At 40.6% G+C, this 122,655-nt stretch overlaps 9 protein-coding genes and 1 long non-coding RNA gene across 17 annotated transcripts; 7 read left to right on the top strand and 3 right to left on the bottom strand.

The window, feature by feature from the left end:
* Positions 1 to 5,274: 5,274 nt before the first annotated feature.
* Positions 5,275 to 10,475, top strand: hspb7 (heat shock protein family, member 7 (cardiovascular)). The gene is made up of 3 exons (XM_047596834.1): positions 5,275 to 5,666; positions 7,936 to 8,060; positions 9,286 to 10,475. The coding sequence occupies exons 1-3, from the start codon at positions 5,501 to 5,503 to the stop codon at positions 9,463 to 9,465; spliced, it is 471 nt and encodes a 156-aa protein (XP_047452790.1). The 5' UTR covers positions 5,275 to 5,500; the 3' UTR covers positions 9,466 to 10,475.
* A 363-nt stretch (positions 10,476 to 10,838) lies between these two features.
* zbtb17 (zinc finger and BTB domain containing 17) lies at positions 10,839 to 18,850 on the top strand. Its single transcript, XM_047596820.1, has 15 exons — positions 10,839 to 11,204; positions 11,903 to 12,158; positions 12,287 to 12,466; positions 12,999 to 13,325; positions 13,483 to 13,572; positions 13,758 to 14,032; positions 14,234 to 14,376; positions 14,467 to 14,767; positions 14,885 to 14,972; positions 15,185 to 15,301; positions 15,409 to 15,529; positions 15,853 to 15,983; positions 16,639 to 16,902; positions 17,013 to 17,102; positions 17,780 to 18,850. The coding sequence occupies exons 2-15, from the start codon at positions 11,954 to 11,956 to the stop codon at positions 18,181 to 18,183; spliced, it is 2,736 nt and encodes a 911-aa protein (XP_047452776.1). The 5' UTR covers positions 10,839 to 11,204; positions 11,903 to 11,953; the 3' UTR covers positions 18,184 to 18,850.
* A 646-nt stretch (positions 18,851 to 19,496) lies between these two features.
* On the top strand, positions 19,497 to 24,490 carry ddost (dolichyl-diphosphooligosaccharide--protein glycosyltransferase subunit (non-catalytic)). The gene is made up of 11 exons (XM_047568047.1): positions 19,497 to 19,763; positions 20,472 to 20,582; positions 20,673 to 20,759; positions 20,856 to 20,959; positions 21,064 to 21,158; positions 21,479 to 21,572; positions 22,318 to 22,466; positions 22,721 to 22,868; positions 22,960 to 23,080; positions 23,208 to 23,314; positions 23,892 to 24,490. Exons 1-11 carry the CDS (start codon positions 19,529 to 19,531, stop codon positions 24,039 to 24,041), a joined length of 1,401 nt encoding a protein of 466 aa, XP_047424003.1. The 5' UTR covers positions 19,497 to 19,528; the 3' UTR covers positions 24,042 to 24,490.
* Positions 24,491 to 26,741: 2,251 nt separating this feature from the next.
* Positions 26,742 to 34,506, top strand: LOC125018828 (tumor necrosis factor receptor superfamily member 14-like). Its single transcript, XM_047603214.1, has 9 exons — positions 26,742 to 26,913; positions 30,347 to 30,440; positions 30,821 to 30,946; positions 31,175 to 31,330; positions 32,104 to 32,185; positions 32,289 to 32,470; positions 32,589 to 32,617; positions 32,730 to 32,778; positions 33,778 to 34,506. The coding sequence occupies exons 1-8, from the start codon at positions 26,872 to 26,874 to the stop codon at positions 32,766 to 32,768; spliced, it is 750 nt and encodes a 249-aa protein (XP_047459170.1). The 5' UTR covers positions 26,742 to 26,871; the 3' UTR covers positions 32,769 to 32,778; positions 33,778 to 34,506.
* Positions 34,507 to 34,748: 242 nt separating this feature from the next.
* Positions 34,749 to 51,815, top strand: plekhm2 (pleckstrin homology domain containing, family M (with RUN domain) member 2). Of its 4 annotated transcripts, none has more exons than XM_047604684.1 (20): positions 34,749 to 35,929; positions 37,229 to 37,335; positions 37,875 to 37,984; positions 38,085 to 38,184; positions 38,367 to 38,454; positions 38,549 to 38,723; positions 39,355 to 39,414; positions 40,989 to 41,265; positions 41,351 to 42,163; positions 42,242 to 42,311; positions 42,805 to 42,895; positions 43,195 to 43,259; positions 43,541 to 43,629; positions 44,073 to 44,205; positions 44,669 to 44,859; positions 45,950 to 46,015; positions 46,141 to 46,300; positions 46,390 to 46,602; positions 48,401 to 48,517; positions 48,614 to 51,815. In XM_047604684.1, exons 1-20 carry the CDS (start codon positions 35,870 to 35,872, stop codon positions 48,749 to 48,751), a joined length of 3,123 nt encoding a protein of 1,040 aa, XP_047460640.1. In that variant the 5' UTR covers positions 34,749 to 35,869; the 3' UTR covers positions 48,752 to 51,815. The 4 variants fall into 4 exon arrangements, with proteins under 4 accessions (XP_047460640.1, XP_047460653.1, XP_047460647.1 ...); XM_047604691.1 differs by having other exon boundaries at positions 34,751 to 35,929; positions 46,423 to 46,602; XM_047604697.1 differs by lacking the exon at positions 39,355 to 39,414 and having other exon boundaries at positions 34,750 to 35,929.
* A 2,260-nt stretch (positions 51,816 to 54,075) lies between these two features.
* On the top strand, positions 54,076 to 68,844 carry ano11 (anoctamin 11). 3 transcript variants are annotated; one of them, XM_047596397.1, is made up of 25 exons: positions 54,076 to 54,166; positions 54,252 to 54,410; positions 54,898 to 55,024; positions 55,116 to 55,309; positions 55,863 to 55,970; positions 56,440 to 56,576; positions 56,665 to 56,722; positions 56,815 to 56,925; positions 57,005 to 57,170; positions 57,646 to 57,736; positions 58,618 to 58,714; positions 58,794 to 58,937; positions 59,172 to 59,309; positions 60,278 to 60,376; positions 60,954 to 61,056; positions 61,793 to 61,904; positions 62,006 to 62,060; positions 62,146 to 62,243; positions 63,910 to 64,046; positions 64,124 to 64,329; positions 64,417 to 64,553; positions 64,972 to 65,062; positions 65,371 to 65,554; positions 66,144 to 66,181; positions 67,906 to 68,844. In XM_047596397.1, exons 2-24 carry the CDS (start codon positions 54,279 to 54,281, stop codon positions 66,158 to 66,160), a joined length of 2,742 nt encoding a protein of 913 aa, XP_047452353.1. In that variant the 5' UTR covers positions 54,076 to 54,166; positions 54,252 to 54,278; the 3' UTR covers positions 66,161 to 66,181; positions 67,906 to 68,844. The 3 variants fall into 3 exon arrangements, with proteins under 3 accessions (XP_047452353.1, XP_047452434.1, XP_047452260.1); XM_047596478.1 differs by lacking the exon at positions 66,144 to 66,181 and having other exon boundaries at positions 65,371 to 65,502; XM_047596304.1 differs by lacking the exon at positions 66,144 to 66,181.
* Positions 68,845 to 72,176: 3,332 nt separating this feature from the next.
* arhgef19 (Rho guanine nucleotide exchange factor (GEF) 19) lies at positions 72,177 to 93,059 on the top strand. Of its 2 annotated transcripts, XM_047612076.1 has the most exons (17): positions 72,177 to 72,487; positions 83,728 to 84,441; positions 84,553 to 85,041; positions 85,264 to 85,396; positions 85,509 to 85,594; positions 85,700 to 85,956; positions 86,045 to 86,205; positions 86,319 to 86,471; positions 86,799 to 86,928; positions 87,100 to 87,174; positions 87,265 to 87,354; positions 87,454 to 87,617; positions 89,703 to 89,861; positions 89,956 to 90,035; positions 90,121 to 90,225; positions 90,313 to 90,492; positions 92,922 to 93,059. In XM_047612076.1, exons 2-16 carry the CDS (start codon positions 83,748 to 83,750, stop codon positions 90,465 to 90,467), a joined length of 2,931 nt encoding a protein of 976 aa, XP_047468032.1. In that variant the 5' UTR covers positions 72,177 to 72,487; positions 83,728 to 83,747; the 3' UTR covers positions 90,468 to 90,492; positions 92,922 to 93,059. The 2 variants fall into 2 exon arrangements, with proteins under 2 accessions (XP_047468032.1, XP_047468025.1); XM_047612069.1 differs by lacking the exon at positions 92,922 to 93,059 and having other exon boundaries at positions 90,313 to 92,411.
* LOC125024377 (pleckstrin homology domain-containing family N member 1) lies at positions 92,595 to 100,598 on the bottom strand. The gene is made up of 11 exons (XM_047612105.1): positions 99,761 to 100,598; positions 98,133 to 98,238; positions 97,327 to 97,473; positions 97,146 to 97,232; positions 95,743 to 95,830; positions 95,514 to 95,650; positions 95,286 to 95,432; positions 94,351 to 94,437; positions 94,045 to 94,120; positions 93,883 to 93,959; positions 92,595 to 93,076 (listed from the first exon to the last, which is right to left on the bottom strand). The coding sequence occupies exons 1-11, from the start codon at positions 99,853 to 99,855 to the stop codon at positions 92,945 to 92,947; spliced, it is 1,179 nt and encodes a 392-aa protein (XP_047468061.1). The 5' UTR covers positions 99,856 to 100,598; the 3' UTR covers positions 92,595 to 92,944.
* Positions 100,599 to 100,736: 138 nt separating this feature from the next.
* Positions 100,737 to 108,138, bottom strand: ttll10 (tubulin tyrosine ligase-like family, member 10). 2 transcript variants are annotated; one of them, XM_047612083.1, is made up of 12 exons: positions 107,805 to 108,138; positions 106,836 to 107,234; positions 106,548 to 106,695; positions 106,278 to 106,396; positions 106,041 to 106,161; positions 105,433 to 105,518; positions 104,247 to 104,433; positions 103,865 to 104,036; positions 102,412 to 102,552; positions 101,886 to 102,002; positions 101,714 to 101,807; positions 100,737 to 101,477 (listed from the first exon to the last, which is right to left on the bottom strand). In XM_047612083.1, the coding sequence occupies exons 2-12, from the start codon at positions 107,146 to 107,148 to the stop codon at positions 100,912 to 100,914; spliced, it is 2,064 nt and encodes a 687-aa protein (XP_047468039.1). In that variant the 5' UTR covers positions 107,149 to 107,234; positions 107,805 to 108,138; the 3' UTR covers positions 100,737 to 100,911. The 2 variants fall into 2 exon arrangements, with proteins under 2 accessions (XP_047468039.1, XP_047468048.1); XM_047612092.1 differs by having other exon boundaries at positions 101,400 to 101,477; positions 101,671 to 101,807.
* Positions 108,139 to 116,144: 8,006 nt separating this feature from the next.
* LOC125019984 lies at positions 116,145 to 122,445 on the bottom strand. The gene is made up of 2 exons (XR_007114156.1): positions 122,133 to 122,445; positions 116,145 to 119,847 (listed from the first exon to the last, which is right to left on the bottom strand). It is a non-coding gene; the product is annotated as an uncharacterized LOC125019984 (long non-coding RNA).
* Positions 122,446 to 122,655: the final 210 nt, after the last annotated feature.

The raw sequence follows: 122,655 nt of genomic DNA, 5'->3' as shown, positions 1-122,655 counted from the left end.
CTGTGGTTTGAATGTTATTGTACTGAGCATAGACTATATATAAACATGGGTAATGCGTCCCTACCCCCTTGCATTAGTCAAACTGATGCCATCTGGTATGTTTGGAGTCAGAGTCTACCATCTATGCATATTGGACTTTCTGGCCACCCGGAGAAAGGCCAATATTCACTATATTGACTACTAATATATGTAGATTTAAACCGTCGCGCTTCACGGTGTTCAGAAGACCCCTGCAGTTCATCCACTTCAAACTATTTTGTTGGACTCTAGCCACTCTTTATTTTTTTCTCCTGAATTCTCTGTACTTGCATTTTTATCTTTGAAAAAGTTACCATGAGTTTAAACCTGCCATAAAGCCGTGTAAAACTGGGGAAGCTGTTAATGTGACTGAAAATCTATTTGACTGATCCATTGTCTTTGTACTGATCATAGCTGCTTTAATAGTACTTTGTTTTATTTTTCACTGAAGCATGGTGATGGTTTTACAATTAGAAGCTAACATTTTTATTGGTTTCTAAAGTCTTCTTGTCCTTGCTTTTGTGAGTTTGTTGCTCCTTTTCTTGTCCCCGTCTGCTGATCAGTGTGATTCAACAGGAAAAGAAACGCTGAACAGGGCGTCTTCAAACCAAGTCACACATAAGGCACAGATGCTCTGAACAAACATAAATGATTGCACAGTTGTAGAATAATCAAACATGCTTTAGACACAAGGTGGTGAATTAAACATCTTACCCTGATTAGCTGTCCTCTGTTATTACCACGAGTGCTCAGTGTGATTCATGTTTTACAGCTCAGATGCATACAAACAGATGTCATTGCTGTGACCTTCTCTGTGTCGGCGATGGGCTTCAAAGAGCCTCATCTAAAAAGACGGTTGACGGGAACCAATCATCAGAAATCCTCTACATGTCTGATACTTTGTAGGAAATCAAGGTTTTCTTCCATGGCCAGTTCAAGGTCAAGGTAATCATTGTTCACATCCTGGAACTCACACACATTAAATTAACCCTCAGTTAATGTTTATTTTCCTCAGGTTTATCTCCCATTTATGCCTATAATTATCGCTTGTGTTATCTCAGAGAAACTGAAATTGGCATACTGTGAGTGCCACTCTCTCTCACACACATATGCATATAGATACACACTGCTTCAGTCTGAAACTTGTTTCCATGGGAACAGCACATTAAAGTGACTTGAGAAGCAGACTTTATTCTTGTCAACCATTGTTGTTTATGACCTGAGAACTTTCCCCTCAAATAAGGAAATAAGCTTATTAATGTCTAACAACACCATTTCCAAAACCTATAACTGAATATTAATATTCAGATAAAGAACAGATAAAGCTCTTCCATCACATACCATTTACCAGCCTCCTAAATGGGAAAAAGACTTGTAACATAGAAAGGGCGATGTATTTCCATTACTTATTTGCAGATTTTGGTTGCACATGAGGTTTTCCTGCTAGGCCTTCCATCTAAGGACTTACATCTCACTTCATCACATTATAAGCTGTTCAAAAAACTCCTTCTTGTTGCTTGAAAGCGTATACTGCAAAACTGGATCTAAAGGATAAGGATAAGTTATTTTTAAAAGTTTGACACTCTTCCTGGATTACACTGTATACCTGCACATTTGAAAATCTGCTATTGTTGGGCAGAGAATTTTCTGAACAGAATAAAGCTAAACTTCCTATTTTTATCATTATTACTCATTATGTCATTATTATTATTGTCTTGGTCAGTTTGACTATTTTGCCCCTCTTCTTGTCTAACTTGTATAGCATGTTTGTGTCTGTGTTTTGTAATGTCTCTGTGTTTAGACCTGTAAGCAGAAAAGCATAAACTCTATATAAATATGGACAATGCATCCTCACTTCCTATTGGACTTGGTCTTGCCTTGCACTGGCCAAACAGACGGGATGCACGCGGCAGCATCTTGCAAGTTTCATCATGATGTCACATCCTGTTTCTATAGCGTCAAAACTTACAAAAAAACAAAAACAAAAGAAAAACTGAATATGCATAAGAATAATGTTAACCACCTAAAAGTCCTCATGCTGGTCCGCACAAAGGAGCAGATACTGGACCCGCTGATGGGTTGAGGACCTATGATGCTTTAGCCACAACCCCACTCCACCAGCTCCCAGTCTGGGTTCGAGAGGCAGACACCCTCTCTACTTTTAAGGTCAGGTCGATGTATGCATCTATGATAGAAGTTTATTTATCTATCTTTGTTTCTCCTGCTCTTCTTTTCTCTCTATCTTATCTGTTTCCTGGCCTTAGACAGATGGGTCCCTCCATATGAGCTGGGTTTTGCTCAAGGTTTCTTCCTGTCACCTTCAGGCTAACTTTTTAGGTCTTCAAATGAAATTGAATTGAATTGAATTGAATTGAATTGAATTGAATTGAATTGAATTGAATTGAATTGAATTGAATTGAATTAATTTGATTGCCAGGTTGGGTGAAACTATCCTGGTATGAGGGACATGGGTGTTTGAGGATAATAAAATTTAATGGCCTTCTGAAAATAATTTCATTTTATGAACATTGATATATTTTCTTAAAAATCTCACATGTGTTTTCAGCTACCCCCAGGGGTACCTGTACTCCCATTTGAGAACCACTGCAATAGATAATATTGTTATATTGTTATATATTGTTATATAGATATATTGTTTTTTTATCAAGAACAGTTTGTGAAGGCCAGCATCTTAGAAGATCAGCTTGAAATGAGTCTTAGCGCATTGTTATTAATAAATACATAGCTTAATTTGCTGGGAGAGTCTTACCATGAAGATTTGAAAATAAACTAGCAAGTATGAGATGACCTTCCAGCGCAGCCAGTCTATGACTGCCCTTCTGTCCACAGTATTATGTAATACCCAGCAGCTGAAGACGACGTAATTCAGTCATGTGAGGTGTGTGGACTGGTCTTTATTGGGTTGTGGGGACATTTTGTCATTGTAAGGGCATTTTGGCAGTTTTTCTTTGTGGGTCTGAATTTGTGAAGAATTAGTATTAGGGTAAAGGTTGTGTTAAGGGAGAGGAAAAGGGTTAAGGTAAGGTACTTAGTTAAGATTGCATGGGTAAGGAGCTAGGGAACACATCATGTCTATGTTCCTCACAAAGAGTGTGTGTGTGTGTGTGTGTGTGTGTGTGTGTGTGTGTGTGTGTGTGTGTGTGTGTGTGTGTGTGTGTGTGTGTGTGTGATTTACATGAGGAATGTACACACCAACGTACATGTAGAGGTTAGTCAATGTCAGTGGCGTGACAACATGGCCTGTTTTATCTAATGTTTAAACTGACCTCCGTCTTTAAACTTTGCACAATCACCGAATACATATAATTTATCCTGGTTCTAAGCTCACAAGACTCACAGTACGTACTTGTCTGTTTCATATTGGTCTGACGTGCTGTACATATCTGAATGCCTTAATGTAGTAATCACACTGGATGTTTAAACAAGATCATCTGTTGCACATCTCTTAGAATAAACGATGATGTGATTCTCTGGACTCTTCATACTGGCCACTTTCCATGAGCCTCTTTTTTATTGTCAATAGCTGTCACTATTTTCATTCAAATTAGTGCTTTCTTCAGAAAACTTGACAGAAAATGATGAGCTGAATATTCATTATCTTCAAAGTGCATTATTAACTGTCGGCCATTCCAGATGTAAAATGGAAAAAGTGACCACATTAGTCATAATTCATTTAAAAATTCACATAAGCTTTACTGTTGAAAGCTTGTCCTCACATTCCAAACTTGAACTTCTAATCTCTTTCATTTCAGATTATTATAAAGCCAGTCTGTCTGTTGTCCCCTCTACTGTTTCACTCTCTCCTTGTCAATCTTCTTCTGTCTATAATCTGACACGTTCATCTTTGTTCAGCTCTTGTCCAGATGTCATTGCTCATCCCTTCCCCCCTAGTGATGCTTCCATTCATACACCCCCCCTTCCATTCACAGAAAATACTATATATATATATATATATATATATATATATATATATATATATATATATATATACATATAACTCTCACACACCTACAACATATACATAGATCTTGTAAATTTTTCATACATCGTTACATCGTAAGGGCAAAACATTAATGACTGACATCTAATTTTGAGTAAAAGTCCACTGTAGACAATACTACTGCTGTTACCAGAGAGGGGAGGAGGTTGTGGGTGCTTCCTGGTAGGAGGTGGTGAGTTGCTGGGCTGGATTTAGACCTTCAGGAGGCAGCTCTGAGCTCGATACCGATAAGACTGGAGGAAAATAACACAGTGTGCTGTCAATGCTGGGTAACCTTTCAAACTTCAAAATGACCACACTGAATCTCACTCTCAGTGGATATTGAATGTTAGGGACTGAGTTTCTGATGTAAAACAGTGATGTTCTGTGTGTGTTGGACATATTTAGACGATCTACTGTTGAAATGACGAAGCAGAAGTCGAGTACGCAACGTCAGATAGCTCATAAATGGATTTTAATGGATTAGCTGTCAGCGGCGCTAACAAGAGAAAATTGCAGTGAGTGTTTTATAATCATGATTGGCTCTCTGTGCAGATATTAATAGCCACAAAGCCATGTCACTACTAAGTCCCTTGACCCCGCTGATGGCTTTGTTTTCAAGTGCATTCTTTCCATGTTTGTTTTGCTCTTAACTTAACCTCTGAGATAAGAGCAGGAGCTAACTCCTTTTTATAATTTTGCTTTATCTCAGCGGGAGGAAAACAGCATTTTCGTCTGTTGTTGTGTGTTTACCACAAAGAGATTAAATGCAGGAGCACATCACTTGAAGTGTGATTTTTTTTTTGAGAAAACACTTGAAAATGAATGTGAAGATCATGCTGTGGAAACTCTGGACTCTCATTTATTGGCAGAACCACGGGTGGATCCAATTTCAGTCAAAGACATGGCTCTGAATATTAAGAAAGCAGCAGAAACAGATGGAGCAATGGAGCACAGGGAGAGTTAAAGAGAGGATAGGAAAGCTATTTCAGGGATGGTGTGTCCGGAATGACAACTGTTGCCCCTCTCACCCTCTGCTCTTTATCTACCCCTCTCTATCAAATCCCACTCTCTCTCTCTCTTAACCTCAGTCCATTCAATGTGCAGAACTTTTCCAACCACAGACTCTTCTCTCCATCACTCTGTGCGTCTCATGATAAATATAGAACACTATTACTCTTTCCCAGTGAGCTGTGACACACGTGCCACCTCCCAACCCAACACAGGACAGGACTTGACAGTATATAAGGGCCACAAGTGAGTGGCCACTGGAGAGTAGAACGATAAGTTTAACGTGCAAGTAAGAAAACAAGAAAAAGAAAGTAAGATTAAAACAGAAGACAGAAGATCTGTGCTATTCTTTTCTAAGTTTTGAGTCTGAGGAAGACTCCCAGAGCAGCCACAGAAGAATCAGCTCTCTCCACCTCCCTCTTCGCTCCCTTTACTCTCCTCCTCTGCCTTACGCAGCATTCACAGCCATCCATGAGTGTGACCAACTCCTCTGCCTATCGATCGGAGCGTAGTTTCCACCAGACATCGTCCTCAACTTCATCCTCTGGTAGCCCATATATGGAGAAGAGCCGGGGACTGTTCGCTGAGGACTTTGGTTCCTTCATGAGGCCCGGGAGCGACACCTTGGGTTTTTCCAGTAAGTTCATTCATGTCTCTGGAAGTCATTTGGGATCCAAACTGGGTTTAAAAATAAAAACAAAAGCAGGTTGAAGAGAGAGCCTTGACCATCTGTGGAGTTGATTTATGGTTCTGCTTAAAAGCTATTTGTGTAGTGTGTGGTGTTTTTTTGAACAAAGCGGTGATACAAAATGTCACAGGGAAAAGACAACAGGTAGGACTGGGTCCAAAAGCCAAAATGGTTTTGGTGTGGTTGATGTATTTGGACAAATAGTTTTTTGTTTTTGTTTATTTTCTCATGAAGACTTCAGCCATGGTGCTGTGGATGGAAAGAAAAGAAGACTTTTTGTTAGACTTTTTTTTTCTTACATAAATTGCTTTCTATGTGAGGTTCTTTAAAACACACAGTAAGATAACATTTTTACCTTTCTGTTGTGTGTCTTGTGTCTAGTTCTCAAGTGCTCTGTAGGAGTTCACTGGGAGTGTGCAAATGGGGGATATTTGATATTTAAGTGGACTCACAGCCCATGTGCTCCATGTGTCAGGGGCAGAGCAGCATTGTTTTGGTTTGTATCCCATAGGTTCAGGGGAGAAGCTTTAGGGTGCTAAAAGAGAAAGCAGGAGAGACACACACACACACACACACACACACACACACATAGAGTACATAAAAACCCAAGAATGTTGGACTTACCGCCAGCAGTGTGACTTCACATACCGAGTATTTGGGATGACGCCTGCATAAGGAATGACCAGATGGTTGCCCGGTGACCAGGGTACACACACAGACACACAGAGACAGACAGACAGACAGACACACACACACACACACACACACACACACACACACTCACACACACACACACACACACTAAACATCACACTAACGTCAGAGGTAATATCATTCGCACACACTTATACACTTATTTCCAGTCTGGTGGTGTGTGAAGTCATGTAATACCACATAATCCATTACTGAGCTCTGAGTCAGTGGGGACAATATACCAGACTGCTTTCCTTTATGTGTAATATAAAATAGATGAGATAGATATAAGATAAGGTAACATAAAATGAGACTTTATTGATCTACTTAGCCTCTTTCAGATTGTTATTTTTAATTTATACGGTTAAGTTCTGATAAACCAACTGTGTGCCTTACGTTACCTTACATTGAAATGAAGACCAACTAACTCCTGAGAATAGCTGAGTACTAAGAAGAGACATAAAATCCTTTTTCTTTTTTTTCTTTTTTTTTTTTTGAAACAGCCATTTCTGGTCCTGGATTGCTCGGTCGGTAGAGCATCAGAGTATATCTTGTGTGGCTGTCTGTTGTACAATACAGCAAGTCAATTCATGTGGGATATTGATCTGTTCAGTTAAGTAGCAGAGGAGGTTAATCAGTTTCTGCAGCTTCACTCAAGAGGGTCAACAATGAGAGGATCCCCAAACCAGCAGTAGAGGCCATGACACTTCCTGACAGTTTTTTACTAGTGGACCCTGTGCTCACTGACTGACACCTCGGAGCTCGATTGCCATTTGCCATATAGCACGACAATTAGCAGGACCACCTGGAGCTCTGTGCTCTTCACAGATGAGAGCAGGTTCACCCTGAGCACAAGTGGAAAAGCCTGAAAGGGTCTGGATAAGCTGTGAAGAACGTTATCTTGTCTGTGACATAATTCAGCATGACATGTTTGGTGGTGGGTCAGTGATGGTCTGGGGAGGATAGAGGGATGAACAGACCTCTACGGGCTGGACAACAGCACCCTGACTGCCTTTAGTTAATGTGGTAAAATCCTTGGACCCATTGTCAGAGCCTACACTGGTGCAGTGGGTCCTGGCTTCCTCCTGGTGGTGAGAGTATACAGGGAGGTCCTGGAGGAACTTTTTTTCCAACTATGTTAATTATGCTGTCAATCCAAAAGTGTGTGAATCGATGTGAAAAGCTGGTTCTGCCGGTTTGTACCTACTCCACTGAACTGAACACATTCACATTGTTTTATGAAATTCAAATTGTGTTTTATCATTGTAAACCCAGGTGCACTGAGGAACATTATATAATGTTTGTGTTTTGTGAAAACAGCAAATCTATCAGTGATATGAAGTAGTCTTTGAAATCAATCTACCAATGACCAGCCAAGAATTCCCATGCCAGATGTATTTATAGTCATCAACAGGTAGTTGAAAAGTAATGGTAGGGATGTAGATATGTAGATACACAGCACCTAACTGGACTCCTCATTTCCTTACATCTTTTAAAACTGTTCCTCACTTTTTGGTGAAATCAGGCGGAGCTGGAAACATCAAAACGCTTGACGATTCGTACCAGTTCACAGTTGACGTGCGAGACTTCTCCCCTGAAGATGTCATAGTTACCACTTCCAACAACCAGATAGAAGTTCGTGCAGAAAAGGTGAGCAGCTTTTGGAAGTGTCATTTGTTAATTTCCACAATTTAACCCTGGGACTCACATCATATTAAACAAGGCTCTGTGGTAATTTAACAGGCACTTTTTGGACATCAGGAACTTTTTCATCATTCTTTATTTCTATAACTGTTGGAGAACTGTTGAGTTTTTGTTTGTCATCTCCACAGCAGAACTGTAAAGAATCATAGTAATACAATCATGCATTGGACCCATCCAGGACATGAACTGCCCTCTCTCATGCCCCCTGGCAGAAGATCCAGTCCACTGAAAGCAAGCACCAACAAATTTAAAAAAAAACTTGTATGGCTTTTATTCACATGATGCATTACTTATTACCATCTTTTATGATATTTACTGCCGATTTACAATTGCATGTGATGCATAAATACTCTGTGGTTGCGTCGGCCATCTTCTATGGTGTGGTCTGCTGGAGCAGCAGCATCGCGCCAGCAGAGGGAAAAAACTCAACAAGCTGGCTCTGTCCTGGGCTGCAGCCTTGAGCCCGTGGAGGTGGTGGAGGACAGGAGGATATTGGTGAAAATGTTATCAATCACGGACAATGCCTCCCACCCCCTGTATGAGACTGTCAGAGCCCTGGAAAGCTCCATAAGTGACAACCCCCTTTACGCACGCTGTGCGAGAGAGCAGTACAGGCCTGCTCCCAGTAGATCCACAACATATGTGCAATATCCCGTGGAATGTGCAATCTTCCTCCTACTTACATGTACATATACATACATTTTTTATACCTGCTGTTCTGCACTTCTGCATCCTCACCAACGGAGAAGTGTGAATATACATATCTAAGCATACTCATTTTTTTTTGAACACACCTTGTTTGTTATACATCTTTATCTTTTTAATATTCTTATATTTTATTCCTTTGTCCATCCATATGTGCACTGTGTGCACTGTCTGTGATGCTGCATGTCTCTGTTGACAACTATTTAAAGTAAAATGTACAATCACTGGTAAAATGTTAGGCTTAAAAAATGGAACCAACGTAAAAATGGACTGATATTAAAGCCCAGGTTTTATTGAGAATGTATATGACTTTGTTGGCTATTGCACAAATAGCCAGGTGGTTATGATATTACTTCAGTGTTGCTATTGGTGGTTTGAATGCAAACCCAGACATGCCCTGAACATGAGCAGAACCACTAGATCCTTCTTCACTCACAGTACATCTCCAATGTTCTCTGTTGTGCAGTTGGCGCAGGACGGATCAGTGATGAACACTTTCACCCACAAGTGTCAACTACCTGAAGATGTGGACCCCACCTCGGTGACATCATCCCTGGGCACCGAGGGAACCCTAACGGTCCGGGCACGACGGCATCCAGCCAAACACGAGCTTGTACAGACCTTCCGCACTGAGATCAAAATCTGAGATCAACCTCTCACTTGTTGTTGTGTTTTTCATGGTACTTCCTGTATTTCATCTCTACACTGTCATGATTGTACTACACAGAGCAGGCCCAGTGCTCTGTAGGACAAGACACGTCCACGTTCCGTGACTGCAACGATTTCTGTTTCTTTTCATTTATATTCTGAGTTAGGTCGTCAGACACACAAGTAAAAAGTTATACCTGCAGATAACATGATGAGACACAGGGGCTTGGAACAGCACATGTATTAAATGACCAGTTCACTATTTCACTCCTGTCCTGTTATACATTCTAAACCCATACACTCACTACTAAAAATTATTTTTCCTCATCAACAATTATTCATTGAATATTATTACTTGTGTGCATAAAAGGCTTTGACAATAAACATCGACCTTTTGATGGAAATGTGACAGGACAAATTCTATTTTTCAAAAGTACAGGCTTAGAGTCGGGGGAGAGTCACACAGTTAATTAGAACAGACAAATGAGAAATCAACTTTGATTTAATCATTTTTATTTTGAAAAAAATATATATATATCAAGGGTTGTCTTGTTTTGTTTTTTGTAAACAGTATTTCCTCTTGTAGTATTTACTTTTAGCCCATTCAGACAGTCTGGAAAATTCAAGTGGCCTCACTCTGCTGCTTTGTCCAACGTATGTTTGGATTAATACTATATCCAGATAATGGTGAGGCAACAGTGAGCACCAAAAGTCAAACCATTTTCAAAATTGCTGTGAAACAGAGTAAGCATTCAGTGACAGTACAGATGATAGAAGATGCTTCTTCCATCAGTCTTTTGTCTGTGGAAGGATTCGTGAAGCACTGGCCCTCCTTTCATGAGAAATAGATTTTCAAAGGAGCTATTCAAGCCAAATAATTTAGAAGTCTTTATGTGGCTATAATGTATTCCATTGTACCTGGGCCATGCTGTGCCCATCACACTAAATCTTTGTCTATAACATATTGTGGTATATTTTAAATAAATGCTAGATTCCCTGAAGACACATCGACCTTGTCTAATCTACATTTATTGTGATTTATGTCTCTCTTTTTAGTTCGTGTTCTGGGCTAAATAATAGTAACCTGTTTGTGTTTTAATCAATCTAGTTCAACAGGACCACAGATTACTTCCTCCAAAATGATGCAATTTCCCCATTGTGGGATAAATAAAGGGATAAAAAAATAAATAAATAAATAAATTAAAAAAATTATAAAATTACTTTAACAACTCTAGACCTTTCAGAGCACAGCAATTTGCAGCACATAAAACAGCTTTTTTATGTACTGCAAATTGTTGTGCTCTGAAAGGTCTAGAGTTGTTGAAGTAATTATCATTTTTTAAATAATAATAATACCTTATTTCAATTTGACAGTTAAATTCATATGCCTACGTTTCCCCAAATGTTTCGGCAAGTGGGCTGATTTGTATGTAATAGTAGGCTTTTTGCGAATAAATATATTTGCCAGAGTATATCGCGTTACTTTTGCGCCCTCGCGTGGTTATTATCAGCCATGCAAGTGCTCGCACTGCGCATGCTCCATTGACACATCCGGCCGACCGGTCCCTATCAATCGATCAAAGAGGAGAAGATGGCGCCGGATGGAGTTAGCGGGGCAGGATCGATCACCGAAAAACTCGATTGGATTTGTTTTTTTCCCTTAACTGAGTGAACCACTCCGTAACACCTGCCTGGCGTTACAGTTTGAAATCAGAGAGAAGAAGAGATAACGCAGAGGTAATTCACGAGATAATTTCCTTTAAAATGGCGTTACCACTAAGAGAAAAAAAGCGAGCAAGCTTTGAAAACAACGAGAAGCGAAGACGGGCCCGACTCGTTGATCCGCCATCTTGTGCCTTCGCAACGTTCATGTAGGCACGCTAAATTAATCCCTGATAACAAAGCTGCAAGGATGGAGGAATTGTAATCGATGTATTGCACCGTCAAACCAAGCTGTCAAAACTTGTAGAGAAGTTTCATCGCAAAATATGTGCCTGGCCAGCAGGACACAAGTTGAAATTTAATTCTACTGTTACGCCGGATAATACAGTCGATTGGGGCGTTTATTTAGTTGACGTTACATTCCATTATTTCACTTTGATCAAATCGCTGCTGTTTTGACTGGTTGTTTTGTGTGTTAAAAACACAGATAAGTGTTTAAGCCATGTCCGTGACAGCACTGCTATTGAGCAACAATACAAACCCGTCAGGATACCCTTTCTTCGTGATAATATAATAAATACTATTAGTTTTTTTTTATTGAAAGCTGTGTTTCTATACCTCTTGTCGATAGAGATGGTTGTAGCATAGAGCACAGAGTTTTCTAAAACACAGATTCTGTTTCTTGCATTGGGAATAAAAAAAGAATGGCAAAATGACAGTGAAGCTGACAATCATCCTGAGCCCATCTGACTCTTGTGATGTTTTATCCTCAGAGTTTGTGATTGCCTGCCAGCTTCGTGCGGTATCCTCAAGCCTCCAGAACAATGGAGTTCCCATGGCACAGTGAGAAGGTTCTGGAGCAGCTTAACCGGCAGCGCAAGCAGGGCCTGCTGTGTGACTGCACATTTGTTGTAGACGGGGTGGACTTCAAAGCCCACAAAGCGGTGCTGGCAGCATGCAGCGTCTACTTCCGCACCCTTTTCCTGGATCAGAAGGATGTGGTGCATCTGGACATTAGCAATGCAGCAGGTGGGTTCCAGTCATTAATATGTATGTCAGTGCTCCAACTGTGCACTTGACCATTTCAGCAATTGTAAGTCTACCACACCATCTCTGCCGTCTAATCACAACTTCTGTCTTGCTGATTATTATTGCAGGTTTGGGGCAGGTCTTGGAGTTTATGTACACTGGCAAGCTGAGTTTAAATCCCCAGAACGTAGAAGACGTGCTGTCTGTTGCTCACTTTCTACAGATGCAAGAAATCGTAAACGCGGGTTCTGCGTACCAGTCTCTGTCAAATTCAGCTCCATCCCTAATAACCCTGGATTTTGCTGTCGGTAAGTAGAGTCATAGTCAAGTTTTTGGGGATTTTTACAGTGAAGGCTTATGAAATAGCTGTAAAGAAGCAAGGCAGCCATTTGTTTGTGAACAAAAGCACTGGTTACCTGTGTTAAAAACCCACTGCAAGCTGTCACTTTCCACGGCATGAAGTCTGTATTGCAGCTCACCGAGATTCATTTCCATTCTCTCCATGCCACGGCAGACGTCTTGATCACATACGGGGCCTATATTTTCCTCTTAAAGTTATTTGCAAGACCCATATGTACTGTAGAATTGGGTCCAGCACTATTTATTAATTTCTGATGGATATTTTAATTTAATAATGGAAGTATTCACATTAAATAATGGAGAAGGGGTGGGACTAGATAAGTTGTACTTCCTCCCCCTCCTTTTTGAATACATTGCATGTTTTTATTCTTTTCTTTTGAATATATTCAGAATAAATAAAGCCCAATATTGAACATGTTACTAAGTTTCTACATCCTAATCAATGTATGAAAAAACTCCTTTCCATCTTTCTTAAAACAGATGAAAAAACAGGTGAAGGCGAGCAAAAAGAGAAACCTGACAATCAGCAGTTAGAAGTGGCATCACCATCAGAGCAGCATCCTGCTCCCGTCATAGAGGAAAAAGAGCCCACACAAAGTCAGGACAATTTAAAGGAAGATGACTCTGTTAAAACAGTAGAGACAGTTTCTCAGCCTAGCCCCACCAGAACCCACTTGGGCCGTGGACGACCCCCGAAAACCAGCCCACCTGCTCAAAAGAAGGTGCCCATAAAGAATGAAGAAGAAAGTGCTGTGCAAGATGTACCTGCATTTCAGGATGACCCCTCTGATGCAGACTACGCCCCCAGTAAATATACATTTATTTTTAAAGTCTTCTAAAGTTTCCATTTAGCAACAATCCTAACGTGTATATAGCTTTTAACATTATTCTGTCTAGTCCGTGTATGTCACTGCCTTTTAATTGATGATTTAACTAAGAGGTGTTTTTTTTAATGTATTTACAGAATCACAGTTGAAATCTGCTGGCAGCTCATCCTACATGAGCTCTCGGGGAAGACGAATCAGAAAACCTCCTCGACGTAACTTCCCACCTGGTGAGCACAACTCAAACTTAACCTTTTATTTAAACCTCCCCAAATTACCAACGGACAAAAACATTTAGGACAAGAGCAGTCAAGGAATTTCAAAAGATTTATTACAAATGCTAAAACAGTTCTCTTAGCATTTCACCCTTTTCATCCAACCACAGTCAAGACTATGTTTATTTTTGTCCTCACAGACAATGACTCAGAAGATGAAGGCCCATTAAAGGCGAATACTGAGAAGAAAATTGCCGAGCTGGCAGATGAGACTGAAGGGCAGGAAGATGACTCATGTGAGGCTGCCCATGGGGAGGCCGATGACGAAGAGGGTCTTGAAGAGGAAGATGACGAGATCAGCCAGCAGATGGAAGGAGGCAGTTCAAGCAGCGAAAGGGATGGGAAGGCTCAGTCAGTGTCTATGAGCAACAGATCTGAATCCAAACCTTACAGCTCAGTGACACACAAATGTGAGGTGCGAAATGTCATATTTACAATATGAAGCTACTTCACTTCAGTGTTTTGTTTTGTTTTTTTTCTACAAGTTGTGGAATAGTTTAGCATGGCCATCACAGCTGTGCTAGACAGCCCCATTGCTGCAGTCTGTACAGACTTTAAAGGCTGCATTAAAAGATTTTGTGAGATTGTACTTCATGACAAATGTGCCTCTTTCTAGGACTGTGGGAAGAAATTCACTCACACAGGCAATTTCAAGAGACACATGCGTATTCACACTGGTGAGAAGCCATTCAGCTGCCGGGACTGCAACAAGGCCTTCTCTGACCCCGCAGCTTGTAAAGCCCATGAGAAAACTCACAGGTGAATTACTCATTTCATTCCTAGTTTACCTCCCTTCATTTCTTCCGCCAGTAGATTTTTGTCTTGAATTGATCTCTCATTGCCTCCTAGCCCTCTGAAGCCGTACTGCTGCTCTACCTGTGGAAAGAGCTACCGCCAGATCAGCCTGCTCAACCTGCACCGCAAACGCCACACAGGCGAAGCGCGGTACAGCTGCGAAGTGTGCGGAAAACTCTTCACCACTTCTGGCAACCTGAAGCGACACCAGCTTGTGCACAGCGGCGAGAAGCCGTACCACTGCGACTTCTGTGAGAAGGCTTTCTCCGACCCCACCGCCAAGATGCGACACCTGGAGACGCACGACACTGACAAAGGCAACAAGTGTCCACACTGCGACAAACGGTTCAACCAGGTATCTATTTGTTCAGTCATTTGCTTCACAAAATTGTTAGATCTGTATATCTGTAATGCAAAAGAATCAAATTTCCATTGCATTGTAAGGGAAATGTTATTGTTTTATATTTTCTAGCTGGGGAATCTAAAGGCTCACTTAAAAATCCATATCACAGATGGACCTCTCAAGTGCAAGGAATGTGGCAAACAGTTTACAACGTCAGGTAAGAAGAAGAAGACATAACTTCTGACAAATTTGCAGACGTACACTATTTGTAAAGACTTTTGTTGTTCAACTAATTCTACCAATTAAAAAAAATAAATGGACGAAATGAGGACCAAACAAGGGTAATTGCTCGGTAATAATTAACAATTTACATAGTTGTTTCCTTGCTTTAAGACGTTCTGTCTTAATGTATGTGTGCTGACCTTCCAGGAAATCTGAAGAGACACCTGCGAGTCCACAGCGGGGAGAAACCGTACATCTGTATGCACTGCCAGAGAGCCTTCAGTGATCCTGGAGCTCTGCAGCGGCATGAACGCATCCATACAGGTACTACCATCTAGAGAGACTGCAGAATGAGGGCAACAACGTGAAAGCCCAACGCGAACATTATCTGTTTGCCTCCTGAGTTTAACACTAATGTATTCACGTTATAGGAGAGAAGCCCTGCGTCTGTGTTGTATGTGGCAAGGCTTTCACCCAGGCCAGCTCCCTCATCGCTCATGTACGGCAGCACACGGGAGAAAAGCCCTACGTCTGTGACCGCTGTGGAAAAAGGTCAGTGCGGACATGTGCTTAGATTCACTAATCTGAGATTATTGTATAGGATAGGCAAACTGAAGAACTGTGGATATTAACTGTTTGGCTAAAATGTGTATGTTGCTTTGAGAATAAAGTGAATTACAGACCACAATGTGGCCTCCTGGGGAATTATTTTCCAATAGTAACTGTGAGTGACATTGACCTGGTGTGACCCTGTAGACCAGGCCTGATTTGAACTACAAGGTTATAACTTCTCAGTGAGATCAAAGAAATTAAATAAAATTATGTAATTAAAAAAGATTTGATGGCATTCTCACTTTTGTCACTCTCCCAATCAGGTTTGTGCAGTCCAGTCAACTGGCCAATCACATTCGCCATCACGACAACGTCCGTCCGCACAAGTGTCAGATGTGCAACAAGGCGTTTGTTAATGTGGGAGACCTGTCGAAGCACATCATCATTCACACCGGTAAGGACAAAGTTTGTGTCAAATAATTATGTTGCTTCAGGGCAGTGGTTCTCAAGCACTTTTCTGACATGTACCCCTTCAGAAGCCAAAACCTTTGGTAGTAATAGTAGTAGTAATAACAGGCCTCCCTCCACACATGATGGTCAAACAGTTCAGTTTTTGTTTCATCAGACTAAAGGATGTTTCTCCAAAAATAAGATATTTGTCCCCATGTGCAGCTGGAAACTGTAGTGTGGCCTTTTTATGCCAATAAAAGCAGTTTCTTCCTGTGTCCTTTCATGTCTTTTGGTGACAGTGTCTCCTTCCTGAAAGGTGTTATGGCTGTCTGGTCCCATGGTGAAATGCTTTTGTAGTATTGTATGCATTTGTATATAGCTTCCATGGGTGAACCATAGTTTTGGAGATCCACATATTATTCCTGAGGTCTTAGAGGATTTTTTTGTTAGTCTGTCAAAAGGCCTAGACAACAGAGTGTATGTGGAATCTGGAAATGGGATATAATCTATCTGCAAACTGTTACTTGACATGCATAAAGTAGTTTTTCTAACTGACTTGCCAAAAATTATAGATTTTTAAGATGACATCTGTGGAGTAGTTAAAACAGCTCTTAGTTTTCACTTGTAATTGATTATTTCTGTCTGTCTTGTTGTCTCAGGGGAGAAACCTTTCCTGTGTGATAAATGCGGTCGAGGCTTCAACCGGGTAGACAATCTGCGCTCCCACGTCAAGACTGTCCATCAAGGCAAGGCCGGCATGAAGCGGCTGGTGGTAGCCGGGGGAAGCGCCGACGAAGGAGTTGATGGATGCACGGGGTCGTCCACCTCTGACAGCGAGATCAACATCGTAACCGTCACCACAGAGGATATCGTCACCCTGGCAACAGAGGCCCTGGCAGCTAGTGCTGTAGCTCAGCTTACAGGTCCGATATCTTCAGCATCATAACCACCGTGTTGACAATAAGTTGAGTTCTCTCAATACATGTTCTTGATGAAAGATGAAGAGAAACATTTGTTGTGTGTCTCTTAACAGTTGTTCCAGTAGCCACCTCAGTGTCTGCAGATGAGACTGAGGCTCTGAAGGCTGAAATCACCAAGGCAGTTGAGAAAGTTCAAGAAGCAGGTAACATTGATAGTTTTTATGAACTCAGAAATCAAAAAAGAAAGCAACTGTATTTGGGTCACTAGAACTAGAACTGGGTCAATGTAATGTGGCCAGGTGCATAAACCTCTTTGACTGTGTATGTACTGGTAATATAAATGTATATTGTGGTATTCAACATCAACTATGGGCAGATTTAATTGAGGTATATTTTCCAACCACTTACGAAGCCTTTTAGGTATTACAGTGAAGTGACTTAGCAGTTTACTTATCTGGGAGATATGTGGAAGCTCTGAATTGAGCTTTGCACTGAAAGGGTGTCGATGCTCATCTGCATTTGTAGATTGAAAGAACCTTTGTGCGTGGTTTGCTCTATTACATATTGATGAATCTGATTTAATAAAAAAATATCTCAGTTTATCCACTGTCCCCAAGCTTTCCAACATACTTATTTTGATAGTTATCTTCTGTGGATTTCAAGCTCACTGTTGCTTAAAAGCCACATCCATTCCTTACCAGGGAAACAGGAGTTAAGAAATGAGTCAATATGTTTGTTGTTTTATGTTGTTTTCACTATCAGGGATTACCTGTTAAAGACTATTCTTTTGCTCTTTGAAAGGAAATTGGCGTTTGAACTTTTAGGCCAATAGAGTGAGAAATAGGAATGTTAATGTGTTACCTTGTTCTTCTGTTCTCAGATCCCAACACACAGATCTTGTATGCTTGCGATTCATGTGGTGATAAATTCTTGGATGCGAGCTCACTCGCTCAACATGTACGCATCCACACAGCTCAGGCCTTGGTCATGTTTCAGGCAGATTCAGACTTCTACCAGTACACCACTACCACCACTGCTGAGGGGGATTCTACTGCAGCATGGCAAGCAACCCCCGAACAGGTCATCCAGGAAGGAGAGCTAATCTTCCGTGCCCAGCACGGAGAAGGAGAAGAAGGGGTGGTTGGGGAGTCACAAGAACAAGAAGGGTCAGAAGGGGTGGTTCCTGAAGAGAAGGGGATAGAAGATGAACAGGTGGAAACCCACACAGAGCTCCAACCAGATGGAAAAGATGTAGATGAGGAAAAACAAGAGATGGAATGTTAAAGACAGACATAGTAATGTATGACATGTTACTTGTAACATAATACCACAAAGTTAAGAATAAATACAAACTGGAATCACTTTAAAAATATATATATTTTATCATCATTATTCACACCCACATGTCATGTTCTTCCAGTAAACAAGGTCTGATCCACTGATTCTGGTAGATGTTGAGAGTTTTTTTTTTTTTTTTTTTTCCCCACAGATGCTTATACAACTTTGTATAGATTGTTTATTTTTAGACTAAAATGCAGGAGTTTTCATTGGCATTTGTATAAACCATTTAGAACATAGTTTTGTCTTGAGTAATATAACTTCAGAAAGATCTGTTATTTTTCCTTTTCTTTGATGAGATATGTAGATTTATCTTAAACTGTCAAATATTTAATTGTACTTAGTTAAAGTATTTTTCATGCAGACCATGTTAGAGAGCAATTATCTACATGAACATGTGGAATGGAATGTTTTGGCAAACACTGTAAAACCCTGCGCTTGTGTGATATTTAAATATTGTTTATGTTTGAGATAAAAATGGTGTTTTGTGATGGTCCACAGTTCCCAGTTCCACATTGTCATCAAGGCAGTTTTGATTTCTTGGTGAAGTTCACTGTAACCAGTGGTTTTGTGTAATTGTCTCATCTGTTTCTATTAAAACTCATCTATTCTATTCAAGAAATATATGTCACTCTATGGGGGCTGTAGTGGTGCATTGCAGACATTTAAGGTAATAACATGGATCCATTCAATTAGGAAAATACATACATTTGCAGGTCTATTGCATAATTATTTAGTTTACACACTGTAATTCTTTTCAACTTATAGCTAATAAAATATATACATATCATGCCTGCACAGATTTAGGTACACACAGAATAAGAGATCATAATAAATAATTCAGATAAAATCATCACCATCGCTTTATTTTAAAAGGGACAGTGTACAGCTCAAACATAAATGTCGCCATTTGATGTACTGTACAAGATTATAGCTTAAAGCCAATGCTTATTTGATTCTTATAGGTCACAAAATACAATAATTAAACAAAATGAATACAAAAAAATAAATTAGCCATGACAGCATACTATAGGTACTCAAAACCACACGCAGATAAACTCAAAAACGTTTTAATTTGGACTTAAATACCGATGGCACATCATTTTATCTATATATTCTGTACATATTATTTCATGTAGCACATATCCCAGTCTGACTGTCAGACATGTACTGAAGCGCTCCTCCCATTGGCTGACAGGTAGTCAGGGACGCGTTCCTCTCTGTGATTGGCTGAATGTCGCGGTCAAAGTTCACTCTGCGCTGCTAAGCTGACGTCGACTTCTGCAGCAAAATGGCGACGTTGACAGCAGTCACGCAAACGAACCGGCCCGGTTCTTTAATGCTATCCAAAAAACGGAGCGGGATGGTTAGTCAAAGGAGGTTCCGACTCTTGGACAACAATGTCCTCGTGCTCCTGGCGTTGGCCTCTATGTTGCATTGTGCTTTGGCTGACGGAAAGACGCTGGTCCTGCTGGACAACCTGAACATCAGAGACACCCATTCAATCTTCTTCCGCAGTCTGGCGGGTCAGTATAAGAGTCGTGTTTATTAAATGCACACATACTCTCATATATATGCTGTTTCACACCTCGCTGTATCAGGTCTCTTTAGTGTAATCTAAAGCCGCAGGGACGTGAGCAGGCAGACTAGAACTTCACTTAGCACTTTATGCTCACATTAGCTTAGCTGCAGAATGCTCGCCGTGTCTCACTAAACGCCTTTCACGTAATTTAGACACCACCTTCAATCAAAGATTCATTGCAAACAGTCGATTAGAATATTTACGTGATTATTAACAAAACGTTAATATGCGTCTGTCAGTAGTTTGCCAATGCATGTCTAGCGGTTCTGCTGAAAACCTTTAAAAGCTGGTCCACTTCCATTTGGCCAACTAATGCAGTGTAGTAAATTCCTGTATATACGAGCTACCCTTTTTTACATGTAATGTTTACAGTTTATTTTATTTCATTTTATTTAGTTTATTAGTCTATATATATGTGTGTTTTATCTTGTGTGCTTTATTACTGTTTCTACTGTAGCACTTTTTTACTACTGGCTGCAGGTACAACAATACATTTCACTGTGTATTGTACTACGTAGAACTGTGCATGTGACAAATATTCAAATAAGATATCTTATCTATCTTATCTTATCTAGTTCCACGTTGTTCGGTTCAGTGCCAAAAGCAATGACAAGTGTCAGTGTTACTGATGACGTCTCTCTCCCCCTTTCAGACCGTGGCTTTGACCTGACATTCAAGACGGCCGATGACCCCTCCCTCTCTCTGATCAAATACGGCCAGTTCCTCTACGATCATTTAATCATCTTCTCTCCATCAGTCGAGGGTAAATTTCACACTTTTCTCTTTGTAGAAAATGAATTTGTCGTGTTGAAGCCGTCTGTAAATTTAACTTTTTTTTTTCTGTTATTTGCAGACTTTGGTGGTAATATAAATGTGGAGACCATTACGTCCTTCATCGATGGTGGAGGCAACGTCCTGGTTGCTGCCAGTTCAGATATTGGTCAGTTTATTTCTGGCCACTCCTCCTCAAGTTTCACGTCATTTATATAACTGGGACTTAACCATTATTCATGTTTTTTTTGTTCTTGACCGACAGGTGACCCTCTGAGGGAGCTGGGCAGTGAGTGTGGCATTGAGTTTGATGAGGAGAAGACTGCTGTGATTGACCATCACAACTTTGACGTGTCTGATCCTGGAGAGGTAAAACCGTTTGGTCACTGACACTTTAACTCTGTTTCACATACTGAGTCATAGGAATGGACGCTTTCTTATCGATATTTATCAGTGCTCTTTCTTGTCTCCAGCACACCCTGATTGTCGCTGACCCAGAGAACCTGCTGAAAGCTCCCACTATTGTTGGCAAACCCTCCAATAAACCAGTTTTATTCAAGGGTGTTGGGTAAGCAAGAACCCGATTTACATACATTTTCCAATGTAGCTACGTCCCAAAGTGGCTGTAATATACTAAAGTTTAATGTGAGAGGATGCTGGCATCATTTAATGTCTATTTACTTGATGAATACAACAGCTTTTGTTGTGGTCTCAAAGTATATTACTGTAACACTTACTCTGTAACTACCTTTGGATAATGTGCTTATCGTTGGCAAGGCCTGGTGTCAGAAGAGTTGATGTTGTATCTTTTTAAAATGATCAGAGATTAACTGCATCACACAAAACCAGCCACATAAAATGTAATGTTACATCATCTTCTCCTTCCAGCATGGTTGCAGACCCAGACAACCCTCTGGTCCTGGACATCCTTACGGGTTCCTCCACTTCTTACTCCTTTTTCCCAGACAGACCTATCTCTCAGGTAACGTAACTGACATACAATCTATAATCGGATTCCAATTGTTTTTGCTCACGGTGGAGCATCAAATTTTTCAGGACTATAGTAGCAGAAGAAGTTCTTTCAACAAATTTATTGACAACACAGAATTCATTCAAAAGAAAAGGAGATATGAGATATGTTTTCAATGGCTCTGCTCACATCAAATTTGTTTTCGTTAATCTTTTCAAATACTTAACTACGCAACTATATGTGATAATGTGATAAAGCTACTGGACACTGAATTTAGAAATAAGATGATAGAATCATGTTTTCAGGGGGGAAAAAAATGATCGTTCAATGTCCGAACTTAAAGCTTTTACCCAGGGAAAAGAGAATTTATCTTTTGGTCGCCTTCTTCTTCATTTCCCCCATTTTTTGATATGCTTTATAAATGCACATATCCCATTCATGAGGCCATTAGCTCTTTAAAATCGCTACTTAAACATACATATATCGGGGGGTCTTTCCTGGTTTTTACTAAGTTTTAATTAAGTTCCTGGCTCTATTTCTCTTTGTTGTATTGCTTAATTGGTTTATTTGAATTAACTTTGTTTCATGCTTCTGTTTTTAAAACTGCAGATTTTTATGCTGCTGTGAAGCAATTTGTAACATTAACTTACTAAATGCTATACAAATAAACATTATTATTATTATTAATGATATATCCGTTGCATGAAAAATGAACTGCAGGAGTAGTGACAGGTTTTATTTTTGTTAACCTCTTCAGTACCCCCATGCTGTTGGGAAGAACACCCTGCTGATTGCTGGCCTCCAGGCTAGAAACAACGCCAGAGTGGTTTTCAGTGGCTCCCTGGACTTCTTCAGCGATGCCTTCTTCAACTCTGCCGTGCAGAAGGCCACACCCGGTTCACAGAGGTACTCACATTTAACATACCTGCTCTTTATTTCCCTGTACACATCTCACTGCAGGTTCACCAATCTGTAAAAGGAAAGTTGTCGTACTTGTATTTGTGATGACCGTTTTGTTCTGAAGGTCAGTTGTATTTTTTTTAGCTGGTGGGTGACAGCCGAAAACAAGATTAAGCACATTAGATTTGTAATAGGAGCCCAGGTATCAGCACCGTACTGAAATCCTCTGCCTTCTTGTCTTTTTTTTTTCTTTTGTCTAGACACGAGCAGACAGGGAACATGGAGCTGGCCGAGGCTCTGTCTCGCTGGGTGTTCAAAGAGGCTGGAGTCCTGAGAGTGGGCGCTGTCACCCATCATCCTGTGGGAGAGACCACTCCCCCTGCAGCATACACCATCACCGACCTTGTGGTCAGTTTCATTATCTTAAATGTTCAAACTGTCTCGAAGATGTTCTCAGCTCAAATGAGGAGCTCAATCACTGTTAAACTTTCCCATATAGGAGTATAGCATTGTTATTGAGATGCTGGCTGAGGGCCGCTGGATCCCCTTCGACGGAGATGACATCCAGCTTGAGTTTGTGAGGATCGATCCTTTTGTCAGGACTTATCTCAAGAAAAATGGTATGTTTGCATAACTTTTTCTTTTTATGTACTCAGGTCATGTTTCTAATTGTGTTGTGTCCTTGAATTTAAAGTCCATCACTATAAACTTGAGCCACTATAAACGCTGCATTGTTTTTTTTACTAGGAGGTAAATACAGTGTCCAGTTCAAGCTGCCTGATGTGTATGGAGTCTTCCAGTTCAAGGTGGACTACAACAGACTGGGATACACACATCTCTACTCCTCCACTCAGGCAAGTTCACCAGTGTATTTGGGCTTACCCAAATGAAAATACTAGTATGCAGGTACAAGTTTCTAGAGCTCAAATTATGTTTATTTACTGTACTTGTACTCTGTTACCAACTTGAAATCCTTGTCATCCACTGCTTAACATACATATAGAGATACAGCGGTCATCAACATTTAAACCACAAACTCTGCAGTAAATAACACTAATGATCTCATTATGGTGTAATGTTTCTTTGGAGAACTCTACTACTGTTTATTTAAACATTCATTTCATACATGCCACCTGCTGACTACTGTTGCAGACTTAAGAAAGGGGTAGGCTCTTTCAGCAGTGGACAGGGGTTAGCATGATCAACCAGCTACCCAGCCCCACGTCAACCCGGTGGACGAAATAGTCACTGCCTAGTATGTCCCACTCACAAGTGCCCTGCTAACCACATTATCAGTGTTATTCACTTGACCAGTGAATGTGACCAGGTAGTCATAATGTCTTGGCTGATCGGTGTACTTTGTAATGTGTGTAACATCCAGGATGTGATTTGTGGCTTGCTAACGCCTACATTTGTGTTTCTCCACCACAGGTATCAGTGCGTCCACTGCAGCACACTCAGTACGAGCGCTTCATCCCCTCAGCCTTCCCATACTATGCCAGCGTCTTCTCCATGATGTCAGGACTCTTTGTCTTCAGCATAGTCTTCCTGCACATGAAAGAGAAGGAGAAGTCAGACTAAGAAATCAACTATGTGGAATTGAACTTGTGAAAAGTTGAAATTGAAATGTCTTGATGACTTGGGTCTCATGCAGGGACTGGGACTGTTTCTGTTCTCTTACTGGGGCACTCTGCTAATGTGGGTCGGGGGGCAAACAGTGTGTTGACTGCAATGGGATGCAGAGGTGGGGTTGGGGTTTTGTTTTTGTACCTTAAAATCACACAAAGGCCTGTATATGTTGTGAAGTCAGTCAGCATTTGTAAGTTGTTTTACATTTGATAAAATGATCTCCCAAGTAGAGAATTTGTCTTGGAACAGAGAAGGAATCCCTACCAAATTGACCCACAGTTTCTCACACAGAAACTCCATGCACTGAATATGCCAACTGCTCCTTTGTTTTTGATAAGACTTTGTGTTTCCAAAAAAGTTGGAGTCATCTTAACAATAAAATGCTGACATTCCACTCAGTAGAAACGTCTGGCCTCTCTGTCTATTGATAAACTGTGTTTTTGTGATAGTTTTTTAGATGTTATAGGTCTGAGTGAGAGCACACAAATCAAAGTGTCAGTAAAACACATGCGAAGATTTATCCAGGTCATGCTAAACCTAAAACGAGACTAACAGCAGAGCAGACGCTCCAAATGCAGAGAGTGTAGTGGTAGAGGCAAGGCACACACGGAACGGCAGAGGAACGGGGGAGCTGGATTTAAACGCAAGTGTGTCAAGAAAAACTGAAGAAATGAATGAAAACTGGACATCTAAGGTGATGTATTTCTGAATGCCAACCTGTGCTTAAGACTTTTATTTAAGGTGTTATAATGTTTATTTAATTTGATTAGCTTACTGCAGTTTATTTAAGTTGTTTGGAGACATAAGAGCCTTCTACTGGAGTCAAGCCAAAACAGTTGCGTCTTTGAAAAGAGCCAGACATCCCAGTAGTAGCAGTACTAGTAGGCTGTGCCCAGGGAGCAGGTTGCATGCCATAGACATGAAGGATGTGGACCTGTAAGCCTTCGGCCCCAAGCTGCTGAATAGATGAGTGGACTGTTAGAGTATATTCCAGGGAAGTGTCTTGTCAGGTCTGCTGAAGCCATCAAAACGTCTTAATGTTCCAGTAGTTATTGTTCATGTCGCCAAATAAATTGCATCACAATTCATGCTTATTGATGGGAACTGTACATTATGTAAAATAAAGTGTGAAATGAGCTTAAAATATCATAAGTTTTATAATAGGTGAAACTGCACAGGTCATAGTTATAGAGAAGGACAATGTCCTCACCTACTTTGAGAGTAATGATAAATATTTCAGCACTTTTTATTTGAGCTGGGATAAGTTCTGGCACACTCCACACAGTTTGGGCTCATTGTGGTCTGCTGTTAAGTCCTGGGTGTCAGCGTTGTGTGTTGTCCACTTCTCTTTCTAAAATAGTGGACAAATTAGTAATTATTTCCACTGAAAAATTGCAGCCTTCCATGTAATTCTTCTATACTGCAGACTAGAATGGACCCTCACTTTCGGCCTGAAGGTCATATGTTTGACACCTCATCTCTAGAGTAGTGTTTTTTTTTTTAAAGTGTTTTGCCCCAACGCACCTCAAAGGTCGAGCCAGAATATCACCTGCATACATATCCATGCAAAATAGCTTTGATAACACGTATTATCACTTTCAGCAAGTTTTCAGCATCTTAATTTACTTTTACCAAATAAAACTTGACAAACAACTATGATGGTCATTCATCATTAATTAACAAAATATTAATAACAAAAATGATTTTGTCTTTGAGTCAATAGCGCATCTGTAAAATTGCTCTGTAGCCTCAAAGTCTACTAAAATGAGTGCGCATAATACATTGATATAGACCAGGGGTGCCCCAACATGACCGAACATCTATCTTGACCTCACAGGATTTGAGCTGGCAGGCAGAGCCATATATTAGAGAGAGTCTGGCGCACTAAGGAAAGGACCATCTGAGCTATCCCACTATGTTGATGGGTTCTGAGTTGTTCACGTGTTTCATGTGTTTAACCAATATTCACCCATAGAAAAGTGTCAATAACAGAGAATAAAATTGGATTCAAATTTAAAAGTGAGTGAATATTGTGAACTGTTTTTGTGCTATTGTTCTCTTTAATTAATCAGTACAGTTAATAGTCGTCTCGGTTTTCTCTCTGAGCTCAGTCTTTAAAAACAACCTAAATAGTGTAAATATTCTTCAAATGGATCAGCTACTATAAACATCCTTCTGTTACACAGGATCACTTGATTTTCTTTGTTAGTTGTGTTTGTTAGTTAGGGACCATCCATAAAGTGCTGAATGAATGATACAAAGGAGAAAACTATGACTGCTCTGATGTAGTGCACCTATTTTGATAGATGATGTGTAATATATTCAAGGCTATTTCACACATTTAAATAAAGCCTTTAAATCCAATATTTGTCTTATTTGTCCAGTGTAGTAATACAATTTAGCATAGGTTTGGAGTCAGTGGGTCTTAAGGTATGGAAGTAAAATGTGTTAAATGCACATTAGCAATCAAAATAGCCATGCTACATCCAACTATTTCGTGTATATATACATTTTCTTTCTTTCTTTCTTTCTTTTGATAGGAAGCTATTGAATAATATTCACAAAAATGTAACTGAAAGTGTTTCTCAGAAGGGGATTTCCAGTGGGGAATACCAAGCTTCAGTAATTGACTTGAGTTGCATATCAAGCAGGACTCCTTACAGAAAGCAGCATGGATTAACTGCAGTTTTCCCGATCAGGAAAAGGAGCCTTGGATGTTGAAATCCACTCATATCTGATCTAAGTGAGAGGATTTCTTCACTTCAAGAACCAGCCATACAACATGACTCCAAGAAGAATAACTCTGAGACCTACAATGTTGCTGGTAAAATATTTGTGTTGTACTTAAGTAAATGCTCCCCTCTACTCCTCCTATTCCTCCTCTAGCTATTAAGATAATATTTGTGGAGTAAGTAAAGGTGGTATGATGTTATATTTCAAAATAATGATGGTTTGATGGTGTAGCTGGATGGAAGGGTTGTCTGGGCAACTCTAGTGTTTCTTGTATATTCAGTATATTCAGTTGTATTATGCTCTGGATGTTTAATGATACTTTAGTTTGAGCTGGAATGTCTGATTGTTATTTGTATACGTTCATGGGTTTAGGTGTATTCCATTTTGTAAACTTTCTACCACACTTCATACATACAGTGGTGCCCCCTTCCTAATTTCTTACTTTTTGCATACACAGTACCAATTTAATGATCTTGCCAGGCAGTGCATGGCAAGAGTAACATGGTTGGTTAAATAAAGAGTTACAACGAATAAATGTAAACAAAGAAGACGAAGAAAGGTGCTGCAGGTGTGCATTATTGTATTACTTTACACTCACTTTCACTTTCTTTTTCTCTGGATGGGGCTACAGAGATTGAACTGCAATAAAACATAATGAAATTATTATCACTTTTTCATCTAGGTTTGGATTTTTTTCCCATTAATTATAAAAACCTTCATTTAAAAACTGCATTTTGTGTTCACTTGTATTAATTTTGTCTTATATTTAAATTTGTTTGATGATCAGAAACATTTACTTGTAACCAACATGCAAAAGAAATAAGAAATCAGGGAGGGGGTAAACACTTTTTCACATTACTGTATCTAAAACGTTGCTTGTACAATTATTTCTTGAAGAAAATTAACGGACACTTGTATCAGACATGGGTCACAGTTATCCTACTTTACTCTTACTCCTTCTATTCCACCTACACTTAGAACATACATGGAGTTAATAAAGGTGATAATTTCCAGTAGTGGAAATGGTTGTTCACCCCTCTTATAGTCCTGTTTGCAGCTCACATGCATCCTACAGTTGACAGTGCGCTGAATATTCTTGAACCACCCTCTATTTTTCCCCCCGAATATGCTGTACATACTGGATGCTGGTCAGTAGAGTTCAACCAGTCTGTATATGCAGATATGTTATCGACTGTCAATAAAAGCTGTTTAGGAATCACCAGTTCACACAGAGACCTCTCTGCATTTACATACAAGTTCATGCAACAACTTATATCGACCCCAATTACAACACAAATGTCTGTTTTAATCCCAGTTTGGGTTCAAGAGGCTCTCTACTTTTAAGGTTAGGCTTACTTTCCTTTTTAAAATAGCTTACAGCAGTGGTGGGTCGTCAGGGCCTGCAAAGCCTTCTCTGCTGGCCTAAAAAAATATCTGAATAACAGACTTAATTATATTTTCCATGAATACCTATTAAATAATTCCAAATGTTCTGTTCGCTTCCATTCATAGCCTTTCCTATGCTTGTGCTGCTTCCAAATGTGTATTTTCATATAAAAAGCTTTTATCCAATCACATTTCAGCATTCATTTGTTGCTAGGGCAAAGACATCTTCCTGGAGGCCTTCAGAATCAGTTCTGCAGACCCTGTAGCATAAAATGAGTGTTGATCAGACTATTGCTTTAACTGATCAGATTTTGAACTGAGGACTGCTAGCAGGTGTACAGTGACACCATTGTATTCACATCCTTTGATAGGACAGTCAGAGAGTGGCTAGCCAGAGCCAGAGCCGTATATCAGATGGAGTGGGCGATGCTGGGAATTTTGGTATGATCCAATACCAAGTAAATACAGGACTAGTATGCCTATGTCAATACAGATACTTGAAATATCACAATCATTGAATAACTTCATAACTTTGCCTTCAGTTAGTAGATTATGATTATGATAAAACAAAGGACCAATATTTGAGTCAAATTTTCATGAACTAATTACTAACTAGTGTATGCACGTGACATCACCGCCAGTTGAAGTCTTTGGGGTTACAGCCACTGAGTGGCAAGTTGAGTGTGGAGATTAGCTGCATTAGTTTGAATCACTGGCTTTAATAGAATCTAAATTGTAAAATTAGTTTAAAAAATGCAAAGAGTGGTTGTGCAATTGACTGTACTAACAGATTTGAAAAGCAGTCAGAGATATGTTTTTACAGGTATCTCCGACTGACAAAGAAAAGAGCATTACTGCATTACTGAGAAACAATTGAAATCCAGGCACAGAAACCAGGTCACATTTAGTGTCAGGTAATATTATTTCATGCTGTATTTTTTGCTGAAGTCATACTTTAAGTTACATCTTAAGTTATGTTCTGGGGGGCTGTCAGATAAGTTTGGGCTAAGGATAAAAAAGTAATTAAGGGTGGGTGCATAGAAGACCTGGGTGGAAAATGCACACCCACCACTGGCTTATGGATAGGGCTGGATTTAACCATCACTTAGTTATGCTGCTATAGGTCTAGGCTGTTGGAGGACCATACACTGAGCACATGTCCCCTACTCTCTAATCCTACGATTTCTTTTCTCTGGCACCGAGCTCCTATCTTCTAATTTCTAATTTAATTTCTTCTCTATTACTACTCATGCATTTATGTGCTACTACTGTATAGCATGTTAACAGATGTGTGTGCCTCTCTCTGTCATCCTAGCTGTTTCTTGTTTTTGTATCACAGTTAGAGTCTACATGTATGCTTCAGTCAGATGTGTGTAGCTATGTAGATGTATGTAGGTCTTCTTAGGCAGATAGGTCCCTCCACACGATGAGTTCTGCTCAACATTTTTTCCCAGTTTCAGGACAGTTTTTGCCAAGCATCCTGTGAGTACTTGTGTTGTTACTGACACTATTGAGACCATCCAGGACCTCTACTGGTCCAGGATCAGGAAGTGGGCACTTAAATCACCAGGGACCCCTCACACCTCAACACAATCTGTTCATTCTCCTCCCCTCAGGCCACTCGCCACAAAAACAGTTTCTTCCCCTGGACTGTTGCTCTGACAAACTCTGAGCAGTCACAGAGCATGTAACTATTCTCATGAACATTTACTCTTATACTTATTGTTCAAGTTTGTTATATACAGTATATCTGCTTCTGGCCTTTATGTTGTACAGGTTACTGTTTTTTACACTTTTATTTTTATGCTTGGACAAAGAGGCCTGAGTCAAATTCGTCATATGCTCACACATGCCTGGCCAATAAAGATTCTGATTCTGATTTAAATAAAATTGAATTGCACTGAATTGGATAAATGGCATGTAATAGAAACTTCTATTTTATCAAAGAACTGGCTGTCAGGTGAGCGGCAGGATATTTGTCTCACTCATTTTAGTACTTCTTGGACAAGAATGAAAAATTTTGTACATCCTACTTTCACATAGACAGAAAAATATTCCTTTCATTTAATTAAATCACTGTTGCACTGTTCCTCACGGAAACTTCTCTACTCTAATTATCTGTGAACTACTCTTCACAGATACTTATGATCAAAGTCTGGAGCAGTGAAACCCTCACATGTGGTCCAGAAGAATATCAGACAGGGAACCAATGTTGCCCAATGTGTCCGCCTGGTGAGATTCAACTGTTTGCTGAAGAGTTTCTCTTTGGCCATTTCACATGGAGTCCTTCTGTCACACTCTTGTCTTTTTTTTTTTTTTTTTTTTTTTGCTATTTTCCTGTCTGTTTGCAAGAGAAAATTATTGATGAAGAACTTGTCACTGACTCACGATTTTCCTCGAACAACAACAACAACAACAACAACAACAACAAAAAAAATAGGTAAAAATAAAGTAAATGCAGAGTAGTTCTGTACACATAACTGGTGGTAGTAATAAGAATCATTGTACAGTAGGCAATAGTGTATGTTTGCTAAGCATTCAAGAAGCATGTTGCAATGAAGATTATACATTTTAACTGAATGACAATAAACTGCTGGTTGTCTTTTCAACAGGAAGCACGATTAAACTAGAATGTACAGAGTTCAGAAGTACATCTTGCCTGCTGTGCAAGAATGGAACCTATATGGATAAATCTAATGGACATACACAGTGCTTCCCATGTACAAACTGTGATACAGGTAGATTTCTGTTCATATTAATCTTGTTGTTTTTGAATCAAATCCATATCAAACAAGTCATTTACGCACGTTTCCCATGACTTCATAAACTGCACTGATGATTCTGTGACATTTTCTGAAGCTGGCAGGCAGACTTTTACATCAGAAGGAAATCACTTATTGCTCTTTAGCAGAACGTGAATGAATGAAATGAATAGAGGGTGTTAATAGGTTCTGGTATGTTGACAGGTTCTGGTCTGAAGACAAAGTGGTTATGTACAACAACATCGGATACAGTTTGTGAACCACTGGAGGGATTCTTCTGTGTTGATTTTATGGGGGATCAATGTGCAGCAGCACAGGAACACACCATATGTCAACCAGGACAATACATACAGGAAGAAGGTTGGTTTTCTTGTGTTAAGGTAGATGGGTCATAAACAAGGACACTCAAGTCCAAGGATACTTTTTGAATGTTTGTTCACTAAAGCTGGTCATGAGGATTTCTGACCACTAGATGGGAATAAAGATCCGCCCTTTCATACTGATACCTCTACCAATCCCAGTTCAGTATGTATACACACCTTACTGCTGGCTAAATATGTTGCTGTGATCCAACAGTCGGATTGTGACTGCTTCTATATAACACTTCGATGTCTTCATGCTAGATCTGGACTACTGTCAGCATATATTTAAATCAACCAGCCCAGTCTTCATGGACTGGAGTGCTGTGGCCTCCTCCAGTTGTCCACTCCTATCTAGATGAACAATTCACTAACCTGCCCATGATTCCTGTTATACTCACAAACTGTCACAGATCATCAGCTATGTGTTATATTACTAGACCCTGCATGTTTCCTTCAGCTTGATGTATGTATCTATGACAAAAGTTTGTTTATCTTGTTTCTCCTGCTCTTCTTTTCTCTCTATCTTCTCTGTTTCTACCCGGCTGGCCTTCGGCAGATGGGTCCCTCCATATGAGCTGGGTTCTGCTCAAGGTTTCTTCCTGTTAAAAGGGAGTTTTTCCTTGCCACAGTCGCCCTCAGGCTTGCTCTGGAGGTTGCAGGCTGGTTTTTGTGAAGCATCTTGAGACGATTTGTATTGTTATTGGTGCTATATAAATAAAATTGAACTGAATTGAATTGAATTGAATATATTTAACTTACGTATTTGTTCAGGCACAGCCTTCACAGACACTGTGTGCTTTGACTGCAGTGATGGGACATTTTCTAATGGAACATATTGTTACCCCCATACACAGTAAGTAAATCCACACATCACATAGACACATTTGATTTCCTACAAATGTCAGTTTATGGTATCTGTACATTTCTTTGTAAGATATCCCTTTCTGTTATTCCAGATGTGAATCAAAAAACCTTCAGCTGATAGCACCAGGCACTGCATCAGCTGATTCTATATGTGGAGAAAAGACTCCAAATGTGATTTCTATCATCATCGTTGGGGTGGTTATTTTATTAGTTCTTTCAGGTGGATTATTAATGTACTGTGTGAAGAAAAAGAAAAGACATCCAGATCGGACAAGTAAGACTTGCATTTAGACCTGGAAAAATTACCACACTTCTGATGGACGATAGTGTTTTCTATGCATTCATGACTGTGGATGATTATTATGCTTTCTATTGGTTTTGTTTTATCATAGGCAAAAAAAGAGGAGATATTTCCAAAGAGGTATGTTTGTTGAACTATTGAAAAAAAAAAACACTATTTGAAACTACAGTGTCCATTTTTATACATGACTTGCTTTACCAAGAAATGTCTTGTTTTTATTCACACCGAAAAGGAAAACGAAGCTGAAATAGAAAATGTGTTGCCACTGTGAACAGCAGCAGGTAAGACATCAGTGAGTTCTTCACAGTTCAAATGTAATAGACATTTTTTAAATTTGGTAATTATGTTGAATAGCTAGCAGTTGGGATAGGCTCCAGCAACTTCTGTGACCCTAAGATAAGCAGTAGAAGAAGATGAGATGTTGAATAGTTAACGATGTGGTGTTTTTTAAATAAATTTAATCTATTTATCCCTTTATATCATTCAAATATCATTGATATTTGTTGTGTCCCAGTGTCATCTACAATCCTCAAGACAAACAAAAAATGGATTTGAGTTTGAAAATATTCTTTGTAGAATCAAAAGCAATTTGAAGAAAGGCAACTGGACTGGAAAATTTCTTGAAGACATTTCGCCAATCATCTGAGTAGACAACTCCATGGGTAAAAACTGAACAGAAGCTTGCTTGACTTGTTTCTGTAACTGAAAATAGTGCCACTAACTTCCATTAATGGCTGGTACTTACCTATTAAGGTGGGGGACTGTGTGCCTAGGCTACTTACCCTATGACTGATGCTCTAACAAAGCCTTCAGTCTTAAAGTGTGACTGGTGTTGAAACTTCCCGGAGACAGAAGTCAAGACTGAACTGTAAACTGATGACAGGCAATCATGGCTTGACAAGTCAAGCATGTTTCTGATGGGTTTTAACCACAGATTTTCCCTTTAAACCTCAACTACCCACTAGTCTCTCAGAACTGAAGAAACTACTCGGATGAGTGGCAAAACAGCTTCAAGAAATTCTACAAGTCCAGTTGCCTTTCTTCAAACCCCTTTTGGATTACTGTGACCTGGATGACTGACAACCTTGACAGACACTTTGGAGAATCGGTTTAAAAAACGTTGTAGAATGGGTTCCCATGTCCAATCACAAGTCTCACCTCTCACCAAGTCCAGTGTCAAGCATCGGCTGGAGTGGTGTAAAGTAGACTAACATTGGACTGTGTAGCAGTGGAAACGTGTTCTGTGAACTGATGAATCCCATTTCTCTGTTGGCCATCAGATGGGGGAGTCTGAGTTTGGCAGGTGCCAGGAGAACGTTACCTGTCTGACTGCATCGTGCTAACTTGGTGGAGGAGGAATAATATCCTGTGGCTGTTTTTCAGGGTCTGAGCTATAAGCCGTTTGTCTCTTACATAAAGCAATGCGGCTCTGCTTCCAACTTTGTGGCAACAGTTTGGTGAAGGCCTTTTTTCTATTCCAACATGACTGTGCCCCAGTGAACAAAGCAAGGACTATAAAGACATGATTCAAAGAGTTCATTATGGAAGAACTTGACTGGTCTGCACAGAGCCCCTCCCCAACCTCATCGAGCATCTTTGGAATGAACTGGAACAGATTGGCGAGTCAAGCTTTCTTGTCCAACATCAGTGCTGGACCTCATAAATTCCTTACAAAGTGAGTGGGCACAAATTCTCACAGAAACACTCACAAATCTTTGGAAGCCTTCCAAGAAGAGTGGAAGCTATTACTGCTGAGAAGATCCATGTACTGTATGTCAAACATACTCATCCTGACTAGATAGCATCTAAACAGTATTTTAAAACTAACCTCTCTCATTTGAAATAATACATTTTCTTGACAAGACCCATGTGTTTTTCCAATTAATCCCTTTATTGTGCCATCATTATATAAATTATTCCGATAGAAGACAATATCTTCTAGATAGAAACAATATAATACTGCTGTAAACTTTGAATGCTTTCAAAAATATAAATACTGAATAAATAAATGAAAGTTTACCCAGAAGAACTGATGCTGTGTTTTTAGGAGCAGACAATAATCTTCTAGCACCATCTGGAATTGCGGCCTATACAATTGAATATTCTCTGACAGTAACAGGGAAACCATAGACTGAAGGAAAGTTCTTCACAAGTCAGTAATTGGCCATTATTATTCAATAGCTGACTAACCAGTAAGATATTACTAGTATTGATATCAACCTATGGATATCAACCAGTGGTTGGCGCGGATGTTGACGTAACCCCTGACAGTGGGAGGGGTCAGACGGTTAAAGGAAGAAGCAGTGATAATCGATACCACCGATTTCCTTTCCGATCCGATGCTGACTAAAATTCACACTGATATCGGCGATACCGATCTGATACCGATACTTCCTGCAACTACACCTAATGTGTCTGGTAAATCTAAAAGTAGTGTAATTCAAAGCACAGCTTCAGGAAGAATTCAAGATGTCAGACTAATTTATTTATTTTAAACTCGGAAGTGTATTGAGGTAGCGGCCTCATTTACTATATACCAAAGAAAGGCAGCAATTATACAAAACATGTAAAAATAGAAGTACTATAAAATGACAACTTGGTTATTAATTCTGACACTGTGCTCTCCTTTTCTTTCCTCTTCGGTCCTCCTCATCATACATGTCTCCTATTCTATGTTGTGGTTTAACCTGAGGTGTTTCACGAGATTTGTTGGGTTGCCACACCTAAATAATTATTTTCCACTGTGCTCCTGTTGATACAGAGCTACATTAAACTCGAACGACTGAAGTATCAAACGTATCGATCGAGTCGAATTTTATTTGAGAATGGATTTTGGAGCATAAAGGTCTGGTATCGGGGGTATCGATGTTTCTGTATCGATTCGCACATCACTAAAAAGAAGCACGTAAACGAATTAATCCTAAATATCCGTTACATAAGGCTATTAACTACGGGAAATGTTATCACAAACCCCTTTATATTAGACAACAGGAGCAACGAGACGGAAAGTATGAAAGACAATATTTTATGCTAAAAGTTACGTATGGTTGTAAAACTTGGTACCCACCCACCGGCCTGAGTCTGGCTGAAGAAAGTCAAGGGGCTAAAGCTAACACGAAGCTGTAGGGAAACATACTGGCTCACCGGATCCGTTGGCAGGGGCTGTAGAGTCGGTGTTGAGGTGTAAAAGCTGTGAACTAGTACACACTGTACTAGTGGAGTACAGTGTGTACAACTGTCAGCTTTAACCCGTGTGTATAGCTGTGGACCCAGTTGTTTTTGAGGGAAGGGTAATAATGTCAGCTAGCTAGCCTGCTAGCTGTTGTGCTCCAGGAGTCAGCTGACAGGCTGCTGTAAGCTCCCAGACCGGCGATGGATCAACTCAAAGTGAAGGATCGCATATTGGAAAACATCTCTCTGTCTGTCAAGAAGGTGAGCTCTCGGTCTTCACTCTTAAATATTGCCACACAAACAATTGAATCATTAGAGCTGATGTTATGTCTTTTTTGTCTGCTGAAGACGACAACTTTCACGGGGGCCTCCCGTCACTGCTGTGAACAAATATACACAATTCACCTTCGTGTTTTACTCATGCAGCTTTCAGCTGTTACGATGCGGTTGGTTGTTTTTAACAGAGGTAAACAACAGTGACTCTGCCCCGTTTGCTCACTGCGGTATGTGCCGTAAACACACACCTGCGATCAAACATCAGACACATTGCAGCTACACATCTAGCCAGTTGATCAAAGCTTCTAATTTTCCTTTTATCAGTTATTTTACACTGTTGTCTCAGGTTATGCCTAGGGTTGTGAAACTATTCTTTCACATAACCTGAAAGACAGCATTACATCTTCCTCTTCTTCCTCCTCCTCCTCTCTGCGTGTTTGCACAGTCACTTTAGAGTTTTTATTTTACATGGGCACTCTCCTTCGCCTCTGTCCTATTTTCTGTCTGTGCTCACGTGATTACTCCTGAAATCTCCTTCTCTATGTGTGTGACATTACAGAGGTTGTGAACGCGCTCCTCTAGTGTTGTGTCTTAAGCTTTCAAGAACGTGTACTGTGTTTACCTCAGACAAACATTAGTCGGTCATGTGGAGATGGTCACGGGATGCACATTTTCCCTTTATGGTTGACATCATATACACGTTCATGCATTTCAGTAATATACATGGAGATGAACTTCAAGAGGCCAGTTCAATGATATATGTAGTGCCCTTATGTAGAGCTGTCTGCATCTAACATCGTTGGTGTAGTTTACATGCGTGTGTCATTAAAAGTGTTATTTTGAAGATACAATGAAGGGATTTTATGTCGTAAGTAGATATGTTTCCACAGACATTATCAGCATTCAGCTGATGCTCTGTTAGACCCGGATTGTAACCAGCGTCATTTATTTATTTATTTTTATTTCTTACTTTGAATCTGGTCTTAAATTGTGGGCCAAATATTTTGTTCGGGTGATTGACTTCATTGTGGGTCAAGAACATTGTCCTTCTGCACATCCCTAGTCCTTGATCATAACATGTAACATTTTGACCTCATAATTACTCATCCATTTTAAGTTCATTATGCTCTTATAAAAGGTAAAAGCAATGTAATAACAGCTACCAATGGTTCCAGATAATAACACCAAAGGCACTTGGTTTATTTATACATCTGTTGTAAGAGCTTGAATCTACATTCACCAAGAGCAATTGAACAGATTAACAAACAGACAAACTCTCTACAGTTGCAGAGTTACTTTGCGGCCTGTGAGGATGAAACTCCAGCTATACGAAACCACGACCGGGTCCTGCAGCGCCTCTGCGAACACCTTGACCATGCTCTGCTGTATGGGTAAGAGTTAACTGGAAGCCAATTTCACACTGCAAAAAGTGGAAAGACACATAATGCAAATCGTAATCTGATTTGATTCAATTTATCTTGCAAAAATTCTTGCTATAATTAGGAGGTTTCAACATTTTATTTGTGTCCAGTGGGGTTTAAATGTAACTCACCTCATTCTTTGCTGAGTGTATTTCCTACATTACATCTGTGCCTATGAATGTGTCAAACCGCAGACAGCATCAGAAAGACAGCGCAATCTGTGCTCTTGGGGTGACAGAAAATGGAAGAGAGTGTATAGGCTTAATCAGAGAAGTGTGAAACAGAAGCTGAGACACGAGAGAGTCACAGTTTCACACCTTTGTCATAACATGATTTATAGTTTGTTCTTTTTCAGTTTTATACTGTTTATTTTTTGTGACTGACACAAGCAGAGAAACTCTTTGTGGACGTTTGGTTCAGGAGGAATAGTAATCATTTACTCTGTCGGGCAGGTGGAAGAGGTGCGGAGGGTCTCATGCATGTGATATTATTTGTTTTCTGCGTTGCAGGCTGCAGGACATCTCTTCAGGCTACTGGGTCCTTGTCCTTCACTTTACCAGACGAGAGGCTGTTCGTCAGATAGATGAGCTTCAGCACATTGCAACCAATCTTGGTCGAAGTGAGACATCTCTCTCATGCGTAGAGCTCTTGGAGAATAAAGCCTCATTCAATATTCAAAGGGTTATATGCAGGAAAGAACTCTTCTCTGTTGTTTGTAGGTCGTGCATGGTTATACCTGGCCCTGAGTGAGAGCTCTTTAGAGAGCTATCTGCGCCTCTTCCAGGAGAATCAAGGATTGTTGCAGAAGTATTATTTCAAGTAAGTTATCACAATCAGAACGACTTTATTGATCTTATAAGATGCAGTCAGTTCACTGAAAACTTGTCACTGTTTTTAAGCTTGGGCATGTATTGATATAATGTGTAGTTCCATTTGTATTTCACGTGTTAGTGTTATAAATAACTGTGTGATGAAGTCAACCCGATTTTGTTCGCTGTTAGGAATGCGCTGGTCTGCAGTCACGACCACCTCACGCTCTTTCTCACACTGGTGTCTGGCCTGGAGTTCATTTGCTTTGACCTGGAGCTGGTTAGCATATGCTTTATTACATCATCAACAGCAATTCACCTCGTAAATGTTAATAGTGTGTCTGAAATGTTGTTGTTGGATCCTGGTGGTTCAGGATGTGCCCTACCTAGACGTGGCCCCCTACATGCCAGAATACTACAAACCCCAGAATGTGCTGGACTTTGAGGAACGGCTGCCCAGCTCAGACAGCCTGTCCCTGCACTCCTTCACCTCCCTCACCTCCACCAACTTGGAGTGGGATGACAGCGCCATAGCTCCCTCCTCTGAAGGTAAGGTTCATTGATTTATTTATTTACTTTTGGTAGCCATGTAATCCACTGCTCATTCCCTATTTGTCTCCTCGTGTCACTTGACTACGTGATTTAACAATCATTTGGATCTTTACTGTTATTTTTAAATTCTTCTTATTTATTGTATTTGTTGACTAGTAAATGTTTTCCCTTTAATGTATCCTGACATACTATACTGTGGTGTTAGACACTTGGTATCCCACCCACTGTGCTGCTGTGACATACAGGTAGCAGCCATTATTATTTAGTTTGGTGTGAGGTCAGGGCCTGCTGCTAATGGCACATTCTAGTACAAGTTAGACTGATCCTTGCAGACCTTGGTGTCTCACACATACTAGAATACATTTTATCAGACGGATGACTTGGCATGCAGAGGCAGATGATTCGAGTATGTGATCACTGGGCTGACTGCAGTCAGTGCTTCTCTCATCACTCCCCACAAAGTACTGAGTCAGTTCTCCTGTTTTAGTTCATACTCATCTATTTTTCCCCTCATTGATTCTGTTGATTTGTATTCCATATATCATGTTGTGTTACTGTGTCATTGACTCAATCTCTTGTCTCCACTCCTTCTCTTTCTAATGCCGAATGTTATCCCTCCTTTTTTTAGATTATGATTTTGGTGACATCTTCCCTGTGTTGCAGTCATTGCCAAGTGCAGACTGGGAAGGTGGGACATTGGTCAACCCTCCCTTCCTGCCTTTCCATCCCTCCTTTCTTTCCTCCCTCCTATCTGGCATGGCCATCCCACAGTTTGTGCTTGATGCATGCAGGGTACTTTTAACCAGTGTAAATTGCTAGCTTTTATGGCTAAATACTGTAGCTGAAGACACGAGTTTGATCAATAGGAAACGGATAAAACTGGTTCTTCTTCGGGGGGATTTTTGAAGTTTTGTGACTCCTGCCATTTTTGTGACTGTTGTTTTGTCTTCAGTAAAAACATCTATTTAATGTACATTATTTAAATACCTATTCTAACAGTGAGAAAAGCTACCTCCCGTAAAGATACTCATGAAACCTGAAGTGACACCTTTTTTGCCACAGTTTGGTATTTCCTTTTGCAGTAAAAATATGATAGTGTACAAACTCTGTTTATGGTACATTTGTGGATTAAACTGGCAAACAAGTAAACCATCATATACATTAAGTGGAGCGGTAAGTCTGGATCCAGGAATTCGGTGTTGGAGGGGTTGTCTGTTATCTGTCATGTTCTGCATGTGTTACTCATCTGGGGAAAGACCCTAATGCTTACTCTGCCTTGTTATTTACCACAGCAACATAAATGCCTGAAGTAACTGGCTCTCACTCTCCGCGCAGTCCGTCTACAGTACAATGTGTGTCTGTCTGTTTGGTGTGTTGTTTTTTTGTAATGTCTTCTCTTCCGGTGTGATGTGTGGCAATGGCCTAGGTTCAGCTAAACCAACCAAGTATGAGGTAACAGTCAGTATTTCCCGAAGGTCATGGAGGGATTTATTTCACAATAATCTTTGCAGTATAGTACACCTCTGTTTTCTCATCCTCCACAATTCATTTCATGGTCTAAATTTGGTTCACTTAAATTACTTTCCTGGGTTAATTCATTATTAGGTTTAAGATAAATGGAGGTAGTCATGTAAATTGGTTGGTTCCATTCTATTTTTTTGCATCAGGTCGAAACTATTTTAGGTTCTAGGTAGGAAGAGCTGAATGTTGCTAATAAACAAACCGTAGGTTTAACTGATTAAACTGGTCAGTTTACTCATGATGATTCTCAGTAAATACAAAATTTCAGATTCGTCTTTGTTTTTGATGGAAGTATTAGTTGTACATGGACCATCTCTGGAAGCCATAGTAGTAATGCTACACCTAGGCCTGTGCCTCTTCAGGGACACCTGCTGCCTGCATACCTCCTTGATGTCTTACTTGTTCTTTGTGAGCCTCTTTGACCCTACAAAATACTACAATACTACACTGCAGTCCCTAACATTTATTGTGCTTTGCTGATGAAGAAATACGTACAGTTTTTGTGAAGTAGTTTTGTTGGTCAACTTTTTAATGATGAACATACATCCAGAAAATATTTATATATAGAAACAACTCTTCCCTAACTTACTACTTAATTTTGTGTTTTCTATCTTTGCCACTTTACCGACAAGACAAAAAGCAAAAACGTCTGTATTTCTTCAAATATACAGTAAATGCTGAAACATTTGTAACTGCTGATCTTGCATTAACTCAGTGTCTTGGTGTGACTTTTCATGGTAGAGGGTGAGCTGACCGACCAAGCCAGCTGCCCACGGTCCAGTGGATCAGATCCCCAGACGGTCATCAGCGACACTTTAGTCCTTTCTGGCACTGTGAAAGGGAAGGTCGCGGCTCACATCTCTCCTCACAGCCCCACATTCAGACACAACCCCTTCAACGAGGACTCGGACACCAACACCTCAGCGGACGTCACGCCAGTTCACGTGGCCAGCCGCCACAATACCGAAACCACTGGAGAGGACATAGAATTCAACAGCAATGAGCTTGAAGTCATCAGGTGCAGGAGCTACAGCTTCAGTCTCTCACATATAGGATCACTCTCTGTCTGAATGTAATAACAACTAACATATCTGTTCCTTCAGGATGGCAAGGCGAAAGAAACCAGCCAAGAAGAGACGTGGAAAGGGCTCCACAGATTCCAGCAGCAGCATCCATAACTCCATCTCCTCGGAGCACATGGAAATGGACTACACCGTGCTGGTTCCAGAGGATGCTGATTCTGTGAACGGAAGTGTAGTGGAGCTGGATGTTGAAGGACAGTTGACAAGAAGCAGGGTTGGATCACAGGTTGTGGAGGAAAGAAGTGAGAATGGAGCAGAAGGCCTCCTTCGGCTTCCAGAGATGACAGACACATCCATGGACAGTGTGGGACAGCCTCTTCGTGACGTCATGGACCGTCTCAACGGGGCTCTGGACAGGGAGGACATCTGGGAGCGCCCAGAGGACGAGGAAGAGAAAATCGAGAAAGCCTATGATCTGAGCCCTGAGCCTCCTGTTCAGCAGCCCTTTCGAGAGGACTCAGGGGGAAAGCCACCTGACCCAGCACCAGGGGCGACGTCTGGCTCCTCTATGGCCAAGAGCCCAGACTCCCTGCAGGCCTCTGCTGTGCCTGCAGACTTATGCTGCTTTACCCCCAACAGTCCAGACTCTGCTACAACGGGTGGTGGCCACTATGACTCTACAGAGCATAGCCAGTTACAAACTCTTTCAGGTGGCTTTGAAGATGAAACAAAGGCAAAAGCGGCAACAGGACAGGAGTCTAACATGAAGGAAGAGGTGGAAGATGTACAAGGAGAGGAAATACACAAAAATACATTCACTGCTGAGGAATCACGACCACAACTACAGGAACAGAATCTAAGTCCGTCTGAAACCTCTCATCCTGCAGAGTTTAAGTAAGAAGCTGTAACATAAATCACTAGTTTGGTATTGTAATGTCATTTAATGCATGTCTAACGTTCTTCATCATTCAGGGTGGACAACAATCACTTGCTTCTCCTTATGATTCACGTGTTCAGAGAGAATGAGGAGCAGCTCTTCAAGGTGAATACAGAGAATTTCTGTGTCAGTCACAGTGTTAATGTGTGCGTTTATTTAATTAAAAGTTATGGCCTTCTAGTGGGAGTCTGTCAGTCATCTATCCAGAGGGAGGCACTTTTGGTTTTCTTAACTAACACTTTGTTATGACATTGGAGAAGTGGTTTGCAGACTGTTGCTCAGTGGAAATGTTGTAAGGCTTTCAGTTTTTCAATTGCCTTTAATTTTTTTTCAGGTTGTAGATACGTGTTTTTTTTCCTAATTTTTTTCTCTGGATTGTTTTATTTTTCATATATATATTTTAACTTTTTCTCTTTTTGACGCATCCAAAAATCCAAAACACTTCTAATACGAGGATCAGATTACTATTACAAAATGCGTATTTAGTCTCACAAGGCTGTGGTACATTCTGCTCTCCAGTTGCCAAAAATCAATAGTTAGGGAACAGAACATTTGGAGATAAATTGCGGCTTCCAACAATTTATGTTCATGTTTTCAGATGGTGAGGATGAGTACAGGTCATATGGAAGGGGACCTACAGCCCCTTTATCTGCTGTTGACTGACTGTTACATCTACCTGCTTAGAAAAGGTAAATCTCTACCCTGCACAATCTGATTGGGTTGGTAAATGGGTTTTGTATAGGATGTCACAATATATGTTTAAACAGTGATTTCTTAAATATGGGTAATATTTATCTGATTTACTGTGGAAACTGTCCACCTGACCTGTTAATATTCATATCTGAAACATCTCTGCAGATTTGAATGTTTGTCACTGTAACTGTGCTACATTAGTCACTTAGGATCTATGCCATGTTCCAGGAAGGCAGAAAGTACGTTAACAGATGTTCACTGTGTGTCTTTGCTGTTCCTTTGTTTCCCTCCACAGGTGCTGCAGAGAAGCCTTACACAGTAGAAGATGCTGTTTCTTATAATGAACTGGATTATATTTCTGTAAGTCATCACAATCTCTCTCAGTTCTCTATGTAGATGTGGCTTTTAATTTTTTGTTGTCTTACAGTGACATAAATGATCTGTTCAAGTTTTTGAATAGAGTTGTGCAGTTATTAACTACTTCACCATTGTCAACCTTTTCATTCTACTGACTACATTGACCTTTACATTATCTATCTCAAATTATTTACAAATCATACACGATGAATCCTTGACTCTGCAGACTTAAACATGATGTGGCCAAGTTTGTTATTTTAATAAAGTTTGGTTCTTTCCTTAAGGTGGGCCTTGACCAGCAGACACTGACGGTGGTTTGCACCAACAGACGACGAAAATTTCTGTTGGACACAGCTGATGCCTCTCTAACTTTGTGAGTGCTGGGGATGCTCTTGTATCAGCAACATAAAACAATGTTGTTCTTGGTTCTGGAGCAGCAGTAGAGAACCAATAGAGACATCAGCTGTTAAAATATTCTACTGCGCCCCAGAAGATGTTGCTGTTTATTTGCATACAGAGCACAAAACTGAGTTTAGATCTAGAGAGTTGGCTGGAGATGCATTTGGAGAAACATGTTAATGCCAGATGTGAGCACACGTACCTAAAGCTAATCACTTGTGATCAGATTCCCTTGATTGAGTCTTAATGCCAGGTCTGAACAGGCCCAAAGTCTTACTTCATGTTTACATTTGTGTTCTTACATGATGGGAGCTGAGGTCTCAGCCACGAGTTGTTAAAGAAGCTCAAACTCTTGGTTAACCTTTTATTTGTATCCCTGTCCCTTGACCTCCAATTCATTTTCCTTCTTTCTTGTAGGTGGTTCCTTTCTGTTCTGAAGTCGTCCATGGTGAAAGGTTGTCGCGAGCCTCCCTATCCATCTGTTCTGACTGATGCCACCATGGAGAAACTGGCTCTAACCAAGTTTGTCTCCCAGGAGTCTCACTGTGAGGTAAAGCAATCAAATATAATATAATATAATATAATATAATATAATATAATATAATATAATATAATATAAGTTGTAGCTTTTAATCACAGAGAGAACATTAACTAACCTTTAGTCACATTCACAAATTTATTATAAATGGATTGATTTTTATTTCATGTTCAGGCTGTTTCCACCGTAATTTATGCTATGCATGAGAGATAGGAAGCTCCACTATGCTTTGTAAAATTGTTAGCAGTTCTATTAAATGTGTGGCGTTTGCAAGCTACTTAAAATATTGTGTACCTATTGGTACCTGTTTTCTAGTCTGACAAGAATGTGTATGGAATTGCATTGTGTAACCCCTGCTTTACTTTGACAGAGTTTAGCAGCCCTGACATGATCGGAGAGTCCATGCTGTGACACTCATATTTTTTAGCACACTTTGAAAGCAGTGGTTAACAGCAGTGCCCGTCTGTTTCTTTAGGTATCTCAAGTGTCTATTCAACTCTATTCCTTGGTTCATTGGGAGGATCCGATGGACGTCACTTTGTCTCCCCAAGATGGTCCACCAAGCTCTGGACTACTTTCCAGCACAAAGGAAGGAACTCTGCAGTACCGGACTGGAACCACATATCTGGGTAAAGAGCTGTGGAAGAGCTGCTACCTCGTTCTCAGGTATGGACAAGACCTTTGACATTGTGTGTTTGTCCAGCTTGCACGCCACTTCCCGTAATAAAATTTATTATATGTAGACTGACATGTGGTATTTTTAAGTGTCGTGTATAGATGACATTTACCACTACTCACTTTCCTTTTGCAGCTATAGTGGCATATTGTTAGCCTAATAGCATACTGTTACAATATCATTAAAAATACCAATGTGCATGTGTGTTTTTTTCTTGTTTTCTGAAAACATTCAAATATGACTTAGGCAATCATGCTATTAGGCTAATAATATGGCAAATATATACGAAGAAATATTTGCTTTGGCCTTTCCATCCCTTCATCATCTGCTATGACAACACATCACGTCCTCTCTTTGTGTTTCTGAGAATTGTCCATCATATTTTTAAACTAGGGCAGTAAGATATTCTTTATAATGTCTCTGGAGTCTAGCGTGCCCTGCTGGTAGTTAAATAGAGCCCTATCTGAATCACAATGGTTTCAAACTATCATGGAACTGATTCCAAGATTTAAGATCACTCGTATATTCAAATGTATTATGAAGATATAATATAATGAAATCAAAATGGCCTCAGAAGACTCATATTGTGATAAGAATTGTGTAAATCTGTCTGATCTACTCTAATGTAATCATACATAATTCTTATCTAAATATGAGATGGCATTTTGATTTCATTATGGGATGTGTTTCAACAGATACAGAGGGAAAAAGTACCTTGGCATAGTATTGGATAGTCCTTGAACCAAGTTGATTTTGTCGTAAACTAATTTAACTCCATAGCTCTCAGATAAATTGTATGCATTTGTTCAGATCTGAGTTGCTATCTAGACTTTCCAGTCACCAGTAGCCAGCATAGAATCCAGGTGTGAACGACCCCAAGTTTTCTGTTCTGGACTGAACACATGCACCTAAAGCTGTCACTTGCGATTGGATAACCCAGATCAGGATTTAATGCCAGGTCTGAACAGCCTTCCTCTTTGTAGGTGTGGAAATTGATCTAACTTCCAGGTTAATAAACTTATTCATGTATCTTTCATTCAGTTATATATAAATATAAATATCTATTGTATTTTCATACAGCAAAGGCATTCTGTACCTGTATGCAGAGAGAACAGACGTGACACCTCTGCTGTCAGTCACCATGGGGTAAGCTTCAGGCCCAATGATGATACTGGAGACAGTTGACAAATTGAACCTTTAACTGTTCAAAAGCAGTGGAAAGACACTAATGTTTGCTGATGGACATTCTGCGCCTCTTCATGTCTCCACAGAGGAGAGCACTGTGGAGGCTGCCGTCGCTCTAACAGCACAGAGCGTCCACACGCCTTCCAAGTCATCCTGACAGAGCGCCCCCCACTGGTGCTCTGTGCCAACAATGAGGAGGACATGGCTGACTGGATGCAGCTGCTCTGCCAGTCTGTCTCTAAAGGGGTAAGGAGAGACTTGTATCTCAACTTTAGATTACATTATTACAGATAAATGGAGGGATAATGAGGTCTGTCACGTGTCCTGTTCATTAGGCACATGATAAACTCCAGCCACATCTTCTGCAGGTCATCCCTCAGGGTGTGGCCCCAACTCCATGTATCCCATGTTGTCTGGTGGTGACAGACAAAAAGCTGTTAACCTGCCATCAGGACTGTCAGACGAGCTTCTTCCGTTCACTGGGCAGCGCTGATATCTGTGATGTTACCACTGTCAGTCTGGAAGCCGACAAGGAGTACTGTGTTATTGTGAGTGGCTTTCTGGTCTCATTTTCTCTGTATAGGTTTATATTTTTTTCCCAATCAGAGTTGGGTATTTGCTAACCAGTATAAGATAAGATTAGATATGCCTTTAGAAATTCTTGTTGTTTGCAGCAGCAGACATTCAAGATTCAGTATCACAAACAGTAGAAAAAATATCAAAGAAATATATAAAAAAGCTATATCACAACAATAACAATAATATAAATGTATGTGTTCATACATCTCCCATTGGCCGGGAGATGCAGACCAAAAACATGATGACACTCAGTAGACAGAAACGTTACACTAGTCCATGGACATACACAAAAAGACGAAAAAACACAGCTGGACATACGGAGCTGCTGTAACAAATGGCCACCTAGCGTGGCGTAGATTTGGTGTTAAGTGGCAGGTTGGTTTAAATAAAAAGACACTACAAAAAAGTTATCATAAGACTGAATGATTGCTTTTTTAATACGCTCCCTAGTCAGTTCATTAGGTACACTAGAAATAAATCCCTTCTAATACAGCAGTCGTGCACATTGTTTCACAGGGTATGGTATTTAACATTAGTTAAAAGAACTGAGAGAGCACTTTAGTGTGTAATTCAATACAGATTTACAGCACCACAAAGTACATCCACTAAAATTATTATGCACAATTATTATTTCTACCTTTATGGACATTATAACATCATAACAGTAAGAAGGATGATGTAGTGGAGGAGTGTTGTGGTGTACCTTATAAACTGGCAAGTGAGTGTACATGCATTACAGTGTCTGTTAATGTTAATGTGCCATCTGGTACATTTATAGTTAGAGACTCATCTGAAAGTGTTGGATTCACTTAATGCAGCACATCACAGTGATGAAACCATGGACATGATGAAACCATGGACGTTATCACTGAAATGAAAAGGAGGAACCTCCGGTGTTTTATTTGATCCTTGTTATGCGTCATTAGATACTTAAAGATTCTTCAGAAACAGAAGCAATGTAGAACAAATTTGCCAAATCTAGGAAGTTTGATGTTACATTACTCTAACCTCTGACTTTTGTGAACTAAACAGGACTGATACCGAATAGTGAAATTTTGGGCTCTGGCCCATGGACTATAAGCACCTTGAGATGTTTCTGCTGATTTTGTGGTATTACCTAAAAAGTTCAAGCTCAACAGGAGTAAAAATCTATTGGTTTTAGTCTACAGCTTCAGTGTTAAATATCAGTGACTCCTTTACAATAACACCACGGGTGTTTGATGGAGTATTTATCTTGGATTCCACAGCTAAGACGTTTTATCTGCCTCTGTCTGAGCCTAGGTGATGAAGGTTGATATATTGACTCACATCTTTTTTTTTTTTTGCAAAAAGCATCCCTACTACCAGTGCCTAAAACGTAACTTTTACGTTTAACTATGATTACATTTGAAAGTGAATCTTGCCTAGCGAATTTATTCAGCTTTTAAATTACAGAAGCTGTGTACACGTTAAATCTTTTACTATGTTGCAGGATTGTGATGACAAATGGATGTAGTTGCCTCATAGACAATTTGGGTAAAGTGTGTGTATGATGAGTATTCTTACTATAGTTTGAAAGCCATGCAAATGACAAAAGTTTATGTGGAATAAATAAAACAGGGAGCTGCCGTAAGGCGATTGTCGTACGATCATACTGAATTTTTGAGTGTATACCAAAAATGTTGCTTTGCATTCAACTTATGCCCTCTCTGTTTTGTTTTGTTGTGTTTGGGACCTTTTGCTGCCTTCACACTTTAGCCACTTTGTGACCCTCTGTTTTGTCTGCAGGATTTCGCGTCCGATCGGACCCAGTTCCTTCCTCCGTGGGTTTTGTATTTCAGCGGCTGTGAAGAGAGAGATCGACTGCTGCAGGCATTGGACAATGCATGGAAAAACATTTTCCAGGTGTCGTAGACTGATAGTCTACTGTAGTCACTACAGTGTAACTGGTGCTGTGTATGCATCTGTTTGAAGCCTCATGTATGTCCTCTCTGTGCACAGGTCAGCCTTCCCCACAGAGAGGTGTCTGAGCCGCTAGTGCAGAAACGTTGCAGTGAGGCTCTTGAACTGATGAAGAGCGCCTGGCAGAGAGCAGACAGCCTGGCTCGAGGCAGAGCCCAGCGTGAACCCTGGTGCTGACGAACACACACGTGCACATACACGCTTATCTGTGGGACAGACATGTAACCGTACAGCCCCGAGAGACTGAGATGAACCAATCGGAGACAGTGTGGCAGGCGTTTGATTCTGAAGCGGTTCGATTTGAGAAGCTTCCTGCTGAAGTAGCAGTGCATGCGGCACATCACAGTGATGAAACCATGGACATGATGAAACCATGGACGTTATCACTGAAATGAAAAGGAGGAACCTCCGGTGTTTTATTTGATCCTTGTCATGCGTCATTAGATACTTAAAGATTCTTCAGAAACAGAAGCAATGTAGAACAAATTTGCCAAAACAAGGAAGTTTGATGTTACATTACTCTAACCTCTGACCTTTTGTGAACTAAACAGGACTGAACATTATAAACAACATTATGTTGTGCATTAAGGAAGCTGAGTGGGGAGATAGACACAGATCAGTTACCAGCAGCTTCCTTACTCAGTGAGAATTATTAATACCTTTTAAGAGATCTGCTTGGACGCCTCTTACTATACACATACATTTATATGTATGAAGAAAGCCATATACGAAGGACAGACATCACTTGTTCCTTAAATGGAAGCACTCTTTACCTAGTGTTCACAATCACACACGACGACTGTTCTCACAACTCATATAGCCATGTGGAAAAAAAGTTTCTTAGTGTTCTACTAAGCTTCAGCTGTGGCGTAGTTGTAGTGCAGAACTTTGGCACTGCACAATATGGATATATATGAGCTGCTCTAAGGGCACATATAACTCACTGAGTTATTCTCACTTACAGAACAAAACTTACTAGATACTCATCTCCTAGCACTGTTGCTTAACATGCTCACGCCTGTAATGTCTATCTGATCCTTTGCGTCACCATTTTAAACATCATAGAGATAAACACTCTATCAGGAAATACAACACACTTGCCTTTTTCTCCACTTTGCAGAGATGGGTGGAGGTTTCCATGCAGAATTGCACATTGTTTGGCTGTTTGTCTTTTTTTTTTTAACAGTACCAGTTGTGGCTTTGTACTGTTTTAATTCCCTTTTAGACAAAGGGGGAACAGTCCTTATTAAATTATTCAGTATAGTGGTGATGCTGTTTTGGTACTGACTTTGGTTCTGTATTAGCAGATGATTATTTCCAGTTAGAATGGAGGTTTGTGTGAAGAGTCCTGTTACTGACTGAGAGCTACAAGTTGTTCTGGCTTCTCATTTTTATCTTGCACTAGTGTCAGCGTACTGTAAAATAGTATCTGGCCGGTCCTTAGAATAGTCAGCATTTATTGCCATAGGACCATGTTTGAGTTGAATAAAATGTCTAAATAGTCTTTCAGTCTAGACTAGCCTTTCAGTTGCTATATCATCAATATGAAAGGAATGAGAATCGTAAGACCCTAAACTAAGCCTTTTAAGGTTAAAATGATCATCGGTAGCTGCTAATGCTTGTGCTACAATCTGTCACATACACGAACCTTCATTAGAGAACCACTTCCTGTGTCACTGTGTAACTGCTCCCATTACCAAGGTGAGATATGTGCGACATTTCTTTTGCAAAGACAATGTTGCATTTAAGAACTGAGCTGAATTCAATTGCAAATACCAAATTAAGCATTATTTTTCCTTTCACTTCTCTGGAGCCTCTTTAATCCTGAGCTTCTTACTCGAGACTACTTCTTATAAATGGCATGCCCATGATAAATGTATATGAGTATATCTGAGCAGCTGCAGGCTGGAGAGGTAGGATTTTCTGTCCCATAACGATGGAAACACTTCTAACTTTTTAAATTACTGGTTAATTTAAAGGAAAGTGGAGCACAGCCACAGTATGTGAACCTGACACCACTAAAAGCTTGCTAAGACGTCTCGGATTCACTTTATTAAAGACTTGTGAAGGTAACCTCTCCAAATCTGGGGACAATCTGTAAGCATAGCTGTCCCCAGTGAGGGGCGCTGTGAGTTCTGAAGTTTCAAACACTGCAAAATGTTTTTGTTCTGATTTCCTTTGAGAGACAAGTCAAAATATATGTTGTATGTAGAACTGGGCATCTAATCTTAGTACTCCGACTACAAATCTAGAAGGAGAGCAGTCAGTACTCTGTGGTATTGATTTTAACCAATACTACAGTGTTGAAAATGTACCAGTGTCAAAAAGCCAAACAATTTGTACCAACATCTGTCTTCTTAAGACACACTGTGTCACTCTCATGTCCACATTAATCAGTGCTTTAAACCTTTCTAAGTGCCACTTGGTCTCCTCATCTTCTGCTCTGTTGCAAAGAAATCTAATCTCAGGTTTAAATGGTACTCAACATCCAAAACCTTAAGACTCTGCTTTTTTTTTAATATAACAGTTCTTTTGTCTGATACAGCGTTTTGTTTTTTGTTTTCTTGTTTTAAATCTCCTGTTTTTTTTTTTTTTTGTTGTTGTTTTTTTTTTTTTTTTGCTTTTTTCTTTCCATGTTCCATGCAGCATTAAGAAAGTTATTTTGCACAGAGGAGACTTCAGAGTGATGTGAACGTTTAGCAAAGATTTTATGGGGGAAAAAATCCTTTAATAATTCAGTGGGTTCCAGAGTAGGATTAGTTGTCTGTGTGGTTAAAATCCTCTTCCCCTGGTGGATTACTCAAGGACCTTTTGAGCTGGGAGAGTACAGTTGCAATAGTTCGACTTACTTGAAATGTTTGATGGATGATCAGTATAAAATATCCTGTGCTCGGATTTGTGGCCTATGAACTGTATATAAAGAGAAAGTCAGTCTTTTAGAGCAGTGTTTTAAATGTGGGACATTGCTGGACAATGATGGACGACATTGTTTAAGTGATGCATTATGAGAAAGGTGTTATTGGATCTTCTTCATAAACGTATACTTGCATGTAATATTTGTATCATGTTTAGCAGTTTTATTGAATTGTAAATGAAACACTAATCAATGATAACCGTCTAAACTCCCACGTAAAGACGTGCATGTCCTGAAGGTTTTATACTATTCATAAAGGTGAACGAATGTACAAATCAACCTTGATGAAATGGACAGCGTAACTGAATAAACAGAAATGAAACTTTGGCTCCTGTGGTGACACGTGATGTTCTTGCGGTTGTGTTTTTACCGAATGCATTTCTATTGTAGGTGGAACCAGTGTAATGCTGTGTGTTGGAAACATAAGGACAGTTAGAGCAGGGGCAGAAGAGTCACAGGTAAGAGAGCAGCTTAGGTAAACTCTGTAGCCTTATTCTGCATGCTTGATCGATGTGGATTAAGTTGCGTTACTGGAAATGTAGGATATTGTTAATTTTTTGATCCAAGCTATAAACAACAAATCTAGATATTTAGGCCTTTGTTAATTTATGTTTCTAAAAGATGTGTTTTCAGATCCTTTTTTCAGTCCTTTATATAGGACATCATTTATAATTAGATCAACTCACTGCTTGTTAAATTTGTCCTCCCAATACCTCCTTCTGAAGGATCCATACTTTTCAGACATGTTAATGCTGTCGTTGCCAGGTTGTCTTCCATCTTAGCCTCCATTCCTGCAAAGAGCCTCTCCCTTTCTCTGAAGTTCTTGAAAGCAACAGTCATTTTTGCAGCATAACTTGAAATAAAAAGTGAATAAGCTTTTGCGAGAATATTCAGGCTTTGTTTTGTTGTTGAGAAAACAATACACACAAAGAGAAGAGTTAATGGTTTGTTGAAACCATTGCAACAGCACAAGAACACTCAAGATAACTCAAATGCATAGGCTCAAAATAATGATGTTTCCCTAGCAACTACAAAAAGTCATCTCACTATAACCTCACTACAGCTGGTGATAAACGTCAAGTAACTCAGTGGTTTCACTGACTGGTCCATGGATAAAGTAAGAAATCCATTTTAACCTGCTCGATCAAATGTGAATTATTGGTTTTAAAGGAAAATCTCTCAACATGTTAAGCCTTTAATGACAGCACCTACCACTCTGATTGCAGTGTTGGAGCTATATATTGTACACTTGTATATCACAAATCACACCTTAACCAAATACATTTTAACTCAGGGCTTCACGAAAGAAATTCCTGATACTTAATCCAAGCGAGCACTTCCTTTCTTGGGTTCCATCTTTATTTTCAGAATGTAAAACTGTCAGTAACAGCAGGGAGCAATAATTATTTCATCACATTCCCAGAAGCTTCCATAAACTTAGTTGGTGCTTTGGAGAAGATCCTTTAGATTATTCAACTTGAGTCACATGTTTAATAAATTTAATCAATTGCAGAAATTTTAGCAAAGTACGGCCACAGCACGATGCTGCGAACCTCTCACTTACTCCCAGTCAGCCAAGTGTAAACCGATCAGGCCTAACATTATGACCACTCTCCTAATAGGTCTCCCTTGTGCCTCCAATAAAGTTGTGACCTATCAGAGAATGGGCTGGACCTTCTGAGGGTGTCCTGTGGTTTATGGAAAAAGAATGTTGTTAGTGGGGGCCTCTGTGGATCATCCCGCTGATACTTGATCAGTTTGGTATCTAGTGAATTTGGAGGCCAGACCTTGTGCTGTTCTTCATGTGTTTTTTGAGTGGTTTCTAAAGTGTTTTTTGTGTGTGTCTGTGTCAGGCTGCATCTCAGGCTGGGATTCTTGCTGCCATTGTTATGGGGTTTCTGGTCTGGTCTGGTCTAGGTGGGTGCTAAGTAACATCCAAATGAATGCCAGGTCCAAAAGTTTCCCAGCAGAACATTAAATTGTCTTGAGATGGATATTCACTTCACCTGTCAGTGGTTTTCATGTTATAATTTAAACTCTGTACTCTATACAGTTGTAACAAGGGGATTTTAGATCATCGTCATCGTTTGATTCTGCAACATGAATTTACTATGGGAAAATGAGTTTTTGTCTCTTTTCCTCCTCCTACTCTCATTATAAACAGCTCTGTTTTGTTTTGGCTGCAGCATTGCAGTCAGCAGAAAGATGCGCAATGGTGGAGAAAAACAGACAGCTACATTTGAAGGCTGTTAAGTGTGACAGTCTTAGCTGACAATCTTAAGGCGAGAAAACAAAACTGAGAGAGGTGGAGGTATTCTGATAAATAATTTATGTTAATTGTATGCAAATTTCAAAACCTATTTAGTGAAACATAGCTTGTATGTATGAAGGATTTAAAAGTGGAGATTCCCCCAACTTGTGTTTCGTAATTGGACAGTTAATCCAGCGAGAGCTTGAACATTTTCCTTCCGTCCTCCGCCCCTCACTGACTATTAAATTATTCATAAAGTGGAATTATGCCGCGTAGATTCTGCCTGCGGAGGTGCAACGGCGCACAAGCTACTGCTCCCATGCTAGATCCATTACGGTACTGCACAGTTATTGCAGTGGAGGAGAGCAGCCTGACTGATGCAGAGATAAAGAAGAGGAGTAGGAGAAGGGAAGCGCATGCAGCAAAGGTACAAATCTTTCCTGTCTTTTGTTTTTTTTATTACTGCTGATTCTGTGAATTACTTCTGTGATGAGTGTAGATTTCTTTCACAGCACAGTTCCAGGTGAGTGCTCGCCATCATGTTGAGGAAGAGCTCAGAGCTGCTGAAGGGAGACAGAGAGGTCCTCCTGGATCTGGGCAACGGGGGCGAAGCACAAACCACAGACAGCTATGGTAGTCTGCAGAATGGAAGCTTTATCCCGCCACGATACGTGAGCACTGTTATGCTTTTATTTCCTCTCCTTCTGCGGTTCTCTTTTCTCATGCTATAAATATTGGAAAATAAGTGCCTGTTCACACAGCAGCCACTAAAAAGCCTGCTTCTCTGCCTCGTCCCTTCACACCTCACTGACTCCTCAGAGATGTAGCAGAGAAGCTGAATCCTTCATGTAATATTCACAATATGCTGCAAGGTGCATGACATCAATAATATGCTGTGGTGTGACATGGCTTTACTGCACTGAAAGACTGTTTTCAGTGATCACTTTCTGTCTCATCTTCTGGGCTCATTACTGCAAAGCGGAGGCTTTTATGGTGCTGTGTACTGGCAAAAGAATTTATGGCTAAACCTCACTGAAACCTAATTAAGCCTCCATATACACAAGAACATGTTGACATACAGAGAAGTGAGGAGAAAAATCCTCTGCCTGTAGCTCTCGCTTGTTTGTATTGTACAGATTTTGATAATTATGCTTTCAGCTTTCAGCCGCAGCTGCAAATGAAGATGTGGATGGTGATGATCCCATTTACATTCACTGTAAGACAAGAACCACTCAGCCAGTTCCACAGCTGGGGAATTACTTCAGAGATGGAAGGACTAAAATCGGTAAGGAGTGGGCTGCATTTGATCAGTTGCCACAAGCTCACTGTTGGATGACAGTCGAACCTTCATTTCGAGCTCTTTATCCTGGGTTTAGACTTTGTGCTGGTTTGGGAGGTTCGTTCGCAGAGGAAGCGGAGAGGGAAGGGGAAGAGCGAGGTGAGCGCTGAGGAGGGGGAAGCCGCTCCCTCTGCAGAGAACAGCAGATCTGAACGAAGGAAAGCACAGCTGGCACAGTGGAGGGACAAGTTTGTTCAAAATCTGGAGAATGCTGGATTACTCATGGAAAAGGTGCCATCTGTCTTATCTCTCATATATGTCTATGTATATCTGTCAAGCTATAGTTGAGGTCTTTTTCATATAAATGAACAATTGTTACATTCAGGACCTTCACCCATCCTGTCTGACCCTGTCAGTACTAGATTGATCTCTCTGTTTTACAGTACACCAACATTTTTAATCTGGTGTCTGTGGCAACATTCCATCTTAACTGCAATGATGTTTTATCATGTCACTCAGCCTTGATAAGAGCTGGGGGGCAAATATAGTGACAGAGATGAAATAGCCTGCATTAACTTGGAGTACCACAGAGCCCAAATCTAGAAATAGTCTAACATAAAGCCTCTGATGTTCCAGATAAAGGAAAGTATAAAGTCTAAACAAACACAGATTAGCATCGGTGTAGCCTGGCATTCATCGTACGCATGTGTCAAGGTTTTGTAATTACTCTCACTGCCAGAAGGGGGAGACTTAGAATTATTTAATTTTTTAATTTTTGTTTTTTCCCATTTGCTCATTATTTTTAATTACCTAAGAGCCTTTATTTCACCCCTGTTCCTTTTAGGAGGAAACAGCAAATGAAAAGAAAACAATCCATTTTCTTAAAATCGGTGCTCCCTGGGATGTGATGGTGTGTTATGCTGAGGAACTTTGCCTTAGAGCTCCATTGCAGGTAAGCACCCCTTAATGAGTCCCATCATCAACTCCATGTGTTAATTGTCTGTTACGTTGGTTAATAACCAAACAAATGCAGAGCTAATGATATCCTCATCAGTACCAACTTTAAATATAATTACAAAATGTTTGCATGCTAACATATAAAACACAATTGTACCTGACACTGTGACACTGACAATTTTAGCATGCTGATGTTAGCATGTTCTCAAGTATTTCCTTGCAGAGCTGTTAGCATGGATGAGTCTGCCTTTTTATGAGCATACTCACATGAACATGCTGCACGGAAAACAGAAGATGCAAGCTGGCCGGTCATGTTTTTGAAACCATGGGATTTAATTAAACTCCTGGACTTTTAATCAAGAACCAGAATCACCAATCACCAAGTTAAACGAACGTTTCAGGCTTATCATACCTACATTAGAAGGATGATAAAGTGTTCTTCATGCTCTGTGTGTCACTCCCAGGCACAGCCAAATCTGGACTTAAACACATCTGCTCGAGTGCTGAGGAGACTATGCATACCTAACGTAATGACAGAGTCAGTGCCAAACAGGCCGCTGGACTATTACACATGTGCCTTTCGGAAGTCAAAGATGAGCAGGTGAGTTGTGGTTGATGAACAGTTAGAACGGGGTCACTTTGAATTCATTATTTATCAGTGTATTTTCTTAATTAATGACTTTATTTAGATTCCTCGGCTGTGAAGACCATGAAGCATACTTCACTAATACACAGAGGCACCGTGTTGTAAGTAACTTAAATGTTACAATGTAACAGCATAAAGGATGTTTTCAGTGTTAGTTTTCTCTGACAGACTGACAGACTGTGATTTACTTCAGGTTCATGAGATTCTTGCCAGGACAGTGTACGGCAAAAGGAAGAGGGCTGAAGTAGGTGTGGACAGGCTGGTAAATGAAGGAGCCTACTCAGCAGCATTCCCCCTGCATGAGGTGAGATATTAATATCTGTCCTCCAGTCTAAATTGCCAAGTTTTCCCTCTTTACTCATCAGCATGTTTCTTTCCTGAAGGGTCCTTTTCAGCTTCCCAAGTACGAGACCCGTCCTGACGAGCTGAACCAGAGGCAGGTTCTTTACCATTACTGGGCCCGCTGGTGCAAATGGTACAAGTATCAACCACTGGATCATATCAGGGAGTACTTTGGAGAGAAGATTGCACTCTACTTTGCCTGGCTGGGTAACTATGATTTTGTATTTAAAAATATTTGGTGTTCAGACCACTTTTCTCATATGGATATAATTGGGCAGACTTGTCTTCATGCAGTAAAGACACCTTCCAGCCTGAATCATTGCATACAGTTAAGCAGATAGTTGGTGAAATGCTTTTACTCTGTATCACAACCATCTGAGCTATAGCCAGCTAATATCTCTTAGAAGATTTACCTGGCAATTCCCATCCGGTGCAGAGAGAATTGGACATTCTAAAATAAACAGCACAAGTGGGAAGTGAGATCTATTCTGAACTCAGAACAAAGAGAGGGGTGTAGCTTTAAACTTAGTCAGCAGGAAATGTCTGGATAGACTCTATACAATAAAACTATTATCCTCCGGATGAAATGGACAACACTCCAGCATTTAACATCAGTGCAGCTGTATAATTGCCCCCCCATCACTTGAGAGCAACAGTCTAATGGAAATTTCTGTCTCTATAGGTTTCTACACAGCTTGGCTGCTGCCAGCAGCAGTGGTTGGAACCTTGATCTTTGTGTCTGGAGTCATGTCCATGGGTAACAACACACCAGCGTGAGTCTGCACACGATACACCAAACACATGCTTCACCAGGTAATGCAGAATAATTGACATAGCATTACAAAAAAATTAAACCTTACTGACCTTACTGTTCCTGCGATTTAAAGAAACTTCCAGAAACCTGCTGGAAATTTAAAGAATCATTTAAACCACAGCTAATTCGGTGTGACTATAATATTTAGCCGAGATATTGTGTGTCAATCCTGAACAGTTTATTAACACACATCTGACCTAGGGGCGGCGGAGCCATAATGTCAAGCCTATAAACATACCATCCTACTGGTTTTATTGACAGAAATGTCTTCCCACTATAATTAGCAGGGGAATGTAGAGAATGGTGTCAATATCTTTGAAGAAAGGCAGCAACCATACATCTCTGATTCAATTTCATTACTTTACACTGTAGATTAAAGCCATTGATTAGTAAAGAAAGGATGGAGAAGAGCCTGTGGCAGCATGGAGCTGCAGGCGTCTTATGTGATAATGGACAATTAGTGCAGCGTAATCGCCCCCATTTGAGAACTAGATGCTTTCTCTCAATGGGTCCCAGTGATTTGTATATGTCATCAAATGTGTAGCCAGGGTTTCAATAATTCAGTGAATAATTCTAATCAAGAAAAGTGCAGTATTTGTGTTTCCTGGCAGCAACTTAAGAGACAGATTCTGTGCAGGCAAAATCCATTACATCTAATCCACCAAATCCCCTAGCTCTCTTATTAATAACTACACGTGTACTGAGTGCGACTGTAGACACACATATTTCTGTTTCAATCACCTGATTATAAAGGCTCTAAGACCACAGCCAAAGGTATAAAGGATGTTTTTTATTTGTTTTTTAGTTGTGACTAATCTGGGTCTCTGTGTCTGTCAACAGTAAGGAAATATGTAACAGGGGAGCTACTTATCTTATGTGTCCACTTTGTAAAACATGCAAGGCCTGGAACATGTCTGACATCTGCACCATGGCTAAGGTAAAGACCTTCCACTGGTGAACACCTCAGACAGCCAGACTTAGAGCTCATGCTTATTCTGTACCTGTCTGTATTGCAGCTGGGATACTTATTTGACCACCCAGGCACCGTATTCTTCAGTGTCTTCATGTCCTTCTGGGCCGTCACCTTTCTGGAGTACTGGAAGAGAAAGATGGCCACTCTGGCCCACCACTGGGACTGCATGGACTTCCATGAAGAAGAGGTCTCTTTCTTTCACCCTTGTTTCAGATTGTTTTTCCTAAGTAAGTCATGATTAATGCATAAGCAAACCCAGCCACACCCAGTGCAGACCCCAGGTCTACCAAAACACATGCACTTTTGTACAGAGCTGTAGTAAGGTGAGAGGAAACAGGAGTGAATTATACAGCTAAAAAGGAAGTTATTGTCTCTGACTTGGCCCTGGTCTGAACTGATGAAGTCTCATGTCTTCTCTCAGGAGCGTCCTCGGCCAGAGTTTGCAGCCATGGCCCCAACCATGGAGCAAAATCCAGTGACTGGTGTCAAAGAGCCCTACTTTCCAGAGAAGACCAGGCTCTCCCGCATGTTTACTGGCTCCATGGTCATCATAATGATGGTGAATTTTAGATAATAATGTTTTGAGGAAAGGTGTTGTGTTGTTTTTGAATGTCAGAAGTGTACATTCAGCAATGTAAATGAAATATTTTCTTCTTTGTGCCCATTTAAGAGTCCACTCTTACTATAGGAAGAGGTCAGTGTATTGATTCTGGTGATATCAGCTGTTGTTAAGTTTCATTCAGACACTGTTTAGTGAATGCCACAGAACTCTGTTGGACACAATACAGTGCAATCTGTTAATATGATTCATTACTGAAATTATTTTCATATCATGTGGTCTGTTGATATTGTTAAACTTTAAGTGTTTAAGTGAAGTCTTCTGAACTTTTACTGTTGTGATCCTGAGCAGACAGAAAGGAGGGGCTACCTGTGGGCTGCAGTATTCCGCTAAATGGTAACTGAGTCCTTTTCTTAATGAATTCAGGTCATTTGCCCACAGGGTTGGATATGATCTGATAATCTCAGCCATACCCCATATGCTTTATCCAAGATTTTTCTTAGGCAGGGATCGGAGGATCTGGTTTCCCACACTCCTCTTTTACAACAGTGGCAGTGGAAGAAAAATGGAAACCCATAGATGGCACCGTAACACACAATACACCCAGTACAGTCCAATACAATCTCTCTATACGAAGCACATTCTCTACCTAGTTCATTACTTGTCTAAACATCAGCTGTGTGTTTTAGTGGAGACATAAGTTGTTAATTAGGAATCTCCACACAAGACTGTTTGGCTCCAAGTTGACTTGCACATATGCAAAAAAAGTAATTAACTTCAGCTGATCTCCTGTGAATGGCAGTTGATCTCAGCTTTTTTACAAAGCTTTGATTGATTGTCACCTGGCGATGTCTAGATGTACCCAAAACTGAAACTCAGTAAGTAAAAGGTGTGCAATAGATTGGTGATTGACTACGTCATCAAGGTGTTAGTTCTAAATCCTCACGTTTTTCCTCCTCTTCGCTCAGCTTTGTGTGGTGATGATCTTCCTTGTGACAGTGGTCATGTGCCGAGGTATCATCAGTGTGATGATGTTCCATACTGGGAGCCCTGTGCTGCGTACAGAGGTATGTAAGTGCAACCCAGTACACCGATCAGCCAGAACATTAAAAACACTGACAGGAGAACTGAATAACATTGATCATCATGTGACAATTCAATGTTCTGCTGGTAAACTTTTGTACCTGTCATTCATGTGGATGTTACTTGGACATGTATCCCTACCCTAGACCAGACCAGAGACCCCCACCCTATAGCAATGACACAGCAGGATACAGCCTGACACAGACACACACACAAAACACTTCAGGAACAACTCAAAGAAAACATGAAAAACAGCACAAATTCAATTCAAGTATCTGTTGGATGATCCGCAGAGGATCCTTCCTTCAGAGGCCTCCACTAACAACATCCTGCTGCCAGACACCACAGGACACCCTGAGAAGACCCATGTCCATTCTCTGATGACTCACAACTGTTTTAGAGGCACAAGGGAGACCTACACAATATGCGATCATAATGTTATGCCTGGGGGTGTATCTCTGCAGTGGAGTCGTGTTTTGAGTAATTTGTATTATATATACTGTACATACTGCAGTACATTCTGCATAGTGAACGTTCCCCCATGTGTGACTTCCTCCCCAGGCAGGGACCATAGCCAACATCTCCAGCAGTATTGTAAATCTGGGCCTCATTCTGTTAATGGGCCGGGTCTACACTGCATTGGCCGAGCAGCTCACTAAATGGGGTAAGAATCAATGTACCTCTCCAACACCTCAAACCCTAATGTGGTTTATTGAAATCTTCTTCACACTAACTAAAAGATGATACTTAGAGTAGAGTAGATGGATGTCTTCGGTGTGATCCCAGCTGCAGGTTAGTCTCCTTTCGTCTGTCTGTCCTCTTAATTGACACCAGTGTTTACATTCTAATGTTTGACCGTTCACCACTGTTATTTTGCATTTTATTATGGTACAATGCTCGAAGTACGAGTCTGCTGGGAATGTTACCGTTTTACAAATTAATTTAAAAAATTTGTAGAAAAGTAACATTCTGACCTGATGACACTGTTAGTTGGAAGTCAGTAAATTGCCAAAGTAAGTCAGTCTGACCCTAATTCCTCTACGCTGTATCCAATAATTCTAGAGTTATTTTATTTTTATTTTAAACCAGACAGACAATATCCTCTTGAATCAGGTCAAATAGAAAATGTTAATCTAAAGACTTTGGGGCTATTTTCCACAGGTCACTGCCACACAATGAAAATTCGGGAAATAATTTAATTCGAGGTAATATTAGTATCTGCTCCTTAGTGCAGGATGAATCATTGATACTTTTAAATAGTTTTCCACGAATAACATACTCTAAAATAATTGCTCTGTCTGTAGGCGACATGAAGTGTAGCCATAAAATAGAAACACTAAATTATCAAACTTGATTTCATGGAGATGTCGTTACTTTCTCTGTTTTTCTTTCTGTTGCAGAGATGCACAGAACACAAACCCAGTATGACAATGCTTTCATCTTCAAGGTGTTCATCTTCCAGTTTGTCAACTTCTACTCGTCTCCCTTCTATGTGGCTTTCTTTAAAGGAAGGTGAGATGTCTGTCAGTCAAAACAAACACACCAACACTATTGTGAAATCTCGAACACACTGTCACAAAGAGACTGCTGTCCTGTTTCATCCCTCTGGCTAGGTTTGTGGGTTATCCTACGAACTATGGAACCCTGTTTGGGATGAGAAACGAAGATGTGAGCCCCTCCTATTTTATATCCATGTCCAGGTGTTTAAAAGTGTTTCCCGTCAGAGTCAGAGCTGTGTGTCTTCATATTACAGTGTGGTCCCGGCGGGTGTCTCATTGAACTGGCTGAACAACTTTTCATCATAATGGTGGGAAAGCAGCTCATCAACAACGTTCAGGAGTTCATTATACCGTATGTATGTTTCCACATGGAACCGCATGGCTTTTCTGAGATATCATCTGTATTTTTACTGAAAATGTAATGTCTTCAGTTTCCACCATAACCTTTGTTTTCCCAGCTTTAGTTAAGAGCTTTCATAGCAACGGCAATGGTATGAGGCTTTTACAAATCAGCCTGCCTCAAACACGTTATAAACCACAAGGGAATGAGAACCTTTCAGACAGGATGGATTTACAAGTTTTTTTAAATCTAACATTGTTAAGAAATGATTGCTAGGATAATGGTAATCACTCGCTTGGCCACCATGCATTGCACCAGCATTCAGCTGCTCTGCTCCCCAGCTCTGGAACTCACTCCCTCCTGACCTCCATAATATCACATGTGTTAATCTGTTTAAATCCAAACTCAAAACTCATCTGTTCAGACTTGCCTATTCTATTTGATTCACTGCACTTGTTTTATCTTATTGTATTTTTTATGATGCTTTTATGCTGTGTTTTTTGCACAAGTTTTTACGAGATGTTTTCTGTTAGTATTCATTTTACTGTCAGGCAACCTTAAGTGCCATAAAAGGCCCTACAAATAAAATGTATTATTATTATTATTACTATTATTATTATTATTATTATTATTATTATTATTATTATTATTATTATTACTATTATTATTATTATTGTTGTTATTATTATTATTATTAAAGGTACAGTACAAGGAGCCCTGTAAAATAGAATTTCTAAATTAGGTAGGGGTAAAACTTCTTCCCTGTGAAAAAAAAAATAAAAAAATTGCTAACAACAATGCCTTTAGTATATATGCCTTCAGTATAGATCAAACCCAGATTGCAGGCAGCCACTCTATTTTAACATAAATCTCTGTTCTGATTCCCCCAGTGACAACAGAACATGAGTTTGAAATAAATCCATCCATTCCTCATCTACAACAGATTTCAACTAAACTAGCAAGCACACATCCAGGAAACCCATGCTGTGATGCAACAGTGCCATACTCTGCACTACTATGCTGCCCAAACTGAAGATACATGATAAATATTGACATATATGTTAAAACAGAAAACAGAATGAGATCAAATGACAGAATCTCTTCTAGGTTGAATGCAGAGGCATTTCTTGGCATGGATAATGTGGGTCAGAGGGTAATCTCGCCCAAAAAGTATCACAAGGCAAAGCAAAACTCAGATCCAGAGGTTTGTGGTGAAATGGGGTCATTATTTTAATAATGGCAGGTGAAGATGAGGCTGAGGGCGACGGTTGGCGATGGTTGGCTTGAGCAGGCAGGCACAGTGAAGGCAGGAAGGAAACTGGATGAAAATGGGGGACCAGAAATAAGTGGAGTGGTACTGAATACAGACAGACAGGTTACAAAACGTCAAGAGTGGATATGAAGAAAAAATCTGAAGCTCAGACAGCCAGGGTCAGCTGCACAGGTAGACACAACAGACTAGAGAGGAGTAGATGACACACCGCAGATTTACAGCAGGGTTTGTTAGATGGATAGGCTTCAGGAGTGCAGGCTCAGGCAGACATAGGGAGGGAAAACACCCAGAACACAAAGAATTAGGGAAAGTACACAACCATGACAAAACGTTGTAAGTTGATACCCTTTTCATGACCGTTTTCATGTTCACATTGCTAAATGTCTGGCATGGTGTCTCTGACAGAAAGGTGAAGGCCTGGCAGCAGAAGAGATCTTTGGCCAAGGTGCTGGGGGGTAAGGTATCCCATGAGCCCCGGCGCTGGGAAGAAGACTACCAGCTGGTAGAGTGTGAGGGCCTGTTTGAAGAATATCTGGAAATGGGTGAGTAGACATATATCTAAAGCACATATACCTGGACACAGTCAGGAATTCAGTTAGAACATCTCCCTGTCCTCCAGTCCTCCAGTTTGGGTTCATTACCATCTTTGTGGCGGCGTTCCCACTCGCTCCACTCTTCGCTCTCCTCAACAATTGGGTGGAGATCCGTCTTGACGCCCACAAGTTTGTGTGTGAGTACCGCCGGCCTGTGGCAGAGCGCGCCCAGAACATCGGAGTCTGGTTCAATATACTGGAAGCCCTGTCACACCTGTCTGTCATCGCCAACGTGAGTCCCTCAGCTGTAATATCACCATCAGACTGGCTACTAATAATTCAAAGAAGAATATTTATTTTATATTTTGTCCTCCCTCAGGCTTTCCTAATAGCCTTCACGTCAGAGTTCTTGCCTCGTCTGCTTTACCAGTACAAGTTTGATAATGAACTCAATGGATACGTCAACTTCACCCTGGCTTACGCGCCAGTTAACTTCACAGAGTACCCCATGTGCAGGTATGTCTTTGACTGATAGAGAAGTGCATGTAACAGTTATCAGATCTGGGCACACACATTTTATTCAATTCAATTCAATCGTCAATAACACTAAAAAAAAAAACCTGGCCTGGAACCCCGCTTGACCCAGAGCAAGCATGAAGGAGACAGGTAACAGAAAGAAACCTTGAGCAGAACCCAGCTACACCTGGCCAGAGACAGAAAAGAGAGAGCAGATCAGTTCAGTTTTTTTGAATGCATATCATTTAGTGTTACAGGCTTTCATTTTTCTGACTTCAGATCTCAGACTTGACCAACAGATGGTGGTGTTACAGATGTAAAAAAAAAAACATTGTGCTCATGTGCTGCTGCTGCTGCATGTCTGACACAAAATGTTACCGAGTGCAATCTGCAGTGTCTGTATTTCATTTATTGATAGGTATAAAGCATTCAGAGACAACAATGGAAGCTACACGCTGTTCTACTGGGAACTCCTGGCTGTCAGACTTGGTTTTATTATTGCATTTGAGGTATGAAGCCAGCAGCTTTGGCTCTGTGTTTATTCTGTTTGTGATTTTAATGCCCGCATTTTAGGTTTTCTTATCTTTCACCCACACCTCTATCTCCATTTGAACCTCTGAACCCAGGTGCATATTTTAACTCCTGGTCATTTAGCCTTTTTTTGGCATTATTATTTACGTACCTGCATCCAGATTTGCTTTAACTGCTAGTGTTTTCAAGTATTTAGTTTTAGAAAAGGTGCACTTTTCTGTATAACTAAGTATCTTAAATGTGATAGATATGGAACCCTCTTCCTGTCTTATTCCCCCTCCTGCAGCACGTGGTGTTCTTCGTACTGCGAGCCATTGACTGGATTGTGCCTGATGTCCCTGAATCCCTGGAGCTAAAGATCAAGAGGGAGCGCTACCTGGCCAAGCAAGCTCTGGCTGAAAACCAGGAGGCACTGTTGGTGAGTCGAGGCCGAGGGGCCGCCCCTGCCTCTCCAGGCACCTCCAGCCCAGGTCAGTAAGAACATGGGACACGCACGCGCATAACGCCATGCACATACTCATGCGGGAAGTCTGACACTACATAATTGAATGTTTAAGCCATTTTTCTAGATCAGAATAAACTAATCAATTCTCTGTTTAATATGAATTTGTTAGTTTGAGAACAATATCAAGAATACCTACATATCAGTCATATCACAAATGTTGTGCAGTGTGTTGTTGTTGTTGTCACTGTGGTTCTATGTTACAGTGTTAAACCTGTACTGACACTGTTGATCCGAATAAATAAATTCCACAATTTAAAGGCTTTTAAAAGCTCTCCCACCCACCTACATAAACACCTCCATGGAAAATCTGCGAAAGCACCTGCGGTCCTACTAGCTGCCATAAAGTCATTACACTCTATGCAACATACAGCCATAGGTGTTCATGATGTGCTAACGATGTCACTGGAATAAAACTTAACAAAATGTGACTGACTGTACATTCACCACACATAGCGTGTAAATTTGCCATCACATGTGTGTGTTTGTGTGTGTATATGTGTGTGTGTGTGTGTCCCTGTGCTCTGACCCATGTTGTTGTCGTGTGTCTCATGTAGTGAGTGGTACTGGATGAGGACAGGTGAGTACAGCACAAGTAAGTGAGAACACATTAAAATATTCATTGAATATGTTGTGTATAATCATTGTATAACCTCAAGCTGGGGACACACTGCACAACTTTCACAGTCTTTACAGATTTCGAAAGTATGAGGAGTACACACTGACAGTTGTTTTTCTGTATGACGACTGAAAGAGTGGAGATCACAGACTATATGATTTGTCAAATCAACTAAAGCCAAATGAACAATGAAAACATCAAACACTCTCTAGAGCGACAGTTGTGGTATGCACTGCAACCAATCTTTAATAGGCACCCTTGTTCCTGCCATAACTCGATTAATCTCTGCTCCATTTCTATGGTCCAGGTCTATTTTGTTGCCAGTCTCCCGCTGTCTTCTGATGCTATTTCCTCCGCCCCACCCTCTCTTTCTGTGCCAACTACCCATGCCAACTGTCTGCAGCTAGGGCAGACTGGTGCAAACTTTGACCTAACCTGGGAATCATGGGTAAAATCTGGCAACAAATCTTGTAGCATGTCCTCAGCTTGAGCTGCAAACCAAACTACGCTGCAGTACAATGTATTATAAATTACAGCTAGAGCTTGTAAATCTGCGAAATAAATAAATAAATAAATAAATAACTAAATCTCCAGGGAGTAGTACATAGTATGTCTGTATAGTGCACATAGCTACAATGATTATTTATTGTTAGACTTATTACAGTTCAAAACTGCTCCCCTGTCTGCCTCTTTTAGAGTTATTTGTTGTTTTTGCTGATTAGTGCATTCTGGCTGTTTAAATTTCTATTGGAAATCATTCATTTGGACAACTTTGTTTATTAAAGCAAATGCACAGTGTCATAGTATTCTATTATCACAGTGTGAGATCACTCAAGTCAGTAATACTAAGTAATCATCTAGTCCTTTACTTAACACCAGTTTAGCATAAATTAGATCAGTTTTCAAAAACAACAACTCAGACGCTGTTCTTTCTTGGATTATTTTATGTTGTTATATGTCATATGTCTTAGCTGTTAGAGTTAGCGGGCCCTTTTGAGCTTTGGGGGTTTTTGCTGCTTTAAACTAGCAAGGTTGTACATGACACCTGAGCACCATGGAGATGAATTAGTTTACAACAACATGGCTCTGGTTGGTTGAAGGTCTACCCATTTGCCTTCAGAAGTTATTATTTTCTCTGTATCGTTTGAAGCATCCCCCATTATGGATTCCTAGTGATGCGTAAACAGACTCATAGTCTGATGAGAATTGAGTTTAACTGTCTGCCTGGTAGTTTTACCCCCGTTTCCATTCTTTGTGCTCAGCTAGGCTAAACATCAGCTTTATCATATAAATAAGTGAATAGGTCGAACTCTAAAATGTATTTCCCAAAATGTTGCTGATACTGACACACATAGTGTTCATTAGTGGGGTTTACACATGTTTGTTGTTTGTATATTTGTTCACTCTGGCTATTTACTCTTATTCACCGAAAGAATGAAATTATTTGAAATGATTCACACCTATTTGTCCTATTAAAGTAATCTGTTTTATTCCTCTTCTTTATGCCTCTTCATTGACCAGTCTGTGCAACAAGTATCAAAATATAATATCATAGCAGCCAGCTGTAATTCAGTAGCATGTTATAACAAAGATTGCGCTCTCTCTGTAGTCAGTCTGACAGAGCTAACTTTCTCCCTTTTTTCTCTGCTCCTTCCCCATTCTTTCCACGTCCAAACCCAAATGAACTGCCTCCCCTGAAGCAAGTGACGCGTCCTTTGGAAACATGAGTTAGGATTCTTCTGTAGAAAAGGAGTGGCAGAATACTGGAGGAATAAAAGACACTTCTTTGCATCTGGGATAACACAAGTGATCCTTTTTTCTCATGCGGGACTCTGCCTTTGCACACGGATTGTGTTTCACTGTATTAATTCAGATTAATGCTGCTGCACAGATGTCACGATAAGCAGGTGTGTGATGGAAGCTCAGTTAAGCTCATGTCAGTTTTTCTCCTTTTTCATTTGAACAATTCGTTTCATCTTTTTATCTTTGTTAGGCCTCATCTGTCATTTCAGGATGTTTCTCTGTTGGCCATGTATTCACAATACATAAATATATACAGTATATAAACATCTCTGCATCTGAAGCTGCATCTACAGTATGTCAGAAAATTGGCGTTTTGATTGGCTACCTCAGGGTGCATTCATGCTTTCTGCATCCAAATGTCAGCAAGGCTTGTGTGGCTCTGCTTGACATAAACTTCTCAAGGGTTTGTGCAGACTTCTCTGCAGACGTTCATGTGCAGCCCAACAATTATGATTGTGCTGACTGTAGGTGTTGCAAACAGACCAACAATGCATGCTCCAGGAAAATAAAAATGGATGCTTGTTTGTGATGTATCTTGTAGTTGCCGATTATAGTTCACATCAGAATGTTTGTCTCCAACTAGCTGCTAAACAAAGCCACAGACAGCCCTGTATGTCCTTCTGTGTTCGAAATGTGGGACGGTGCAATATAAACATTTAAAATTTTCGAGGCTGATGTTTCAAAGTACTGATGATGCTTTTCCTTTTTGATGTTTCTCATCTCTTGCACAAATGTATCGTGTCATGCGTCTATGGAAAACGTCCAAGTTACAGACTGACATGCACCAAGAACTAGATTAAGAACTATAGGATTAATTAAACGGAGTTGACACTCAACACGGATCTGCATTTTCGAATTATCCAGTGTTTCTCGCAGAGTTGGATTCATTATTTTGTGCGGTCCGGAAGTTAAAAATCTACTTCTACTAGTTTAACCCTGGTACTCACTGATAGGATGCTGTCCTATAGGATGCTCTGGTTGTTTCCATCTTGGCGGTGTCTCACTCTGCCATACTTCAAGGAGATGAGGTGCAACCCGTTAGGAGATCCAGCAGTCACTCAACATAATTTAAAGAGGTGAGTTATATAAAAATTCACACATGTAAATTAACTGTAGGGACAGTTTTGGGCAGTAAACATGTGTCTGTGGAGACACTTTTACATGCAGTCTCATGGCAGTCAGTACCAGGTCAGTAGTACCACTTATGGCAAGAAAACAAACTTGTATGTGTGTTTACAGTGGAGTGCCCCTTTAATATGAACGTCTTTTGTGGTTGTGGCGACCACAACCACATCAAAGCCATATCAAAGTTAACCTCCATTTTAACACTGACATTTGCTAGATATAAGTTAGATAGCAAGACAGCAAAGAACAAACTTTTTTTTGTTGTTGTTTTTTCATTCTTTAAATGCAATACACGTTATATACACATCTAGTATCTTGGTGGGAGGAAAAACATCTGCAGACATCTACACTCTCATCTTCAACATCTTCATACTGTTTACTCATGTTTACAGTCCATCAACACTAAGCATGCCGCACTTTTCAGATTAAGATTTCAGAGAGTAGCTAATGTACATGTGTGAACTATTAGCTTGATGTAGGATGTATTTTATGTGTGAGCTGTTTTGCATTTCAAACCTTTTAAAATAAACCCAGTTTGATGAATGCCTCCTCAGCGTGGGACTCTCACATGCTTGTGTCTCAGCTGGACGATACTTTGCTCACTGTGCTGTAGGGATGAACTTTAACTCTAATCATTCCATTCCATCTACCTTCTCCACTTTCTTCTGCTTCTTCTCTCCAGCCTGCCCCACCCTCGAAGGAGGTTAACCTTCTCCTCACAGCAGAGACAGATAAAGAGGAGGCTGATTTATTAGGAGTCAGAAACAGACAGGTGTTCGTTAATGATTTCTGTCTTCCTCTACCTCCTTCCCACGCAACCTCCTCCAGTGGCTGTGGCCTCGGGCAACTCCTGACTTTTATTTTAATCTCCTGCTCCACTCTTCCACTTCACCCCTTTTTCACCCTTTCTTCTGTACCCTCTCCTCCCTTGTTTTCTTTTATTTCATCCTTGTCCTTAGTTTCCTAATACCTCCCTCGCCTCGTCTCTCTTTGCCACATGCGTCTTTGGATTGTTATGATTGCTGTGCGTTCCTCTGCCATGGCCTGCAGGAAGAGTGAGTTAGTACATGTCAGTGAGCACAGGTATGCACTGTGGACAGTGGCTGGCTCATCCATCGGCTGCTGGAGTGAGACACCTGCATGCATGAGCTGCAAAAGGAAGCTGAACGTCAGCCACAGTATAAGAAACCAGAGCCTGCAACATGGCATACAGTTAGGTCCACAAATATCTGGATGGTGACACATTCTTCATGATTTGGACTCTACATGTCACCACATTGGATTTGAAGCGAAACAGCTGTGATGCAGCGGTAGACTTTCAGGTTTAACTCATGGGTTGAACAAAAATAAACGTAGCCGTCCTAGAACTGAGCTGACTTTTTCTGATGTTTTTTGACAAAGTCTAATCTGGCCTTTCTGTTTCTCAGGCTGATTGATGGTTTGCACCTTGTGATGAACCCTCTGTATTTCCTCTCATGAAGTCTTCTGTTTATTGTAGCCTTAGATACTGATACACATACTTCCTGGAGAGTGTCCTTTACTTGGGTGGATGTTGTGAGGGTTTTTCTCTAAGATCATCCACCACTGTTTTCAGTCTCCGATAGACACATCCAGGCCTTTTTGAGTTCTTGAGGTCACCAGTGTGTGTTTTTCTCAGAATGTAAAAAACTGTTGATTTGGCCACTCCTAACATTTCAGCTATCCCTCTGATTTTTTTTTATTTTTATTTTTTCAGCCTAAGGATGGTTTGCTTTACCTTCATGAGATTTCCATGTTGTGGTTTATTACTAACAACTTCTAAATGCAAATGCCACACCTGGAATCAACTCCAGATTTTACTTGCTTAAATAATGAAGGATTAATGAGGGAATAGCCCACGCAGCCCATGAAATAGCTTTTATGTCAATAGTCCATTTACTTTTGGTCCCTTGAAGAAAAGGCAGCTACATATTAAAGCCTTCAGCTGAGAGTCTGCACTTTAAGCCTGTATTGATTAGAGAACTGTATCCATGCATTTATGTTCTGGTAAACAGCTAAAAAAACAAAACCTGTGTCAGTATCCAAATACATATGGACCTAGTTATATGATGAAGATTCACCTGAAAGAGTGAAGCACCCATGGTGACCCAGTTCACATTATATATGATCATTATTAATGTAAAAGTTTTGATTAATGCAAATAGTTTTGGTTTTAAAAATATGTCATGTTATGTGACATCACATTTTGTTTTTTGTTTTACGCTAAGCATTGCCACTCTCATATTTTTCTCTATGAGAATACTGACACAAAAGAAAAATCTCTGATAACTTGAAAGCCTGCAGTGACCTAATTCCCTCTGACAAAGATGGGGAAAATTAGACATCCACCACTGTTGAGTAAACGCCTGTCCCGAGGTAACCTAACTCCCCGCCACCATCTCCCTTCTCCCAAAGTTTGATTTGTCAACACAGCCAAAGCAGCAGCACGGAAGCACCAGAAGATATGAGAGAGTGTGAGCATGCCACAGCAGCTTCCTTCTGTCACTGGCTCAGTCTGGCAGTGAAAGCTGCATGGAGACAGACTCACACACACACACACACACACAGCCAGAGGCGTCTCCAGCAGTGGGTCTGCATGCACTGAGTTGCAGCAGATACATGCTCACACAAAGTCTGACATGGCAGTGTCCACTGTAGCATGCAAGGGTTTGTGCTTGATTTACAGAAATGCATAGATCGCACAAGCAGCATGTAGTCACACACTGTTACTGATTAAGTGGACCCATATAAGCATACGTGTATGTCATCACACACACACATGTGTATGTTTACATGTACACAGTCTCAAAGTGGAGCAGCCTCTCTCTATCTCAAAGCAGGTGCTGAAATGAGACACTAAATAACTATTAGAGTTACAGGAAAGGCAGGAGAAGGGGAGGAGAATGAGAGAAAATAAGAAGCACTTACTCAACGGTAGCAGGGAGAGAGAGAGAGAGAAAGAGGGAGGGAGGGGGAGAGAGAAAGGGAGGGAGGGAAAAGGGAGAGCAGAGGCGCTCAGAGAGAGGATCTGCATTGTAAGTAGCTCTGAGGGCAGCAAGTGGTGGCTGTTTTGTCAACCTGTTTTTGTTTTTTCTGAGGAAGAGAACAAGAAGAAGAGGGGCAAGGAGAAACAGCAACAGAGCACAGTTTTCAAAACTCTGAGCTGTGTTAAAGAAAAGAAAACTCTGAGGGAGGAGAAGGAAGGAGAGAAGCCGGGAGGAACACAAGGCAGCAATGGATAACAGAGTGGCTCGGTCTGACCCTGGGATGGCCTGGATTCACACACTGCTGCTGGCCACCCTCCAGCGCACACACTAGGCTGCTAACGCAAGTCAGGTACAGTACTAAACAAACAGCAGCTATAACTAATTAAGCTGCATACACATTCCACCTTCTGCCCAGAACCTGATTACTGGAGAATTTTGCTGCTAGGAGTGAAAGCTGGGTTGTGCTATTTGACTGAACGTGTAGGTGTAAAGCATTTATTTGACAAAACACAGTATATGTGTCTGGATCTAGTGTCTCAGATTGTGAACAGGATTCTGTTTGCCTGGTTATATGTTGTCTCTACTAACAAAACCAGTTGTTTAAATTTTTAAATCTGACAGCTTCCTCATTGCTTTTATGGCTTGAGAGCCAACGGCTGCTGATCTAGTGCCAAACATGCAGCTCAAGTAGATCCATACATCCTGCCAGAGAGATTATCAGCTTCTCTATTCATTTATTCTCTTGGAAGCGTTTGCCTTGCATCGCTTCTGTTTCCAGCAGCTCCCTAAGCAGTGCAGACTGAGGCGAGCCTTAAGTGTGATGGTTACAGTGTAGCAATGAGTCGTTGCAGAGTGGGGCAGGTAAGTGCATGTCTGGAATATGCTGGTTGAGGGGTTGTTAAAAACTGTACATGGTTGAAACTTTTAACAGTGCTCCTCTGTGGGATATTTTAGAGTAAGACACGATGCCTGTGGCTTCATGCAAGTACAGGGCTTCTTTTTGTTGGCGGCATGTTCATGTGTCAGTTCACAGACAGCATACATGTGTGTTTGTTTATTCTTGCAATGTCTGGGGATACTCAACAATGCAGCGATGACATTCTGTGACCAGGCTGTGATTTATCGTATGGCAGAAGCTGCTCTTGTGACCCAGATGACTTCTTCTCAACATCTCTTCAAATTGCCATCAGAGAGAGGATGAGCCGTGGACATGTCTGTCTTTCTGTCTGGATGACTAAGTGTGTTGTCATGTTGCCTGCTGCTGCTCTGCGTGTATGGATCGTCTGGACGTGCATATTTTGTCTGGAGCACCATTAGATGGCTGTGGGTGATTTCTTGATTATCTGATTTACTACGCTTTTTCTGACTGGAACGCACCATCTGCACGTTCGGTCAAAGTACCACCAGCACCAAGTATAAAGCAGGACCTTGAACTGTTTTACTGCCCTTTATGGCAGGCTGGCTGTCCTGTGTGATGGCAGATGCCTGATAGCATTTGTTGACAGAGACAACACATTTGAAAAAGAGAGATTTAAGATGGCTGACTTGGAGTTTGTGTAACCACACTACTGTATATTTGATGCCAGTCGGCATGCCTGTTCACATCAGATTTATAAGTCACAGAATCCCTCCCTCTTCCCACTTCCTCCTTCCCTCACAACCGTATGTCTGGAGAGCACCTGCCCCATCACCTGCCACTCAGACAGGGGCTGTCTGAGCGTGTGTGTGTGTGTGTGTGTGTAGATGCCACACCTAACCATCATCCCTCACCTCTTTCTCTACGTGCCTGTTTGGGGTTTATACTCACGTGTGCATGCACATGCTCAGCTTCTACCCTCAACATTACTTACAGCCTTTGCTCTACTTTCTGCACCGACTTGTTTTCCTGATAACTAGGTTAAAATAATTAGGCATCACTGACAAACGCAGCCTGCTGTTTAAACATGAGCGACACTGATATTTCAAAGAGACTCGGTCACTTTCCTACCCTTCAAGCCCGCGGCCCAAAGCAGCAGCCGTTCCAGCGGTCCATAATAGCAGCCCTCGCTCCTGCACGTGTATAGCTGAGTTTCTTTGTTTTTCTCCTGCCTCAGCTTAGTGGTCACTTTCAGAGGAATGATCATGCAAAGTCATCTGGGGAATGTGGAAAAGTGTCTCTGTGTGTCAGAGGGTCTTATCTCGGGCTGGGGCGCCTCTGAGTTGGACATGAACTTGTCTTCAGACCTGGACTATAAAACAGACCACCCAGTGAGTTAAAAGCCTGTGCGTTCAGCTAATAATAATAATACAGTAACGTGGCGGCTGTGTTATAAAAGCAGAAAAGTTTATTTTCTGAGAAAAACAGAGAGCACTAAGCCCTTGGAAGCATAAACTTCTCACTTTTTAGGCAGCGGCGTCCAGGCTTTGTCATTTATTAGTTAATTTGCGTGTCAGAGAGTATTTGGCTCAGACTGGAAGGTTTATACAGACAGAAGATTGAAATTTGAGCCCCGGAGGCGATGTGTGCCGAGCACTGCCCTGACTGTGTGGCTGCACACCTGTCTAGCACTGTAGCCCTGAGGTTATTTCACAAGGTGACTTGGCCAATAACACACCAAGTGGTTAACATTCTCATGCATGCATAATAAGTTTCAGGCTTTGGAGGCAAAACTTATTCACAACAATATTCATTTTCTGTGTCTCTATGCTCTTTTCAGGGGAAAAACCACAAACCAGGTGCTGCTCTCACATTCAACAGCTCATCTTTTCTTTTTCACCCCCTTCAGTGTCTTTTATCTTCTCCTGCAAATCATTGCACTAATCTTGATGACGCTGTTGTTATTCAATTTGGTTTGATTAGATTATGGCTTTAGCTCTGGGCTAGATAGGAAGTCTTTTGAACGGTCATCTTGTTTGGCGTATTACACTTTTACCTGATCACGTTTCAAAACAACACGTGGCTTGCCCATACCTGTCCAGATAATAAAAGCGAGGAGCGGGGTGAAAAAGAAAAAGTGGAGCAGACAGGAAACAACAGTGAAGAAAGCGCGAGTGAACTTGTGAACGGTTGAATGCAAGAGATGCATCAGCAATTTGACGTAAAGTAGGTCAGTCTATTGGGAGTTCAGTGGCAGAGGATCAGATTGGAATCAAAGTGCTCTGATTGACAGTTTGAGTGCAACAAACTCAGCCTCCTCCTTTCTAACCAAACCAGGGAAATAAAATTAAAATAAAACTGCAGCAGATCATGCTTTATCTTAGTAATTAGCTTAGCATTACTTATGTGATACTACAGAATTTAAAGCAGTGGGATGGTTCATAGTTCTCAACTTCCATCATGAATGGTTGTAACCTTGCGTGTTTTAGTGAATCCAATATTTATTGTTTAATAATTCCTTTGTGTAAAAACATTAACCTTCTGAAAGACAGGCTGAACAGCTGTCTGAAAGCTTTCAATCGATGCTTGCATCCTCTGAATCAACACGTGGATATAGCTCATGCAATTAAATCATCATGCTGCACAAACGCACTGATAGTTTTATTATTTTTTTTTGCTCTCAAACTCTCAAATGTGTTGCGGTTGATTTTCAGCACCAGACATTCAGACAAGGCAGCTAAATCAATCACCGGCCTGATTTGTGAAAGAAATCAGTGAAACAAAGAATGATAGCATATGATGATGAGCATAATATGGACCAACTTCAGCTCCTTGTTCCTGTTAGAGCATGCTTTGAATTCTGCTTTACACACTAATTATTGACAGCATCGAATCGTCATGGAAGCTGAATATTAATGTAAGAAATGAAATTGCCAAAACAAACCCATATCTTTCCAAATGCCCAACCCTAGTATGAAGGAGCAAGTCAGACTTTGTGTTAATGAAGACACATGTTGGGTGTTTCATCAGAACTGCAGTTTTTGGAAAACATCTGGCAACAAGAAGTAGTTTCTGTCGGGAGCTGGATGTGTACAAAGTACTTATTAGTGTATTATTATTAGTTTGTTTTATTTTTTCATAGGATAGATTGATACCATTGACGGTTGCATCTTTAAAGCAAATAGTATAAAATTATTAGCAGTAACCAAACATACTGTATTTAACTAAGGTGAATTCCTAATCTGTTGGTTTTAGCTTTTCCTGTGTTCTTGTTACCTGCCAAAACCTTCTCAACTGGTCCTCTTTTTCTTACATACTGATCATTGTCTGCCACAAGGTGCTGATTATGAGATTTTCGGGATTTACTGCCTCTTGAATCATTGGCTCCTCCATCAACCTAGTAGCTTTTGTTACTTATGACAAAGCACCGTAATTAGATTAGGTTATTTCCATAAGTTTTGTCAATAGCTCCTTTGTGCTTTTGCCATCCTGGCATGTGCATCTGCTGTGAATCAGCTTATCTGACTGCAGTTGTTATGTTGGAAGAGTGAAGCGGGGAGGAGGGAGGGATATGGGGGAGGTTAGAGGTCCAAAAGTCTTGGCGTTTACGCGTGAGATGGTCGCCATTTTTTCAGGCTTTTAAATAAGAAATGCTGTTTGTCCATTTCTGTCCACATTCACGGCTTGGGAACACGAGGTTAGGGAAGGTCTCTCTGCATCTTGTCGCTTTCAATCAAATGGCTGAATTACCTCTCACACACAAAGTCTCATTCAGGTGTGTGTCATAGCTTTGTGTGATTGTGAGCCAAGTTGTCAGTGTGCATCTTCATAGTGTCCCGGAAGGTCATGGGTAAATCGCCGGAGGCTTTGGAAGAGGATTAGGAGGACCCACACCATGTGTAAACATTTGGGTAACCGCCCCCCACTCAACCCGCCTCCTCCATAGCCTCTGGGGTGCTCACCTGTCTCAGTGGGTGGAGGCTGGAGGAAGAACGAATACCAAGAAACTCCCTGACCTGAATTCATTCAGCCATTCTCACACTAGAGGCGTCTGAGATTTAGGGGAAAAAAAGAAGCAGATTAGCGCGTCACTAAGACACCTACTGTGACTTCTCTCATAGGAATTCAGGTTTCGAGGAGGAGTTTGTTTTGACTGAGATAAAACCCATTACTACCAATTCTGACAAGATAGGTGTTACAGTGCACAAACTAAAACTCAAGTTATAGGAATTTCCCCAGCGAAAGAAAAAAGACAGAAAGTGAGACTGAGAAAGAATTAAAAAAAAAAATAAAACTATTTCAAGAACTGATGAAAAAGAATATAAATTTATAATCAAAAACATTCAAAACCACTAAACCAAGCATGCCTACCTCAGACAAGCAAAAGGAGCTGTTGTGTAATGTCTGAATTTTGTCTTAAGTTTCCCAACTGCCCATAGCAGTTTATCTGTCAGCACATCCTAATTTGGGTCATAATAACTGGATTGAAGACAACAACATATACCATAGCATAGCATAGCATAGCATAGCATAGCATAAAATATGTGGTTAAGATTTTTTTATTCTGAAGCTGTCTCCCACACCTCAGCTGCCTGCACCACCTGTGGATTATTCACTAATCCAACAGAATAAACCCTAATCACGTGGGGGGGGGGGGGGGGGGGGGGGGGGGGGGGGCACAAACATCATGTCCATATTCCACTTAACAAAAATAAACACTTAACATGCTAGTAGATCCTCATCTCTCTTACCAAAGTTTCGAAAAATGGATGATGTCATGTCTTGTCTCAGCAGACAATGCTGGGCTCTTTAGTCTGCTGCCTGGCAATTAGTGGTCTGATGTGACTGAGTTAAACTGCGATCTCACACACACACACAAGCTGGTCACACCACACTGACAGGACACTCCAGTCTGTCTGACCAAACACATGGGACTTACGCTCATGGAGACAGAGAGGGGAGGGAATGAGACTGGATGAAGGTTTCCTTACCTCTACTAGTATCCAGAATGATTCAAGTCACACATGTATCAACACGGAACATAAAGACCATACCTTCAAGAAACGCAAATGAGCCTGGACGTACCATGACCTGGATGACTGAGAACCTTCACAGACATATATGATCTGATCATCATAGCAAAGTTAAATGGTCCTGAAACCAAATAAAATGTTTGTACTGGATTCTGGTGATCACATTGAATTAGCAATTACTTTTATGCATTCAGTCTGACGCCATATTTGTTTTCACTGTGTTCTGGACTGCTGGCAGCAATTATAAACAGTAGAAGCTGCCGCGAAGATTGTTGTAAGAAAAAATAAAGTTTTTCGAGACAACTTTCAACAATAGAGATTTAAGAGTTGTTTATTTAAAGAAGCCACAGTCACAATCTTCTCTCCCTATTTTTTCATTTGCTTTGACGCTCACACGTTGTTAACGTGTTTTTCCGACCAGAAAAAAGCATCAGCAATCACAACACTAGAATAATTATTTTCAGAGGTCTGGAACCAGGTTCCTTATGCCGTCATCTGCAAAGTATTTGAAAATTAGTAAGGTTTAGCCTCTCTATTTTCACTGACTTCAGAATTATGATTTTCAGACCTTAAAGCTGATATACTTTGTGTCAGAGGCAACATCCATTTTTGAGATGTTCAAGTTGACTGATAGAAAGGTGTCTTGGATTAAACTAGATGATGGAAAGTGACTTTAGTGACTGATAACTGAGACTTCAGCAGCAGCTTACGGATCAGAGGCAAAGGTCATTCACAGGCAGACGTGTGGTGTGGAGGGGTCCGTGGGGATTATTTATGAATGTCTAGGCTTGAAGCACCTGAGACATTCATTATTTTTCTGTAACTGCTTGTCCTCTGAAGGGTTGCAGGGGGCTGGAGGTCCAATCTATTGCAGGGCTCAAACCCAGAGACAAACAACCATTCACAATCACACCTACAGCCAATTTAGAATCATCAAATAACCTAAGGAACAGGTCTTTGGACGGTGGGAGGAAGTGTGGGAGTACCTGGGGAAAACCCACGCAGACATGGGGAACATGTAAACTCCACACAGAAAGGCCCCAGTCAGCTGATGGATTTGTACCCAGAACCTTCTTGCTGTGAGCCTTAAATATTTTGAGTCTTAATGCAATTTAAATAAATCATTTATATTACGATGTAACATGATGCCTGTTATTATGAATGGATAATTTATCACTAGAGACCAAAAACATTTTCTGGACTAGGTGGTAAACATGTTTGCATTTTTACTTGAAGATGTACAGGGATTGACCTGATTTGGGGTATTTTAGGAACAGCAGTTTTTGGCAGTTATTCATAAAACTCATTTCATTTTTCTTAACTTTGCTATAAGTCTTTCCTCTATGAATCATACATTGTCTTGCTTACCGCCCCTTTCAACCATTCTCTCTCTCTCTCAAACATTATGAAAGTAAACAGTGTAACAATGCCTGTCTTCACCTTTATAAACCACAAAGAGCTACAGCAACAAATCCATTTGTTTTAACATCCTCAGCTGCCCCTCATAGCAAGCATCAAACGAACTTTAATTACGCGATTACCCAGCGTTTGGCCGTGAGCTGAATCAGCAATGGATTTATGCTCATAGTCATGTGATGCACTCCATTAAAGGATTATTCTGAGGACTTCTAAGTGGGAAAAAAAATGTCACAATTAAAAATGCTTCCTTATACGGCTGTTGGTATTAAAGGCATGCCAGAGTGCCATTCATTAACTCCTGCATGCAGACACGGCGTCTTTGAGCAGCCTAGTGAAATTACAGGGAGAAACACTGGCAGCAAAGTCCATAACAGTCACAAATAACACCCTGCTATGACAAGGGAAATTACACGCCTTTGGAATTGAAATTTTAATAGCATGATAATTGCATCAGTGCGAAGAATGTGTGGTACGAGTACCCAGATGCTTTCATGTCTTGATAAATGTGGCGGTGAGGCTTATTGTCAGCTTTTAGGAACTTCAAGGTTTTTCGATCAAATGGGAAGATAATTAATTTTCTACAAAGGGAGTGTTGATTTATGACGACTTGGCTGTTGGTGGAAGATTATGTGAACATTGATTCATTAGGACACAACTGTGGAGATGTAGTTTTGTTATCTTGGAAAATGCACTGTAAATAATTAATACTTGATCTGACATGACAGATTTTAGATGCAGCAGGATTACAGTATAATCCCATCCAGACATCAATAAGCTTGTGTCATTATGCAGCAGTGGTCTGGATGTGTTTATATGGCTCAGTGGGTGCCCTATATGAGTGGATCAGTATAAGCAGTTCCCACACCCTCTCAGGTGTCCTGTGCTCAGGCTAGCTTGGCCCAAGCACACAGATAAAGGCTGCCTTTGTCTGCTGCAGGGAACAGGTAACCATTTGTGCCTGCACTGCCTTGTGTGTGTGTGTGTACTTGTATTTTTGTGTGCATGCATGCTTGCCAATGTGTGTGTGTGTGTGTGCAAGAGAAAAACAGAGAGAGAGAGAGAAAGAGAGATAGCATTGCTGGCCTTCGCCGCAAGAACAGGTGTGGCTTTTCAACAGCCTCATATTCACAGCACATGTGCGCTCAATAAAAAGGAAGGTAAACGTCTGCAGGCAAACAAACAGCTCTCAAAAAAAAGTTACTCCTTCAGGGGGAGCATTAACATGTGCCTTTATCCTCCATGCATTGTTGTAAATGACATGTATACAGTTTAATGAGATACTATTTACTGTAATGTAAAATGTATGTATCTCTTAAAGATTTACAGTGTGTCAGTACAATGATTAAACTGTAAAAATACGTGGGTTGTAGGGTATGATTACAGCCTGCAGAGATACTGAAGTGTCGGCTGTTGTGAACAAAGAGATTAAAAAAAAGTTTAACATTCAGCGTTCTCCAGCATGTTCCTTCTGTACACTCTACAGTATACTTATCCCGTGCTTTGTTGTGTAGTAGAATTTGTAGTAGTTTAGTATGGACTTCTGATGTGTTGTTAAAAACAGCATTATGCTGACAAAAATAATCCAATAAGTAAGTATCTTTGGTACATTCTCCCACAATAGCCTGGAAGCCAGACCCAACTTCACCCGCCTATTTTTTTGTGTCAGAAAGAGTTGGAGCTGCTCTGTTGATAACTGATTATGCTCCAGCATAGTAAGACCTGCCAAACCAACCAAATAGTTTGGTTGGGTTTTATCGCAGTGATGGACAGAAGAGTAACCGTGACACATACTTGTCATCTGACCACCATGTTGTTGAATTAGTTTCCAATAAAATGCCTCTGGTTGTCAGACTATCCAAAAAAAACAAAAACAACAAAAAAAAAAAAAAAAAAACAACCAAAAAAACATCCCATAATGAAATCCAAATGGAAATGGTGTGTAACTAGAAGTGAATCTGGCTACACTAAGCTATTCCCTCCGTGCTAACAGGCCTAACCACTGGATAGGTTTTTGTCATCAACATTTAAAAAAAAGCAAAATAGACCTGACTTATCTCTCTACCACACATCAAGTTTGTGTATTGTTTAGTTTCTGCATCTTCCGAGCAAGCAGAAAGCGGCAGTGAAAGTGTTTTTTCTTGGCTGCGCTGCATAACTTGGAGCAAATAGTAAAAGATGGCTGCTTGATGTGAAATAGTAATTTACTTGTCTTGTTTATTGCCACAAGATAGAAGATTCCGGTCTTGAAACAACGTTGAAAACCAAAACAATCTATTCATCTTCATCCCTCTGTGCATTTAAGGCCATGTGCGTTGTATATTAGAGCCTCCCTCATTCCTTTTCCCAGGTGTTTAAGCCAGAAGTTGAGGATTACCTGTTCAGGAAGCAGGAGGGTAAGAAGAGACAGAGCTCCACTAGTGTGTGTTTAAAGAGCCTGTCAGGAGAGCTAGCTTTATGGCCCACTGCTGGGTTTTAACACATACTCACTGTAAATATTCAATAAGAAAAGGTGCCTGCCAGCGAACGCTCGCCGACAGGAAGGTAGACCAGCAGCCAGAGTGATGGATGTGTATAGATTTCAGGTGAAAGGTGAGAGTGCCGAGGATGTTCTCTTTTCCTCTGTCTGTCCCTCTGTTGTGGTATTCTGTCTGGAGCTGGTGTGTTTCTGTGTGTGTGTGTGTGTGTGTGTGTGTGTGTGTGTGTGTGTGTGTGTGTGTGTGTGTGTGTGTGTGTGTGTGTGTGTGTGTGTGTGTGTGTGTGTGTGTGTGTGTGTAGATGTTAAGTACAGGGGCTGAATGCTGTGTGTAGAGAGGTCTTTAATTAGAGCAGGAAGACACAGCTCAGGAGACACACTACACCAGACTTAAGTGTGTGTGTGTGAGAGACTGTTAAACATCCTGCACGCGTCGATGGTCACAGGGCCTGTCTTACAAACTCCAGGAGGGTCTACATGTTAAATGTGCATCCATAGAAATGTGAAGAAGTAATTTAAGGAGGTCGTATCTATGCCAACTTAACACCCACAGACTCTCTGGACAGTTTATTAATGTCCCAGCATATTACTGTTGCTCATTGTAACAGAATAGATTCCGGGCAATCCTCTTCCAACACTAAGCCGAGCTGCTTCCACTGAGTTTGTATCCATATCCGACCAAGTTTGAATGCAAACAATTTGTTTTCTGCTGCATTCATTTAGTCAAACACACCAGTTTGTTTATTTGTTTACTTTTGGGTTTCTTTTACACACCTACATTAAAATCCACAATTTATTTTAATATTTTTAAAATATCTGATAAGTGTTTGTCCATGTGGAAACAATGGACTTTATATATTTTTCACAGATTAGCATCCCTTCTGTTCTGCTTTATGTGAGCACACCTTAAATATAACTGCAATTTCATTTTTCATTTTAGCCTGGTCTAGCCAGAGTCAACTATCACAGTCTAAAACGCCATTTGGATTCCATTATTGGGTGTGTTTCAGCCATCGATATGGACGACGTGAGCCAGTGCATAGTCAGTGCAGTACGGTCTAAGAGGACTGAGCCGAGTTATTGCTGAACTGCTCACGCCAGACTCACTCATGTTTTTGTTTAATAATGCATTCTGCTCTACCAACAGCCACAAAGAAATGTTGGATTATATCCTGAACGTATTCATACAGAGTGGTTGGCATGACAACTGGTAGTCATGATGATGTCATATCCTGTTTCTAAAGGGCCAAATAACTTTAATTAAACATATTATAAAAATGGAAACTGACTATCTAAAGTGAAAGAAAAAAATTACTTGTACTTGTCCTCCACTAACATGGAAGGGGTGGAGTTTACGACTGCAGCCAGTCACCAGGGGGAGCTCTACTGGCTTTGGCTTCCATCTATGGCTGCAGCTGATAGAGAAAAAAAAAATACTTCTGCATGCAGCTGTATAGCCCTACAACCAATCAATCTCATTTTGTTGTAAACAAGTTAAGACATCCTGTGTTTATCATGTCATCTTAATGACATCTGCACAACCAAGGGCGTCACTAGGCTTTAAGGACAGGGGAGGCTTAGCCCCCTTAATAAAACAACACCAAACTATTTAGGGGAGCTTAAGAATATTTTTGGGGGGGGGGGGGTTCAGCCCCCCTAAAACAGGCCTAACGATGCCACTGTGCACAACCATTTCTTACAGCAACGTTAAAACAAACTTCCTCCTTGTCCCCTTCCTCGTGGTAAATCACCTTGACAATTTGAATTAGCAGTACTAATATCTTATTTTCCATTCTCTTCTTTTGCAGCTCCATGTGCCTGTTCAGCCATGCTCCCTGGGTATGGATTCTCACCTTTTCCTGATTTTCAACCCCACCTTCACGCATTTCGCTGCCGAGGAGAGAGTCCCAGCATGTGGATCCCAGGTTCAGGAGAGTCCCAGGGTCTGAGTGAGGGCCAGGAGGATGGGCCTCTCCTCCACCCATGCCACCACAAGCATGTCGCTGTATGCCAGCAGGAAACATTGGCTTTTATTGAGCTACAACCACCAGCGACTCCTAAATTAAACGGTTTTGGCTCTCCGCGGCCAACCATTATTCCAGACGCACAAAGCACAACATGCTCCGTGTCAGTGAATGGTTTCAGACACGCACTAAATGAACTCAATGATATGGAGAGCAGTCGTCACAGGACAGACAACGAACATGAAATTAATCTGAATTTAAACTCTCACACACATGCCACGGGTGACGGTGAGCTTGAATGCCAAAATGTCATGAGGACTTCTTTGCAGGAGGAGAGTGAAAAGCCTCGAACTGTTACAACAGTATGTCGTCCTCTCCACTCAGCTCTTAGCCTCCCTCTGTCATACCCTCTGTCCTCTCTCTACACAAACAGAAACTCCTGGGAATCTCAGTTACCTTGTTCCCCATCCCCACCTGAATGTCCTGGGTTTCAGAGCCCAGACTCCTACCAGCCTCAGAGGAGAGCATCGCAGGGTTCCCTCAAAGAAAAGTCTATCCGTGAGTGTGCATCCTATTTTACCAGCATCAAAGTTGACAGAACAAAGGTTAGGCTTTAAAACCTTTTAGTGTGATTTCTATTTCTTTAATAAAGTTATTTTTTGTGTACAGGACGGAAGATGCAGGTTTATTCCCCGGACAGCCCAAGTGATGAATCCCTCAGCAGCCCAATCCTGGATGCAGACTACATCTTTCCTGGACCTTTTGCATCTTTCCTGGAGGAGGACCTGTGTGGATTATCTTCCCTGGAGGCAGTTTCAACTCCTTCATCCACAGACGGTGCTTCCGATCTCCCAAGCTTCAGTCATGACGATATTTTTAATCTACCTGAGGAACCTCTACACATCATAGAGGATTCAATACCAGGCATGGGGGAGGAGAGCAGGAGCATTGTGACGTCGAGTGCCACAGGAGGCTTTTTATCACGTAGCCGTCAAGGGGACCAAGAACGGCGGCGCTTCTCGGCTTCAGAGCTAATATCCAGACTGCAGCTGTCTCAAAGGAAGAACTCCTTCACTCTGAAGCTAGGAAAGTCTCTGTCCGCTCGGGTAGCCTCTAGGGACCGACAGAGCTCCAACAGCCTCACACCCAACCCTGATTGTGAGTACACAATAATGCCAACATCTTGGTAACAATTATTTTTTAAAGTTAGTCAGGGATTAAAACACATTAGTGAGACAAAGACATGGAGAGAAAGATTATTCACTACTGGAGGGGAGAAGTATCATTGTTGCAAAAGATATTTCCACTGAAACTGAAAGTTTTCATAAATTAGATTACTTGATTCTGAATGTGACACATGCTCTTGTTAATGCTCTTTAGGTAAGTTCAACTCTAGACACCGAAGCTCAGGAGGTTCGAGTGATAGCGCCCCCCACAGTCCTGTAGGACCAGCACCTCCACTGCCCAGCGGCGATAATGGGATGCCTTTGAATCGGTGGAGCACAAAACTGGGGTAAATATTATGTTAAAGAACTAAAGATATTTTGTTTTGCCATTTAAAACTCTAAAGATTAAATTTAGATGATTTTTTAGAATCTTTTAACATCATTTTCTTTTCTTCACAGAATGCGAAAGAAATCTGTAGAGGAGGACTTGGGAACACTTCCACCTGCTCCTAGTTCTAATCGACTATCACGCTTTTTACCAAGTTGTGAGTTTGCCTTAGATATCTGTTTTTCCAAATCTGTTTACCTATTACATTATGCCAGTTATATCTACATTTTCGTTTTTTATTGTCAACATTTCTATTTTGCAGCAATTCTGTATCAGGAATACAGTGACGTTGCCATCAACAGAGAGATTCAGAGGCAGCAGGGGAAGGAGCCAGGCACAGAGGAGGAAGGGCTCAAGGATGAGGGCTCAGACGGGACCCCGTCTCCATCCAATCTGTCTCCATCCAGCTCCTTTCGCTCCTCACGAGGCTCTGCTTTTGCGCTGTGGCAGGATATACCTGATGTTCGAACCAGTGGCCAGCTCGACAACTTCAGCAATGAGGAAAGAAAGTTACAGGAGGTGAAGGAGATGCCGGTTTTTAATAGATTCTCTGTTTGACGGCCTAAACTCTTCATGAAGTTGAAACACTGCGTCTTTCCCAACTCAGGCAAAGTTTGAGCTGGTGACATCTGAGGCTTCGTACATTCGTAGCCTGACAATCGCAGTGGATCACTTCATGTTATCGCAGGAGCTTGCTGAGTGTCTTGGGGCTCAGGATAAGCAGTGGCTCTTCTCCAAGCTGCCTGAAGTCAAAGATGTCAGTGAAAGGTGAAGTAACATGCTGCCGACTTAGTTCTGTTGCCCTTGATTCTGTGTTTTAACTTGTCAGCTATCATATCTCCTTCATCTGACGGTATTGTTTCTATTGTGGGCGTCTGTAGGTTCCTTCAGGATCTGGAGCACAGGCTGGAGGAAGACATTCTCCGTTTTGATGTGTGCGACATCGTCCTTGATCACTGCCCTGCCCTGCGAAGGGTCTATTTACCTTATGTAACAAACCAGGCCTATCAAGAGCAGACATACCAACGTTTACTGTGAGTAATTGTTTTTACATGTACATTCTATTGTTTTGCATAGATTACGTCAGCTGTTGGAGATCTGAACTTGACTACATGTGGATGTATGTAAAGCACCTCTCTCTGTGCGCATTCAAGGCTGCAGAGCATAAAGTCTAATTGTTTTGCGCTGGATGTCAGGTGTTCAGGGGTTATTTTACACCGGCATGACTAAACTTGCAGATGGTTCATCTTGAGTAAGCTGAACATTTTTTTCTCAGGGTCAAAAGCATGTTGGGGTTTTCATCAACTCTCACTGAAAGTCATTAAAATGTCTCTCTGAACGTCCTTGTCCTGTCCTCTCAGGCACGAAAACCCTCGTTTCCCCGGGATCTTGGCTCGGCTGGAGGAGGACCCCATCTGCCAAAGACTTCCTCTGACCTCTTTTCTAATCCTCCCGTTTCAGAGGATCACACGACTTAAAATGCTGGTGGAGGTACACCATTAAACATTCACTGCAGAATTCATGTTTGAACTTGAAATCCAATTACAAGAAAGTGTAAATGGGATAGGATTTAGACTGCCCAAGCAGATTTTCCCCCACCAGCTTGTAAGAAAAGTACTGTTTACTCTTTGGCATGTCTTCAACGCCATCGTTATTTTGCAGAATATCTTAAAGAGGACAACTCCAGGCTCTCGAGATGAGGACACTGCCACTAAAGCTTTCAATGAGCTAAAAAAGGTGGTGATTATCATCCCTAATAGCCAGTTGGACTAGTAACAGTATTATCACTGGTGAGGCACAACAATAATAACCATGTTGTCTGCTTAGATCATCAAAGAATGTAACTCCAGTGTGCAGTCAATGAAAAGGATGGAGGAGCTCATCCACCTCAACAAGAAGATTCACTTTGAGGGCAAGGTGACTGAGTCTTTTCAGGGGTGTTTTTACTGTATTTTTGAATCAGGTTCACTTTCCTGTTGTAATTCTTTTCTCCATTGTAACTTACTTCCTTTGCAGATCTTTCCTCTGATCTCTCAGTCCCGTTGGCTAGTGAAGCACGGTGAACTCCTGGAAGTGGACACTCAGACAATGAGCATTTCTGGATCAAAGTTCAAGTTACCCACCAAGCCTGTGTACCTCCACCTGTTCAATGACTGCTTGTTGCTGTCCAGGAGGAAGGAGTGAGTGAGAATACTGCTCTCACAACATGCAGAGTTTTCAAAGTTATAATCCCCATCTCTATCTAAAGCAGTGCTAACATGCCATATAAGTACATAGAGCGTGTTCCTGGATGTTTGTTATTGTCTCTTGTCATACTTGCAGAACACTGTACACAAATGGAGCAAAAGTCACAGATGTTGTTTTGTGCAAAAATGTATACTAACATTTTGCCAAAGATAATATGAGTCATCAGCAGTCTGAGTTAGCAGAAAACATCTTGCTGTAAACACTCGTCGCCCTCAAACACTTTTGTAATATTTGCACCTGACAAAAAAATCTATGCATTTATTCATATCATCTTCATACAAGTTCATTTATTGGTCCAGACATAGTCCAAGCATAGGTAAAGCCTAGAAAAGAAGAATCTGCCTATGAATTGCTCCAAAGGCCAGACCCGGCCAGCCAAACCAATTGGTATGACCCACTGAACGACCCTAGACAATCCCTCTAAATTTTGCCAGTTTTTTTAAAATTTAATTTTCCTATATATATATATATATATATATATATATAACATATTTTAAAAGTGGCTTATCTCCACCCCTCACACAATGGTATATTCTGACGTGTCTTTGCCTGTAATGAGCCAATAGCAACTTTGTGGCTATATTTAGTGATTATTCAGATCCCTCTAGTGACTTTTCTTTTGAAAAAAAAAGTGAGTTGTGACAAATCTAGCGACTTTTTCTGTTGCTCTTGGAGACTTTTAGCTAGGGCTGGGCGTATCGATCTAAATATCGATAGTATCGATACCAAGGCCAGTATCGCTATCGGATCGATACCAGCGTGGTGAGATCGATACTTTTGTTACAGTTTCTCTTCTATACATCCAGAAAATTACTCATCACAGAGTTCATGCAAGCGCAGCTTCTCTCCAAGTCTGTGTGCGTCAAGAGCTTCTCCATCCTTGCCTGTAGTAAAAGGTGGATATGGACAGAGTTTGATACTCAAATCCTAGAATCACAGCAGCATCTCACAACTGGTACATCTGGCCCATATAGTTTTCTGTTATAGACTGACCCTGGTCCCGATCACAGAAAGAAAAGTTGACATGGCCCACATCTTGAAAAAATGTTTGGGGACCCCTGCTGTACACATTCTGATGTTAGCATTAAAATAAGAGATTCATTTAAAATACTAAATATTAAGTAAGATGAAATCCACTCTGAACTTCTGCAGAGTGGTCTTTTGTAATATTTATACTGCGCAGGTCAACCCTCTCCAGGTCCACATAAGCTACACGGACCTCATACCCATGTTGGGTTTGGTGTTTCCTATATTTTGGATTATGAACAACTTTAGCTAATTTGCTAACGTTACATAACGCTACTAGCTCTGGAAAAACCCAGACTCGTTTTCAGATATAGTTACAAAAGTACAGAGGACATCTCGACAGTTCCAAGACAATAATTATCTAGCTGTATAACTTACTCCAAATATTTCACAAATACCAACCTGTCCAAGAGCAGTAAGGCAACATCCATGTCTGCTCTCCTACAAGGAAAAGCTGCATCAGTGATAATCCCTGTCTGTCATTGATTGCAATCCTTTCTCTTTTTTTACATGGAGCATCAGAAATATTTGTGGATGCTGTTTTTTCTGCCAGAGGCTTCACCACACTCTTAGTTGACATAGCCCACTGCTGATGATACTAATCACCATTCATCCAATTAACCCTATATTCAGATATTGCAAACCATTCAACATTGCAGCAAGCAGGAATGTAGCCTCAGGCACAACATTTAAAACTAAATATTTTATGAGATTTAGCAGATTAGCTATGTTAATCTTTTTTGCGCACAACATAACATACCTTATTTTATGTGTAAAAGTCCCACATTCCAGCTTTAAATCCTCCAAATAACACTAGACTGCAGCAGTTTTCATTTGATCATCAAACCTTCTTACCACAAACTTATACCATTGTAAAAATACTATGGCCAGATAAAAGGATGCTTTTAAGATGCCTTAGGTGGTCACAATTATGAATACTACTTGCAGCTTGCTATCTTGAAAGTAAAATTACATCTTTTTTCTTTTTCCAGTACGTGGAAGTTCATGGTGTTCGTGCATGCAAAAATAGGAGAGCTGAAAGTGAAGGATCTCAGTCAGAAACTGCAAGGCATCTCAGGCTTTATCTTCTACCTGCAGCTGTGTGAAGGCCAGCAGCTCAAACATCAGATCCTGCTCAAGTCACCGACCGAGTGAGTAACCAAGGCATTTCTCCAGCGCTGAGTTTGCTTCAAACTCAGACGCTTCGGTTGTCTAACTGCAGTTGTCGACTTTGTGTCTTTCAAGGAGCGGGAAGCAGAGATGGATCACAGCAATGTTTCCATCTGACCCACTTGAAGACATCGAACAAGCAAGTGAAAATGATGGTCAGTAGAGATCTTTAGCTGCCCCATGGGTCAGTATAAGCTCCTTAAACTTCTCATTCATCCATTTCTGTCATTCTCCTCTTAGACATATCCCAGGTTCAGTGCATCAAAAGCTATCAGGCCCAAGAGCATGACGAGCTAACTCTGGAGAAAGCCGACATTCTTCACGCTAAGACCATTACAAGTGACGGTAAGAATCTACCCATGTTCAGAGAAACTGAATTTCAACTTCAGCCTAAATGAATTAAACTTATATCCATCAAATGCTTTTCACCAGGCTGGGTGGAAGGCATCAGACTTTCGGATGGGGAGCGGGGCTGGTTCCCCAAAACCTACGTGGAGGAAATCACAAGTCGCAGCGCGCGCCTCCGCAACCTCCGGGAAAATATCCGCATCAAATGTGTCACACAGAAACTGAGGGGAAAGGACTGACCATTTTTACTGTCCTGTGTCAAAGGTGCATTTCAGTTGTTTAGTTGCATTCCTAAGCTTTTGGATGTTTGTTTTCATTTTAGATGGATACAAGGTTGTTTGGCATACAGACACTTAAACAAGCAAACATTTTTTAAAAGTCTTCGCATGGTTGCTAAACCCTGTATCAGCAGTTTCCTTTAGCATGCTAGTTCTGGATACACATTTTAAATGAGGGTGCAAAGCCCATTTTACATATTTAGCTTAAAAAGGGCTTTTATATACCAAGAGCCCATCGATAAAAGTTCACAAGAGGACATTTTTAAACTTCATGCATGCTTTCTATGAATGCATTTCATACCATTTTACAGAGCATTTGCAAGCATCTCTGTGGTGAATATTGTATAAATACATGCACTTTGTCACCACAGGTAGTAACTACATATCCAGGTTCATATCCAGCAGCGAATGTGCATTTAAAGTCACTATGTTTTTCTACTGTCATGCCTCACGTTGAACTGTCTTGTGCAGTTCTGTGAGGTCGTTGCTGCCTGATGGTTTCCAGCCCAAAAGCTGTTCAGAAGCCAGCACGTCCACAAACCACCCTAAAAGAATAGATCGATGTTTAGTTTAGTACTTTGACTTTGCTTACGCTACTGTAACAAATCACTGCTGTCGAAGCATAGAAATCATCCAGCAACAAACCGCGGCAGCCAACCACCAAAACTACTCACATCTGGCTACTTGGAAGCGATTTCACAAATGATTGTAGTCCACTGATAAGAAGATGTAGCTCATTTCTAATCTTTAGAAAGTGGCACACACATACACACACACACACCTGCACTTTGCTTTTATTTCAAATAAGAAATAAAAAGAATAATAAGAAAAACTGCCAAAATTTATTTATTTTTTTTTTTACCAGCAAAATAAAATTCAAATAAACTTGTGAGATTCAGGAGCTTCACTCAATGCTGCTGAGATGTGTCAGGACTTATCTTTTTGTCTAAGAGCAACTGCAAGTTTAAAGTTTAAAATTGAAGCCATTTTTTGGATCCCACTGTAACATCCAGTTATATAGTGCGAATAAAGCACTAGACATTTTTTAATCGTCAACGATGCCAATGCAAAGACTCAAACCACCTGTGCAGCCGTAGCCTACCATGTCGAGACTCACAATTGCTGTGGGCTGTTATTTTAAGTCCCAGTCACATGATCCTGCTGCTGTAAATATTGACCAGAGCTGCATACGTGTCTTAATCTGCTAAAAATAGTCCCCAACAAATGCACTCTTTACACCTCTTTAAATAGCATCTGCTAAGAAATAACACCACCAACAACAAAAATACAATCCACAGTTGTTTTTAAAGGAAAAATCCTGTTTGATACGCATGGGTTGGAATGGTAAGGTTTAGTCTTAAAATCTCTTTGTGTTCTTCAAAACTAAAAAATAGACAAATACACCCAATTCATCATGGAAAGCAATTACATTGAGCACCTGTGTGGTCAATGTCCACATTTGACACTCTTGGTGTAAATCATCTTGGTTTAACACCAGTTGAATAAAATCTAGACAATTATACTACCGTAATAGTACGGAATAAAACACTTCTATCATATGCTAAGCACTAACTTACATTTAGGTTAACACATTACATCCACATTCTCTAATAGAAGTAAATAAAATAAAGAAATGTCAGAATGATCAATAGCACAGTGTAACTGAGCTAAGACCTGTTTTTAATGGACCACTATAATCAAAACTCAAACTCCTCCAGTGGCACATAAAATGTTTTGTAACCCCAATATTTTCTTTACCTAAGTGGTTAGTTGTAATTTAAACGGTTGCTGTTGCAGCGTGTGTATTTATACTCCTCTAGCTGGTTGTTCTCTAAGGAGATTCTGATATAAAATGTAAATGTATTTCACTGTAGATGGCTTCATGTATAAAGAGTAGAAACATGATTCATTTACGTCCGTGGCTGTAATTTATATGAACAATAGCCCATGCAGTCAGTTTAACCTCTAATAAATAAATACTGTAATACACTGGATGTTTGCTGGATCTCTGCACACTACTGTAAATGTTTAACCACTGAAATAAATCCAGATATGTACTTAAAATTATGTGGAATGAATGGGCCTTTCCATTTTTTAAAAACAGTTTATTGGGAAAAAGTCATCTACATGCAGGTATGTACAGTTTCTACTTTCTACAGTTATTTTGTCTCTGCCGTGTCTATATCTAACATTTCATCAGCTGTGTCCCGCTCTTCATCTGGGTCATGACCTTCTTTCTGTTTGTCCCAACATGAAAGAAAGCTATAAGTATCTGAGTCCCTTCAGAGTGACCAAATCTCCCACATATGTCAAAACTAGGGTGATACCATTTCTTCAGTGATGCATTTTGTAGCAGAGATTAACAATACTATGTACATTATTATCTACATGTGTTGTTTTTTTTTATAATTACAGTGAATTTAGAAGCTTCGGATGGGTCAGCTGCGTCCATTGATGTGGCATTGGTCGACCGCTATAATCGGTTCCTGGGACTCCTTCCTGCTTCTGTGCAGCTTTGGCATGATTGGAGGTGGAGCGTGACTCCCAGTAATGTGGCTGCTTCTGTCTGGCTGCAGATCAAAGAGAAAATCTTGTTTCTGCAAAGTTCCTTCACAGTTAAAGTATGTCTAATCTTGGCACGTGAAGATTTCTCGCGAAATTTGTATCTTAAGTAAATAAAAGAAAAATCCTGGAAACAGAAAAACAAACTGATGAAGTAGTTTTTGAAGCTGCATCTAGGATTTCCAGACAACGTCCACAAAAAAAACATATGCTTCTGATCGCAAACAAGCTTGTGCTTGCTGATTTTCATGCTCAACTAAAATAACTGGCCTAGAAATGAGGTAAAGCACTGAACTGAAAAACACTACAGATTTGTATAGTAGTAAATCGATACTGTCTCATAGGAATGACTGTGCAATACAAATAATTTGCAACTGCAAATACAATATTTTTAAAGAGGGAAAAAAACAATACCTACTGCCATAATGGTTCTGTGTATTTATATGCTCAATGGTATTTGTGTGGTAAACAGTGTTGTCTTTTATAGATCTCATAAGACTGTTAGCAGATGACGGATTTGTTGCTTGCAAAATCGGAGCAACACTACAAAGAGGCCACACCCTCCCAAAAAGCCTTGTCTCTGATTGGTCAGGCTCCATCCATACGTGTTTTTTGCAAGAGAGAAACGGCAATTTTTTTTTTCCCCTCAACGCTGGACTGAAACACATCAGTGGTGTATATTTTGGAGCCGGTGGTGTATAGACTACCAAGTATTTGGTCATTTATTTCTTGGTGTTTTTCATTTAATTAATTAATCATTTAAAAGAACACACATCTGCCTTAACTGATATATATTGTAAAGTCGGCGTCTGACCTGTTGTAGCTGAAAGGTCCAGTTCTGATAATCCTCCTGGCTCATGCAGGACACTTGCAGGGGCTCCAACATCTCACCTGAGCGAAAATGAAATAAATCATTGTAAATTTTTTAGTTGTGTCTATACGACATTTTGCAAGAATGTGTGAAACGTGTATATACCCATGATCTCAAACTCCAGCCGTCCAGGCAGGGCTGACCTCTCCACTGCTCTGATGGCGTTCCGGGCCAGTCTGCCCTGCAGGGCGGAGAAAAAAGAAAATGGCGTTTAGATATGGTCGTACATTTATTATACAGTAGCTGCTGCTTGACATACAGCGGGTTTGAGTTACAGAATGTTCCACCCATGCCATATGTCATGTGTCAACAGAACAAGCACTGTGTCATGATTACTGGAACACATAGTTATGCCGCGGTGGTTTAAAAGGTATCATTATGGATTTTTCCCACAGAGTCATTTTACAGTACCTCATATTTTATATTCAGCCTCTGGTTGTCAACAGACAGCAGCAGGACGTCTTGAGGGAAGAGAACCATCAGTCTCTCTTGGAGTCCCTACAAGAACCAAACCAGAGACGTCTCTATTATTGTAGGACTGAACCACTAACATAATACTATGGCATGTTGAAACGATATGCTCCTCTTTTACGCAGTAGACAGATCACCATATTAACACGTCTTGTATGTCTAGTTGTAAAGAGCAATTGCTGTTAACTCAAACTTGTGCCTCATTTTTATGTTTGTGTCCATCATTTGTGTTGGCAAATACAACGTTACATTGTCCTTATTAATTGCTGAGATGTGCTATTTTGAAAGCGTCACTAATTACATTGTCATGAGCTGTATGCAATGAAATTCGTTCTGTATACACCCTGTACATACAAAATGACAATAAAGTTAGTCTAAGTCTAAGTCTAAAATACAATTTAGAGCAGGGAGGGTGACTTATGAGTGTGTCTATGGTGCATTCACTTACATTTTAACCTACAAATAAAATTGTTTAGATATCATTATGAACAAACTGTTTTGTGTTTACTGTTCCTTTTGTAAGAGTAAAGTAAAATAGCTAGAACAAATTATACAAAGATGGCTAAACATACTAAAATAGGACGAAATGTGTAACATGAATTTACCAATCCAACACTACACTGTCCATATTCCGAGATACTAGTACTGAGGATTGTCAGACAGAGGGACTCTTTTTGTATGTCTGTGAATACAGTCAACCCTATTTCAGAAACACAGATAGCTTTGCTGATGCAATTATGGTGTCATCTCTCAAAGCTATATCAATGTCGCCATGCCAATAACTGTCTGACTGTATTTTTAAGTGTGAAAGTACTTAAACATTAACACCAAGGTGCAGACAACTTGGAGAGAGAGTGTCATAGAGTGCTTACTACCTGTCTCTGTGTGTTGATGACGTGAATGATGGATATGTATTCTGGCTGACCCATGTGCTGTATGGGCGAACCCTCCCAGTGCCATATTGGAGCATGGAGCAAGTATTTTTTCAGTTCTTCTCTTTTCCAGTTCTCGTCACAAGGTATCTAAGGAAGACACAAGGGTTTAACTGCAACTTAAAGAGAGACGTGATTTGTGGTTGTGACCAGATGGTGGTTTGTCATTACTAGATAGGAGAGGGCGCAGTGCGAGGGACTCATGGGCTGCGACATGGACTTGTAGCTTCTGTCTTCAATATGTTGCATCCATTTCTGTAGCTCTGCAGCACTGGCGCATATGAACACCTTGGAGTCCATCATTGGACCTGGATGAAAGAAGCAACAACATAAATCGTGCTCAGCACTTTACACTGTGCTGCCACGTCTCTGTGGAGCCTGATAATTTCCACTGACTCACCGCTGATCTGAAACATGTGTGGTGAATGTGACGCGTCAGGGTCCAGAGAGACGGCTTGGAAGGAAAGTCCAGAGAGGGGAAGGATGCCCTGCGAGATAAGAGATATCTATCATGTCTGCCTGTGTGCTTAATGTCCTCCATTCAGATTATAACCCTTCCGTGCATTCCCCAACGAAAAAACAGTTTTGCGTCTTTCATGTGTGTTTCTACATGTGAGCTTGTGTTGTCTCGTGGGTTGGGAGACCTCACGTTTTAGCAGAAAGCCTGCACTGCAGACTGGAATGTGAGTTTGCAAGCTGTGGGCACGTGCCAGGCAGGGAGGATCAGAAGAGTTGCATTAGGAGAGTTTGGCATCCAGCGTATTTTGGAGTTCGACCAATGACAGGAATTAAACATGTGGGTATTTCTGTTTCTGCTGCAGCTATTTCAACTATTCACTACTTGTCTTCTGCAACTTTAAAAGTGCAAAAATAAATGACCTTAAGCTATATTATGACTATACAGTGCTACATGTTAGAGAAACGCTATGCATTCTACTCCACTATATTTATTTGACAGTTACTAATTAAAATGAAGATATAATAATATAACACTGCTATATATTAATTAAATCAGGGGACCCTTAACGTTGTGACTTCTGGCATCTCATAAAAATAAGTGCGTGCTCAAGGTCACATTAAATAGCTTATTTCTTTATAAACTGTACTCGTACCTTAGCTTAAAACAGTGTAACTGATTTTTGTTGTTTCTTCTTTTCTCTCATATTAATCCTCTGATGACCGCCCAGATTTATCTTTTATATATGAAACTATATATATAGTCATATAGACATATTTCACAGACAAGTTCCCCTTCTAGCTGCTTAGACCCAGAGGCTCCATTGTTAAACCTCTAATGATGTCATATACTGTATAATATCGACCGAATATCGAATTTGCACTTTAGTAACTTTACAACAAAAAAGTTTTTGCTGTTTATGCTAATGTAATTTTATTTAAATATGATATTTCATGCAAGCCCTTTACTTGAAACTCTACAATTTTACATTGCAGTATTGGTACAGGAGTACATACTGATGCAATCTGCAGATCTGCAGCCATTTTACTCAATCTGTCATCTGTCAGCATCTGTTGTTAAGCATTCAACAAATTATTTCAACAAAAACCTGAACAATTTTAAAGCTTGATCTGTGTATTCTGTTGACCAAGTGCTCCCTCTCCTTGTAGTTTGGGTTCTGTCTTTTCTAGATGCTTTACCTCACTGATGTGCTAGTTTCTTAACTGTTAAAGCTTTGTCCTGTAATATCCTACAAACTCAAGCATCAATAAAATAAATTTAGGTTTAATGTTAATTGTCTAACCCTATCTTCTCATGACCACATGTTTTTGAAGAGCAAAGAATACCTCATAAATGAAATCTTGTTGAGAGTGGTCCAGAGAGAGGATGAGCAGGTGAAAAGAGAACAACACCAGGAAGTGTTCACTGGTTTCCTGTGGAGACGAGGCGGACATGACATGCAGTTTTGATTTTTGATTTGGCCACTATGATTACTTTCACATGACTTTCGACTTTGCACGTTGTTACTCGTGTGTAGCTGTTGTAGAGAGACACCAGGGACGAGTAGACGATCACTCCATACACGTGGGCAGGCTGGCCCTCCCAGCCCCTAACTGGCTGCTGGGAGTAAATCCTGTGGTGGAGCTCATCTCTGCTCCTGCCCCACAGCACCACCTGCAGACAGAAACATATCAGTCCATGTTTGTTGATTATCACATAAGTGGTGTATCTTGTTGTTGTTTTTTATGACAACTGCTGGATTCCCTCTGGTTTAGACTGTTGCTTAGTTTCTCTAGCTTGTGGGAAGTTTCCATTTTCACCTTCATGACCCTGCCCCCATCAGTATTTATATACTTTGTGCGACAGAGTGACTAGTCATGCATGCCACAGCTAATTTAAAATAGCTCCAACTCACTCATTTTTTGTTGTTGGGCATTTCATATCTAAAAGAAATAATGAAAACAGTCTTTGTGGGGGAGATATTTGGAAGAATTTGTTGTATTAGTTTGAACTGAACTTAAAACAAAAAGGTGTGAAAACTCAAGTTTGTGCAGCAATGTTTCCTCCCTCGCTTATTTCCTGTAAAGTTTGAATCACACCAAACAGGGAATGCAGAATATCTCTCTGCTGTCACGGAAAATCCTACAGCGTGTATACGTGTGTCTGGCTTCAAAACACAAATAAACACAAGTGTGGAAACTGTGACCATTCACGTGAGACACTCTGGCCAACAGTAAAAAGTGATGTGTTAACCACACGTTGTGCTGTCAGTGCAAAAAGGGCATGATACGAAGAAGCTGCTTGGCACTGTCCTGCACGTCCCGCAAACACACCTCTTGTTCCAGGGGTCGTATTGAAGGTTTGCGTGATGGCGGCTGCAGCTCATCTCTGCTGTTCCTCACTGATAGCTGAAGTCTGGTTTCTCCCAGGCTCCACACTCTGACAACAAACATGCATGAGGACATTTTTTACACTACAGAAGTGTCACATAGCAGCAGTGAAGGCACAGTGGTTTGTTTGTGGCTTCACTTTGCCACATCAGTGGGTCCAGTTTTGCTACTTGCTAAGTGAGTGCTCTGTACATAAAACATATGCAAATTATACATTTGTAGCACACCCTGAGCTGAGAAGAAAACTCATGGTGAGAGCAACAGAACACATCGCAATATAAATAACTAACTAACGTCCTGCCTCCCTTGCCACCCAGCAGCAGCCAGACATAATCAGATTACAACAGCCAGAGGAGAGACAGACCCACCTGCTCACTCCTTACTGCTATATTTTGGAGCCTTTGACCACTAAACATACAAACTTTGTCCTAGTTTGATAACACATAAAAGCAATGGGGGATGAAAGGAGAGAAGATAACATGTTACTGTAAATAACGTAGTTATGAAGGATATGATGCTCATCGTTGAGCTTTATGGAATTTATTCTGCATCATATTTTGTGTTAGGGCTCCACTGGAGGCTTTTTAGGTCTGCGGCTCACTGGCAACAGCAACACAGGTTCATGAAGACCTTGCTTTCTCCTGTAAAGTTTAACTAGCTGTCTCTTTTCAGTTATGATTTTGATCAGTGGAGAAATTGCATCACTTCCTGGAATTGAAAGTGCATTATTTTCTTAAACAGTTGCCATGTGTGGAATCCGGACACAGTTATGGATGTGTTTTTATATTTGCAAACACGTCCACACATATATATGTGACTGTGCATGCTTTCTGTCATTTGTCTGTGGTGAAATAAAACAACAGTCACCTGCATAGTAGTGAGTAGTGACTATTAAAGACCATACAGAAGGGCCAGTTGCTCCTGTTGTGATTAGGTTCTGCTAATCCCCTAGTCTCAAAACGAGCGGGGATTGTCCCGCTCTTATTTTGTATTAAACCCAGTCATTGTCTTATAGTAATCTGCTAATCACATCAGTGCAGCATCACTGACTTCCCCAAGTTCATGTTGACTAAACAGGAGACAATTAGTCCCCCTGTCTTGTTGTTCAGCTGTGCGCCAATCATACTAATAGAAACCATACTGATGCAATCTGCAGATCTGCAGCCATTTTTGTGAAATTAATATTTTCTTTTTCACAGGGCCTGAATGTTTTCTGTCTTTCAACACACCCTGTTACTGCGTACATCCTGGAATGAGTCTCACTGAATAAACAGCTGTTTTCAACAACACAAAGAGTGCATGAAATGTCACAGACAAACCACAGTGGCTGAGAGGTGAAGCTGCTAAAGGGACGATGCTCTTTTCACTTCACAGACTGTCACTGCTTCCTCCTGCACAACTCACCAAACCACATTTGAACTTACTAAACCTGAAAGATACACTCTCCATAAAACTGCTCGCCTGCTGGATCTGATAACACTGGTGCCACTGTAGCTCTTCCGCAGCAACAAATGTGTAAATTTCTTGTTTCTGAACTGCTCTTGGCTCTGAACAGAAAACTTGTTTCTTACCCTAAATTGTCTCCTGAGAGTTCCAGGAGCTCGATCTCATCAGGGCCCACCTCGTCCACTCCAGTATGCCTCTGGGTCACACTGCAGCATCCCATGACAAACGAGGAGTGAAGTCCTTCTCAGCTTCTAGTCCACACACTGAGCACCATCTGCCCAGGCAGTGATCCAAACAGTCTGTGTGCCACACTAAAACCAAAGTAACATTAAGGTAGGGGGGGTTTAAAAGATGACACTGAGCACTGGACAAGGGGAGGCGGGGCGCCGCTAAGCTCTAGTTCCCCCTTTTAGTCAGCATATTGTGTATATTTCCAGAAAGCCCCGAGAACGAAAGGTGCGATAGCGTTTGAAGAGTGATTGAAGATAAAAGTTTTTGTTGAGTCGCCGCGTGGTAGCTGTTCCTTCCTTCCTGTCAGTTGTGTCTGTCTGCGGAGAACTGAGCAGCTTCCTCACTTTGGTTGTGTTACACTCACAATGGGAACGTGCTGCCGTTTCAGTGTGACAAACTAAAATCGGCTGAGTTGTCACCACAGGAAAGTAGAAAAAAAGTTAGACATGTTGATAAGACGAGCCCTCCGATGCTTTCCTCCAGCCTTCTTGTTACGCAGCATATGGATGAGGCAAGCAACCTGTTGGAAAAGATGGGCCATGCCTGCCTGTGTTTACGTGCACTGAGCCTCAACGCAGAGAGGCAAGTGAGATAATTATGAGTTATGACACAAAGAGGTGAAGAGCTGCAGACCAAACAAGCTACAACAGCTGTAGAGTGGAGTGTTGTGTTGATCTTCCTGGTTAGAACTACAGATGGTGGGAGGGTTTAACCCACACTAATGTCTGAGTGTTTCTGTCTTCCCACAGGCCAGGAGCTCCTGTTTTTGTGATGTGATGCAACTTGGCACGAGATGATTGATGCTTGTATCAGTTTAAATTTGACTAAATCTATACCAAACAACACAATAAAGACTGAAATGAGACCAGGTCTTTACTTATCTTTATTGTCACATTCATTTGTTCTTCTCTAAAAGAACAAGATGTCCTCCAGATTCTTTAGGCAAAGTTATTACCATTCACATACCTCACATTGCCTCACAGTTCCTCGTCTCTCTAGTGCATTACACTCTTTATACGTCCTCTTCAAGTTTTTCTTCTTCATGTCAGTCAGTGCACACTGGAGGTCCAGCACAGGATGGGAATGGTCTCTCACTGGTAAAACTCTGCCCTCTCTGGGCTTGCGATGACAGGCACACGATGAGGGTCATACTCTGCTGATTCTTCGAGAACTTCCTATCATCTGCAGCCTTTATACGATGATGCACAGTACATTTGCTCAGCTTGAGTTCAGCCCGAGGCCCGGTGTTCTTACTTCTAACACCCTGTGTGCTGCCTGTGCTGCTGTGGTCATTTGAAGGCTCTTGTACAGATGAACTGTTTGGATGGAGAGGGAAGGTGGTGGTGGATGTGGTGGGACTTACTGCAGCATTCACGGATTTATCAGACAACTCTGAGGTCATGGCATCGTCCTCTGTCCATGATGAATACTTTCTGGCTTCAGTCTTTTTCTTAGTTTTTAGGTGGAAGTGAACATTGCTGTTGGTCTTGCTGGGGCCCGACACAGCAGGAGTTAAAACACCACTGTACAGCAGAATAAACTCTCTCTGGCTGTCCAAAGGAAGGATGCTCTGTCTGAGACGACACTTGTTGAAGATCTCCAGAGTTAAATCTAAAGATGAGCATGAAACAGTGAATGAAAACAACTTCAGGGTGGTGTTGCACATTGGCCTGTTATGCAAGAAAATTAATGACACGTTTCATAAAGGGAACTATATCAGCACCATGGGGGCGGAAAAAAAGGTTTTTAAAAAAAATAATGTGAGAACATGTTTGGTTCAGCAGCATTTTAAATAAAATCTCACTTTTAAAATGTGTTGGTGACACTGATGCGAGGGTTGAACTCACCCAGTGTTTCCATCACAGTGCTGGGTATCACCTCCTTCAGCACCTCACAGTTGGTATGAAGGGCTGGGTTACAGTTCATCTCCAATAGCCACACCTGTTAGGACCACACAATGAATAACTATGCATCTTTAAAATTGACCAGCATTCAAATATTCAGAAAAGCCTCTTCCACCTTGAAGTTTTCATCAACCATGAAGTCACATCCAATCAAATCAAAGAATCCCAGTCGGCAGTCTAGCTTGGACTTGACTGCAAAGAAACAGTGGGTCATGATCTGCTGCATGCGCTTCTGATGCATGAAAAGGAAAAAAAATATCAGTCAGTCCACCTCCACTACATCATTTGTTCAATGAATACATTTTTGACTGCTTTATAAAAATAATCTTCTCATTTATTTTGTCTCATAACATGGCTGGATTAACTGATACCTCAGGCCACCTGCTTGTATGCTTATGTTACAAAAATAAACCTCAACTGAGTATGAGTGAGGTTTGTCTCAGAGGTTTAACTGACAGCAACAATACTAAAAATATGTTGTATTTCCTTGGTACTGTAGGGAAAAACAAGTAATTTTAGATGATGCATCCTCTCACAGCAATGATCTTATCCAAACCTAACTGTAACCTCAATTAAGTGACAACACCCTTCATTGTAATACTAATTGGTCCCTGAGAGCTACAACACACTGCACCACTCACTGCAAAGAAGCCCAGGACCCAGTCCCTGGGCAGACCCTTGGCAACCTGAAACCTGTCGTTGACGTAGGCGTTGAAGCTCTCCATGGACCACACAGTGTCCTCTTTGAGCTGGCTGTACAGAGGGTTCTTCTTCTGCACGTACTGCACATGGACAGCAGGGGGACCAGAGACACATGGAGCAGACAGGCTGTTAGAACACCACCACCACACTGTTCCTAAAGCTACGTTTTCAGTATTCTCCACCCCACACAAAGTTGAGCCTGTAGAACCACTGAAACCCTCTCTACTTTTAAGGTCAGGCTTAAGACTTTCCTTTTTGACAAAGCTTATAGTTAGGGCTGGACTTAACCATCCCTTAGTTATACTGCTATAGGCCTAGGCTACATAATATCTTACAATTTATTTTCTATTACTAACTGCTGTATCCCCCCCAAGCCCCCCTCCCCTTCCATCTTCTGGAGTGCTGTGTATCAGACCTGTGGAGCTCAATAAACCACATCTGCCCCAGGTCTCATGTCCTCCTCCAGTTGTCCACTCCTACCTGGATGAACAATTCACCAACCTGCCCATGATTCCTGTTATACTCACAAACTGTCACATAAGATCATCACCTATGTGTTACATTACTAGACCCTACATGTTTACTTCAGCTCAGTGTATGTATCTATTGCAGAGGTTTATTTATCTTGTTTCTCCTGCTCTCTTTTCTCAATCCCCAGAGTGTGCCATATGCTGAAGTGTCCACTGAACCCCCAGTTGCTCCCAGTGCAACTGGCAACGGTGTGTGAATGTGTGTGTGCACCCATATGAGCTGGGTTCTGCTCAAGGTTTCTTCCTGTTAAAGGAAGTTTTTCCTTGCCACCGTCGCCCTCAGGCTGCTCTGTGGGTTTCAGGCTGGTTTTTGTAAAGCGCCTTGAAACAATTTGTATTGTTATTGGCGCTATATAAACAAACTTGAATTGAATTCTGTCTTTATCATGTCATGAACATTTTCCATAGTAGCTTAGAAGTGCTTCCTTGGAACTAGGGTTGAGTTTCTAAAAGGAAACAAAAGTTCTTCTTTTTGGTGTGTGGCAACATGCAGACCATGTCAGCTTATCAACCACAGATCACTCTAGTCAAAAAGATGTCTGGGTAATGTTAAAACAAGTATTTAACTGAATAAACAACTATTCTTATTCTTTCAATGCCGAAATGTTGTCACTGAGTAAATATAGCATGGAGTCATTTGTCACTTTCAACAACATGTGCATTCACATCAAGCCCACATGTCAAGCCTTGTTTAGAGGCACCACTGAAAAGAAATTTCTTACCTAATCTGATCAAAAATTTTACAAATAGTTGACTATTCGATCCGATTTCCACACAGCAGATCAGAATCCTGTGTCAGAGTAAAGTAATGTATTTATACCTGCCACTAGATATTTCCTCAGAGTAAAGCGTTAGGGTCTACCTGGTTGGTCAGGTGAGCTGAGAGGTTGTTGGAGCTGGGGTCATAGAGGTCACAGGTCAGTCGTACGTATCCATGACGAAAGAAGACCATGTAAGGCGCAGTGCAGGCGATGAGGAGGTAAGAGCGCACGTCAAACTTTTTCCCTTTCAGGAGCAGTGGGCTTTGAATGTAACTGAGGACAGAATATAACTTTATCTCCATGACAACTCAGTATGAATTTCTGTGGCTTGTCTGCATGTTGTCTGTGGCTTACTGTTTTTATTTAACATTAAGTTAAGCTGAAGTGAAAAACAAAAGTGCATGAAAACTTCTAGACAATCAGCTGTGTATTCCTGCCTTTGTGGAATCAGAAAATATTCATTTTAACCCAGCGTTCACCCACTGTTGGACGATGTGAGCCTCAGGCTGTCGCTGATGGGGCTTTCTTTTGGACTTGCTCTCCTCCATGTGCTGCAGCTTCAGTCTGAAGGCAGCGACATCCTCCTGACTATTCAGTAGAAAGATTCCTCGGCCCTGGTTCAGACCTGTCGGCTTGCAGATCCACATATGACTCTTGTTGTTGCTCAGACCTGACAATGGTGATAAAGTTACATTGCACGAATGTTATTATACCGTTATGATAAAACATACAACATACTCTATACAGGTTCAAAGCCTGGGGTCCAGTCCTAGTTGTTTTTTGAGTGAGTGCTGTATTGTGTCTAAAATTGAGATATTTGTTGTATATTTATATCTACTGAAGATAATATTTACCTTCTTCATTGTGTGTGAAATCAACACACGTTTTTCTTGTTCTTCAGATCACAACATGATGAAGTTAATCTTCTAAAACACTCTACTTAACTTTCAGGCGCTTGTACTTATGTATATCCTTATCTATTCCACTATGTTTTCCTACTCCATTATATCTCAGTTATAGTTTCTGATGCTCTGTGATGCTGCGACACACCTGTCACTGACCAAAATCTCCACAAATTCATCCATCGCCCAGAGATCTAAACCAGCTGTCAGTGTCTTTCTCCTGTTTACTTAGTGATAAACATGTTTGTCAAATCGTGCACACCACTTATCATAAAGCTCTGAGTCTGCTACAATCAGTATAGAAAGACAGTGGGTACATTAATCTCCAGGTCTGAACATGACTAACTGTTTTTTCATATTTAATATTGTCTAGTTTGACTCGGTTTTATCCACTGCTCCAGTGTCACTACATTCAGACCCTGCTGAGCGTCTCTCTTCTGTTTGTGTCTCTGTCCTGCCCTCTGCTGACAAATCTCCATGGCAACAGCATGTTCCCCTGGTGATACTATCAGGGCCTTATGGGAGGTGAAGTGCATTATTTTCCAACGTTCGCAACCTCTTGATTAAACACTCACCAAGGCAACTGTTGCCTTAACACAGCCTAGCACAAACTATCCTGTTTGTTTTCATTGTTTAATCCATTTGATTTATTTTACACTGAATCTAAACTGACGGCAAATCCAGATGAACCAGTAGTGTGTTTTGGATGCATCAGGATACTAGTGTATAAAAGGTTAATGCAGATGAGATGTGTTTTGGTATTTTACCTTCCTGTTGGGCAAAGAAAGCCTCCCTCTCTTCCCTCACATCCAGGCGGAAGGTGGTGGGAATGAACTCTTCCATTTTCAATCTCCTGTTAAAGGCAACAAGAAGGAAGCCCACATAAATGTCTGTGTATCCTGAACAGTTTGGGTCTGGATTTTGTTTTTTACTTTTTATGACATATATATTTACTAATTTAAAAAAAAAAAAAAAAAAAACACTATTCAGCCATCATCTACTACAGTTTATCTTTACATTGGTTGTGCAGAGCTGTTGTCAGGAAGGTGGGGTACACCTTAGATAGATTACCATTCTATCACAGGGCTATCATTTGTACTATAAGTGCATTTTATTTTTTAAACTCCAGATGTAGTACTTACATTTCTGTATGCTGATTTTTAATCAAACGTTTACTAAACACTATCACAGGTTGAAATGTCTTTTAATCTGTATTTACAGAGCCAGGCCTCCGCTGAGCCACCCTCATTGTACCGAAAGGTTGCTAGGAGGTGCAACCAACTGCAATTCTGTATGGTAAATGAACCCTTCTGTTTATGATAGATACAAGATAAATATCAGTCAGAAGGAGAAAGAATATATCTGTCCAGTTCACCTAAATCCTTGACCATGCTTGAGTTTACTGCTCACTCGTTCATACTCTCGCAGACTGCTGAGGAGGCCGATCTTAGTGGTTAGCACCTTGTTGTTGGGAATCTGGTACAACAGTTGTTCACCTGGAAATGTGTTGACTTCATTAGGTAAAGTCAATGAAAGGTTATTAACCTTTAATTTCCTTTACATAAATTTAGAAAGTACAGGGTCGGGATAATGTTCAGTGAAGTCTCAATACCTTCTCTGAAGTGACTGTAGTTAGTTGCTGATTTGGTCTCACACCACTTGAGTTTGAAATCCTCCCTCTGCTTGTTGTAAATCCTCTTCCATCCTCTGCTCTCACAGTAATTGCTCACTCTGAAGCAAACGTTCCAGAGGAAATCACAGCACAAACAAGAGGTGAGGGGGCATGTAAAACAAGGTGTATACTGATAAATTAAAGTAAACTAGCATGAAATAAAACCCGTCTTTTTTTTTTTTTTTTTTTTTACAATTTTTTTCTGCTTACATTTCAGTTCCATTGGCTCCTCCTATGAAGTAGAAAGGCCCAAGCCCCCCTGGTTCCTCTGCCTGCCTCCCCCTTTCCCTGTCTGGGTAGGAACAGTTTAACAAGCCCCTTGGCTTGGACCTCCTGTGTCGTTCCACCACACGAGCACCTGATATATTACCAACACACCAAGAGACACCAACATACATGGATTACTCTTAAAAGTAGTGTGTCATCACCCATAAACAGGAGCTGTCTCTTTATTTTAAAGAGTTTAAATGTGAAGACAGAGTCTCAGTGAGGCCGCACCTTGTCCCGTGTGTTGATTCCCCTCGTTGACAGGCGGGTGGGAACACCTCTTCCTCTCTTTTCGAGTCTGTGTCTCCTCCCTCTGGACCTGCTCCAGTCCACCTTCTGATGTCACTACTTGTAAGCCACTATGGACAGGTGACGAAGAGTCTTCTGTTCCTACCTCCTCCTGCCTCGTGTTCCCAGCAGGTTGGTTGTCCCCACAGGCAGCCTCCATTTCCTCCTTTTCCTTTCTTTTTCCTTGCTGCTTTTCCAGTCCAGTGTCCTCTGCCTGGCCGTCACTGCAGTGCTCCACCCAGTAATCAGATGACATGACCTCGTGCTGGTGCAGATCACTCACGACTGTGACAATTGTTCCAACGTGGAAGGACAGGTTGACCGTTTTTGTTTGCAGTCAAACTGTTGAAATAAATGTGAGAATTCAGTTCAATTCAGTTTTATTTATAAAGCGTCAATAACAATACAAATTTTCTCAAGACGCTTTAGAAAAGTGAGAAGAATTTGATATTTTTGATATGTTAGAATAAAATGAGGACAGTTTGTCACTATTAAGAGAACTGTTCCGTATGATTTTAGTGGGCCTGTGATATTTTGTCTGGCACTAGTTAAAACGTTTCAGCTAACATGTTTACCAATAATGTACTTTTCAAAACTGAAGTGCAAGATCCTCATTAACTTTGTTGTGCAGTGAGTGAATTAATGTAGTCCGCAAGATTTTTCACAATCTAATGGTATACTGTGTGAATGTTTGTTTTTTTTTTAACTTTTTTTTTTTTTTTAGCTATCATGAAAAGTTTGGCTTCTCAGAGTTGCTAGCACCTTCAAATGGTTTTAGATTCTTCATTTTTGTCAGTTTGTCATGTTAAATCATTTTATATGTTTAAACAGATGACATAATGTGAAGAAAATATACAAGGTTAAAACAACAGATGTTTTGCTGTAGCTATATTCAGAAGTAAAGGGGTTTACCTGCAGCTTCAGAATCCCACACACTGACAGCAGGGTCCAGAAAAACGTTATTAGCTTATTCTTCTTCTGCCATGTGTACGCAACCTTGTAGTCCTGCAGGGCCAAGACAAACACAAACCCACAGACTGTGTGGCACTCTTGACTGGAATGAAATCACACAGTCTGTCTGTCTTTAGTTAGTTAGCCAAATTCTGTCACAGTGAAAGAAAGCGAACCCACAAGACCAGCGTCAACAACCACCAGTTACTTGGGTAATGGGAACCTTAGCAACAGTTGCTACTTGTAGATTGAATTTTACAACAATGGTAGGTCAAGACAAACTAACAACTCAAGATTATGTATCCCACACACACCCACCTCTAAGTTTAGCTTCATTCAATATTAATTGCCTCTAAGCCTTTGTTGTGTGAACCCTATGGTAATATGAGAGCAGAGCGTCAATCAAAATGAATTTACTAGGGTATCATATCTTAACCCTTAAGGTAAAACTGTGTTTTCCACTCATTAAGTGACATGTGTTGTGCAAAGTGTCCTGAAAAGGTAAAAAAGGAGTAGGTGTAGGACAGCTTTGTTTTCTATTTTTCAAGTCCTACAACTAAGTGAAGTATTCATTTTTTATTCTTGCATTACTATTACCATTAATCACACAGTCTAGCGCCAAATCCAGCAGCAGGTATGCAGTTGAGTAACATAGTATTTGTCTGCTTGCATGGCAAATCCACTAATCACCTTCTGTCTCAGTGATTTGACTCAGGAGGAAACACCCAGGCCGAGCTGCGGTTGCCAATTACACATAATCTACCCTCTTCCTCCAAACAGCCTGATAATTGACAGGGGTTGGGTGCCTCTTAGACCCAGCACCCATGCAACCATATAATTACATATACCATAGGGTAACCAAAAGCGATGCGTATGCCATGTTGTTTAAGTAGTCATTCAAACCCATTCATTTTAAGCAAAAGTAAGTAAGAAACTGAACTGAACCACTGACTAACAGGACTGTGAAGACTGTCTTTTGTTTCTGAGCATCATACTACAAAGAACAGAATCAAAAAGGAAGTGTTTATGGGAGTAAGAAAACAATCCTCGTATAGATGCTTATATTCAGGCAAAAGTGTTCACAAAGTTTTTTTGTTTGACTGCCTCAATACCAATATTTCTAACTTGACGGGATGATGGGCTTTTCCAAGTTATTCCAAAATCCAAACTGCTGGTGTGTTTATGTGGCTTTGTCTGTTTGACTGCTTCGAGAATTGTGCTGCAAATCACATAGAGAAATGCAGCTTTTCTCTATGCTCCATCAAACAGCATAGTTTGGGTTGACACACATTTAATGATTAAACTTACAGGAAGGAAACAATCAGTACCAGACATTTTGGTCAGTTGAGTTGTTTGTACATGACTGTGAATGTCTGAGAGCAAAATGGCAGCGATAAGAGCTCAGCAATGGTGGGAGTTCGGCCACAAAATCCCAGTTATTAGAAGCAGGCCTCATATATTTCTGTTTAACAGAGCTTTGTGTGGAGCCAGTGTCAGCCACACCTTGATAAAGAGCCGCCATCTGATAGACACACTGTGCAAAGTGCTGCGTAGGTGGACAAAGAGAACAGGCTTGTTTTACAGCCCTGTCGACCTCATGGTTCACCATCTGCCAAGAGGCTGTGTGCGTTTGTGTGTGTATATTTATACAGTGTACGAAATTATATGCATTTGCATGTGTGGTCTATGTTCCTTTTTTGTATTTTTTTTTTTTTAACGCTAATATTAATGTCTTTCTTATTTAAACACTAATGTGGCATTCTTCACTTTATTTATTTTACTATTTATTTTACTATACTTTACTAGTTTAAGTTTAATTTTCAGTGTTTGATTTTCCCATATTCATTTATGACAGTCAACACTACAAAAATCCACATCTTCTATTTATTTCACACAAAAGTAGTCAAACACAAAATAATGACACATCACTATTAATATATCATTATATGAAAAGTAGTCGTGCGTTTGTGCCTGCCTGTCTGTCTCGGGGCGGTGACACCCTATGTTGTGTGTGTCTTTGGAGACTCGCCCATTCCCATGTCATCTCAACTGCCTCCTACCAGGAAGTGTTCGGCAATTACAGCAGCCTGCAGCCTGCAGCAATGGTGTCCCTACACAACCCATTATTTGGAGGGATTCTCCTTGTCAAGGTGTTATAGTGGAAGAAATGGAGTTAAGTTACGATGTAAACAAAAGCAGGTCTCAATAGGGTCTCTCTCTCTCTCTCTCACACACACACACACACACACACACACACACTATTCATGATTTTCTTACAGAATTACACCAGTAGAGCAGAGCAAATTGTCAACCAATATAAATATATTGGGATAACAATCGATTCTGAGCTTTCCTTTAAAGCCCATATTGGCAAATTGTGTAAAAAAATCAAGTTAAACCTCGTTAATTTTCGTGCAATTCGAAATGAAATGTCTACTGAAGCCGCAAAAATGTACTTGCATTCGATGATTTTCAGTCATTTCAACTACTGCCTAACTAGCTGGTCCCAGGCTGGTCAGAGCTCAAAAAAACCATTGGAAATCTTGTACAAACAAGCAATTAAAGTTATGGATAAAAAACCTAGGCACTATCATCACTGTGAAATTTTAAAAAAGTATAGTATTTTAAATTGGGACAGTCTTCACACATTTGCAGACCTAAAACTGACCTACAAAGTGCTCCATAAATTGGCTCCAGATCCTCTGGCAGAGTTCATCAGCCAAAGAAACAGCCTTGAGCGTGTCACTCGAGGCTCTGTCAGAGGTGACTGTTATATTCCTTTGCGCAGGAGCACTTTCAGTAAGTCGGCCTGGTCAGTAAGGAGTGCAAGTGTGTGGAACTCAATACCTGAGGAGATTAAACTGCTCACGACATACAAGGGCTTTACAAAAAAACTGAAAACGTGGCTTATCAACACCTATAGCTGCCAACACTAAAATATGTTGTGATGCTCTGATGTTTTGATGTTATGATAAAATGTTGTGTTGTATTTTGATTGTTTTTTTTTTTTTTTTTTTTTTTTTTTTTTTTTTTTTTTTTTTTTTAATTATACAGTAAGTGTTGTTTATGTATCTGTATTATATTGTACATGTGTTGTATGCTTATTGCCTTTTTTACATCAAGGCCAGGGGACTACAGATGAAAACTAGCCTTCTGGCTAATTCTGGCTTTTTTAACCATGGGTAATCATGTGTTCTATGAAATTGCACTGTCCCTTTCTTAAATAAACAGTAAACAGGGGGCTGCTGTAGTTGGGGGGTGACACCGTGTTCCCAGGATCTGTATCCACTCATTCCCACTGGTGACAAAGGCAAGATGGACACACAAAGACATCAAATTTCACCAAGACTGATGGTGACATGGGAAAATTCTATACACAAATTGTCTTAAAACTGTTGTTTTAATGTTTCAATATTGTCTTTATGAAGTAAGTAAATTACTAAGACAAAGGTTACAACTATGAAGTATAGCATGTTATTTTAATGCAAATATGCACAGTGCTCACAGATGGCAAACACCTGGATTAAGGTCATTCAGTATGTTGGTTACACCCTCTAGAGCTTCAAATGAATGACACATGAGGAATACCAAATCTCATTACTCATAGATAATAGAAAAAAACTGTCAAGATACAGAGATGGAGAGATGACATTTAGGAAAAACATATAGAGAAACTAATGGTACTGTGAGTTCATCCATTTATCTAATATGGAAATGTACTGGCAGTTATGAAAACACGTCAACCAACTCTGCGGAAAGACCAGTTCAAAAACATCAAAAGGAGATTATTGGCAAGCTTTGCTAACTTTATTTATGTTCCTTGGTTTGCTTGTGTAGCTGAGTAAATTATCTCAGCCTGGCAGTTTTTGTGTCAAATAACAACACAACACCAACACGTCAAGTTGACCAGAAAGCTCAGTTTAAACATTTGCATTTGATAGGACAAGTCTAATCAGGTGGTGGTTTTGTTTTGTGTTGCATTTTAACCAACACAATATGATTTAAACCCACTGCTACAAGCTAAACGTAAAGAAAGGAGACACTTAGCTTGAGCTTTTAAATTTAAATTTAAAATCCAAAACCTTTTACTGTGGTTATGAGAAGAAGGCAAGACGGTTTTTAAAACAACCCACAACCTTAAAATGTGAGACAGTTTCAGATTGAGGTTATGTAGAGGTTTTAGAGGGTATATTTGAAACAGTCACATATTAGCTCTGCTAGCTGAGTAGCTACAACTGAACATGCTAACCCCCTTCAAAAAATACCTAAATAATAATACATATTGTTTTGTAGCCCGCTATCTATTTCAAATGACTGTTTAAATGCACAAAAACAAAAGCACAATTTTAGGATGTAAACTTTAAATGTACCAAAGCTGTGTTCATGAGCAACTACCACATAATTCAATTATACCTCCGTTATACCTCACTAAACTCACCATTTTACGTGTAACATTGACATCAGATGACTTTCTTCTCTTAGCTGCTGGTGCTGACTGGGTTGTAGAGAGCTGGTAACTAACTCAAGTAAGTAGTTTCCTTAACTTCTCTCTGTTTTTAATATTTATTGTAGTCATGGCCAGCATGTTAGCCAAGAGTTGCTAATTAGCTGACACATGCTATGCTCCCTGCTTGCTATGACCATGACAGTGTAATGAAATTTTCATTCAGAAGAACTCAAGGTTAGGTTGGATTTTAGCATTAATTTACTCCCCTTACCTTTCACCCTTACCTTTTAGTTTGTTGTGGTCACATACATTATCTGTTGTTTTTGCTACGTCGTGCCACATCGTGCTAGCTACCGAATGCTAGCCCTACTTTTTCGTTTCGACAAGTAGAATCATGAAAAAAATAAGGTCCGAATTCAATGTTTAAATTTATTTGTGTTATGCATTATGCAATGTTGAAGCATTTTGGAGGAAACATCCAAACAGCAGGTAATAATACCTCACTGAATATGCAGTGGATATTAAATAGAAGCTAAGCATGTCTGCAATAATTATGGGAAACTGTTTTTTCTTCCACAACGGAAACAGTAATAAACAAATGAGGCATAAGCCGAGACATGGCAGACTGCCATCCTGAATGCCAGATGTTTTGTGAGAAATAAAAATGTAAAAGCTGTCCTGTGTTTGGTTATTATTATTGGCCTACCAACTCCTACACAGTTGTGTAAGGGGACGTCTTAAGTCTGTCACACCTCATAACTCTTTATCTAACAGTTTTATTAGGGTACATATCTGTTCAAACACTGACTCCACAATGGGTGACTGATTATGTTGCTACTAAATCATGATCGAGTCAGTTTAACAGTTGTGTTGCGTTTAATATATTTTGGATATGTCACAGGTGAACTGAGCATTGGTGTTAAAATGAGAACATTTTTACAGGAAGTATGTGACCCACATAATCACACATCTGTTGTTCTGTATGTCAGTGAGGATATCCAGATAACGGTATATCTGAAAACAAAGACAACTGGGCTCCTTGTCTCACACTGTGAGTCTGGAGTTTCTGGCTATTAATGGGTTGTCATATAGGTGCCAGCTGTGAAAAAGAAGATACCACCCAGGTTTAGACCAGAACAACATCCTCTGACAGCAGGTGAGTATCAGGTTAATAACAGACACGAATCATGTGGGTTCTGATAAATACAAACCTGAATTAAATGTATTAAATAAAACTCAGCTAAATAGATTTAACCCCAATGATCCTGACACATGCTACAAATGTGGTAGAAAGGGCACTTTATACCACTGCCTATGGGACAGCCCACAAATCCAGGATTTGTGGTCCCAAATCTTGGAAATCCACTACCAAACCAAAAACTCACTTTTACATTAAAGGGTAAATATCACATCTGAGACAGTATATGAATGTCTTTGATGGTGTTTTTAGAGGCAGTACTCATCTGTTGATGGTTACATACAAGTAAAGCATTGGAGGCATGCTCTTCTTGTATGTAACCATCAACAAATGAGCATTGCTATGTATTTAGTTTACATCTGTCTTTGCTTTGTTCAGTTTGAAGTGCTTTTCTCCTTGGGAAAACTAGGTTAACTTTGGGACCACCAGTGACTCTTGAGGATAACTTGTGTTTTGGACTGTGCCAAATATCGCATGTTTCTGGCCTATCATGTTTACTTTACTGAAGATGAGCCTACTGTGATAGTTTTACACCAGTGTTATTTGTTGTAATGGGTTTCTTTTCTCTGAAAATTAATAAACTCCCTTAATGAAATTAATGAAATGTCTTTTGTTTTTTAATAAACATCTGACCCCTTTCCCTAATACTACTACCTAATACTAATACTAGTGTGTGGAGTGAGTTAAACTTGTTTGCATGCATGAACAGTTCAGTGTTTTGTGTTTTATACTTAAAATGAAAAAGAAGTTGATGCCATCTTTTTCTTTTTCAATGTATCTAAAAATGTGAATTAATGCAGCATTGTACATCATTATGATTGAGTTTTATATTCCAGTTGTCTGGCAATGCTTTCACCCAAACCTGTTACCAGTTACACTCTTTTTAGAGCAGGAGGGAGACAACTCCTTACTTCTATTGTCGTCAGCACACTTGGAGGCATATTGCAGTCATTTAGCTTCAGCTATGCTCATGTTCAACTGCAATGGCAAACCTGGTTTAGCAAATCCAGCTTCCTCCTCATCTACCGCCAGCAGAAAATGCAGGAATCTGGTCTGACTGCAAGCATGCACAGACCGGTGCAGGAATCCTCCATAGGCCTTTCGCCAGACAGGAATGTGATACAGTGATGTGACGTCACCAAAGGACAAACGAACCGAATACAATCCCACCAGTCATTTCTTGAGTTAAATCATTTATGGAGGGTAAATGTATTTCTCTTAAGCAGAAACTTCTGAAGTAAACTTATGTTGGTCTGCTGAACATTTGAATTATTTAAGCCTAAAATAATGCAAATGCAGTCCTGTCAAATCTGGTCACATAAATGTATACATAGATTATTTAAGGATTTGTTTTTTAGCTGTCATAGAAATTGCTATATTCTTAAACAAAAAACTCCACTTTTTAATGTAATATAAGTACACTGATGTGTGCCTGGCCATCAAGAGCGTCATTGCTATGAGGTGGGGTTGCCTGGTCTGCTGTAGGTGGGTACTTGTCTACGTAACATCCACATGAATGAATGCCAGGTCCAAAATGTTCCCAGCAGAACACTGAATTTCACCAAATGGTGGATGTTATTTACTTCTCCTGTCAGTGGTTTTAATGTTGTGACTGATCGGTAGCAGTATAAAATAAAAGCACAGGCACTCTTGCTATGATGTGTATTTTGCAGTATGGCACCTCATGGTACTACACTGTCTACAAGTAAGCGGACACAAGATGACTTGACAAAATCCTGCGCCTCACCTGAGGCCGAGATTAATGATTAAGTGAGCTTTGTTGTTCTGTCCTTGTTTAATCTGTATTTATTTAAGATGTTGAACCAGTATTATATTAGGTATTAGATCGTGCTCTCTGGCTGTCATGAAACTGGCACTAACACAAAAAACATTGCTAATGAGCAAATAGTACATAAAATGGGCATGTTGCTGGATCTGACTACACCATGGTGTCTGGGAAGTGTCAAATGAAAAGAACACGTTTAAATTCACAAGGTGTAGGATACTGATGTAAGGGGTGTAACGTTACAGCGACTGACAAACTCTTTCCACAGCAGAGGAGATCAATGAGGCCTGAAGTCTGTTATGCTAAACGGCTAAATGTTTTTTGTGTTTGTGTTGTAACTGATAAAATCAGAGCAACGTTTAACCAGTCAACTGAACCCCCTCAGCATAACTAAACACCACATCCATACTCGTCCACACTTGTGGGCTTTCCATACTCAGTTTGTGAGGCAGAGTTAGGACTGCTTAAAAAAATACACCTGTAAGTTAAAGTAACTCCTCACTATACAGACTGAGGGTATGTATTAGAGGCAGCCTACTGTAAGTCACCCTGGCAGTGAAAACGCACCTTGTGTTGCTCAGTCTATCAAGCTAGCCTACTGTGTTCCAACACAGACTGGGACACAATGAGGGCTTAGCTGATGTGGGGGTAGGGGCTAGGGCTCATGGGTAAATTGAGGCATTTAAAAAGAAGCTCTGTTCAGCAGTAACCTGATCCACACCTGACTGGGGCTTGGCATTCCGGTGTGGCCCAGCGAAGAGTTCACAATTACTAGAAAAATCTGCTACAAAGGGCCGGTATTCTGGTTGCATGAAGAAATAGTTTAAAAATCACTGAAAATGTGCTCAGAAATAAAAAAAAAAAACAACATTTCATATTTTGTCCTCTTTTATTTAATGTTTCCTTTTTCATTACATAACATCATATTACATTGAAAAGCATTAAGTACAGAGTGTGTCATAGATAAGAGAGTTTCAAAAACCGTGCATTGTTCTTCTGTACCTGGAGAAAAGCCAACTTCCCTGAAAGAATTCAGTTATTGTAGGGTTAGGAAGAAAGCAGATAATACAACAGATAAAAGTCACAGAATATTTTATATGGATTTTTTTTACATGATATTTGCATTAGGATCCCTGCCAGAAATGAATTTTACTGCATGGCATTTATCAGAAAACGTCTACAGTAAGAAGTACCATGTCATCCTCGACTGCTGCTCAAAGGAGAAACTTTGACTCAAGTCACATGGAAGAAACCACAAGAAATCAATCCATCTTCCAGTGCAGGGATCATAGTTCCATAGTCATCATGATTCTGCCCCATCTGCCTCTACTATTAATATGATGATGTGATTCCCTGGGCTGCCCTTTGTCAATACGACGCATGTCAGATGCACAAGAGCAAGAGAAGGGGAAGTAAGAGAGCAGAAGGTAATGCCATTTAATGGACGGCATTACCAGACAGTATTAGACAAGAGTAATTACATCTAACCATGTCTGGTAAGACGCCTATCAACAGGCTGGAAGGATGACCTCTGAGTTTTCACCTGCGCAAAGAGGAAGAGCTGGAAGATACAGAACAGAGTAGCAGAAACAGTTTGAAATGAGCAGTTCCTCTTTTGTTGCAATCACAGGTTCCGTACACACTACAAAGTACCTTCATTCATATGAACATTTAAACTGGGCAAGCATGCAGAGAGAGAGAGCGTAAAAGCCACAAGTACACAGACAAGGGAGGGGGATGGGAGCAGCTTAATTATTGCTGTTCTCTGTCTTTCTATATTATTCCATAAATGCAAAATATATGACAACAACAAGAAGAAGAGGCTATGGCTACAGGAACAAAAAGAACTATTTTGTGTTTGTGGCTTTGATAATAGAGCTAGGTGGGCAAATAAAGGTGTGGCTCAATATTTGTGGGGTAATTCTCCCTCCTTTAACAAACACTAGGTTTCTGCTCTCTCTGTGTCTATTATTTGCCTCTGTTTCTGATGTCTGTTTGAAGGCTTTACCCATTAATTTTAAATGCCTGTCTAAGCTGATTACTCAATTGATCATTGTGTAAAATTGTGCATTTAATCTGTATTGTTTGAGAGTGGCAAGACATATCAGTGTACGTCTTACCTTCAAATACACTGCCTGAAATCTGTGTTAGTATATATATATATATAGATATATATATATATATACATGAAGTATTTGTTTCCTTTTAGCGTGCAAAAACTTTAGAAAGCTTGGTAAAAGCATCTCTAGCTAAGTTGTTTTTTTTTTTAAATGGTAAAGCACGCTCTGGTAAGCTCATGTGTCAGTTCCAGGATGTGCCACGCAGGTAGGACTATGTGGACCAATCAGTGACACACAACACAAAGACCAACGCTGTTCAGGGGAGGGAACAAGGAAATAAGGCCCTGTAAGACCGGTGGAACCATCAACTGACTGCTATTCTTTAACTTGGGTGGGGTGAAGTTGCCATAAAAAAAAGAACAAGGAGACAAGTGAAGAGGTAAAAAAAAAAAAAAAAAACATAAAAGCTGACCTTCAGGTCTATAATTGCATAAAAGATCTACTCTTTCTCACATGACTCTCAATGCAATAAAGAAAAAGGTCTTTGACATAAATGTTCGTGTTTAACTCAAACAAATGCTTTGTCTGTCAAACAAATGCTATGTCTGTGCCTTTTTAGTTTGACTGATCATTAGTACAGCAGCCTGAGGCATCTACAATGCAAATGTATTACAAACAACACACCGTCTTACTATTAACTTCAGTGTAAAATGTGTAACACAAATATTCTCCAGTCTGAAATGTACAACCTAACGTCCCGGGATTCTTCTTGGTTTCAACAGTTACTTGAAAATTATTTATTTTATATTTTAAAGAGAAACTTTGATGGGCAACCGCCCCACAGTCACACCGAAGATCCAAAGAGTCACCCAGGAAACATCGTTACCAGACAGTGTTAGAACAACAGTTGTACAATCCAGCACTGTCAGGTAAGATGGATCCTGAGAGCCATTTCTGTTGCTCCTCAACTGCTTGAACTGATTCATTGTCCAAGGCAGGAGCACATTGCTGCTGTGCTAAAGTGGTTTGTCAGATTGCCGTCAGCAGATGACTATCATCATCATTACCAGGCAGTATTAGAGAAAGTGATGATATCCAATGCTGCCTCGTAAGATGAAGACAATCACCCTAAACAGAAAGTTACTAACTCCTAACACAAATGCTCTTGCTGATATAAAGACTGTGACACTTTCATTTGAGGATGTGAAAACTACTAAAGCAGATAATGTACAGCAAGTATTGAGTGAGCATTTGACAAAAAATAAGACTAAAAATATGTAAAGATAGGAAGCTTTTCCCTCCCTCTGCTCTAGTTAAGTTCTGGTTTTGTTGTGGTACAGATGAAACTAAAACTTGGACATGCACTGGCTCAAAAATAGCATCGTAAATAGGAGTGGGGAAGTCCATATCTGGAGACCACCACTTCATTGTGCAAGTACTGAGCCCTTGTTGTGGTTGGGGTTTTCAGCTTAAACTTCACAGAAGACTGGGCCACAGTAGTTGTTAATGATTGCCAAAGCCTGCCCTGACTAGTCTAAATCTATGGCACGGCAAGGTTGGGAGTGCTGCCTTTCACAGAATGCATGGCGGTTGACTAATTTTAAACGGCAGACGTTGCGCACATCCACTCAAAAATGCAACTTCAAAAATGCCTCTCCATTCCACGTCATGCTGTATCTCAGCGGATGGGTGTTGCGTTTTTAAGTAGCAGCATACTCAAGCAGTGTCTGTACCAGCAGATGTTTTATGGAATCAAAGAAAGGAAAAGTCCATGTATTGTGTTCCCTAGTTTTCCGTTGGTGGACCTCTAAGGCCGATGTCTTTGTGTTTGCGGAGTGATGAAAGGCTGATGGAATGCTGCTTGGCTCGACCTGAGCTAACAACAAGTCTGCAGAAGGTCACTAAAACAGCCTTCATTTACTGAATAACATGGATCATTCACAGGTACAACGCGTGAAATCCTCACACACCATACGAACATTTTAACATTAGAATTCCTGAAATATTAAAGTAGTACCTAGTGCTTTCCTTCAACGAAGATTTGAATTTCTTGTACATTTATGTGCCCATCTTTCCATATTTCGTAAGGTAAATTTGCTGTATTACTGCCTTCATTAAGAAAGAACAGGTTTCAAGTCATCCTGTAAGCAACGCTAAAGTAGAACACAGGGGAGAGAGGGGGAGGGAGAAAGAAAAGAGAGTATAAGGGAGGGAAAAGTTTAGGGGGAAGAAGGTGGAGAAAGAAAATAGAGAATGCACCTGTAACCTTACCGTCATGAAAGGTACCCCAAGGAAAGAGTGTAACAAAACCAAAGCAAAGTGAGTACATTTAGAGGGAGGGGGTTGAAAAAAGAAGAAAAAAAAAAGATCTTGAATTTCCAGCCCGCTGCCTGAGAACGCGCTGTCTTCCTCCCAGTCAGGCAGGCCCCATGAAGTGAGAAAGCCAAGCAGACCTGCTCTCCCAGACTCTATTTAGTTAATCATCAGCATTATAAACCAGTGCTGCAGGCCCTCTGAGGAAGAGAAAGAAAGAAAGAGAGAAAGAAAGAAAGAAAGAAAGAAAGAAAGAAAGAAAGAAAGAAAGAAAGAAAGAAAGAAAGAAAGAAAGAAAGAAAGAAGTGAAAAAAGATTAGCCCAGAAAATTCAAGCAGGCAGAAACGAGCTGTGAAGATAACAATACCTGTATCAGTGTAGAGCAAGTCACTTCAGATATTTAAGCAACCCTACATCCTGTCATTTCTCCAAATACTTCCTCTTCTGCTCCCAGTCACTGATATTAACTGGACAGTTTTTGACTCTCTACCGGTGAAGGCTACCCATGCTTTTTGCCTGGTGGAAGTGAGGCGTGCTCAGGTAACTCTGCCCTCTCTGCTGGAATGTGACTCTGCTGTGAAGCGAACAACCCGATAGGTAAACTGGCCTGGCCCTTAATCAATAGTTGCTGTCTTTGTGAGAAAACAATGACAGGGAAACCCAAAACCTTATTTAACTTCAGACCTTATCTCAGCGCCACCTAACTGGGCCTCAGACTACTGAGGTAACCGTGATATTTAGGCCATGATACTGCTTATCATGTGCCACTCAAACTACTTATAACCGTATACTCAGTAATAGAGGAGGTATACTTTATACTAGACCCCCACCCCCAGATGCTCGCTATAGTCGTCTCTCTGCTTTGAATATTGTAAATTTGACTATCAAATTTGACTGTCAAAACGGATTTGAACTTTTCCTTTTGAACTTAATGATTCTTTACATACTTCCTCTCCTCCTCCTTACTGGCAGGTCCCTTTTGCCTTTTGAATATTATTAATAAAATAAATAGTATAAAAATATAAAATAAATAAGTATTTAAAAGCATTTAAGAAACTTGAACTCTAAAAGTATTCACACTGCTATGAATAATTTCATATTAGCATGCTGTTGTCATGCTGTAAGCATAAAGTAGCTTTACGTTAAAGTGTATTAAATGCTCAATAATACTACAAAGATTTGTATTTATTTAGTTATTTTTACCCTATTTCTTAATCATTGTTAATGAAGAAGAAGTAAACTGTGTTCTTCAGATATTAGATTACCATTAACATGTTTTAAAATGGCCCTGGCCCCTAATGCACTGTCATTCACCCTATCAGCTGAATCATGCTGCAGCTTTAACATAACCTCTCACCCTCATGAGGAGATAAGAACTGCACTTCCCTTTCAGTTGTAACCTGTGACTCAAACCTGAACAAACAACTTAATAAGTCCACCACTTGTTCCAACCTCATAATAATTAAAAGCCTCCCCTCTAAAACTTTCCACCCCCGCTGCCACACACTGGCCGTGCGACTAGCACTCATGTGACTTGCAGCTATTCAGGTGTATGAAAGAAATGAACAAATGTTCCACCAATCACAATCTTCCACCTCGCTCTGCCGTTGCTGCCGTACAGTATGCGGTCGACATTTTCCCTCCATTTTCCCTCCCCCCTTCCCAGACTTCCACAGTCCTCAGCTGCTTGACTGTACCTTAATAGCGGCCTAGAAAACATAATAATGTGTACCTTCTAACTAGCGGAAATTCTCTGCTCTGGTAAATCCAACTCTGCGCTCTGCCTCAACTTGCAATCAAACCTCAGAGGCAGGAAAAATGGATTAGCAGACATTTTACGTCTGACTCGTATCCACTTCATAATGAGAAGCGAAAAGCGATAGGAGGTTAAAATTTAGAAACAAAAACTAGATTATATATTAACAGATAAAGGCGTTACATTCAACAGGTTGTAGAAAAAAAGTTTCCTAAGGAGTTATTTAAGGCTAATAGTATTTGTTAAACTGATTAGCTATTTCTGTTGGGTTATTAATTTGTAAAGCTGTTCCGTACCGTAATACTGTGGGTGTCTCCTTGTAAAGCACATATTAACGCTCTAAAAGAAGGAGTCAGCTTCTGTCTTCGTATCCTTTGACAAGTCTGGCAGTTTGCCTTTACCTGCCCCAACTGGTCTGTCCAGTTTAGGAATGAGCGTTGGCTTCTATTGTTTCCTCTTCTTTCTCTCTGGTTAAATGGAGGTGGAATCTGATACACATTATTTTCGCTTCCCATCGAAACTACCTAGACCCTCCTATACCGACGCACACTCGCAGAGGGCTTCGTACGATGACCTAAATTGTTGTACCGTGCATTTCCTGCTCTTAGCCGATTACCAAACATCCTTAAAGTTTTAACTGTGCCGACAGCGAGCAACAGGTCACGACGACAGCTCGAGTCTTAAAGATGGAGAATGAAGACAAAGAAGGGATCACATTCGTGAATTTACCCAGTCTTTCCCAGGTGCGGTCACCGAGCCAGAAACCCAAGACAACAGGCATCATTGTATGAGGGCTCTTGACGCCCCGTTGGCTGGTCTTCCTCTTTCCTGCTCCTGCTGAAGGACAGTCGACCTCTGGAGTGGCGATTAGGGAAGGAAGAAAAAGCCGTCCCTCTCAGGTAGATGCAGCCGTACAGTTGGAGGAAGAGCCAAACCCCGGAACAAAACCAACCAGTTTGAGGCGCGTCACTTATCTTCCTGCTGCCAGAGCAAAACTTGTTTTTTTCCATGAGCTCTCATTGGCGGTGTTAGGCAGTTAAGCTCCTCAAGAAGACAGAGGCTGAATTTGTAAAGGGCTTGGTTTACATGTAGCCTGACCCGCCCTCCTCCTCTTTTCCCCACAGGTGTAATTTTCAGGTCTCAGCCAATCTCCTTAGCCTCTGGCTCTCACAGGTGTGTCCCCCGCACTGTCTTTAACCAATGGTGGATGAGGCGAAACCCCCACCCCAACCTCTCTGACTCCCACTTCACT

This window comes from Mugil cephalus, chromosome 1 (genome assembly GCF_022458985.1).
Source record: "Mugil cephalus isolate CIBA_MC_2020 chromosome 1, CIBA_Mcephalus_1.1, whole genome shotgun sequence".
Taxonomy (NCBI): Eukaryota; Metazoa; Chordata; class Actinopteri; order Mugiliformes; family Mugilidae; genus Mugil; species Mugil cephalus.
The sequence above is the reverse complement of the archived record's forward strand: the minus strand, read 5'-3'. Positions and strand labels throughout refer to the sequence as shown.

Coding starts and splice junctions, on each gene's coding strand:
- hspb7 (XM_047596834.1), top strand. CDS start 5,501: ATGAGTGTGACCAACTCCTCTGCCTATCGATCGGAGCGTAGTTTCCAC. Junction 5,667..7,935: donor CGACACCTTGGGTTTTTCCA/GTAAGTTCATTC, acceptor TGGTGAAATCAG/GCGGAGCTGGAAACATCAAA. Junction 8,061..9,285: donor TAGAAGTTCGTGCAGAAAAG/GTGAGCAGCTTT, acceptor TCTGTTGTGCAG/TTGGCGCAGGACGGATCAGT.
- zbtb17 (XM_047596820.1), top strand. CDS start 11,954: ATGGAGTTCCCATGGCACAGTGAGAAGGTTCTGGAGCAGCTTAACCGG. Junction 12,467..12,998: donor AACCCTGGATTTTGCTGTCG/GTAAGTAGAGTC, acceptor TTCTTAAAACAG/ATGAAAAAACAGGTGAAGGC. Junction 14,377..14,466: donor GCCCATGAGAAAACTCACAG/GTGAATTACTCA, acceptor ATTGCCTCCTAG/CCCTCTGAAGCCGTACTGCT.
- ddost (XM_047568047.1), top strand. CDS start 19,529: ATGGCGACGTTGACAGCAGTCACGCAAACGAACCGGCCCGGTTCTTTA. Junction 19,764..20,471: donor CTTCTTCCGCAGTCTGGCGG/GTCAGTATAAGA, acceptor TCCCCCTTTCAG/ACCGTGGCTTTGACCTGACA. Junction 20,583..20,672: donor CTTCTCTCCATCAGTCGAGG/GTAAATTTCACA, acceptor TGTTATTTGCAG/ACTTTGGTGGTAATATAAAT.
- LOC125018828 (XM_047603214.1), top strand. CDS start 26,872: ATGACTCCAAGAAGAATAACTCTGAGACCTACAATGTTGCTG. Junction 32,471..32,588: donor AAGACATCCAGATCGGACAA/GTAAGACTTGCA, acceptor GTTTTATCATAG/GCAAAAAAAGAGGAGATATT. Junction 32,618..32,729: donor GAGGAGATATTTCCAAAGAG/GTATGTTTGTTG, acceptor CACACCGAAAAG/GAAAACGAAGCTGAAATAGA.
- plekhm2 (XM_047604684.1), top strand. CDS start 35,870: ATGGATCAACTCAAAGTGAAGGATCGCATATTGGAAAACATCTCTCTG. Junction 37,336..37,874: donor GACCATGCTCTGCTGTATGG/GTAAGAGTTAAC, acceptor TCTGCGTTGCAG/GCTGCAGGACATCTCTTCAG. Junction 42,312..42,804: donor ATGAGGAGCAGCTCTTCAAG/GTGAATACAGAG, acceptor TCATGTTTTCAG/ATGGTGAGGATGAGTACAGG.
- ano11 (XM_047596304.1), top strand. CDS start 54,279: ATGTTGAGGAAGAGCTCAGAGCTGCTGAAGGGAGACAGAGAGGTCCTC. Junction 59,310..60,277: donor CCATGGTCATCATAATGATG/GTGAATTTTAGA, acceptor CTCTTCGCTCAG/CTTTGTGTGGTGATGATCTT. Junction 65,063..65,370: donor GTTTTATTATTGCATTTGAG/GTATGAAGCCAG, acceptor CCCCTCCTGCAG/CACGTGGTGTTCTTCGTACT.
- arhgef19 (XM_047612076.1), top strand. CDS start 83,748: ATGCTCCCTGGGTATGGATTCTCACCTTTTCCTGATTTTCAACCCCAC. Junction 85,042..85,263: donor CCTCACACCCAACCCTGATT/GTGAGTACACAA, acceptor AATGCTCTTTAG/GTAAGTTCAACTCTAGACAC. Junction 89,862..89,955: donor CTGCTCAAGTCACCGACCGA/GTGAGTAACCAA, acceptor GTGTCTTTCAAG/GAGCGGGAAGCAGAGATGGA.
- LOC125024377 (XM_047612105.1), bottom strand. CDS start 99,855: ATGGGATGCTGCAGTGTGACCCAGAGGCATACTGGAGTGGACGAGGTG. Junction 95,831..97,145: donor AACAAGATTTCATTTATGAG/GTATTCTTTGCT, acceptor CTTATCTCGCAG/GGCATCCTTCCCCTCTCTGG. Junction 94,121..94,350: donor GGCTGAATATAAAATATGAG/GTACTGTAAAAT, acceptor TCCGCCCTGCAG/GGCAGACTGGCCCGGAACGC.
- ttll10 (XM_047612083.1), bottom strand. CDS start 107,148: ATGTCATCTGATTACTGGGTGGAGCACTGCAGTGACGGCCAGGCAGAG. Junction 106,696..106,835: donor GAATCAACACACGGGACAAG/GTGCGGCCTCAC, acceptor GTAATATATCAG/GTGCTCGTGTGGTGGAACGA. Junction 102,553..103,864: donor CAGCTCACCTGACCAACCAG/GTAGACCCTAAC, acceptor GTCCATGTGCAG/TACGTGCAGAAGAAGAACCC.